Below are 144,179 nucleotides of genomic sequence, written 5' to 3' on the forward strand. Positions count from 1 at the left end.
TTTTGATTGACAAGACGATTGTCAGCCTCTGATTGGCCAAAGTAGAAATTGATTGACAGTTGACCCGCCCCCTCGTAGTCTCCGGGCCTGCAGAGTCTGAACAGTGAAACGCGTCATTGTTCCCGGCTTTCACCGATTGGTTAAGAGCATTGAAAAGACTAGCAGTTACGACCAAAAGTGTATATAAATTGTGTTCGTAATGTGTGTCTCTCTCTACCTTGGAAACTTTTCACAGTTGAACATTGTTTGTCACGCCTGTAAAGATTCCCCATTGCAAATATTTTTTTATCCATCTGAAGCAAACAAGAGACAAGCTCTTTATTCTTTTTGAGTAAACAAACGTTTCCATCACAACCTACTCACTAGCCTTTCACTGTAGGCTACGACAATCCTCAATTCGGTAAGTTGTATGTTATTTTTTATTTTTGAAAGATTAGAGCGAAGCCGTTTGGGGCTTCGGTTTAGGAAGTGAACTTCGAATGAACAAGGGAGGGTTAGACGAGTGTTTTTGAATTTGAGTCCAGGAGAGGGTTACTGTTCTTTTTAATTTGAGTCCAGGGGAGGGTTACTGTTCTTTTTAATTTTAGTCCAGGAGAGGGTTACTATTCTTTTTAATTTGAGTCCAGGGGAGGGTCACATAGCTACACATTTGAATCGAAAACAGAATAGTTTATTCATCTTTTCTGAATTCAGCAAGCTGTTTTGTATGACCATGTTGAGAGGGAAGCGCGTGAAGCGAACATACCGACATGCGGTCTGTTTTCAGTGAATTTCTCTGTTGCTGGTCGTTGCTGCGTGCGTTCACTTCTTTTATTCGCTGGTGATATTAAGTGGAGAGCATGGCCGTATAACGTAATTCATAAGCAAATCTAGAGGCCACCACCTGTGCTGACTCAAAAAAAATTGCTGATGTGACCGGTCTGGTCTTGTACGCATGTGTTTCTGCATTGTGTATGTTGGCTTTTGGCGTTCTTCTTCTTATGTTGCTCTGCGTTGTGTAATTCTTTGAAAGCCTTGATAAGAGTTGCAGCACCATCTAATTATGAACCACGATGTTGATAGCCTTCTTTGTTGTGATAGTATTGATAAAATCACCCCAACACGGGATTGGAAGCGGCGACAGATGATAGATTTATTGTACAAAGATACAATCACATGGAACACTGGGATGTTTCCCTAGTCTCTCTCTCTCCCTGCTTCTCTGGGATGTTTCCCTCGTCTCTCTCTCTCCCTTCTTCTCTGGGATGTTTTCCTAGTCTCTCTCTCTCCCTTCTTCTCTGGGATGTTTCCCTAGTCTCTCTCTCTCCCTGCTTCTCTGGGATGTTTCCCTCGTCTCTCTCTCTCCCTGCTTCTCTGGTATGTTTCCCTAGTCTCTCCCTCTCCCTGCTTCTCTGGGATGTTTCCCTCGTCTCTCTCTCTCCCTTCTTCTCTGGGATGTTTCCCTCGTCTCTCTCTCTCCCTGCTTCTCTGCTGGCTGTGGCGCGAAGTCAAGGTCTTAGACTTCCCTCCCCGCATGGTGTTGTCAGCGGGCCTGCCTGCTGGGAGCAGCGAATCTGTCCGTCCGAGTTGCCTACCGTTTCCAAATCAAAGTCTCAAGGTTTGGTTGAGACGTTAAATAGTGCTCTCTCGGCCCAGCCCCCACGCCTAAGCCTGCTCGTTTAGATGAAGCTAGATTGGTGGAGGAGTGACCATACAGATGTGTCGCCTGTCACCCTAACATGATATCTTAATCACCATTGGTTGTCAGTCTAGGTTGTGTCTGTTTATAGTGTCCCATAGAGATGTGTTATTAATACCCCAGAGGAGAGGCCCCCCCTGTGGCCTAAGTGTGACCTCTTGACACCCACTACCCTGAACGGCCACAGCAGCATCAGCTGTCTCCTTCTATCCCTTCCACTGCACATTCCAGACTGTTTACATGAGCACAAAAACACACAAACAAGCATAACATTGACTTTAAGACTGTGGACTTTTACCTATATTCTTCAATCCCTCCTGTGATTCTATACAATCGTACAGAATCATACCAATCTAGATAAAATGTCACACAGAGATACATAGGGAAATAAACACATGCATCCTTCTTTCTCCAATGTTGCCTGACCACGTAACACGGACCGGCTGGCTTAAGACCCTCTGTACCTGGAACCATCCTCAAAGATAACCACACTCAATATAACAAAACAAAACACCCCACCCCATGCATCATTTATTAAAAAACACACCCCTAAAAGCAAAGCAAAAACAAAGTTGACCGAAATAACATATCGGAACCTAGCATTCAGACAGGCACCTTAACAAATTAAGCATTACTGCAATCAAATCATAATCTGGGTAGAGAGACGTAGTCTCTCGCCCTGGGCCTCTCCTGACCCTGCGGACCTGATAGCGGCGGCGCGCCTCACTGGTGCAAGCCTGAATCCGGATTCCAAGCCCACACCAGCAGCCACACCCAACACTACCATTTCCATGGGTCCGGCCATTTCTAATAATAAGAACAGTAAAGGATTTCCCTGCAACTATTCGAACCCGGCCCCCTGGGTGAGGAACAGCGCTGATATGGAGAGAGTCAGTCCTAACCCTGATCTTATCAATGAAATTTGATCTGAAACTTCAAAACATTATGAATGACAGTTAGCTTTACCCGTCCACTGATTGGTCAGATAAACTGTCCTGTAATGTCCCTGCTTCAGCTCTAATGAATATGTCTCAACTGCAACCTGAGGATTCACCCTTACAGTATAACTCTGCTTAACACACTTGACCACTATTGGCATGACCACTCCCTACAACCTGTGGATGAAAGGATGTGATTAGAGTGAGTGTGAGTGAACTGTGTGAAAGTATCCCGTCTTCCACCCGAGGTAGCGCTGTCCGTCCCCTCGAGGTGCTGCACGTGATCACTCGCGTCCAGAGTAAACCGGAAGGCCTTCTCCAACTCCATCTGTGGTACAGGAAACAAAAAGGAACTATCACAGTATCAGACGTTCTACAAGGTATATTGGTTATAATGCCCTGATGGAAGATGAAAATAAAGGATTAATTATCATGAAACACTGTTAGACTTTGGCTTGTCGGCTCAGGATCTACGCTCTTACTAAGGCCCTAACACTAATTTCTGTCCCTTTCAGCAGAACTACAGTCATTGAACAGTGGCACATATTGGGATATTTCAGAGAATGCCCCAAAATGCGTTCTTCACCCCGAGTTTGCCCTCATGCCTAAGACGCATGATTCTTTAGTTCAAGGGCTCTGTTCGAACAACACTGCCATCGTTGTCCCTGACTTTTGAAGTGTTAGGCCACTGATGTTATTTGATGATAGTCTACGTCCTGAGTTCCCTGAGAGTGTCTCAACCTGAGTGTCATGACCTGTGGTGGTTCTAATCCTCAGAGGGCGGTGGTTAAACCACCTTGCATTGGCTAGCATGAATCCAATTTGGTTTGGCTGCTACCTTGACTGCAGTGTTGGTGATGAGCAATACCTGGTGCGGCCCATCCCACTTTGCGTCTAATATCTCGCTTTGATCTTTTTGATCAAGACGTACTGGCCTGGGATCAGAGTGTGCCCTCCTTCTGGGACATCACTCCATGCCATACGCACTTGGAGATGAGCTCTGGCTAGTGCCACACTCAACCTCTCACAGTAACCGATCAATGAGTCACTTGTGAGATGAATGTCTGCTTTTCTGAGGTTGATGGCTCTGGGGAGTCACATTGGTCTCCCACAGACGACCTTGAACAGACGAGTGCATGGTGGCGGCCTGCTTGTGTAGGTGACCGGGTCCATTTTCAGAAGTCCACAATAATTTGTCTTTTGCCCATATGGGATGCCGGGTTAGGTCCGGTTTAGTCACTCGTCTCAGTTTTGTGAGTCTGATTTTTCCCCCTTGGAATTCAAGAGATTAGTTAATTTAAGTCAGGACGTCAAGTCCTAAGAGAGGATCTCCTACGAGCCCCACCCAGATTGATGTTTGGAACTTGTGTTGTAACCGGAGGGGGCCTTTGACCCTAGGGAAGGATGTTCCCATTGGAGCGGGAGTCAAGAGAGATTCTGGAGGTGGGGGCCGAGTAGCCCCCCCCACCGAAGCAGAGCCGGAGACTGATGGGTGTGTGTGGGCTGCCGACAGAAAGAGCTCAAGGTGACAGACAGCTCAGAGAGAAGCTCAGTTTGTGTTGAGTTTGTTGGTTCTCGGAGTCCTTTAGTATCTGTTGAAAGGGAGAGCAAGGCCCTTTTGATTCTGTCGCACGTCAATGGTAAGACCTGCTCTTGGGCCTGTACTGCCCCTGTAATCTCTCCTCTGTCTCTCGTGATTGTTGAGTAGTCTTCCCCCAGGCCCTTTTGATGTCGGGTAAGGCCATCCCCCCTCCCCCTCTGCTTGAATATCATATTTAGCCACCACCTCATCCTGTAACTTGATTGAGTTAAGCCTTTCCCAGATAGCCTGTGACATATCGTTACTTATTTCCCTTAAAGTGACATTGGGCGTTCTGTGTCACCTTTCTCTTGTCATTTTGGGGGGTGCTGGGCTCCCCCGCAGCATCCGAATCTGGGATCTGCTTGGGCGGACTGGGAGACATTATGGGACAGAATGTTGTGCCAAGTCCTTTAAGGAAATAAAGATGTTGAGACTTTCTGGAGACTGGGAGTGAAGTGTGTGTGTGGTAAAAAGCACCCTCAAGGTCGCCTTGAGGAATGTAAGAGATATGAAGCAAGCGATATCCCTGCCGTTGGGCTAAAGAAGAGAGAGGTAGCCTACCGCTCAGTGAGCGGATGAGAATGAAAGAATAAAAGTTTTGGCCCTTTATTTGTTGGGACCGAAGTGTGTGTCTACGCACCGGGTCTCGGGTCCGGTTTCAACACTTCTGGACAGCTCCTACACCGCTCGGTTTGCCAATGACACTCAAGTCGAGAATAGAAAGCTGTATATGTGCAGTTGAAAAACTGCTGGACGTCTGTTCTACACCGCTCGGATTCTGTCCTAAAACACGCAAGCTGAGACTTAAAAAGACGTCTGATTGGGCACCTGCTCTACCACTCGGATTCTGTCGCGAGCTGAGAATTCGTCAGGTGTCTATTGGGCACCTGCTCTACCACTCGGATTCTGTCGCGAGCTGAGAATTAGTCAGGTGTCTATTGGGCACCTGCTCTACCACTCGGATTCTGTCGCGAGCTGAGAATTAGTCAGGTGTCTATGTGCACATTTAATTGGAGCTCATTAGAATGCATTCAGAAATTATTGCAGGTATACCTTTATTGTTATAAATATGTCCAGACATTTAATCATAGTTTAACGTGTTGGAGGCTATGTGTGTGGTTTATTAGATGGGTTCTTTCTTGAGAGACAGAGCACTCACCGCCCGTTGTATGGCTCTGAATGGCCTTGGTGATGTGTGCTGTAGTGAAGCCTTGTTGATTATCTTACAAGAAATACGCAACATTAGTCCTATTCCCGTATGCCCTTAATCCACACCGTAAACAATGTGCAGGTCTATCATAAGTCATCATGATAGCTCATCATCCTTTTAAAAAATATTGCTGCTGCTGCAAGCTATTTTATTCTGCGCCTGTAGGCCTATTGTTTGTTTTTATTTTGTTTTATAATGTTTTGTCATTCATTTATTTATTATGTATTAACTTATGTCTTGCCACCTACCTGTACAGCACTTTGGCTCGACCACAGTAGTTTTTAAATGTGCTCTATAAATCAAATTTGAGTTCAGTTGAGATAGCAAACAAAAATATTCTCTTGTGGCGATACACATTTCAGAGACATCCACCAGACTGCTGCTGCTTGTATGCCTATAAGACAGCAAATATAATTTAGTGCAAAACATTTAATAGGCCTATCTCTTGATCACTAGGCCGATAAAAAGCCCTTACCTGACTGGAAGTTATAGCCATTAAACGGAGCGCTTCGTTAGGCCTACTCGTGGCCTATTCAGACGGCACTAGGCCTATATGGTATAGGCTACGACTGTATCCACACGCTAATAATCTCTAACCATACCATAAACGTCTGAACTAGGCTATGGTGTGTTTGTAATATCTAAATCTCTTCATTTCGCTAAGAAAGCATTTAAGATCCCGACTGTGCAATAACAGATTTAGGGGCCTAGGCTACATTACAAAAACAGGACAAGATGTAGGCTACAAATGTAATAAATTCAATTTAGCCTATTCGGCCATCAAAGGCTCAGCTTTTTTTTTTTTTTTTTTTTTTTTTAAATTATTTTATGCTTTATAGGCCTACTACAAAGAACGAAAAAATAACGTTATTAACCGGTTTTAAAGATTTCAAATTAACGTTTCTGTTCTGGAACAATTAAAAACCATTTTGTTTTCATTCTTGTTTCTGTTCCTCATAAAATACAGTTCGTTTTCGGTTTTCGTTTCCGTTCCTCGAACCGGTTCGGAGCCTTGCCAGTTGGATTTAATTAGATTATTTGGATTAGATTTTGGTATTCAAATGTCAAAGGTCAAACAAAAGGCACTTTTGAATACTAACACTAGCTAGCTAATGCTAACGCTAACAATAAAGCTAGCGCTAGCTATCTAATGCTAGCTATCTAATGCTAATTAGATACAGCTATTCTAGCTGTAATGCTAGCTAGCATTAGTGTTAGCTAGCATTACAGCTAGAATACCAGCAAGATAGCGTGCACAATCCACATCAACACAGGGGCCCTCTCTCAAGATCAACTGAATGTTAACTGCAACTTGCATTGTTGGGCAGAGGCATTTAGCCGCTACGTGGTTTTTCTTGTTGATACTGATGCTACTGAGAATCAGGGTTCCCATGGTCATCCAGACGTTAAGGAAAAATCATGGAAAAGTTGTAATTTTTATTGGTAAAAATGAGTGGGAACCCTGGAGAATACACCAGCTACAGAGTAGACCTTAACAGTATACTGGCAGGGGAGGCAGGGGGGCTGCATCTATAATCTCTTGGCAAGTCACAATAAAAAACATTTTTGTCGCAATATAAATATACAAGCATTCCAGCTAATCCCAGTGATAGGAAATGCCACTTATGCACAATTACAGGGACTTTCTCCCAGATGATCTAACATCTACCATTACACAGTGAATCTGTGGGATCATTGATGTCGCATAGTGAGATGCCCTGCACAAGATGGCTGCCACGTCGGACGTGAGTCCATTGGAATTCTACAGCACAATGGCCAGTCTAGTTTTTTATAATGTCTATGGTCTGAACAGTGAAACGCGTCATTGTTCCCGGCTTTCACCGATTGGTTAAGAACATTGAAAAGACTAGCAGTCACGACCAAAAGTGTATATAAATTGTGTTCGTAATTTGTGTCTCTCTCTACCTTGGAAACTTTTCACAGTTGAACATTGTTTGTCACGCCTGTAAAGATTCCCCATTGCAAAGATTTTTTCATCCATCTGAAGAAAACAAGAGACAAGCTCTTTATTTTTTTTGAGTAAACAAACGTTTCCATTACAACCTACTCACTAGCCTTTCACTGTAGGCTACGACAATCCTCAATTCGGTAAGTTGTATGTTATTTTTTATTTTTGAAAGATTAGAGCGCAGCCGTTTGGGGCTTCGGTTTAGGAAGTGAACTTCGAATGTCCAAGGGAGGGTTAGACGACTGTTTTTGAATTTGAGTCCAGGAGAGGGTTACTGTTCTTTTTAATTTGAGTCCAGGGGAGGGTCACATAGCAACACATTTGAATCGAAAACAGAATAGTTCATTCATCTTTTCTGAATTCAGCAAGCTGTTTTGTATGACCATGTTGAGAGGGAAGCGCGTGAAGCGAACATAATGACATGCGGTCTGTTTTCAGTGAATTTCGCTGTTGCTGGTCGTTGCTGCGTGCGTTCACTTCTTTTATTCGCTGGTGACATTAAGTGGATAGCATGGCCGTATAACGTAATTCATAAGCAAATCTAGAGGCCACCACCTGTGCTGACTCAAAAAAAAAAAGCTGATGTGACTGGTCTGGTCTTGTACGCATGTGTTTCTGCATTGTGTATGTTGGCTTTTGGCGTTCTTCTTCTTATGTTGCTCTGCGTTGTGTAATTCTTTGTAAGCCTTGATAAGAGTTGCAGCACCATCTAATTATGAACCACGATGTTGATAGCCTTCTTTGTTGTGATAGTATTGATAAAATCACCCCAACACGGGATTGGAAGCGGCGACAGATGATAGATTTATTGTACAAAGATACAATCACATGGAACACTGGGATGTTTCCCTCGTCTCTCTCTCTCCCTGCTTCTCTGTGATGTTTCCCTCGTCTCTCTCTCTCCCTTCTTCTCTGGGATGTTTCCCTAGTCTCTCTCTCTCCCTGCTTCTCTGGGATGTTTCCCTCGTCTCTCTCTCTCCCTGCTTCTCTGGGATGTTTCCCTCGTCTCTCTCTCTCCCTGCTTCTCTGGGATGTTTCCCTAGTCTCTCTCTCTCCCTGCTTCTCTGGGATGTTTCCCTCGTCTCTCTCTCTCCCTGCTTCTCTGCTGGCTGCGGCTGTGGCGCGAAGTCAAGGTCTTAGACTTCCCTTCCCGCATGGTGTTATCAGCGGGCCTGCCTGCTGGGAGCAGCGAATCTGTCCGGCTGAGTTGCCTACCGTTTCCAAATCAAAGTCTCAAGGTTTGGTTGAGACGTTAAATAGTGCTCTCTCGGCCCAGCCCCCACGCCTAAGCCTGCCCGTTTAGGTGAAGCTAGATTGGTGGAGGAGTGACCATACAGATGTGTCGCCTGTCACCCTAACATGATATCTTAATCACCATTGGTTGTCAGTCTAGGTTGTGTCTGTTTATAGTGTCCCATAGAGATGTGTCATTAATACCCCAGAGGAGAGGCCCCCCCTGTGGCCTAAGTGTGACCTCTTGACACCCACTACCCTGAACGGCCACAGCAGCATCAGCTGTCTCCTTCTATCCCTTCCACTGCACATTCCAGACTGTTACATGAGCACAAAAACACACAAACAAGCATTACATTGACTTTAAGACTGTGGACTTTTACCTATATTCTTCAATGTATTAAATAGCTGGACCACTTCTTGCTGCTGAAAGCTGATTTATTCTGGATAGAATAAACACACACACAGTTATACATTTGCACTAAAGCTGGTCAGGCATCAGATGGATCGCCAACAACTGAGGTTTACATGTTGCTATACAATTACTGTAATAAAGTCAAGGATGATACACTCAAAAGTTATTTACTCTTTATTGCATTCTGCACTTCAGACTCCATTACTACGCATTCTGGTGGTTATCTCCTTGCTCAACGTTACTTCCGGTCCCCCTCTACATTAAGCCCCTCTCCTTATATCACCTGACTGCCTGACTGAATATAACATACAACATGAATCAGAACATTACAACATTCCTCCCCCCATAGTCTACAAAAATCCTTCTTTTATGTGCTGAACAAATTCACTTAAACCTAGTCTGATTCTACGAGGGGATTATTCTGCCCCTGCTACCACTTAGTCCTTGAGATATGTGGGTGCCTGTCTAACTCTCACTGGGTAACAATTTCCCAAAACCCCAATGTCTGGAGGCCCCGGTGCCACTGCATCTGGTGCTGGATTCTCTAGTCCTGCTGGCGGCACCAGTATGCCTGGATCCTCTACTTCTTGTGGCGGTGCCCATACTACCTCGTGTGCCTGATTTTCTAGTTCTTGCTCTGCTGTGTCCACAGAAACACTCTCCTCTTAGAGACAGGGGTCAGCCAGGTTGTGATCATAACATGGCCGTATCTGATCCTGATGTCGTCTCACCAGTTTCCCATCCAGTCTTTTCACTCTCCAAGAGACTGGACCGGTCCTCTCTATAAGTTGCCGGAATCCACTTCTGGCCTGAGTATCCCCTCACAGACTGAATCAGACACTTGAAAATGGCGAGGGACGCACCTGATCTAGCCGAGTCCTGATCCTGCGGTTCATGAGCACCTCAGCTGGCGTGGCTCCCGTGGTGGTCTGGGGGGTTGATCTGTACTTGAACAGGAACCTGGATAGCTTTGTCTCCAGACTACCTTCCCCTATCTTATTGAGTCCCTCCTTGACCAACCGCACCGCCCGCTCTGCACAGCCATTTGAGGACGGGTGGTATGGTGCTGTTGTGACATGCTGTATGCCATTCTTTTGTAGGAAGTTCTTGAACTCTGCACTGACCAGACTAGGCCCATTATCACTGACAATCACTGCAGGGGTGGCAAAAATGCTTCTCAATCTCTCGATAGTCATGGATGAAGTAATAGACGACATTGGGTGAGCCTCGATCCATTTTGAATAGGCATCTACGACGATGAGGAGCATCTTCCCCAATACAGGCCCACAGAAGTCCAGAGGCAGCCTCATCCATGGTTGGTCTGGCCACTCCCACGGGTGTAGCGGTGCTGTTGCAGGGGTGGCTTGGTAGGACTGACATGCATGACATTCCCGCTCAGCGGACTCTAAATCCGCGTCCATGTTTGTCCACCATACGTAGTTGCGGGCCAAAGACTTCATTGGTGAGACCCCCGGACCCCCGGATGAACTTCATGAAGCTCCTCAATCATGATTCGTCTTCCTTGAGGTGGGATAATCACTCTTTCCCCACAGTATGCACCCCTCCTCCACGCTCACTTCCTTTTTTCTTCTTATGTATGGCTGCATTTCTGGGTTGTTGCAGTACTCTGAGGGCCAGGAGTCCTGCAGCAGCGCCTGATGTACTCTGGACTAGAGTTAAATTGGTACTACCCGTCCTCGGAACCATTTCTCGTTTCCCGGTAAATGAACAGCGGGAAAACGGGAATTGCAATTTCAATAATAATTAATAATTGAATTAAGAATTTGACCAAAAAAACCATTGGCATGGATTTTAATTCATTTTAACAGCTGAGCAACATTATATTATTGCAATCTCTGCACACAGTCCGTGCGTAGTGAAGTGCATGTCTATTTTCTGCATGACGTACCGTAGGCTAATGCGTGCGTGGGTTACCCTACAACATCCCATAGCGTGGGCTACCCTACAACATCCCATAGCCTGGGCTACCCTACAACATCCCATAGCCTGGGCTACCCTACAACATCCCATAGGCTATGTCCAGCCACTCCAGCTTTGTATGGAAATATTTCCGAGCAACCAAAAACATAAATTAGGCCTATTTAATTTCACAGGCTACTGTTAGGCGTACTTTATAAAAAGACCTATTTCTGTTTTTCTCATATTATGGATGCCATGCAAACCTGTTTTTAATTTTTCGAGACATTTAATTGCACAGGCTGTCACAGTCGCTTTATAAAAAAGATTAGGATATTTGTGGTGAACTGTTCTACGAATGACTGCAAAATAAATATTCTGTAAACATTGAGCATTGAGTGATCATTTCGGAGCAGTGACCTCATGGTGAATTTAACGAAGTAAATTTCATAAGTTTATTGTGTATAACCAGGCTCATACTCATAAGCTGCCAAAATCAGTGCCCATCTTTGCATTCTGGCTGCGGCGAGGTGTGGGATGCCTTTACTCTTCCAGGAGGTCCAGCAGCGGTTTGTGGTCTGTCACAATGGTGCAGTGTTTCCCAAACAGATACTGGTGGAATTTCTTAAAGGAGTAGTAAAGGGAAAAATCATGTTTAGCCCTGTTTTAAGGTTACTTATGATCATATACAATGGTTCAGATCAAAAAGTTGACAAAACTAGCACTTTTGAGAAAGTGTGATAATTGCTCTACCACCGTTTTGGTCATATAATGGATGTGGGTGAGCACTGTGGAAAATCATTCCAAAAATATGTTAAACTCTTGTATATGATCATAAGTAACCTTAAAACAGGGCTAAACATGAATTTTCCGTTTACTACTCCTTTAAAGTTACCCAATGTAGTTTTTGACCATTAGTATGCGCTCTAGAGCAAATTTGAGGTGGTCCCCGAAAATCGGGTACTACGTCATTGCGTCAATACGTGGAGCACATAATAGTGACGTTTCACACATCTTTGTTGTTTTCAAAACATTAGCTAAATATAATTTTCCGAAGAAATTACAATGTAGGAAAGACATTCAAGTGATTCATCATGTTTATTAGACTACAAGGAAGTAGTACAGTAGGACCCCACTTATCCGAACCCATCGGGACCGAAGGTCGTTCGTATCTCTGAAATGTCCGGATGACTGAAACGTATGTTAAAATGCACAAAATTCAATAAGTGGTATACTTGATTCATATAGACTCATAATACACCGATAAATACCCTTAATTACTTGTGAAAATGCATCAAAATTGCAATCAAATAGCCAACTAAACTCATATAGCCTAGCCTATAACAAAATAAACGAATTTCCACTTGAGTGCGTGCTTTGATCAAATACAGTACTTCGTACGACTCGTTTGTGTTTTGTGCTCGACATTTTCCCGCTTTAGAGTAAAAAAGAAATGAAACGTGACAATAGGCTACAGCCTACAGGCAACAAGTAGGTCTACATACAGTTCAGTTTTTATTCACAGTAGGATACAGTACATGTTTACTATGACAGATTTAAGTAAAGTACTGTAATGAAAATCCCACCAGTAACCAGATGGCAGGCTAAAAAAAAAGAGAGTTTTTTAAGCCTGTCCGGTAGACCGGGAGGTTGGGATCTCTGAAATTGGGATTAGTGGGGTCCTACTGTAGTTAAGCATGAAGCCCAAGAAGTACTTCAGCCCAAGAAGTACTTCAACTGTGTCTGGTCAGTTGGCTGTGGAGCGCTTGCAATGGCCTGTACCTTGTGTTGACTTTCGTTGTCTTTTATCATTGTCCTTATTAAGCTCTGCGTTGTGTTTTGATTACAATAAAAGACGGCCCCCAATCTCACACAATACCACACAGTCCAGTGTCTCCTTGTTCTGATGTATTCCAAATTAATCTCTCCTACACAGGATTTGAGCGACATCAAAAGCTGTTTATTCCAGAAGGGTTAACATACAAAAGACGATGGCATAAAGTCTAATGTACACTTGACCTCTCTGTATGCTGTCTGAACTCAAATTAAAGCATTGGTCTCGTTGCAACGTTCTTATGGTTCGGGTGTCCCCCCCCCCTCGTCTCTTCTCCGATAAGACTGTCTTTCTCGTCTCTTCTGTGGCCTTGTTTGGTCAAGATAAGCTACGCCACCTCGGCGCTAACCACAACAATTGCTGTTTAGCACAGAATGTACCAGCCCTAAGAATGTCATCTTTATCTCATAAGTCTATGGAAGAGGGACACCGTTTTCTTACAGAACACACCAGCTACAGCCATACTCAGAGGTTGATCATAATCATTTAGAAATAGCTAACAGGATCAGATTAAATCAATATTTCTTTGAAAATCAGCCAGATTCAACACTTATCTGCTACGGAATTAATTCCTTTTTCCTTGATCCTGTATCCCAGGTACACCACCTCTGGTGCCATGAAGACACATTTCTCTCTCCTATGCCTGGGGCTGATGACACCCCATAGGGTAGCCTGGTGTACTGGTATAAACCGCGGTGGGTGTTAATTGTTGTGAACTTCTTAGATTCTTCATCCCGTGGGAGTTGCTGGTATGCCTGAGACATGTCTAGTTTGGTGAATTTCTGTCCCCCCCCAGTACTGCCAACAAGTCCTCAGTTTTTGGAAATGGGTAGTTATCTATCTTAGACACTGGATTCACGGTAACTTTATAGTCCCCACATATTCTAGTTGTTTTGTCTGGTTTAAGTATAGGAACTATGGGAGCGGCCCACTCGGAAACTCACAGGCTCTATGATGTCTTCCTTCTCTAATCTGAGACTCTGTCTCAACTTTGTCCTTGATTGATTGATTTTATTTATTTTTAAGACGGGGACAAGGTACAGTAGACATTTACCCTATAGAATAGGGAGAGATGCACTGTACAAGGTTATAGCTAGACAGCTAATTTCCACCCGCAGTCCCTGGGCAAATAAATATACAGTCTTAAAGTAGTGGGGCAAATAGTACACAGTGGGAAAGTTACATACATGTCTGTAGAAGGAATACAAAAAAGTTATGAAGCAAAGATTTCACTCATTCCTATACCCACATTCCAACCTCCCCAGACCCTTTCTCAAACCCTAGGTATAGCCCCCATACATATGTGCCACACACACACACACACACACACACACACACACTTGACTACAGGTGCGACTACAGGTGCGCGCAGCTTTGCTGAGCGAGTATCCACTGCTTTGCGAGGCGAGAGAAGCTATGAAAGCTTGTTGTTGTTGTGAGTTCTTTCGGAAGGCTCTTCCACTGTTTTATGTCCGTAAAGATGAAGGATGATTGACCAAAAGCAGTCTTACGTTGTGGGATTTTGCACGCCCTCTGCGTTGTTGACCTAGTGGCTCGAGTCATTAACTCAGAGCTGAGTGTTACAAACTTTCTCAGGGGGGGAGTAGCAGCATTATGGATGATTTTAAACATAAGACAGACATTTGAGTACATAATCAGATTTTCAAAGTTTAGCATATTATATTTGCAAAGGATATTACAGTGGTGGTAGTATCGTGATTTCTTGTCATGTATTTTGAGAGCATTTTTAAATAGTGACTCAAGAGGTCTTTGTGTTGTTTTGCCTGCCTGAGACCAGCTTGACATACAATAAGAGAGGTGAGAGAGTATCATTGCATTCAGGTATGTGCTTGATGCATCCAGTGTCAGAGAGCTCCTTATGTGGCGATAGTTTGCCATGTTGAACTTCAGCGAGTTGGCTAGTTTTTTAATATGCTTCTTAAAGTTCAAGGTCGGATCCAGAGTGACACCCAGGTATTTAAATTCATGTACATTCTTGATGATTTGTCCATTTACACAAATGTCTGGACAATCTCTAAGTTTGTTACAGTTTGTGAAGTACAGATGTGGGAAGTTAGAAATGTCACATGCTGCAGCATTTCACGTCACGGTATTTGGCAGGGAAATCCCGTTGGAAATCTCGTGGGATTTCAGACGGGGGTTATTTCGTTTTAGTGATGCACCACCGCCAGGTGGCGTCTTTGAGTAGATTTAGCAGGCTGGGCTCAGTGTTTTTCTCCTATAGTCTACGAATGAAGCATCATTAAATTTCACATTCTTTAATTTAAATGCTCTGTTGTAAAGCACTTTGAGCTGAATTTATCTGTATGAAAGGGGCTATACAAATAACGTTTAATTGTTATTATTACCTTGTTCTCAAACCCATGTTTTCTCCATCTCGATGTAATTTAATTATTACGAACACCTATAATATATCTAGGCCTACAGTAGCCTATCTATCTCGGTAACTGACGTCGGGTCAAGACGTGGTGTCTGTTAAGTCAAATGCGCAAAATAACAGTATTGTAAATATATTTGTTAGTAAAGATGTGGTGAACGTGAGGATTTTGCGTTTTGTTTCTGGAACACATTCAACTGGTAGGCTACTCGTAAACCCCGGAAGTAAATTTGAAGACAGGGCACCAGCTAATGTAGCCAAGTCTGAGCGCAGTAGGCTGTATGGCTTCAGCACGATACAAAGAAAAAATAAGCTTGATCGGAGGTGTGGATCCATACAAAATTGAAATAGTCGCCATGAGTAAAGATCACTCATTGCCAATCATATCCGGACATTAACTATCTTGTAGCGGCAGGTTTGACAGTGAGACATCAACCGATAATTGTAATAATGCGATTATTGAAATGGTCTTGTGAATGCCTTTATCTGATTTCCAAAATCGGGGTAAGGTTCATAGGACGATTGTGGGTTTTCATTTGCACATAACTATATTTTAATAAAACATTGAAGTCCGCCTGTCAATGACTTTCCCTAAAATTGTGTTCTGTTCTATTGTTAAATTATAAATGAAAAAAACATACACAATATTTTGTTATTTGAATGATCTTGAATATATATATATATTCAAGATCATTCAAATAACAAAATATCGTGTATGTTTTTATTTATTCATACCGGCCGCCAGCTGTTCCATGAACGGCTATAGGGAATGCGCAGTTTCGCGCTGGCTACAGCCTATTATATGCACAGTTTCGCGCTATGTAAGCTATTATAAATTAAAACGGCTTATTGTTTTATTCATATATCAACTAGATAATTCGATAATAATGAGTAGCCTAGTAGGCTATAAAATGAATTCAATAGGGCAAGCCTTAAGTTGTAGCCTAGGCTACAGTACAATCACAAGACGCATAGGCCTAGCCTATCGTAAAAAGCGTTCTCATAGGCCTATATTAACTTAGATAATTATTAATTATGCTCAGGTCATAATGTCCGTTGAAAATAAATCCCTCTAAGCAGAATTTGAATTGTATTAAAATAGGCTAAAATTAAATTTCCACATATTCTGATTCCTTCTAGGTCTATATAAAAAAAAAAAAAAAAATTCTAATGTGTAGCCTATAGGCTATAGGCTTCTGCGATGAACAAAACAGCCACAATGTAGCCTGCTTAGCGAGCGAGAGGGCAGTCTACCATAAAGTGTATAACCATAATGTAATATATCTAGACTACATGCATTGTGGTATTTCTTTATATAGCCAATTGTTTCTCAATAAACAGTTATGTCATCCTCTGAGTCCGAATGTAGGCTAATAGACCGGCAGCTCTAAATGCCTTCCCAATCAATGAGACATGGTTGTAAAAATGATAGTTTTATTGATGAAAAGGGTAAAACTGAGAGAGTCATTGCATTGATCGATGCAGTCCGCTACCAGCAAACACTGAAAATACAGGTCCTCCAGCGAACCTGGACTAGACTATTGTAACCCCCCCCCCCCCCCCCCCAAATTCTTTTATATTCAAATAAACTGGATGAACCGGTTTCCTAGCCCTGGATCGTGGGAGGGGGGTAGCCTGCGTTAGCGGGTGCTTTGCCATGACCGGCCATTGAATTCGCTAGTTTGATTGATAGATGGATGGATTAACGTCCAAAGTAGATTGTGCAAGTATTGTATAGGCCCATGTGTAAGAGATGAATGGCTGTAACCATGAACTCAGCCAGAGGTAGGCCCTACTGTAGATTATCAGCATTATCACCAGTCTCAATTTATGTGTTGCCATTCATTTAAACCACCATCTCATCTAGACTACTTCTGTTGCTGCATTTTTACATTTATGCTTTCATGATTTTAGAGCGCAATAAACATTTTCCAGGATTCCAAAAAGTCCATCCATTCATCCAACTTTGTTCTGAGCGCAGCGCAGGCTGGTAGCCTACTGTCAAGGCTCACGACTGATGCACTCCCTTAACACATCTCTAAATCAAGACCATCAAGAGAATTTCAATATGAAAGACCTTGGGATTCCAGGAGTCAAGGCCGTTTCAGACGGGGAGCGACATTCCGCCTGCGTTCTCGCTCGGATCAGCGGGGGACGCACGCGTCCTGCGCGCAGCGGGGAAAGCTGACTACAATTCAGCTCTTGTCGCGGGCGGGCGCGCAGCCTAGTTCCATATGAGAACACTCCTCGGTCCAATTCCGTATAGTAGATCAGCCTGTGTACTTTCAACGAATGTATTATTAGACATAATATCATAATAACCAACATAATGACCTCCTGAGCTGCCTGCCTGATGGTCTCAGGGCTAAAGAGACCGCGCGTCGTTTTCCTCACCCTATTGGCATGCTATCAATGAAAGAAAATACATTGTAAATAAACATGGTTTTAGGCTATTGTTTTTATGTAGGCCTATAGTTAAGCTATTTGTGTTCATAAGGTAACGTCATTGTTAACGAAAGTAGCCTATAGCCTATAATCCAATTGACTGGAACCAGGGCGTTTGACAAAAGTTATGAGGCAAAATAATTTGTCTTGACTGCATTCAAGATGTATCTTTCACATTAAAACTACATACAAAGCTGGGAATGCTAAGAAAATTGCATATGTTTGCAAACTAAAACAAGTGAACACAATTTTACAATCGAAAATGCTTATGAGACCATTATTTTACTTATATGGGGCAAAAGTGTTTTCTCTTCCTGCTTCTGCCTAAGCCCTCCACAATACCACAACACAACGGTGTCATGTTTTACCGAAGGAGAAGTGAAGAAGACGGTAGCAGTAGCTAAAGCAGTTAGCTAATGTTAAGATCATTCCTCTAGCTGCTTTGCTGCTAATGCGAGTTCGTCTCCGTTCCTGCCTTCCATTTCAAACACATCTCTGGTCATCTCCGTTAGCCATCTTACTCGTCCTGATGCCATGTTCCATATGAGAACACTCAGCCTAATGTATTAAACTTCTACTTGTCCCGACAGTTAACAGATATAGACCCGGCGACAGTTACAGAGATAGAAACTATAAATAGAAAGGTTTTGTTCGTAATAATTAAATTACAACCAGACAGAGAACAAGGAGTTTGAGAAAGGTAGGCTCATCTAATGTGCGAGATGAGCTACAGCAATGGGTCAATGACTGGTATTACTGCGCCCCTATGGGCAGGCGAGCGGTGGTGCGGAATGACGTAAAGCGCCTGTTAGAATACCGCGGGTCAAGTTACATTCTTATGTTCCCACATCTGTACATGCTCCTTGAGGGCATATGGCAGAAGGCTGGCTTTGAAATACCTTGGCTTGGCCTCGGGGTCAACTGAGATCTTTGCTGTAGCTCCCACTAAACTGCCCAGCTCACCTTAAACACCTCTCCGTGTTGTGAGAGTAGCTCACTCAACTCCTGCTGCTGACCTTTATGTAGTCTGAAAATGGCCCTCCAGTCTAGCCTAATGGCCTCTAGCCAATTTATCCCCAAGAGATTTGGCCCCTCCCCTCTTACCACTATCAATGGCAACTGTCTGGTCTGCCCCTTGTAACTGACTTGTGTGTACATCTTGCCTAGCACCCCTACACTATCTCTGGTGTACATATACAGCTTTGTTCTTGTATGGTGGCGTTTCCCCCCTCCCATCTTCCTGTATGTTTTCTCATTCACTATAGTCAGGCTTGCCCCAGTGTCTACTTCAAACTCAATGTTGCATCCATTCACTGCCATCTGCTCTCTGTATGGCTCTACTCTTTTTTCATCATCGATATTGTACATCATGTGGGCATACTCCTCTTCCTCTCTTCCTCTTCTTCCAGTCTGTGGCGCGCTATGGCTTCTACCATACGGACTTGTGGTCACGATTGATCAGATAGCTGGTTGGCTTGGTTCCACGATTGAAAATCTTCAATCAGTATCCCTGCACACCGCACTGATCACTATACATATACACACTGTACATACAAACTTTAAAGTTACCATTTAAATACATTACACTTACTTATTCATTCAATTCAACCATAACATTTCTGTGACCTTTTGGGATGTTTGCTTTGGCATTGTAAATGTATGTTTCCCATGCCAATAAAGCCCTTTGAATTGAAGTAAAATATAGAAGACATACAGATAGTTATCCATTCATACTTGGATGGATGGATGGATAGGGATTTGTGTTAGTGAAAATGTGCTTTACTGAGACGGGAAGGACAGGGTGTAATCTTACCAGTCTCAATATGCTCTCCTGTGAAAAGTATCGCAATCCCAATATTTGTACATGTTTGGCATGGCTTGGACTTGAGCATTCCCCTGGCACTTGTTTTCACTGCTCCCACGGAGGACTTTGTGCAAGTCATGCCAGATGCCTACAAATAGATGGACTCCACTTTGCGTACAGTGTAAACTAGAATAATTAGGCATTACAATCAGGTGAAGAAATATGAACACATGCTCATTTCTCAGATTTCCAGAATCTATTTGGCTGCGCTCACGCTATATTGTTATAAGTAGGCCTAGGCTATATTGATAGAAGTAGGCCTAGGCTATATTGATAGAAGTAGGCCTAATCTATATTGATAGAAGTAGGCCTAGACTATATTGATAGAAGTAGGCCTAATCTATATTGTTAGAAGTAGGCCTAATCTATATTGTTAGAAGTAGGCCTAGGCTATATTGATAGAAGTAGGCCTAATCTATATTGTTAGAAGTAGGCCTAATCTATAGTGATAGAAGTAGGCCTAGACTATAGTGATAGAAGTAGGCCTAGGCTATATTGATAGAAGTAGGCCTAATCTATATTGTTAGAAGTAGGCCTAATCTATATTGTTAGAAGTAGGCCTAGGCTATAGTGATAGAAGTAGGCCTAGACTATAGTGATAGAAGTAGGCCTAGACTATAGTGATAGAAGTAGGCCTAGGCTATATTGATAGAAGTAGGCCTAATCTATATTGTTAGAAGTAGGCCTAATCTATATTGTTAGAAGTAGGCCTAATCTATATTGTTAGAAGTAGGCCTAGGCTATATTGATAGAAGTAGGCTGGGACTGGCACCCTGATCAAAAAGTCAAACTGCGCATATGAACATCATGTCACTAGAGAGACAGAAACAGCAGGATCAAGAGATGGTTAGGGACTGTGGTAGAACTAACAGAAGGAGGTTCATAGAGAAGCAAATAGAAATGAATCCAGAGGCCTATAAACAATGAGATGCAAATAAAAAGGCTATGTTAAGGGAAAGACTTCATGAACAATTAAACAGGACAACAATAGGCAGGCTTTTCAGAGATCGTGTCAGGGATGGACCCATCTTTGCATGTGTAAACTGTAGATTAATTAGGCATTACAATCAGGTTAAGAAATATGAACACATGCTCATTTCTCATATTTCCAGAATCTATTCGGCTGCTCTCACTCAAAATAAACCATCTCTCCAGTCTTGAAAGTTTCCCTCCCTCCCTTCCTCCCTCCATACAGTCAGTCCCTACATCTCACCCACTTTTTCCCCCTCCCTCTCTTCCTTCATCCTTCCTTCCTCCTGTCTCTCCCTCCCTCACCTGTTTGTCCTTATGAAACCACCCCCTCTCTCCCCCAGGTATGTGAACTGTGCCCGTACTGAGGAAAAGCAGAACCTGGTAGCGTTTCAGTACCGTGGAGGGATCCTGTTTCGCTGCTGTCGGCTGCTGGCTGTCGGGAAGGAGCTGCTGGTCTGGTACGGACAGGAGTACAGATACAAGAGCATCTCCTTCAACTACGTCTGGGAAGAAAAGAGCACCGCTAGAGGTATCTGTCCTCAACTCTTCTTCCCTCTGTCTTCTCCATCTCTCTCTCATCCACCTCTTTCCTTATAGCTGAAAGAACCAGAGGTCTGCTGGTCATAATAATAACCGCTGTCCAAGTAGCTCTTCTCTACCATCCTTCCTCTCCTCTGTCTTTTTCCCATGGTTCAAATGGAATGCTGTTTGTTGCCATGGAACATGGTAGCTTGACTTATCTTTAGGAGTGCTAGCTTACTCTAGCTATCTAAGGTAGCTATTGCCGTTGGCTTCAATGTATTCATGCTTGTTTTCTCTCCTTTCTCCTCTTTTCTTTTTCTCACTCCTCTCTCTCCTCTGTCGCTCTCCTTCACTCGAGCTCAGCCAGAGGAACCTCTTACATATCTTTCTCTCTCCTGTCCTCAATCTGAAGTTGTGGTGTTGTCGTGTTTCGCCCCCCACTAGTTACATACGTATAAACACTCTATACAGTATTTGCACTTGTAATACAGGTGTGAGAATCCTTTTTAAAGTTTGTCTCTTTCTCTTTCACTCTCCCAGGAGTGATGTCAGACTTGTCCCAGACTCGGGTGTTCTCCTGCTCTGTGTGCCCATTCACCTACACCTCCCAGATCTACCTCAACAAGCACCTCAAGAGGAGCCATGACAACCTCTACGTCTCTCTCTCTCGTCTCTCGAGCCGACAGATCAGACCAGAGATTCTCTCCTTCTCCTCCTCGCAATCACTCCCTATCACCACCTCCAACACCCCCCTCACCCCAGCTCCCGCCCAGAGACAGAGAGACACAGACAAGCCAAGACCGTACCACTGTGAACAGTGTGGGAAGAACTTCACTACGTCAGGACAGTTAAAGATACACCAGCGTGTTCATACAGGAGAAAAGCCATACTACTGTGACCAGTGTGAAAACAACTTCACTACGTCAGGAAATTTAAAGACACACCAGCGTGTTCATACAGGAGAGAAGCCATACCACTGTGACCAGTGTGGAAAGAACTTTACTGCGTTAGGAAATTTAATGACACACCAGCGTGTTCATACAGGAGAGAAGCCATACCACTGTGACCAGTGTGGAAAGAACTTCACTCAGTCAACAAGCTTAAAGACACACCAGCGTGTTCATACAGGAGAGAAGCCATACCACTGTGACCAGTGTGGAAAGAACTTCACTGCGTCAGGAGATTTAAAGACACATCAGCGTGTTCATACAGGAGAGAAGCCATACCACTGTGTCCAATGTGGAAGGAACTTCACTATGTCAGGAGAGTTAAAGATACACCAGCGTGTTCATACAGGAGAGAAGCCATACCACTGTGACCAGTGTGGAAAGAACTTCACTAGGTCAGAACATTTAAAGACACACCAGCGTGTTCATACAGGAGAGAAGCCATACCACTGTGACCAGTGTGGAAAGAACTTCACTACGTCAGGAGATTTAAAGACACATCAGCGTGTTCATACAGGAGAGAAGCCATACCACTGTGACCAGTGTGGAAAGAACTTCACTACGTCAGGAGATTTAAAGACACACCAGCGTGTTCATACAGGAGAGAAGCCATACCACTGTGACCAGTGTGGAAAGAACTTCACTAGGTCAGGAGATTTAAAGAAACACCAGCGTGTTCATACAGGAGAGAAGCCATAGCCTTAGGCCTGGATTACACTACTGCGTTTTTCTGAGTTTTCGCCTGCCTTTGCGCCTAGCAATTACAATACCCAGGCCAAAATGAGGCTCGAACCCGGAGGCAGATCGATACGTCCTAGGGCTACGTTTTGGTGCTTGAAATCCGGCGATGCGTTCTAGTGTAATAGGCGGATCTGGAGGTCTTTGGAAGACTATAGGAATAGGGCCACACTGTAACACTGTATTCACTTCTTATAACAATCAAACGGATGATTCATGAGTTTGAGCTACATAGTATCTTACTGTATACTATAGTTTATCAGACAAGCAGATAATATCGTAGGAGGAATTTAACTGTATTCCATGTTTGCAGGTTCCACCCAAAAAGAAGACATTTCAAATCAACCTACACAAGAGTAGACACCTCAATTATCTTGTTAAAAGAAAAGTAACTAGCAAGAAGTTTTCTTGTTAAACCTTTTTATTGAGCTATCGCTATATAAGATATATATTGAGATATGCCGCTACACGTGTGGGTAGGATCCCTAGCTCAGTCTTTTGTGTTCCCGACAAACAGCAACTTGATCACACCTGTCTGAACTTCCCAGCACTCCTGCCCTTTTCTTTTTCAATAATATCTCTATTCAATACTCAAATTCAGCCCAAATGTTCCAATGTATTGTTCACAATCATTGTGTACAATGTTTGTTTTAAGTCCTTCATCCATTCCCTCACGATATAGCTCCCATATTATGACGTAATATGTTTTTACGAATATGCCAACTATCTGTCCCACATGGTGTCGTTCTAAAACATCACCATCAAGAGATGAATAAGCCTACTATTTTAAACCGCACCAGACATATGAGCAAACATGATTTAGGGTACCTAATCGGCCAGTAAAAGCAGATGTCTGCTTTTGCAAAAGAACCCCTCATATGTTGTACAGTTTAATCTGGAATAATATTCTGAAGTCAGATCTGTAATCATTCTACAAGCAATTGGTTTATTCGGGTGAACCAATGAGTGCGTTTACATGCACTCAATAAACCTTGCTTAACGGAATATTGACAATGGCCATGTAAACATCAATAAACTGTTTGAATAAAGGGAATATGGGCATATTCCGAATATAAAAAAACCGAATAAGTCCCCTGGTTTATTCCTTTTCCATACCGAATATTGGGTCATGTATATGCTTATCGGTTTATTCCCACCAAAAGGAACATGAATTTGTGCTCTGCGCATGTTTTATTCGCAAGGAATCTTGGTTCTAAATTGCTGAACTAACGTTAGCCATTCTCAAAATGCAATACAACACAAATCTATAGTATATTTCATAGGTAGGCCTACAGTTTATTTTATTCTGCAAAATCAATTATGTTATGTCTAAACAAACTAGTTTTGTACTGACTATTCTATTTGTTGCTGCTGTTTTGATTGTATTTCTGCTTGTTATGTTCTCTCCGGTTCTGTGATTTTATTTATGTATCTCAGTATCCAACCCTGGACTGACCCTGCCTCAGTATCCAACCCTGGACTGACCCCACCTCAGTGTCTCTGCATGCCTCTTCCATTGCTCCCAGGGAGAGTCATGCAGGTGTCTGGTTGGTGTTCATAGACCTTTGTTGACTTTCGTTGTCTTTTATTATTGTCCTTATTAAGCTCTGCGTTGTGTTTTGATTACAATAAAAGACGGCCCCAGATCTCACACAATACCACACAGTCCAGTGTCCCTTCTTTAGGTGTATTCCAAATGAATCTCTCCAACACAGGATTTGAGCGACATCAAAAGCTGTTTATTACAGAAGGTTTAACATACAAAAGATGATGGCATATAGTCTAATGTACAGCTGACCTGTCTGTATGCTGTCTGGACTCAAATCAAATCATCTGAGCTCGAGCACGGTTCTTATGTGGTTTGAGTGCCCCCACCCCCCCCTCGTCTCTTCTCCGATAAGACTGTCTTTCTGGTCTCTTCTGTGGCCTTGTTTTGTCAAGTCAACCTACGCCGCCTTGGCGCTAAGCACAACGATTGCTGTTTGGCACAGAGTGTACCAGCCATGGAATGTCTTCTTTATCTCATAAGTCTATGGAAGAGGGACACCATTCCTTACAGAAAGCTCCAGCTACAGCCATACTCAGAGGTCAATCATTATAATTAGGAACAGCTAACAGGATTAGATTAAACCAATATTTCTCTGAAAATCAACCAATATTCAACACCTTCCAACACCAAAGTGAAAATAATTCCTCAATGGGACTGAGGAATGGGGAGTAAGGGGGTAACGGTGTATCCACCTGTGAAGTTATGTATGGTGGTTGTTGAACCAGTCCCAGACCAGAGCAGCCCGGTGGAAACTAACATGATCCCACATGACAACAAACCTGGGCTGCTCTGCTCCATCCTGTACAACTGCATTATATAGAGCACCAGATATGTAATTGTGAGTGGAGTGCACTTCTAAAGCATAGAGCGCTTTACAATATCTTCTCTCATTCACTCACCAATGGTGGCCAGCTGGTGTTAGCCAGCTCTTTGGGATAAATTAGTGTCTTACTCAAGAACACGTCAACGAAGCAGAGGAGATAGCTGGAATTGAACTGGAGGCTCCCAGACGGCTACTCTACCTCCTGAGCTTCTGCCACCCCCTCAGAACGTGATCATGTGTGCAGTTCTGGATGGACCTAGGATGGCATGGTGATGGAGAACTCCTTGCAGATTCAGGAACCTCTTGAAAATGTTTTCAGCCCTCAAAGGCCATATCTAGGTTTTTGCAGGTTGATAATCAATCTAGTAATTATATTCCGTAAACTAAGGCATGTTTAAATGATTTTATCGTGAGCTCACAAGGTACGTCTGAGCAGGGATATCAGAGTACAAATGTGTGGTCAGAAAACAATGAGTCTCAAACTTCAGCCAAAATGACCTCATCTTAAGACCTCCTCCTCCTTATCTCTCTGGGCTAGTGGAAAGGGCTCCCCCCCTCCCCCAACTTAACATTCTTGAAGCTCACAGACCTGCTTCCACACACCACAAAACACTGATTCTTCTTCCAGGAACACAAGGTGATATTTCCCCCACGCTGCCCAGGGACATTCACAACAGCTCTTTGTCCTGTAACATCTGGGCCCCGACGCCTGGTTTTAGATAGATTGAATCCAGCTTCATCAATGAAAATGAGGTAATGACGCTGTGCAGCTGCGCCAGTGTAAATCACACAAGTCAACTGCTGGCACGTTGCATGTCTGTGACTGATAAATCGTCAATGACGTGTAAATGGTTGAAATTCATGTTGAAATGAAGCCCCCTCTTTTCTCTTTATTTCTGGGGATAAATTGTATGTCTGTATATAGATAAACAAATAGACAGGTACGTAGGTGTGTATAAATATACACAGTATGCATGATTATGTTCGGTTAAAAATATATAATCTGTTGACAGGAAACCAAGAGGTACAAGAGAGTGGAAGAGAGGGGACAGGAGGAGAGGACATAGAGATGAGAGGTGAGATACCTGATGTTAGCCAAAGAGACACTACATTAAGTTAGATCCTGGCAAGATTAAAAAATAATGTGGATGGATGGATGGATGGATGGATAGGTGGATGGATGGATAGATGGATGGATGGATGGATGGATGGATGGATGGATGGATGGGTGGATGGATGGATGGGTGGATGGATGGATGGATGGATGGATGGATGGGTGGGTGGATGGGTGGGTGGGTGGGTGTTTATAGCTTATGTTTATGTTTTGTTAATTTGTGGACAGGAGATGAAAATGGACACCACAGTGGAGGAGAGGTGACAGGAGGAGACCAACATGGACAAAAGACAGGAGGAGAGGTGACAGGAGGAGACCAGCATGGACATCAGAGTGGAGGAGGCCAGGCTGGGAGAGAGGTGACAGGAGGAGCTAGTCTCATGTTTCTAATAGATGGTGTGTTCTCATCAACATTCACTTAAGTTGTGTCCTCTCTGGATGACCTCCACTGCTCTCAGTTAAAGATGATATTAATCCAATATGATGCGTGTTGTTCTTTATAGATCTAGCCTCTTCATTTTGCTCTCAAAGTGCAACAGATTGAAGCACCACAACTAAATGACCTCGTATTACAAAAATCCTGCGTACAGCCCTGGTCCTGAATGTTTCAGAGGGCAGATGATAACCTCCTTCTAATCAAGGAGCAGGTGTTCATAATTCTGTCTGCATCACTACACTGAGGTGACATTTTGGTTGTACCGTCTGATCACAACACTAAGAGTTCTAATCTAATTTTTTAACCTATCTGTCTACATGTCTGTCTGTCCATCTCTATCTTTCATTGTCTGCCCCTGTTTTATTATTGTATCAGAGGCTTCACGTTTGGTGATGGGACCTCAGTGGGTGAGAACAGACATGCTGAATAGACATAAAGATCTAGGCATGGGCAGCATCTATCCATCCATTTAAAAATAAATATGTATTTTATGCCAACCTACATTCAGTCTAGCCCTAACCCTAACCTCTTAGAGTGCAGGAAGTGTCGGCCAGCTGTGTCGTGTGTGTCTCCATTCTCAGCGTCAGTACATCCAGTTTGATGGTTCACCTGGGCCAGTAGACTAAGCAGAGCCTCGACCCAAACAAGGTGTCCTGAATGGTCTCCCAGGTCCGCCCTGTACAACTGAACTGTCAGCCCAGTGTTTCAGTGTGGTCTACAAGCTATTCAATAAAACCTGGAGAAAATTATCTGTATCTTGTCTTTACACTTACAGCACACATGCTGCACAAATGATAACCTTAATTGTATGGCACTTGTTTTGTCAAATGCACAAGGGTATCTCTAACTTGGCTAGACTGTGGATGTGGTGACTAGTCCAGGCCAGTCAGCATGGTATAAGCTGCATACAGGTGAGCGGAAGCTGAAACGCTTGTTCCTTGGCTAGGACCAAGGCAGCTTGCCAGCAGGGTCAGGCCTGTGCCGGGAGGTCAGTACATTAGAACCCCCTTAGGCGGGCTGTATGTATCCTAGGTTCTCAAACTTATATTTGTGGTATAGAAAGGTAGAACTTGCTTGGTTGATTATGTAAGTGTGTGTGTGGGGTGCTGTTGATTTTCCTCCACACATCTCTCAGCCATATGTTTCCCCTATGTTGATCTGAAAATGGTGATAGGGATTAAATTAGGTTGCTAAAATAACTGCTAGTCACCAGAAGCATTCAAGAACATAACCTGTGCTGGAATACTAGTGTATGAACAAATCAATACAAGTAGAGCACATCTACTGACAGGCTGGCTGAATGACTGGAAGACTGACTTGGGACCTCCGTTGAGGACATCCCAGTCCTGGCTATGGATCAGTAGTGATGCTCCCCTGCCCCTGTAGTCCAGGCATTTTATGACATAACCTTGAACAAATTGCAACAGAAATTATTTCAACTGTTTTAGTGTCATACATATGTTCTTTATAACATATCAGTTAGTCCCCCAAAATCCCAGTGGTGGAAAGTAATGAAAAATGCAGATGGAAGGTATGTGACAAATATACCAATTTCCAATTTTCGCCTATGTAAAAGAAAAAGGTTTATGCATGTTTTCTTGTCTGATGTCCACACAACACTGTCCCCAATCAACCAGAAACTATATAGGATTTTGCATTGTTGGGCAGAGGCATTTAGCCGCTACGTCGTTTTTCTAGTTGATACTGATGCTACTGGGTATCAGGGTTCCCATGGTCATCAAGACGAAGATTAAGAAAAATCATGGAAAAGTTGTAATTTTTATTGGTAAAAATGAGTGGGAACCCTGGAGAATACACCAGATACAGAGTAGACCTTAACAGTATACTGGCGGGGCAGGCAGGGGGGCTGCATCTATAATCTCTTGGCAAGTCACAATAAAAAACATTTTTGTCTTTTGTCGCAATATAAATATACAAGCATTCCAGCTAATCCCAGTGATAGGAAATGCCACTTTACAGGGACTTTCTCCCAGATGATCTAACATCTACCATTACACAGTGAATCTGTGGGAGCATTGACGTCACATACGTCACACGTGAGATGCCCTGCACAAGATGGCTGCCACGTCGGACGTGAGTCAATTGGAATTCTACAGCACAATGGCCAGTCTAGTTCTTTATCATGTCTATGGTCTGAACAGTGAAACGCGTCATTGTTCCCGGCTTTCACCGATTGGTTAAGAGCATTGAAAAGACTAGCCGTCACGACCAAAAGTGTATATAAATTGTGTTCGTAATTTGTGTCTCTCTCTACCTTGGAAACTTTTCGCAGTGGAAACTTTCGACAGTTGAACATTGTTTGTCACGCCTGTAAAGATTCCCCATTGCAAAGATTTTTTTATCCATCAGAAGAAAACAAGAGACAAGCTCTTTATTCTTTTTGAGTAAACAAACGTTTCCATCACAACCTACTCACTAGCCTTTCACTGTAGGCTACGACAATCCTCTATTCGGTAAGTTGTATGTTATTTTTTATTTTTGAAAGATTAGAGCGCAGCCGTTTGGGGCTTCGGTTTAGGAAGTGAACTTCTAATGTCCAAGGGAGGGTTAGACGACTGTTTTTGAATTTGAGTCCAGGAGAGGGTTACTGTTCTTTTGAATTTGAGTCCAGGGGAGGGTCATATAGCTACACATTTGAATCGAAAACAGAATAGTTTATTCATCTTTTCGGAATTCAGCAAGCTGTTTTGTATGACCATGTTGAGAGGGAAGCGCGTGAAGCGAACATACCGACATGCGGTCTGTTTTCAGTGAATTTCTCTGTTGCTGGTCGTTGCTGCGTGCGTTCACTTCTTTTATTCTCTGGTGATATTAAGTGGAGATCATGGTCGTATATAGACCAGGGCCGTGTCTCCCAGAGGCATCGTTTAGGCATCGTAGCGCTACGTGCTTCTTAAGAACGTCGTTAGGTCCACCTCTAGGTGGCGATTCGTTTCCCAGAGCCTTCTTAAGCCAAGGTATACCACAGCCAAGGGATACGTTACGAAGGGCGGTCGGACCCCATCGTAAGCTGTCCCTTGGCGATGCGCTCCGTTCATCCCGTTATAGTTTTAGCTCGATTAGAGCAAAATTACACTTTTAAAAAGGAGAGTTGCAATACAGCACACATCTATCTATCCTACCTGCGCGATTCACATCATTAGTGTACACAAAATACAATTAACTTGAATGATGAAAATAATGCCATGGAGCCTACACAACACATCATGGGAATGTTGTTTATAAAACTTTTATTGAGCCAAGCAACATATACGGACTATCCATAGCCTAATATTATCCACTTTGTGAACAACAACAACATTTTCTTATGTAAAGGGATAATTTGATGACATGACTTTTCTGGCTGTCTTTATATATTGTCAGACAGATATCCTGGCGAATTGATTAATCCAATGAGGCCATCTAGATGAATAGTCAAATATCCTCACACACGCTCCAGAATATTGTAGAAAGCCTTCCCAGAACAGTGGAGGCTGTTATAGCTGGGGACCAACTCCATATGATGCCTATTCATTTAGAATGGGATGTCATGAAGGTTCCTGTAGGTGTAATGTGTAGGTGGCCCAATACTGTTATCCGTATAGTGTACTTTGCTAACAGATTCACAGTATTTAGTGATCTTACAAATGCTGTTTGTTATATTGTGTGCCTTCTTCAAAACCTCTACTGTTGTAATGTGGCAAGAAACAACAAATATACAGGATAAAGGGAACTTGTTTAATATTGGTTGGGAAAAAACATGGGCAGGTTTGTTCTTCAGACTTTTGTCCTGTAACAGGCTGTCTTTTTCCGGGGTGGGGTTGTTAGACCCATGCCCAACCCCCAACCTGGAGGGCCAGTTGTTGCTTTTCGTCTGGCCTCTACCCTGAACCTGCCCGGCATGGTTGAACCTGCTGGGGGGTGACCCCCCACCAATATAGCCTTCATGGTCATGGAGGCACACAAGCCTTCCCACCACGACAAGGTAGCAACACGTAGGAAGGATGAGTGGTGTTGTGAGTGTATGTAGTGTGTGCGCGCAGTGTACAGTAGTGTGTGGTAAGTGTGTGTGGTGAGTGTATGTAGTGTGTGTGGTGAGTGTGTGCAGTGTGTGGTCAGTGTATGTAGTGTGTGTGGTGAGTGTGTGCAGTGTGTGGTAAGTGTATGTAGTGTGTGTGGTGAGTGTGTGCAGTGTGTCTCTGGCATCTGCATCATCTGCAAGGGAGGAAAATTAAATTAGCGACACTGAATGGAATGCATGCAGTGTGGGAATAGACAGAGTATACAAAATACACACTTAGCCTACCTGGAGTTGGCAGAATGATGGGCACTGATATGGAGGGCCACACAAACTTTGCCTCCGCTAGGGCCTGCTGCCTGTTCTGCAGGTCCAGCCTCTCACGCTGCACAGCCAGCCTCTGCCTCCCCACCTCCAGGAGCTCCTCACTGCAGTCGCACCTCGCATCCGTGGTGTTCAGCTGCCTCTCACGGGGGGGGGGACGTTATGGGGGGTGGGGGGAGAGCGTGTCGACGGGGTGGAGCGGTCTGACCGTGCTGGGGTCTCCTCTTCAGAGGACTGGGAGGCTTGGGGTGACTCAGCTGAGGGCTGTGAGGCTTGGGGTGATTCAGCTGAGGGCTGGGAGGCTTGGGGTGACTCAGCTGAGGGCTGGGAGGCTTGGGGTGATTCAGCTGAGGGCTGGATGTTGGAGGGGCCCTCTCCAGACTCCAAATCAAGGCCACCAGTGATGCCTTGGGAGGCTGTGAGGCCGATGATCGATAGGGCCTTCTCCTCCTCCGGGGTGAGGGAAGGCACGGTGCTCTGCCTCTCGGCGCACCTCAAGGTATACCTTGAGAAGCGTCGTAGCGCGGAGAAGTTCGGCGAATCTGGGAAACGCGGCCTCAGGTGGTGGATTGAATCACTGCTGATTGGGTTAAAGTGGGAACCGTAACAAAACGGTGCACACCGGTTTATAGATTGGCCCAGGTGCAGGCGTTGTCTATATGGTAGGCTATACCAGACTGCCCTCTAGTGGTGCCTACTGTACAGAATAAAATAACGTTATAACTATTATAATATTTGCTATGTGTAAAATAAGTATGAGTAGCCTACAGGTACATTGGAATTCTTGGAATCGCTTGTCCTTACAGTGTCAGTACAAACCAGTTCCTCAGTCCAGTCCTAGGTACTCCACTAGACGTAAAGGTTCCCAAACGGACAATTTACATTACTATCTGCTACTAATCTAGCAGTCTATCAGTATCATCCTCATCTACTTACCCCATCCCTTCCCTACTTATCCCAACCGATGACTGTTTGTGTCCATTACATAGTCAGTGCAATTAAATAACATGGGTGTGTTATGTACATAGCTAGAATAAATAATCCTGGGGTTGAACTATGACCAAAAAACTAAACTGCTAAATCAATACTCCTTCCATAGTAGCATAACTGTAGTCATGTTCATTTTGAATAAAAAATGGCATGAGTGCATGTATTTATATAATGAATTTATTGTTTAATAATAATAATAATACTACTACTACTACTACTGCTGGTGTGTGTGTGTGTGTGTGTGTGTGTGTGTGTGTGTGTGTGTGTGTGTGTGTGTGTGTGTGTGTGTGTGTGTGTGTGTGTGTGTGTGTGGGAGAGAGTGAGTGAGTGAGTGAGTGAGTGGGAGCTGAAGAAAGTAGTCAGCTTGTCACAGAGGTGCCAGGTGGTATAGTCTGGTGAGGACTGCATTACATTTACATTACAATCATTTAGCAGACACTTTTATCCAAAGCGACTAACAATAATTGCATTTAACGTAGGAAAAGCCAATGTACTACTACTTGCCAGAACTCACAAGTGCATCTTCTCTCTAAAACAAGTGACTAAGAGCATAATCTAGTGCTGAAGGCAAAGTTCAAGAATAGCAATCTAAAGTACAGTGCAATACAATAAAATACAATAAGTGCTTAGGAGGGAGGATTGTTGTAGTACTTCTTGAAGAGATGAGTTTTGAGCCTGCGACGAAAGATGGGCAGCGACTCTGCTGTCCTGACATCAGTGGGCAGTTCATTCCACCACTGCGGGGCCAGGACAGAGAAGAGCCATGACCGTGTCGATCGACCGCAGGGGCCTCGGAGTGACGGGGAAACCAGTCGCCCCGAGGTAGCAGAGCGTAGCGGTCGGGAGGAGGTGTAGGGTTTGACCATGGCCTGGAGGTAGGAGGGGGCTGTTCCTTTCATTGCCCTGTAGGTTAGTGCCAGAGTTTTAAACTGGATGCGAGCCGCTACAGGGAGCCAGTGTAGGGAACGGAGGAGGGAAGTTGTGTGGGAGAACTTGGGGTGGTTGAACACCAGGCGAGCAGCAGCTTTCTGGACAAGTTCCAGAGGTTTAATGGCTGACGCTGGGGCCCCAGCGAGGAGGCAGTTGCAGTAGTCCAGGCGGGAGATGACCAGGGCCTGGATGAGTACCTGCACCGTTTCATCAGTGAGGAAAGGGCGAATCCTCCTGATGTTGTAGAGCATGAATCTGCAGGAGCGTGTGATGGATGTGACATGTGCGGAAGACGACAGTTGGTTATCTAGGGTCACAACCAGATTCCTCGCAGTCCGAGTCGGGGTCACCACTGTGTCTTCAATGGTGATGGCCAGGTACCGGTGCGGGCAGCCCTTCCCCGGAAGGAACAGCAGCTCAGTCTTGTCCAGATTGAGCTTGAGGTGATGTGTCGTCATCCAGTCCGAGCTATGCGTGTCTCCACTGCCTGGTGGTATAGGCTGGTGAGGAGAGCCAGATAGTATTAATGGGTTTCAAATGTAGTCCTAGACCTGCCATGTTGGGGACCCAACACAGGTGTTTCAAATGAATGAATTAGTTCTACTGCATAGGATTCTATGCAGTCGAGCCAATCGGATAAATTGAAACACCTGCGTTGGTCCCCAACAGTGTTGGGCTCGTTACTCAAAAAATGAAATATATTACTTATTACTCATTACCCTTTTTAAAAGTAATATCGTTACTTTACTTATTACTCCCAGCCAAAAGTAACTAGTTACTTATGTAATATATTACTTTCCATATTGACTACCTTTTGCAGCGTGCTCATCACGGTCCGGTTCTCTTTCCACCAACTTCATGTTGCTGTAGCAAATGTTTCAGGAGATTTGAGGTGGTGTTTCTGGCACAACAAAGAGTCTTAGTAGAACTTACACACAGTTTACACTTGACAACATTCTTGTTGTCTTTCAGTTCCAGGAAATCGAAATAGTGTGCGTATTTCCAGCCATGGAATGTTAACGTCGTCATGTTCAAATAGCTACGCTCGCTCGCTGCTTGCCTGGTTATAATGTGACGGGACGTGATATGAGCGGAACGTTCTTCAATCTGAAATCAAAACTTTATTTCACCCTTTGTAAAACGAAAATAAATAAACAGAGCAGGCCTATGACAAAAGTAATGCAGTAGCGAGCTTTCTGGGGGCAAGTAACTGTAATATTATTACTGAAATGTGATTAGTAACTCGCTACACCCCTCGTTACTGGAAAAAGTAATATTATTACTGTAGCGCGTTACTAGTAACGTGTTACTGCCCAACACTGGTCCCCAATATGGCAGGTCTAGGACTACATTTGAAACCCATGAATAGGTTGGTGAGGAGGACTGCCAGGTGGTATAGGCTGGTGAGGAGGACTGCCAGGTGGTATAGACTGAAGGAGGACTGCCAGGTGGTATAGGCTGGTGAGGAGGACTGCCAGGTGGTATAGGCTGGTGAGAGGGACTGCCAGGTGGTGTAGGCTGGAGAGGAGGGCTTGGTTTGCCTACACCCATCCTGCCAGGCCAAACTGCCCTCTGGGGAGCTGAAGTATGCAGCCAGCTTGTCACAGAGAATGTAGGCATCCCTGGGTCCTCTGTTATACCCAAGTATCTGTTTTGCTCAAGGAAAAGGGACAAAACAATATCAATAGTAAATATTTAGCTTGTGTGGGAGAAAGGTTGTATGCGTCTTAATAAAATCAAGAATAATATTACATGCATATAGGCTACACTGCTAAAATGTTGTAGGTATATGGCATTATGTGGCATGCTCATTGATACTTGCATATCTTATACATAGCCTAATTTGCCTACTAACATTTGTTAACTATGTTCTTACTGTTGCCAACTTCAAAAGAAACACACCTACAGCGGTTGGTGCATATTACTAATCTGTTCACCAGATGTTCTTGTTAGCTACAATGTTTTTCCTACTTGAAAACAGAAACTCAAACACTGCGGTTGATGCATAGCCAAACGTTAGGCTACATATTAGCCTACTAACATCTGTTAACTATGTAGCACTAGCTACGTTATGAGTGCCAGATACAATGTTTTGCCATAAAATGTTGCCTGCTTGAAAACACACTCAAACACTGCGGTTGGTGCATAACACAACGTTACATAGCCTATACTAACGTCTGTTAACTACGTTATGTTACATAACATACATACATAAGGTTTGTTAACTATGTTATCTAGACTAACGTTAGCACAATGTTGCGAGTGCCAGATAGGCTAGCTACAATGTTTTTGCCACAATGTTGCCTACTGAAACAGACACAAAAACGGTTATGTGACTGATACAGCATCAAAGTAATTGTTTCTGAAAGATACGAAATCACTTGTAAGGCTATAGCTTAGCTACTATCACCATTATTTTATTGAAGAAATTATAAGATTAACTTACCCATTGCGAGGTTGTTGGCCATTTGTCATTTACTGATCAATTGGGATTTGCTTTTTTAAAGTGCACTAGAAAATGTGTCGAATGTCGCAGCCTGTCTGCGGGGCTAGCCGGACACAGCGCCGTCGTACGACATTGTGGCGGATGCGGTCTGCGGGGGGCTTCAGACGACTGTTTTTGAATTTGAGTCCAGGAGAGGGTTACTGTTCTTTTTAATTTGAGTCCAGGGGAGGGTCATATAGCTACACATTTGAATCGAAAACAGAATAGTTTATTCATCTTTTCGGAATTCAGCAAGCTGTTTTGTATGACCATGTTGAGAGGGAAGCGCGTGAAGCGAACATACCGACATGCGGTCTGTTTTCAGTGAATTTCGCTGTTGCTGGTCGTTGCTGCGTGCGTTCACTTCTTTTATTCGCTGGTGACATTAAGTGGAGAGCATGGCCGTATAAAGTAATTCATAAGCAAATCTAGAGGCCACCACCTGTGCTGACTCAAAAAAAATTGCTGATGTGACCGGTCTGGTCTTGTACGCATGTGTTTCTGCATTGTGTATTAAATAGCTGGACCACTTCTTGCTGCTGAAGGCTGATTTATTCGGGATAAAAGTTATTTACTCTTTATTGCATTCTGCACTTCAGACTCCATTACTACGCATTCTGGTAGTAATCTCCTTGCTGAACGATACTTCCGGTCCCCCTCTACATTAAGCCCCTCTCCTTATATCGCCTGACTGCCTGACTGAATATAACATACAACATGAATCAGAACATTACAACATTCCTCCCCCCATAGTCTACAAAGATCCTTCTTTTATGTGCTGAACAAATTCACTTAAACCTAGTCTGATTCTACGAGGGGATTATTCTGCCCCTGCTACCACTTAGTCCTTGAGATACGTGGGCGCCTGTCTAACTCTCACTGGGTAACAATTTCCCCAAATCCCAATGTCTGGAGGCCCCGGTGCCACTGCATCTGGTGCTGGATTCTCTAGTTCTGCTGGCGGCACCAGTATGCCTGGATCATCTGCTTCTTGTGGCGGTGCCCATACTACCTCGTGTGCCTGATTTTCTAGTTCTTGCTCTGCTGTGTCCACAGGAACACTCTCCTCTTAGAGACAGGGGTCAGCCAGGTTGTGATCATAACTTGGCCGTATCTGATCCTGATGTCGTCTCACCAGTTTCCCATCCAGTGTTTTCACTCTCCAAGAGACTGGACCGGTCCTCTCTATAAGTTGCCGGAATCCACTTCTGGCCTGAGTATCCCCTCACATAAACTGAATCAGACACTTGTAAATAGCGAGGGACACACCTGATCTAGCCGGTCCTGATCCTGCGGTTTATGAGCAGCTCAGCTGGCGTGGCTCCCGTGGTGGTCTGGGGGGTTGATCTGTACTTGGAACAGGAACCTGGATAGCTTTGTCTCCAGACTACCTTCCCCCATCTTCTTGAGTCCCTCCTTTACCACCCGCACCGCCCGCTCTGCACAGCCATTTCAGGACGGGTGGTATGGTGCTGTTGTGACATGCTGTATGCCATTCTTTTGTAGGAAGTTTTGAACTCTGCACTGACCAGACTAGGCCCATTATCACTGAATCACTGCAGGGGTGGCAAAAATGCTTCTGTGGGCTACAGGCCCACAGAAGTCCAGAGGCAGCCTCATCCATGGTTGGTCTGGCCAGTCCCACGGGTGTAGCGGTGCTTTTGCAGGGGTGGCTTGGTAGGACTGACATGCATGACATTCCCGCACAGCGGACTCTAAATCCGCGTCCATGTTTGTCCACCATACGTAGCTGCGGGCCAAAGACTTCATGGGTGAGACCCGCGGACCCCCGGATGAGCTTCATGAAGCTCCTCAATCATGATTCGTCTTCCTTGAGGTGGGATTATCACTCTACTTCCCCACAGTATGCACCCCTCCTCCACGTTCACTTCCTTTTTTCTTCTTATGTATGGCTGCATTTCTGGGTTGTTGCAGTACTCTGAGGGCCAGGAGTCCTGCAGCAGAGCCTTAGCTGATCGGCAGAGGGAGCCTGCTCAGTGCTCATAAGCTGCCAAAATCAGTGCCCATCTTTGCCTTCTGGCTGCGGCGAGATGTGGGATGCCTTTTCTCTCCCAGGAGGTCCAGCAGCGGTTTGTGGTCTGTCACAATGGTGCAGTGTTTCCCAAACAGATACTGGTGGAATTTCTTAAAGGAGTAGTAAAGGGAAAAATCATGTTTAGCCCTGTTTTAAGGTTACTTATGATAATATACAATGGTTCAGATCAAAAAGTTGACAACTCGCACTTTTGAGAAAGTGTGATAATTGCCCTACCACCGTTTTGGTCATACAATGGATGTGGGTGAGCACTGTGGAAAATCATTCAAAAAATATGTTAAACTCTTGTATATGATCATAAGTAACCTTAAAACAGGGCTTAACATGATTTTTCCCTTTACTACTCCTTTAAAGTTACCAAATGTAGTTTTTGACCATTAGTATGCGCTCTAGAGCAAATTTGAGGTGGTCCCCGAAAATCGCGTACTACGTCATTGTGTCAATACGTGGAGCACATAATAGTGACGTTACACACATCTTTGTTTTTAAAACATTAGCTGAATATCATTTTCCGAAGAAATTACAATGTAGGAAAGACATTCAAGTGATTCATCATGTTTATTAGACTACAAGGAAGTAGTACAGTAGGACCCCACTTATCCGAACCCAACGGGACCGAAGGTCGTTCGTATCTCTTGAAATGTCCGGATGACTGAAACGTATGTTAAAATCCACCAAATTCAATAAGTGGTATACTTGTTTCATATAGACTCATAATACACCGATAAATACCCTTAATTACTTGTGAAAATGCATCAAAATTGCAATCAAATGGCCAACTAAACTCATATAGCCTAGCCTATTATAAAATAAACAAATTTCCACTTGAGTGCGTGCTTTGATCAAATACAGTACTTCGTACGACTTGTTTGCGTTTTGTACTCGACATTTTCCCGCTTTAGAGTAACAAAGAAATGAAACGTGACAATAGGCTACAGCCTACAGGCAACATGTAGGTCTACATACAGTTCAGTTTTTATTCACAGTAGGATACAGTACATGTTTACTATGACAGATTTAAGTACAGTACTGTAATGAAAATCCCACCAGTAACCAGATAGCAGGCTAAAAATAAAAGTTTTTTAAGCCTATCCGGTAGACCGGGAGGTTGGGATCTCTGAAGTTGGGATTAGTGGGGTCCTACTGTAGTTAAGCATGAAGCCCAAGAAGTACTTCAACTGTGTCTGGTCAGTTGGCTGTGGAGCGCTTGCAATGGCCTGTACCTTGTGTTGACTTTCGTTGTCTTTTATCATTGTCCTTATTAAGCTCTGCGTTGTGTTTTGATTACAATAAAAGACGGCCCCCAATCTCACACAATACCACACAGTCCAGTGTCTCCTTGTTCTGATGTATTCCAAATTAATCTCTCCAACACAGGATTTGAGCGACATCAAAAACTGTTTATTCCAGAAGGATTAACATACAAAAGACGATGGCATAAAGTCTAATGTACATTTGACCTCTCTGTATGCTGTCTGAACTCAAATTAAAGCATTGGTCTCGTTGCAACGTTCTTATGGTTCGGGTGTCCCCCCCCTCTCGTCTCTTCTCCGATAAGACTGTCTTTCTCGTCTCTTCTGTGGCCTTGTTTGGTCAAGATAAGATACGCCGCCTCGGTGCTAACCACAACAATTGCTGTTTAGCACAGAATATACCAGCCCTAAGAATGTCATCTTTATCTCATAAGTCTATGGAAGAGGGACACCGTTTTCTTACAGAACACACCAGCTACAGCCATACTCAGAGGTCGATCATAATAATTTAGAAATAGCTAACAGGATCAGATTAAATCAATTTTTCTTTGAAAATCAGCCAGATTCAACACTTATCTGCTACAGAATTAATTCCTTTTTCGTTGATCCTGTATCCCAGGTACACCACCTCTGGTGCCATGAAGACACATTTCTCTCTTCTATGCCTGGGGCTGATTACACCCCATAGGGTAGCCTGGTGTACTGGTATAAACCGCGGTGGGTGATAATTGTTGTGAACTTCTTACATTCTTCATCCCGTGGGAGTTGCTAGTATGCCTGAGACATGTCTAGTTTGGTGAATTTCTGTCCCCCCCCAGTACTGCCAACAAGTCCTCAGTTTTTGGAATTGGGTAGTTATCTATCTTAGACACTGGATTCATGGTAACTTTATAGTCCCCACATATTCTAGTTGTTTTGTCTTGTTTAAGTATAGGAACTATGGGAGCGGCCCACTCGGAAACTCACAGGCTCTATGATGCCTTCCTTCTCTAATCTAACCAACTCTGTCTCAACTTTGTCCTTGAGGGCATATGGCAGAGGCCTGGCTTTGAAATACCTTGGCTTGGTCTCGGGGTCAACAGAGATCTTTGCTGTAGCTCCCACTAAACTGCCCAGCTCACCTTAAACACCTCTCCGTGTTGTGAGAGTAGCTCACTCAACTCCTGCTGCTGACCTGTGTGTACATCTTGTCTAGCACCCCTACACTATCTCTGGTGTACATATATACAGCTTTGTTCTTGTATGGTGGAGTTTCCCCCCTCCCATCTTCCTGTATGTTTTCTCATTCACTATAGTCAGGCTTGCCCCAGTGTCTACTTCAAACTCAATGTTGCATCCATTCACTGCCATCTGCTCTCTGTATGACTCTACTCTTTTTTAATCATCGATATTGTACATCATGTGGGCATACTCCTCTTCTTCCAGTCTGTGGCGCGCTATGGCTTCTACCATACGGACTTGTGGTCACGATTGATCAGATAGCTGGTTGGCTTGGTTCCACGATTGAAAATCTACAATCAGTGTCCCTGCACACCGCACTGATCACTATACATATACACACTGTACATACAAACTTTAAAGTTACCATTTAAATACATTTGTAAATATTACACTTACATATACATTCAATTCAACCATAACATTTCTGTGACCTTTTGGGATGTTTGCTTTGGCATTGTAAATGTATGTTTCCCATGCCAATAAAGCCCTTTGAATTGAAGTAAAATATAGAAGACATAGGCTACAGATAGTTATCCATTCATACTTGGATGGATAGATGGATAGGGATTTGTGTTAGTGAAAATGTGCTTTACTGAGACGGGAAGCACAGGGTGTAATCTTACCAGTGTCAATATGCTCTCCTGTGAAATGTATCGCAATCCCAATATTTGTACATGTTTGGCATGGCTTGGACTTGAGCATTCCCCTGGCACTTGTTTTCACTGCTCCCACGGAGGACCGTGTGCAAGTCATGCCAGATGCCTACAAATAGATGGACTTTGCGTGTGTAAACTGTAGAATAATTAGGCATTCAAAATCAGGTGAAGAAATATGAACACATGCTCATTTCTCAGATTTCCAGAATCTATTTGGCTGCGCTCACTCTATATTGTGAGAAGTAGTCCTAGGCTATATTGTTAGAAGTAGGCCTAATCTATATTGTTAGAAGTAGTCCTAGGCTATATTGTTAGAAGTAGTCCTAGGCTATATTGTTAGAAGTAGTCCTAGGCTATATTGATAGAAGTAGGTTTAATCTATATTGATAGAAGTAGGCCTAATCTATATTGTTAGAAGTAGGCCTAATCTATATTGTTAAAAGTAGTCCTAGGCTATATTGATAGAAGTAGACCTAATCTATATTGATAGAAGTAGGCCTAGGCTATATTGTTAGAAGTAGGTCTAGGCTATATTGATAGAAGTAGGTCTAGGCTATATTGATAGACGTAGGCCTAATCTATATTGTTAGAAGTAGGCCTAATCTATATTGATAGAAGTAGGCCTAGGCTATATTGTTAGAAGTAGGCCTAATCTATATTGATAGAAGTAGGCCTAATCTTTCTCAGATTTCCAGAATCTATTTGGCTGCGTTCACTCTATATTGTTAGAAGTAGTCCTAGGCTATATTGTTAGAAGTAGGCCTAAGCTATATTGATAGAAGTAGGCCTAATCTATATAGTTAGAAGTAGGCCTAGGCTATATTGATAGAAGTAGGCCTAATCTATATTGATAGACGTAGGCCTAGGCTTTATTGTTAGACGTAGGCCTAATCTATATTGATAGAAGTAGGCCTAATCTATATTGATAGAAGTAGGCCTAATCTTTCTCAGATTTCCAGAATCTATTTGGCTGCGTTCACTCTATATTGTTAGAAGTAGTCCTAGGCTATATTGTTAGAAGTAGGCCTAAGCTATATTGATAGAAGTAGGCCTAATCTATATAGTTAGAAGTAGGCCTAGGCTATATTGATAGAAGTAGGCCTAATCTATATTGATAGACGTAGGCCTAGGCTTTATTGTTAGACGTAGGCCTAATCTATATTGATAGAAGTAGGCCTAATCTATATTGATAGAAGTAGGCCTAATCTTTCTCAGATTTCCAGAATCTATTTGGCTGCGCTCACTCTATATTGTGAGAAGTAGTCCTAGGCTATATTGTTAGAAGTAGGCCTAATCTATATTGTTAGAAGTAGTCCTAGGCTATATTGTTAGAAGTAGTCCTAGGCTATATTGTTAGAAGTAGTCCTAGGCTATATTGATAGAAGTAGGTTTAATCTATATTGATAGAAGTAGGCCTAATCTATATTGTTAGAAGTAGGCCTAATCTATATTGTTAAAAGTAGTCCTAGGCTATATTGATAGAAGTAGACCTAATCTATATTGATAGAAGTAGGCCTAGGCTATATTGTTAGAAGTAGGTCTAGGCTATATTGATAGAAGTAGGTCTAGGCTATATTGATAGACGTAGGCCTAATCTATATTGTTAGAAGTAGGCCTAATCTATATTGATAGAAGTAGGCCTAGGCTATATTGTTAGAAGTAGGCCTAGGCTATATTGATAGAGGTAGGCCTAGGCTATATTGATAGACGTAGGCCTAATCTATATTGTTAGAAGTAGGCCTAAGCTATATTGATAGAAGTAGGCCTAAGCTATATTGATAGAAGTAGGCCTAATCTATATAGTTAGAAGTAGGCCTAGGCTATATTGATAGAAGTAGGCCTAATCTATATTGATAGACGTAGGCCTAGGCTTTATTGTTAGACGTAGGCCTAATCTATATTGATAGAAGTAGGCCTAATCTATATTGATAGAAGTAGGCCTAATCTTTCTCAGATTTCCAGAATCTATTTGGCTGCGTTCACTCTATATTGTTAGAAGTAGTCCTAGGCTATATTGTTAGAAGTAGTCCTAGGCTATATTGTTAGAAGTAGTCCTAGGCTATATTGATAGAAGTAGGCCTAATCTATATTGTTAGAAGTAGTCCTAGGCTATATTGATAGAAGTAGGCCTAATCTATATTGATAGAAGTAGGCCTAATCTATATTGATAGAAGTAGGCCTAATCTATATTGTTAGAAGTAGGCCTAATTTATATTGTTAGAAGTAGGCCTAGGCTATATTGTTAGAAGTAGTCCTAGGCTATATTGATAGAAGTAGGCCTAATCTATATTGATAGAAGTAGGCCTAATCTATATTGATAGAAGTCGGCCTAGGCTATATTGTTAGAAGTAGGTCTAGGCTATATTGATAGAAGTAGGTCTAGACTATATTGATAGAAGTAGGCCTAATCTATATTGTTAGAAGTAGGCCTAATCTATATTGATAGAAGTAGGCCTAGGCTATATTGTTAGAAGTAGGCCTAGGCTATATTGATAGAGGTAGGCCTAGGTTTTATTGATAGACGTAGGCCTAATCTATATTGTTAGAAGTAGGCCTAAGCTATATTGATAAAAGTAGGCCTAATCTATATTGTTAGAAGTAGGCCTAGGCTATATTGATAGAAGTAGGCCTAATCTATATTGATAGACGTAGGCCTAGGCTTTATTGTTAGACGTAGGCCTAATCTATATTGATAGAAGTAGGCCTAATCTATATTCATAGAAGTAGGCCTAATCTATATTGTTAGAAGTAGGCCTAATCTATATTGATAGAAGTAGGTCTAGGCTATATTGTTAGAAGTAGGCCTAGGCTATATTGATAGAAGTAGGCCTAATCTATATTGTTAGAAGTAGGCCTAATCTATATTGTTGGAAGTAGGCCTAATCTATATTGTTAGAAGTAGGCCTAGGCTATATTGATAGAAGTAGGCCTAATCTATATTGTTAGAAGTAGGCCTAATCTATATTGATAGAAGTAGGCCTAATCTATATTGTTAGAAGTAGGCCTAGGCTATATTGTTAGAAGTAGGCCTAGGCTATATTGTTAGAAGTAGGCCTAATCTATATTGATAGAAGTAGGCCTAGGCTATATTGATAGAAGTAGGCCTAATCTATATTGTTAGAAGTAGGCTGGAACTGACTGCCCCCCTGATCAAAAAGTCAAACTGCGCATATGAACATCATGTCACTAGAGAGACAGAAACAGCAGGATCCAGAGATGGTAAGGGACTGTGATAGAACTAACAGAAGGAAGTTCATAGAGAAGCAACTAGAAATGAATGCAGAGGCCTATAAACAATGAGATGCAAATAAAAAGGCTATGTTAAGGGAAAGACTTCATGAACAATTAAACAGGACAACAATAGGCAGGCTTTTCAGAGATCGTGTCAGGGATGGACCCATCTTTGCATGTGTAAACTGTAGAATAATTAGGCATTACAATCAGGTGAAGAAATATGAACACATGCTCATTTCTCATATTTCCAGAATCTATTCTGCTGCTCTCACTCAAAATAAACCAACTCTCCAGTCTTGAAAGTTTCCCTCCCTCCCTTCCTCCCTCCATACAGTCAGTCCCTACATCTCACCCACTTGGTTTTCTCCCTCCCTCTCTTCCTTAATCCTTCCTTCCTCCCGTCTCTCCCTCCCTCACCTGTTTGTTCTTATGAAACCACCCCCTCTCTCCCCCAGGTATGTGAACTGTGCCCGTACTGAGGAAGAGCAGAACCTGGTAGCGTTTCAGTACCGTGGAGGGATCCTGTTTCGCTGCTGTCGGGGAGGAGCTGCTGGTCTGGTACGGACAGTAGTACAGATACAAGAGCATCTCCTTCAACTACGTCTGGGAAGAAAAGAGCACCGCTAGAGGTATCTGTCCTCAACTCTTCTTCCCTCTGTGTTCTCCATCTCTCTCTCATCCACCTCTTTCCTTAAAGCTGAAAGAACAAGAGGTCTGCTGGTCATAATAATAACCGCTGTCCAAGTAGCTCTCCTCTACCGTCCTTCCTCTCCTCTGTCTTTTTCCCATGGTGCCAGCCAGCAGGCAAGACATGGGCATACAGCGTGAAATTCAGGACACTCATGGATGCAACGATACAGAGGGCACTATGTCATGAACTGCAATGTTGCCTGTGCAAATCGCTGTTGTGAGGCACGCAAATTGCCAATATTAGGCAGGCACACTTGCTCAGAACAAAATGGAATGCTGTTAGTTGCCATGGAACATGGTAGCTTGACTTATCTTTAGGAGTGCTAGCTTACTCTAGCTTTCTAAGGTAGCTATTGCCGTGGGATTCAATGTATTCATGCTTGTTTTCTCTCCTTTCTCCTCTTTTCTTTTTCTCACTCCTCTCTCTCCTCTGTCGCTCTCCTTCACTCGAGCTCAGCCAGAGGAACCTCTTACATATCTTTCTCTCTCCTGTCCTCAATCTGAAGTTGTGGTTGTGTTGTGTTTCGCCCCCCACTAGTTACATACGTATAAACCCTCTATACAGTATTTGCACTTGTAATACAGGTGTGAGAATCCTTTTTAATGTTTGTCTCTTTCACTCTCCCAGGAGTGATGTCAGACTTGTCCCAGACTCGGGTGTTCTCCTGCTCTGTGTGCCCATTCACCTACACCTCCCAGATCTACCTCAACAAGCACCTCAAGAGGAGCCATGACAACCTCTACGTCTCTCTCTTTCGTCTCTCGAGCAGACAGATCAGACCAGAGATTCTCTCCTCCTCCTCCTCTCAATCACTCCCTATCACCACCTCCAACACCCCCCTCACCCCAGCTCCCGCCCAGAGACAGAGAGACACAGACAAGCCAAGACCGTACCACTGTGAACAGTGTGGGAAGAACTTCACTACGTCAGAACATTTAAAGAAACACCTGCGTGTTCATACAGGAGAAAAGCCATACCACTGTGACCAGTGTGGAAAGAACTTCACTAGGTCAGAACATTTAAAGATACACCAGCGTTTTCATACAGGGGAGAAGCCATACCACTGTGTCCAGTGTGGAAAGAACTTCACTACGTCAGGAGATTTAAAGACACACCAGCGTTTTCATACAGGGGAGAAGCCATACCACTGTGTCCAGTGTGGAAAGAACTTCACTACGTCAGGAGATTTAAAGACACACCAGCGTTTTCATACAGGGGAGAAGCCATACCACTGTGTCCAGTGTGGAAAGAACTTCACTACGTCAGGAGATTTAAAGACACACCAGCGTTTTCATACAGGGGAGAAGCCATACCACTGTGTCCAGTGTGGAAAGAACTTCACTACGTCAGGAGAGTTAAAGATACACCAGCGTGTTCATACAGGAGAGAAGCCATACCACTGTGACCAGTGTGGAAAGAACTTCACTACATCAGAACATTTAAAGATACACCAGCGTGTTCATACAGGAGAGAAGCCATACCACTGTGACCAGTGTGGAAAGAACTTCACTATGTCAGGAGAGTTAAAGATACACCAGCGTGTTCATACAGGAGAGAAGCCATACCACTGTGACCAGTGTGGAAAGAACTTCACTAGGTCAGGAGAGTTAAAGATACACCAGCGTGTTCATACAGGAGAGAAGCCATACCACTGTGACCAGTGTGGAAAGAACTTAACTACATCAGAACATTTAAAGATACACCAGCGTGTTCATACAGGAGAGAAGCCATACCACTGTGACCAGTGTGGAAAGAACTTCACTATGTCAGGAAATTTAAAGAAACACCAGCGTGTTCATACAGGAGAGAAGCCATACCACTGTGACCAGTGTGGAAAGAACTTCACTAGGTCAGGAGAGTTAAAGATACACCAGCGTGTTCATACAGGAGAGAAGCCATACCACTGTGACCAGTGTGGAAAGAACTTCACTATGTCAGGAAATTTAAAGAAACACCAGCGTGTTCATACAGGAGAGAAGCCATAACACTGTGACCAGTGTGGAAAGAACTTCACTAGGTCAGGAGAGTTAAAGATACACCAGCGTGTTCATACAGGAGAGAAGCCATACCACTGTGACCAGTGTGGAAAGAACTTCACTACGTCAGGAGAGTTAAAGACACACCAGCGTTTTCATACAGGGGAGAAGCCATACCACTGTGTCCAGTGTGGAAAGAACTTCACTACGTCAGGAGAGTTAAAAACACACCAGTGTGTTCATACAAGAGAGAAGTCATAGCCATAGGACTGGATTACACTACTGAGTTTTTCTGGAGGCAGATCGTTACGTCCGGGGCCACGTTTTGGTGCTTGAAATCCGGAGATGCGTTCTAGTGTAATAGGCAGATCCGGAGGCCTTTGAGAAAAAAAAACTATAGGAATAGGGTTACATTGTAACTCTGTGTTCACTTAACCTTATAACAATCAAACAGATGATTTACGAGTTTGAACTACATAGTGTCTTACTGTATACTATAGTTAATCAGACAAGTGGATAATATCATAGGATGAATTTCACTGTATTCCCTGTTTACATGTTCCCCCCAAAAAGTAGACACTTCAAATCATAACCTACATAAGAATAGACACCTCAAATAATAATATTATCTTGTTCAAATAAAAGTAACTAGCAAAACGTTACAATATTTTTATTGAGCTATAGCTATATAAGATATATAGGTATGCTGCTACACGTGTGGGTAGACTCCCCAGCTCAGCCTTTCCTGTTCCTGACCAAATATCACCTTGATCACACCTGTCTGAACTTCCCAGCACTCCTGCCCTTTTCTTTTTCAATAATATCTCTATTCAATACTCAAATACAGTCCAAATGTTCCGATATATAGTCCTTACAATCATTTAGTTTTAAGTCCTTCATCCATTCCCTCACGATATCTCCCGTATTATGATGAGACTTGGATAATAATAATTGATATCTATCAGGGTATGTGAATGTTTTTACGAATATGCCAACTGTCTGTCCCGCATGGTGTCGTTCTAAAACATCACCATCAAGAGATGAATAAGCCTACTATTTTAAACTGCACCACAGATATGAGCAAACATGATTTAGGTTACCTATTAGCCCAGTAAAAGGAGATGTTTGCTTTTGCAAAAGAACCCCTCAAATATGTTGTACAGTTTAATCTGGAATAATATTCTGAAATCAGATCTGTAATCATTCTACAAGCAATTGGTTTATTCAGGTGTGAGCCAATGATCAAAATAGGAATTGGATATGGAGTTTGGATTACTGGAGAAAATGAAAAGAGGAACTTGAGGAAGATCCTTGGTGAACTGAATAATACGGCAGGCCTTATCCTATAGGCCTATGGAATGCTGCGCTCAAGGATGACGTTGGGTGAATGGATGGACTTAATTTCGTCCTCTTGGTCAAAGACGATTGCTTTAAAAACATGAAAGAATAAAACAAAAAATACTGCAACACATGAGTTCATGGCTTACAACTGTATCTCTTTGGAAGATTGGGTCTAGATTGGAATAAGTAGCCTAACTTTTTGGATTTGAGATTATTTTAAAAGCAGTGGATGCGCACCAGACATGGAACACAAACTAGGATGGAAATGTATTTGTTGTGACTGTTGGCGTTGGTTGGATGGCTGGACAGCTGCATTTTAAACTCTAACCCTAACTTTTCAGAATGTTTTTTTTTCATTAGCCTTTTTAATAAACATTGTGTAACCTGAGAGAGGTACTGTAGAGAGTGTTCATTTGTGTGCCTGCCTCAGTATCCAACCCTGGACGGACCCCCCCTCAGTATCCAACCCTGGACTGACCCCCCCTCAGTATCCAACCCTGGACTGACCCCCCCTCAGTATACAACCCTGGACTGACCCCGCCTCAGTATCCAACCCTGGACTGACCCCACCTCAGTATCTAACCCTGGACTAACCCCCCCCCCCCCCCCCCCCCCCCCCCTCAGGTCCAACCCTGGACTGATCCCCCCCCCCCCCCATATCCAACCCTGGACTGACCCCACCTCAGTATCCAACCCTGGACTGACCCCACCTCAGTATCCAACCCTGGACTGACCCCCCCCTCAGTATCCAACCCTGGACTGACCCCTCCTCAGTGTCTCTGCATGCCTCTTCCATTGCTCCCAGGGAGAATCATGCAGGTATATGGTTGGTGTTCATAAACCTTCCAACGCCAAAGTGAAAATAATTCCTCAATGGGACTGAGGAATGGGGAGTAAGGGGGTAACGGTGTATCCACCTGTGAAGTTATGTATGGTGGTTGGTGAACCAGTCCCAGACCAGACCAGAGCAGCCCGGTGGAAACTAACATGATCCCACATGACAACAAACCTGGGCTGCTCTGCTCCATCCTGTACAACTGCATTATATAGAGCACCAGATATGTCATTGTGAGTGGAGTGCACTTCTAAAGCATAGAGCGCTTTACAATATCTTCTCTCATTCACTCACCAATGGTGGCCAGCTGGTGTTAGCCTTCTCATTGGGATAAATTAGTGTCTTACTCAAGAACACGTCAACGAAGCAGAGGAGATAGCTGGAATTGAACTGGAGGCTCCCAGACGGCTACTCTACCTCCTGAGCTGCTGCGGCCCCCTCAGAACATGATCATGTGTGCAGTACTGGATGGACCTTGGGTGGCATGGTGATGGAGAACTCCTTGAAAATGTTTTTAGCCCTCAAAGGCCAAATGTAGATTTTTGCAGGGTGATTATCAACAATCTAGTAATTATATTCTGTTAACCAAGGCATGTTTAAATGATTTTATTGTGAGCTCACAAGGTATGTCTGATCTCCAGAGCAGGGATATCAGAGTACAAATGTGTGGTCAGAAAACAATGAGTCTCATACTTCAGCAAAAATGACCATCTTAAGACCTCCTCCTCCTTATCTCTCTGGGCTAGTGGAAAGGGCTCTCCCCCTCCCCCAACTTAATATTCTTGAAGCTCACAGACCTGCTTCCACACACCACAAAACACTGTTTCTTCTTCCAGGAACACAAGGTGATATTTCCCCCACGCTGCCCAGGGACATTCACAACAGCTCTTTGTCTTGTAACATCTGGGCCCCGACGCCTGGTTTTAGATAGATTGAATCCAGCTTCATCAATGAAAATGAGGTCATGACGCTGTGCAGCTGCGCCAAATACCACCAATAGGCCGTTCACACCTCTCATATTGAAATGAATGGAATGCACAAGAACAAGAGCCCTGGATCAGGTCCAAATCCAGCCAGCTTGCTAATAACACCAGCTAACATTAACTAGCCAACTTCAGATAGAAATCTAACCAGGTAGATATGAATAGGCTATTGCAGGATCTTGACTAGTCGTAACGTTAGAAGACCATAAATGCAAATGAAAACGCAAGTGCTCATTTTACCATACTTTGGAAAACAAGTACCCTAACACACCCTATAGAACATGTTATCTATGGGCTGCAAGGATTGAGTCTGAGAGAAATAATAATAGGCACAAATCCTTAGTAAATCCATTTTAATTCATTGCTTTTATCTCTAGCAAGATTGATTATGTTCTCCTAAAGCTATAATCAAAGTTTTGATGACTGAGGCCCAATTTAGGGACCCATATAAGATTGAGTCCACCCAAGAAAAAACAAAACGAATAATTCCCTTTATTTGACAAACCAATCATAGTCTACATACCAGTGATTATACCAATATGAGGTCATTTTAAGATCAATCAAACATTCAGTTCCGGGTCCGGGTCCAGAACCAGGGCTACAGCCAACAGCAGGAGGAGGCGGACTGGACTGGGAAGGTGTTTGCATAGTCCTTGAACTGCTCCCTTCTTTTCTCCTCCATATCCAGGTACCTAAGAAGACAGTTTCAGTTGCTGGCGATTTAGACCGTTAGCACTTATAGTTAGAATGAGGAGGAATTCAGCTTTTCAATAGCGCTGAAGTTGGAGAGCAGACACATTCACACTTGGGAACCATCTAGTCTACGTATTGTCTGGCTGAAGTGGTCGTCAGTAGTCTTGTGTTCACACCTCTCATATTCAAATGAATGGAAAGAAGTAGCCCTGATCCAGGTCCAGGACTAAAGAACAAGAAGAGACTGCACCTTTTTATCTGTGGAAGGAGGAACATGGTCAGCACTGGACATTCAGAAAGGCCTTAAATAAATGAAGGGGTCACTAAAAATTCATTTCAGAATAATAATGTCATAGTAATGTCAGAACTGGTCACTACCGTTACATGTCCAGAAGAGGGCGGCAGGTAGCCTAATGTTGAGGAGGCGGGCTCTAGACAGGATCTCAGTGATACGCGTCATTGTTCTCGGCTTTCACCGATTGGTTAAGAGTGTATATAAATTGTGTTTGTAATCTGTCTCTCTACCTTGGGGACTCTTCAATGTCGAACACTGATTCTTATTTTAAATCCATCTGAAGAAAAGAGACAAGCTCTTTATTCTTTTTGAGTAACAAACGTTTCCATCACAACCTACTCACTAGCCTTTCACTGGAAAGGCTGCGACAATCTTCAATTCGGTAAGTTGTAAGTTATTCTTTATTTTGAAAAATTAGTGCGCAACAGTTTGGGGCTTCGGTTCAGGAAGTGATTTTTGCCTACATTTACTTGTTCTTTAAAATCCTTGGATTTTAATCCTGGAGCCAATCCAACCAGGGGGTCACTGGAGGAAAACAGGGGAGGGTCGTGCGTTTAGTCCAAGGGAGGGTTTTTAATTTGAGTCCAGGGGAGGGTTACTGTTTTGTTTTTTTTGAGTCCAGGGGAGGGTAAGTCTAGAGGCCTATGTCTACACATTTGAATCGATCAAAACAGAATAGTTTATTCATCTTTTCGGAATTCAGCAAGCTGTTTTGTATGACCATGCTGAGAGGGAAGCGCGTGAAGCGAACATACCGACATGCGGTCTGTTTTCAGTGCATTTCGCTGTTGCTGGTCGGAGCTGCGCGCTTTCACTTCTTTTATTCGCTGGTGACATTAAATGGGGAGCATTGTTATGGGACTGTTGTGTTAGAACCCCCCACTAGAGTTACGTTGTAATGGTTCGTCCCACACACAGTAGACTGCTCTTGTCTCCAGCCTCGTTATTGTCACACAAACTGCGGCGCGTAGCTTGTACCATACGGACTTGTGGTCACGATAGATCAGATAGTTGGTTGGCCTGTGTTACACAATTAAAACTCTTCAATCAGTATCCCTGCACACCGTGTCATAGAAATTGTAGTCTCACCACCTCCCTCAACCTTTCACATACCCTACGAACACAATCAGGTTGCAGCAATGTTGCAGCAACGTGCAATTTAGACTTTTGTATGGTCCTCAATAAACTGTTTATTTCGCACGTTTTGTCGCCGTTGCGGCAACGTGGACAGGAAGTAACGTTGTAGTCGTACCTCTGGTAGTCTATATTACTTTGTTACGTTGCATTTATTATTTGCATTACAAAACAAATCAGCTCCTTGCACAAGCTCCAGTTCTTCCTGAAACTCTACGGGCATATTTCTTTACCGTCCTATACTATTGGATAGCAATTGCGATGAATCCGGTGTGCAGCACACCTGATCAATCACTTCCATCCACTAGTATAGGACAGGAAAGAAATACGCCTGTAGAGTGTCAGGAAGTAGTGGAGCTTGTGCAAAGAGCCTATTAATGTCATAGTCAATGCAGCAAGCAAAATTATGGTACAAAAGTTATGACACAACACCATTAACAGTTAAGAACAATTTATTATATTAAAAAAGTACACACAATGTCTGGCCTGCAACATAATAAACAAGTTCTAAAAAGAAAAATAATTTTTAAAAACATAAAAACAAAAAGTTATTTACAAAAAAAATGACAGGCTGTTCTCAGATAGGCTGGGGGGGGCTGTGCTCAGATGGGCTGCGGGTGGGCGTCAGATGGGCTGGGGGGCAGCTAGGAAGGGAAGTCTTCCTCATCAGAATGCTGGGCTGTGCTCAGATGGACTGTGCTTGGATGGGCTGTGCTCAGACGGACTTCTGCAGATACCTAAAGACATAATGAAATGGCTGTAAATACACAACGCACATACGCACATACATGCACAAAAAAGTGGTACACAATCATTGGAACCATGCCGTGTCACTGGGTAGGAGAAACCCCCCAAAAAAAGACATCACTTACCCTTCTGCATTTAGCAGGGGCATGTTTTAATGTCTCCTGCAGCTGGGCGGCCACCTCCGCCATCGTAGCCTTCGGCATGGAGACGATAACTGCACCTTTAAGTTATCAAGAAAGGTAATGGTTTCAATTCACATCGGTCATGGAACAAAGACGATGTATTAAAAAATATGAACCATTTCTTACGTGTTAGAACATTGAAGAGTGTCATACTCTTCAGTGGCTTCTTCCCCTTCTTCCCGTGCACACTGTAGGCGCTCCACACCGCATGTGTGGCAACAGCTGACAGCACCCGCCGGACTGTGTCAGCCAAGTCTCTGCCACCAATGGCACCTAGGTATTGTGTCTGCAAAACAAAGACAGTAATTTACTGTACCCTTCCCTGCAAAAATAAGACAAAGTTCTGCCTGCCTCCATCTTTGTTTCGAGCTAACGTTATTGTCTATGGTACCCCGCTTACCTCGTGGGTGGCATCGTTCTCAGTCTCCCACTTTCCAGACAAATGGAAAATAATATTAAGCATAATCTTGGCTTCGCCTTCACTGTTGCCTACGTAATATTAGCCTAAGATTCGTGATGGCCTTAGAAAGCCTGACACGAGCGAGCTCCCAATGTGAGTCTCAAATTCAGCAGGGTCAAACAAACCAACAATTCACATTTCCCTCAGTCCAGAGTAACGTTAACTAACACAAACTACCAGCAAAAGTAGTAGAATGCCTTATACGGCAAATACTTGGAGACAAACTTTATGATTCTGCTGATCATAGTTGATTTTCAATCACAATCTGAATTATATTAAATAATTAGTTGTGACTATGAAAATGTAAAACTAAAGTCCAGTTGCTCATGAGGGTGTCATTTAAAGGTGCTCTCCCTCCAGCTCTGTTTTCAGCAAGGGGGCATAAACCGTTAGTAGATTAGAAAAGAAACATCAAATTGTGTGCAGGTTGATTAGGCAGTTTGACAGGTCATTCCAATCATTTCACTTGGTCAGAAGTGTGATTGGTTGTTCTGTTTTTATCTGTATTGAGCATTCATGTGTCAAATCTCTTATTTCATTGATTACATTCCGGAGGTGATGGCATCTTTAAACACATGATTTCCACCATGGGTCGCAGTGATGGAGAATCCTGCCAACTTTTTTTTTTAATTAATGAAAAAGCATTCAATTTATAACAAACAGGGAAATATACAATCAATAACATTTCTAAGATGAGTTATTAACCTCAACATACAGTACAATATGAAGGATATAAGCGAAAATTAAAAAGCAGTTTGGCAAAGAATCCTGCCTACTTCAACTGTGAACCAAGCAAGCAGTGACATCACGGGATAGTCCGATTGCTAGCCTTATAGGACTGTAATACAGCGTCACCGTCACGTTATTTAATGACGTTGCAGGGACCCATGTTGCCAATGTTTCTGCAACGTTGCAGTAAAGTCTAATTAGACTTAGGAGGGTAAAGTTATTTTCGACCGTAGATGGACGTTGTCACAACATCGCCTGATGGTAACGTTGCAACTTACCTAAGTACAACTTATGTGCAACGTTGCTGCAACCCACTGTGTTAGTAGGGTAGCTATGCTGATCTAATTTATGACAGGATGACCTCTCCAGGAGGTTGATACACCTAGACGTTGTCTGCTCCAGAATAACCATCCTTTGTCCCATTGTCCCTGCCAGATTTACGGTTAGGTTGTAGGGGTTCGGAGGTTTGGGACTGTGCGTGGGGGGGTAAGGCAGGCTAGCACGGCCGTGTTGGTCTCCTTTGCGGAGGCGGCTTTACCGGAGCGGGTTAGCCTGGGGTTTGTGTCCTATTTGGTCAAGCCCTACCAGCGATCATCGTGTCAGGGATGGACCCATCTTTGCATGTGTAAACTGTAGACTAATTAGGCATTACAATCAGGTGAAGAAATATGAACACATGCTCATTTCTCAGATTTCCAGAATCTATTCTGCTGCTCTCACTCAAAATAAACCATCTCTCCAGTCTTGAAAGTTTCCCTCCCTCCCTTCCTCCCATACAGTCAGTCCCTACATCTCACCCACTTTTTCTCCCTCCCTCTCTTCCTTCATCTTTCCTTCCTCCCGTCCCTCCCTCCCTCCCTCACCTGTTTGTTTTTTATGAAACCACCCCCACTCTCCCCCAGGTATGTGAACTGTGCCCATACTGAGGAAGAGCAGAACCTGGTAGCGTTTCAGTACCGTGGAGGGATCCTGTTAAGCTGCTGTCGGCTGCTGGCTGTCGGGGAGGAGCTGCTGGTCTGGTAAGGACAGGAGTACAGATACAAGAGCATCTCCTTCAACTACATCTGGGAAGAAAAGAGCACCGCTAGAGGTATCTGTCCTCAACTCTTCTTCCCTCTGTCTTCTCCATCTCTCTCTCATCCACCTCTTTCCTTAAAGCTGAAAGAACAAGAGGTCTGCTGGTCATAATAATAACCGCTGTCCAAGTAGCTCTCCTCTACCGTCCTTCCTCTCCTCTGTCTTTTTCCCATGGTGCCAGCCAGCAGGCAAGACATGGGCATACAGCGTGAAATTCAGGACACTCATGGATGCAACGATACAGAGGGCACTATGTCATGAACTGCAATGGTGCCTGTGCAAATCACTGTTGTGAGGCACGCAAATTGCCAATATTAGTCAGGCACACTTGCTCAGAACAAAATGGAATGCTGTTAGTTGCCATGGAACATGGTAGCTTGACTTATCTTTAGGAGTGCTAGCTTACTCTAGCTTTCTAAGGTAGCTATTGCCGTGGGCTTCAATGTATTCATGTTTGTCTTCTCTCCTTTCTCCTCTTTTCTTTTTCTCACTCCTCTCTCCTCTGTCGCTCTCCTTCACTTGAGCTCAGCCAGAGGAACCTCTTACATATCTTTCTCTCTCCTGTCCTCAATCTGAAGTTGTGGTGTCGTCGTGTTTCGCCCCCCACTAGTTACATACGTATAAACACCTTATACAGTATTTGCACTTGTAATACAGGTGTGAGAATCCTTTTTAATGTTTGTCTCTTTCTCTTTCACTCTCCCAGGAGTGATGTCAGACTTGTCCCAGACTCAGATGTTCTCCTGCTCTGTGTGCCCATTCACCTACACCTCCCAGATCTACCTCAACAAGCACCTCAAGAGGAGCCATGACAACCTCTACGTCTCTCTCTCTCGTCTCTCGAGCAGACAGATCAGACCAGAGATTCTCTCCTCCTCCTCTCAATCACTCCCTATCACCACCTCCAACACCCCCCTCACCCCAGCTCCCGCCCAGAGACAGAGAGACACAGACAAGCCAAGACCGTACCACTGTGAACAGTGTGGGAAGAACTTCACTACGTCAGAACATTTAAAGAAACACCAGCGTGTTCATACAGGAGAGAAGCCATACCACTGTGACCAGTGTGGAAAGAACTTCACTACGTCAGGATATTTAAAGACACACCAGCGTGTTCATACAGGAGAGAAGCCATACCACTGTGACCAGTGTGGAAAGAACTTTACTGCGTCAGGAAATTTAAAGACACATCAGCGTGTTCATACAGGAGAGAAGCCATATCACTGTGTCCAGTGTGAAAAGAACTTCATTACGTCAGAACATTTAAAGATACACCAGCATGTTCATACAGGAGAGAAGCCATACCACTGTGACCAGTGTGGAAAGAACTTTACTGCGTCAGGAAATTTAAAGACACACCAACGTGTTCATACAGGAGAGAAGCCATACCACTGTGACCAGTGTGGAAAGAACTTTACTGCGTCAGGAAATTTAAAGACACACCAGCGTGTTCATACAGGAGAGAAGCCATACCACTGTGACCAGTGTGGAAAGAACTTCACCGCGTCAGGAGATTTAAAGACACATCAGCGTGTTCATACAGGAGAGAAGCCATACCACTGTGAACAGTGTGGGAAGAACTTCACTAAGTCAGAACATTTAAAGAAACACCAGCGTGTTCATACAGGAGAGAAGCCATACCACTGTGACCAGTGTGGAAAGAATTTCACTACATCAGAAAAGTTAAAGACACACCAGCGTGTTCATACAGGAGAGAAGCCATACCACTGTGACCAGTGTGGAAAGAATTTCACTACATCAGAAAAGTTAAAGACACACCAGCGTGTTCATACAGGAGAGAAGCCATACCACTGTGACCAGTGTGGAAAGAACTTCACTACATCAGAACATTTAAAGACACACCAGCGTGTTCATACAGGAGAGAAGCCATACCACTGTGACCAGTGTGGGAAGAACTTCACTACGTCAGGAAATTTAAGGACACACCAGCGTGTTCATACAGGAGAGAAGCCATACCACTGTGACCAGTGTGAAAAGAACTTCACTACGTCAGGAAAGTTAAAGATACACCAGCGTGTTCATACTGGAGAGAAGCCATACCACTGTGACCAGTGTGGAAGGAACTTCACTACGTCAGGAGACTTAAAGATACACCAGCGTGTTCATACAGGAGAGAAGCCATACCACTGTGACCTGTGTGGAAAGAACTTCACTCAGTCAACAAGCTTAAAGACACACCAGCGTTTTCATAGAGGAGAGAAGCCATACCACTGTGTCCAATGTGGAAAGAACTTCACTACGTCAGGAGTGTTAAAGATACACCAGCGTGTTCATACAGGAGAGAAGCTATACCACTGTGACCAGTGTGGAAAGAATTTCACTACATCAGAAAATTTAAAGACACACCAGCGTGTTCATACAGGAGAGAAGCCATACCACTGTGACCAGTGTGGAAAGAACTTCACTACGTCAGGAGACTTAAAGATACACCAGCGTGTTCATACAGGAGAGAAGCCATACCACTGTGACCTGTGTGGAAAGAACTTCACTCAGTCAACAAGCTTAAAGACACACCAGCGTGTTCATACAGGAGAGAAGCCATACCACTGTGACCAGTGTGGGAAGAACTTCACTATGTCAGGAGAGTTAAAGAAACACCAGCGTGTTCATACAGGAGAGAAGCCATAGCCTTAGGCCTGGATTACACTACTGCGTTTTTCTGAGTTTTCGCCTGCCTTTGCGCCTAGCAATTACAATACCGAGGCCAAAATGAGGCTCGAACCCAGAGGCAGATCGATACATCCGGGGCCACGTTTTGGTGCTTGGGAGATGCGTTCTAGTGTAATGGGCAGATCTGGAGGCCTTTGGAAAAAAACTATAGGAATAGGGCTACACTGTAACGCTGTATTCACTTCACCTTATAACAATCAAACAGATGATTTACGAGTTTGAGCTACATAGTATCTTACTGTATACTATAATCAGACAAGCAGATCATATCGTAGGAGGAATTTCATTGTGTTCCCCCCAAAAAGAAGACACTTCAAATCATAACCTACATAAGAATAGGCATCTGAAATAATAATATTCTCCCGTTCAAAGAAAAGTAACTAGCAAAAAGTTTAAACATTTTTATTGAGCTATAGCTATATAAGATATATATTGCGATATGCTGCTATATGTGTGGGTAGACTCCCCAGCTCAGCCTTTTGTGTTTCTTTTTCAATAATATCTCTATTCAATACTCAAATACAGTCCAAATGTTCTGATATATTGTTCTTACAATCAGTTTGTTTTAAGTCCTTCATCCATTCCTTCACGATATCTCCCGTATTATGATGAGACTTGAATATTACAAGATGTATTGAATTTGTTCTTCAGCAGTCCTGATGCAGAAGTTTGTTATACAGTTTTATCTGGAATAATATTCTGAAATCAGATCTGTAATCATTCTACAAGCAATTGGTTTATTCAGGTGTGAGCCAATGATCAAAATAGGAATTGGATATGGAGTTTGGATTACTGGAGAAAATGAAAAGAGGAACTTGAGGAAGATCCTTGGTGAACTGAATAATACGGCAGGCCTTATCCTATAGGCCTATGGAATGCTGCGCTCAAGGATGACGTTGGGTGAATGGATGGACTTAATTTCGTCCTCTTGGTCAAAGTCGATTGCTTTAAAAACATGAAAGAATAAAACAAAAAATACTGCAACACAAAGTAGATAAAATGGTGATTGCAAAGGGACTGTTTAAATGAATTCCAATATACCTGGTTGAGTTCATGGCTTACAACTGTATCTCTTTGGAAGATTGGATCTAGATTGGAATAAGTAGCCTAACTTTTTGGATTTGAGATTATTTTAAAAGCAGTGGATGCGCACCAGACAAACTGGGATGGAAATGTATTTGTTGTGACTGTTGGCGTTGGTTGGATGGCTGGACAGCTGCATTTTAAATTCTAACCCTAACTCTTCAGAATGTTTTTTTTTCATTAACCTTTTTAATAAACATTGTGTAACCTGAGATAGGTACTGTAGAGAGTGTGTTCATTTGTGTTCCTGCCTCAGTATCCAACCCTGGACTGACCCCCCCTCAGTATCCAACCCTGGACTGACCCCACCTCAGCATCCAACCCCGGACTGACCCCCCCCCCCCCCCAATATACAACCCAGGACTGACCCCACCTCAGTATCCAACCCTGGACTAACCCCCCCCCCCCCCTCAGGATCCAACCCTGGACTGACCCCCACTCAGTATCCAACCCTGGACTGACCCCCCCTCAGTGTCTCTGCATGCCTCTTCCATTGCTCCCAGGGAGAGTCATGCAGGTATATGGTTGGTGTTCATAAACCTTCCAACGCCAAAATGAAAATAATTCCTCAATGGGACTGAGGAATGGGGAGTAAGGGGGTAACGGTGTATCCACCTGTGAAGTTATGTATGGTGGTTGGTGAACCAGTCACAGACCAGAGCAGCCCGGTGGAAACTAACATTATCCCACATGACAACAAACCTGGGCTGCTCTGCTCCATCCTGTACAACTGCATTATATAGAGCACCAGATATGTCATTGTGAGTGGAGTGCACTTCTAAAGCATAGAGCGCTTTACAATATCTTCTCTCATTCACTCACCAATGGTGGCCAGCTGGTGTTAGCCTGCTCTTTGGGATAAATTAGTGTCTTACTCAAGAACACATCAACGAAGCAGAGGAGATAGCTGGAATTGAACTGGAGGCTCCCAGACGGCTACTCTACCTCCTGAGCTGCTGCCGCCCCCTCAGAACGTGATCATGTGTGCAGTACTGGATGGACCTAGGGTGGCATGGTGATGGAGAACTCCTTGCAGATGTAGGAACTTCTTGAAAATGATTTCAGCCCTCAAAGGCCATATCTAGGTTTTTGCAGGTTGATAATCAATCTAGTAATTATATTCCGTAAACTAAGGCATGTTTAAATGATTTTATTGCACAAGGTATGTCTGATCTCCAGAGCAGGGATATCAGAGTACATGTGTGGTCAGAAAACAATGAGTCTCATATTTCAGCGAAAATGACCTCATCTTAAGACCTCCTCCTTATCTCTCTGGGCTAGTGGAAAGGGCTCCCCCTCCCCCAACTTAACATTCTTGAAGCTCACAGACCAGCTCCCACACACCACAAAACACTGATTCTTCTTCCAGGAACACAAGGTGCACATGCACAAACAGCAGTGCTACAAAGAAATCTATCCTATTTATTTTCTCATACACTGGGCGTTTGGTGTTGCCAAGCAATAGGCTCTTTTCTTTGCACAAGTTCCACTACTTATCTAAACAGTCTGTGTTTGTACATCACATGAGAGAATGTCACCCTTGGCCTAGGGAACATGTAAATCTGTCAGGTGGAGACACGTCCCCTGCCTAGATCCCCCCTTGAGTATCAACGTGACCCCCTGGCGTGACCTCCTTCTCCAGAAACCCTCGGGCGGTCACACAGGAGTCACACACAACAAATTAGAAACAGCTTACAGTGTTAAGATTGACATTTCTTGATAACAGCCAGCTCCATACATTTTCATCAGTATGTAGGGCTACTAAAATGTTCATCCAGGATTGCTACAGTTTAAATAAGCTACGACATTTATCATTTTTTACTTAGAGCTATCTGAAGCCAGCCATGCTCTCCTCATATTCACTGCACATTCTTGCTCAATAAATCTCTAATGTGCATGATTTAAAAAATTACATTTTCATAGGTATAGGTATAGGTACTTCATTTATAACGCGCTCCCCATCCAGTTGTTACACTGGCCCGGAGCGCCATGACATGGTAGATGTAGTGTGAAATGTATTGTGTGCCAGAAACAACCACAAACAACCTCAGATCACATCACCAGATTTAACTTTTCTCCATTTCCATGGTGGCCTGCTATACACTGTCGAACAGTGTCACAATATGGATTAGAGCAGGGGTTCCCAACCTTTCTTCCCCAGAGCCCCCCACTTACACCTGATGGAATTTGCCCCCCCCCCCCCCCCCCCCGAAATCGGTGTGAACGTCCAGTCTGTGTATTTTTGTGTGTGCAAATTACATCATGTGTAAGTTAGGGTAATTAAGTGCTTCGCCAATGTAGCAGGAATATTAATGTTGACACGATTCATAGTCTCTGATTAATTTGTTGAATTTATATGATATTGTAGTGCCGTACATACAAGGCTTTTTGGCCCTTCATCAGATATAATCATGTATTTTGCTGTGTGACATGTCAATAACATGATTCTTTGACAAATATTTGTCTAGCTAATATTAGGGCCTCAAATTATCTGAGGTCTGGCGCACCAAACAGAACAATAACAAGACAAGACTGGCTCACTAGTCACCAGACACCAGTCATCTAACAGGGTTCTTATCACAAACATGCATCAGCAGGTATGTGTGTTCTGATTGGCTGTGTGACAAGCCGCTGTGTGTGTGTGCCTTATTTTCTCTTCCACAGTTCAAGTTCTGCAGCCTGTTCAGCTATGAGGACTGGGGGAATCATCCCAAACTCCTGCTTCTGCCCGGAAAGGCCAAGCAGCAGGGACGCTGTCAGGGGATGAGCTTCACAGTGAGCCATCTATCAATACACACACACACACACACACACACACACACACACACACACACACACACACACAAACACTCACATAGACACCAACAGACACACACACACACACACGCCAAAACACGCACACACACACACACACAGACAGACACACACACACACACACACACACACACAGACTGACACACTCACACACACATGGACACAAACAAACACACACATACTGTAGGAGCAGCAACCTTAGCTGGCAACATCATCTCTGTCTCTCTCTCTGTCTGTCTCTTTCTCTCTCTCAATAAACAGTATAAAGGAGAGTTCCCTATGGTGACAAAGAAAGGGGCACCATCTTTTATCTTCCGTTGATTAAACCCACCCCCCTCATTTCTCTTCTATCTCAGTACATGCTCAGTTATGGGGTTGGCAAGGATGTCTACAAACAGGTGAACACTAGACTTCTGTACAGACTTATTAAGGAAATGATCAATCAATCAATGATGTGCATGTGTGTGTATGTGTGTTTGTTTGTGTTTGTGTGTGTTTGTTTGTGTCTGTGTGTGTGATTGAAACGTCTAGTATGTCCCTAGCACATCTGTAACGTCTCTCTCTCTGTCTCTCTCTCTCTCTCTCTCTCTCTCTGTCTCACAGACATGCTCCTCCATCCTCATGGCTTCCTCTCCATGGCCGATGACATCATAGTTGGGATCTTGTTGGGGTTTGCGTCCCTGTCTGAGTAGCCAGTTCTTCACTGGCCTGCCGTCCTAACGGTCACCTGGCTACATAGTTCTGAAGCTGTGCCCACAGACCATAACAAGCACATTTGCTGTATGGAAATATGGTATAAAGCCTGATTTACATTGAGCTGCTGTGTACAGGAAGTCACAGATTCAAAACACAACAAAATATGTACAGTAAGGGTTATGGTTCACCTCACGATAACAGAAACGTATGTGAGAGACTGGGGGAAATTCTACTGATGTAACTGAAATTGTTAGATATGAAGTGAATGGAAAAGAATGTTAAATCCATTGGGTGTTAATCAAAAAATTACATAAATGTGATGCATTTTGATTTAATTAGGTTTGTTGCATAAGCCTCATTATTATGTATTTCAAACAAATATATTATTAATCTTGAATAGATAACCTGATTATTATGCATTTCAAACAAATATACGTTATGTATTTTGAATACATAATATGATTATGCATTTCAAATAAATAGGTTTTATTACACTGACAAATATGCATCATGTTAAGTTTATTAGGTACATTTATGTTAAAACTACCAAAAGCAAATTCATGGAAATTTGTCATGCAATTAAATTACATAAATCTTAAAAGTTAGGCTTAAATATTTCTGTGAGTGCAGTGTACCAGTAGAGACCAGTGTATCTGGAGGAGCCCAGTGTACCAGTAGGAGACCAGGCCTAGGTCTGTGTGAGTTTCAGAAGAACATCTTCACTCTTCATAGTGTTTATAATCTGATAATCTGCATCCTCTGCTTGCAGTTTGAGGTCTCCTAGCTGAGCTCTGTGCAACACCGCCACTATGTGGTTGACTGCTATCATTGCATGTTGATGAAGGTCTTCGGGTGGCCAGTTAAATAGTGTTACAGAAACATGACAATAACTAGAATAGCGCTCAGAGAGCACAGACCTCTGCCTGTGATGCATTTCGTCAGCATGTACAATTGTTGAATGTGTCCTTTTTTAGTTTAGCAGTTCTATATGGCCAACTTGAAAATGCATGTTGCAGATGAAATATTGATCACCTTGATGAAGCTGAATCTGTTGTAGTGTGAGACCAAGCTGATCAGGGTGCTGTTCTGGGTTTAAAATGACCCGCCATAGGAACTGAATGGGAAAAATGACCCGCTATAGGAAATGAATGGGTAAGACAATATTATGTTCATCCAGCAGATGGAAAACATCCCCATACAAACCCACAGCCACAACTCACCTGGGTTACCCGGGTTCTAGGTCTAAAATGAGCCCCCGTTTTATAGTGTTCAAGGCCAAATTTGACTGATCTGTTTTAACTGCTCTTATATGAACACAAAACCCATAAATCCCCAAATGAATGTGAACCACCTGAAGCATTCAGGTCAATACCATTCTCTTAGTGTACACCACATGCTCCCCCACACGTCCATAGTGTGAAACCACTTGGATACTGAAAGTGTACAGCCATTACCAGTCAATACAAAGTTATCTAAGTGATCATCTTTATCCTATTAGTGAAACATATCCAGATGAAAATGATTTATTTCAAAACAGCAATACACCCATCCACAAAACACAAAATCAGTGAATGTTTTGATTTGTATGAACATGATGTCAATATGTTGTAGCCTTCCAATTAATCCACTTAAAACCTAGCTAGTGTTGTGTTCGGCTGCTAACACTTAATAATGGAACCGGACAACAGTGTGCATACGGCTATACTTTTAATCACAGCTCCCATTACAGGCGGCCATCACTCTCGCTGGCTCCCGCATCACTGCCTCGATCAACCTTGACGTCCGTGACGTCATCACGTATGACACATCTCTCCTGTCAAACACTATGTTTACAGTGTCTGGAAACATAAACAATTTCTCTTAAACGCCAAACAGTGTTTCAGCTTTAACCCTCAATTAACAGTTTCAGAGCCTGTAACAATTACAACTGTAGAGAATAAAATAATAACATAACATGACAAACAAAAACAAACTCTTGTTACTGTCCCATCACCTCATATCACCAAGCTCCCATCACCTCATTACTGCCCCATCACATTTCCTCAATGAGTCTCTTTGGCGCTTTGGTCTGTCTACCCAACCTCCTCTCTATGTCTATGTGTTCACCACACTCACGTATGGGCGTGTCACACACCGGTGACCCTGCACTAGCGCCCTCTGCATTTGTGTCTTCAGTACTGTCTTCATTTTTAGGTACCTTGAGTAAGTGTCTGCGATTTCGCCTGTATGTTACCCCCTCGCGCGTGTGATTAGGTAGTCCACTGCTATGGACGGTTCTACGTCTCAGACTGTCCTCTCCAGGGTTCTACTGTTCTCTACAGGGCTGTAGACTGTTCTCTACGGTTCTACTGTTCTCTACAGGGCTGTAGACTGTTCTCCAGGGTTGTAGACTGTCCTCTCCAGGGTTCTAGACTCTTGAGCTATTTGATTAATACACATGTCAGATTTTCTGTTGCAATATGTGAGATTCACCTTTTCTCTTCACCAAATGCCAATTGAATTAAAAATATATTTCTGTATATGCACTGTGATGCATCCTATATAGTTTCTGGTTGATTGGGGACAGTGTTGTGTGGACATCAGACAAGAAAACATGCATAAACCTTTTTCTTTTACATAGGCGAAAATTGGAAATTGGTATATTTGTCACATACCTTCCATCTGCATTTTTCATTACTTTCCACCACTGGGATTTTGGGGGACTAACTGATATGTTATAAAGAACATATGTATGACACTAAAACAGTTGAAATAATTTCTGTTGCAATTTGTTCAAGGTTATGTCATAAAATGCCTGGACTATAGGGGCAGGGGAGCATCACTACTGATCCATAGCCAGGACTGGGATGTCCTCAGTGGAGGTCCCAAGTCAGTCTTCCAGTCATTCAGCCAGCCTGTCAGTAGATGTGCTTGCTCTACTTGTATTGATTTGTTCATACACTAGTATTCCAGCACGAACACTAGTATTCCAGCACAGGTTATGTTCTTCAATGCTTCTGGTGACTAGCAGTTCCCTTAACAACCTAATTTAATCCCTATCACCATTTTCAGATCAACATAGGGGAAACATATGGCTGAGAGATGTGTGGAGGAAAATCAACAGCACCACACACACACTTGCATAACCAACCAAGCAAGTTCTACCTTTCTATACCACAAATATAAGTTTGAGAACCTAGGATACATACAGCCCGCCTAAGGGGGTTCTAATGTACTGACCTCCCGGCACAGGCCTGACCCTGCTGGCAAGCTGCCTTGGTCCTAGCCAAGGAACAAGCGTTTCAGCTTCTGCTCACCTGTATGCAGCTTATACCATGCTGACTGGTCTGGACTAGTCACCACATCCACAGTCTAGCCAAGTTAGAGATACCCTTGTGCATTTTACAAAACAAGTGTCATACAATTAAGGTCATCATTTGTGCAGCATGTGTGCTGTAAGTGTAAAGACAAGATACAGATCATTTTCTCCAGGTGTTATTGAATAGCTTGTAGACCACACTGAAACACTGGGCTGACAGTTCAGTTGTACAAGGCGGACCTGGGAGACCATTCAGGACACCTTGTTTGGGTCGAGGCTCTGCTTAGTCTGCTGGCCCAGGTGAACCATCAAACTGGATGTACTGACGCTGAGAATGGAGACACACACACATGACACAGCTGGCCGACACTTCCTGCACTCTAAGAGGTCAGGGTTAGGGCTAGACTGAATGTAGGTTGGCATAAAATAATACATATTTATTTTTAAATGGATGGAAAGATGCTGCCCATGCCTAGATCTTTATGTCTATTCAGCATGTCTGTTCTCACCCACTGAGGTCCCATCACCAAACGTGAAGCCTCGGATACAATAATAAAACAGGGGCAGACAATTAAAGATAGAGATGGACAGACAGACATGTAGACAGATAGGTTAAAAAATTAGATTAGAACTCTTAGTGTTGTGATCAGACGGTACAACCAAAATGTCACCACAGTGTAGTGATGCAGACAGAGTTATGAACACCTGCTCCTTGATTAGAAGGAGGTCATCATCTGCCCTCTGAAACATTCAGGACCAGGGCTGTACGCAGGATTTTTGTAATACCGAGGTCATTTAGTTGTGGTGCTTCAATCTGGTGCACTTTGAGAGCAAAATGAAGAGGCTAGATCTATAAAGAACAACACGCATCATATTGGATTAATATCATCTTTAACTGAGAGCAGTGGAGGTCATCCAGAGAGGACACAACTTAAGTGAATGTTGATGAGAACACACCATCTATTAGAAACATGAGACTAGCTCCTCCTGTCACCTCTCTCCCAGCCTGGCCTCCTCCACTCTGATGTCCATGCTGGTCTCCTTCTGTCACCTCTGCTCCTGTCTTTTGTCCATGTTGGTCTCCTCCTGTCACCTCTCTTCCACTCTTGTCCATGTTGGTCTCCTCCTGTCACCTCTCTTACACTGTGGTGTCCATGTTGGTCTCCTCCTGTCACCTCTCCTCCACTGTGGTGTCCATTTTCATCTCCTGTCCACAAATTACCAAAACATAAACATAAGCTATAAACACACACACCCCCACCCACCCACCCATCCACATTATTTTTTAAACTTGCCAGGATCTAATTAATGTAGTATCTCTTTGGCTAACATCAGGTATCTCACCTCTCATCTCTATGTCCTCTCCTCCTGTCCCCTCACTTCCACTCTCTTGTACCTCTTGGTTTCCTGTCAACAAATTATATATTTTTAACAGAACATAATCATGCATACTGTGTATATGTATACACACCTACCTGTCTATTTATTTATCTCTATAAGCGGCACACCTGATTAATAACTTCCATCCAATGGTATAGGACAGGAAATAAGGATGCCTGTAGAATTTCAGGAAGTAGTGGAGCTTGTGCAAAGAGCCTAATTGCTTGGCAACACCAAACGCCCAGTGTTTACATGAGAAAATAAATATGATAGATTTCTTTGTAGAAGCACTGCTCTGTTTGTGCATGTGCGCAGGTACACCGCTTTGCTAATGTTAACTTGGGTCAAGAATAGCCTACACCTAGCTAGCCACGTTGTGACGGCTAGGATCATGGATGTATTCACTAACTAGCTATTTATCTAACGTCAGGCATCCCAGCATCTTCGTCTACGTTCTTAAATGTGAGCATGTAGGCGCTGTCAATGTTATAACTAATTGAAAATACGTTAAAATAACTGCTTATTGTTATGTTACTTGTGTCAATCTCCCTTACCTCGAAAGACGTCCAATATGTTCGCTTGATCATCCGCAGCTGACACTTATTAATGACAAATGAGCTTTGCGTCTCACACCCCTTCTCCTAAGAGAAAGGCGATTCGCCAAATAAAAAGTGATTCAACCGTTTCAGGCGAAATGAGTTTTTGATTGACAAGACGATTGTCAGCCTCTGATTGGCCAAAGTAGAAATTGATTGACAGTTGACCTGCCCCCTCGAAGTCTCCAGGCCTGCAGAGTCTGAACAGAGAAACGCGTCATTGTTCCCGGCTTTCACCGATTGGTTAAGAGCATTGAAAAGACTAGCAGTCACGACCAAAAGTGTATATAAATTATGTTCGTAATGTGTGTCTCTCTCTACCTTGGAAACTTTTCACAGTTGAACATTGTTTGTCACGCCTGTAAAGATTCCCCATTGCAAAGATTTTTTCATCCATCTGAAGAAAACAAGAGACAAGCTCTTTATTCTTTTTGAGTAAACAAACGTTTCCATCACAACCTACTCACTAGCCTTTCACTGTAGGCTACGACAATCCTCAATTCGGTAAGTTGTATGTTATTTTTTATTTTTTGAAAGATAAGAGCGAAGCCGTTTGGGGCTTCGGTTTAGGAAGTGAACTTCGAATGAACAAGGGAGGGTTAGACGACTGTTTTTGAATTTGAGTCCAGGAGAGGGTTACTGTTCTTTTTAATTTGAGTCCAGGGGAGGGTCATATAGCTACACATTTGAATCGAAAACAGAATAGTTTATTCATCTTTTCTGAATTCAGCAAGCTGTTTTGTATGACCATGTTGAGAGGGAAGCGCGTGAAGCGAACATACCGACATGCGGTCTGTTTTCAGTGTATTTCTCTGTTGCTGGTCGTTGCTGCGTGCGTTCACTTCTTTTATTCTCTGGTGATATTAAGTGGAGATCATGGTCGTATATAGACCAGGGCCGTGTTTCCCAGAGGCATCGTTAAGGCATCGTAGCGCTACGTGCTTCTTAAGAACGTCGTTAGGTCCACCTCTAGGTGGCGATTCGTTTCCCAGAGCCTTCTTAAGCCAAGGTATACCACAGCCAAGGGATACGTTATGAAGGGCGGTCTGACCCCATCGTTAGTGTCCCTTGGCGATGCGCTCCGTTCATCCCGTTATAGTTTTAGCTCGATTAGAGCAAAATTACACTTTTAAAAAGGAGAGTTGCAATACAGCGCACATCTATCTATCCTACCTGCGCGATTCACATCGTTAGTGTACACAAAATACAATTAACTTGAATGATGAAAATAATGTCATGGAGCCTACACAACACATCATGGGAATGTTGTTTTTAAAACTTTTATTGAGCCAAGCAACATATACGGACTATCCATAGCCTAATATAATCCACTTTGTGAACAACAACAACATTTTCTTATGTAAAGGGATAATTTGATGACATGACTTTTCTGGCTGTCTTTATATATTGTCAGACAGATATCCTGGCGAATTGATTAATCCAATGAGGCCATCTAGATGAATAGTCAAATATCCTCACACACGCTCCAGAATATTGTAGAAAGCCTTCCCAGAACAGTGGAGGCTGTTATAGCTGCACAGGGGGGACCAACTCCATATGATGCCTATTCATATAGAATGGGATGTCATGAAAGTTGTAATGTGTAGGTGGCCCAATACTGTTGTCCTTATAGTGTACTTTGCTAACAGATTCACAGTATTTAGTGATCTTACAAATGCTGTTTGTTATATTGTGTGCCTTCTTCAAAACCTCTACTGTTGTAATGTGGCAAGAAACGACAAATATACAGGATTAAGGGAACTTGTTTAATATTGGTTGGGAAAAAACATGGGCAGGTTTGTTCTTCAGACTTTTGTCCTGTAACAGGCGGTCTTTTTCCGGGGTGGGGTTGTTAGACCCATGCCCAACCCCCAACCTGGAGGGCCAGTTGTTGCTTTTCGTCTGGCCTCTACCCTGAACCTGCCCGGCATGGTTGAACCTGCTGGGGGGGTGACCCCCCTCCAATATAGCCTTCATGGTCATGGAGGCACACAAGCCTTCCCACCACGACAAGGTAGCATTAGTAGGAAGGATGAGTGGTGTGGTGAGTGTATGTAGTGTGTGTGCGCAGTGTACTGTGGTGGGTGGGCAGTGTGTGGTAAGTGTATGTAGTGTGTGTGGTGAGTGTGCAGTGTGTCTCAGGCATCTGCATCATCTGCAAGGGAGGAAAATTCAATTAGTGACATTGAATGGAATGCATGCAGTGTGGGAATAGACAGAGTATACAAAATACACACTTAGCCTACCTGGAGTTGGCAGAATGATGGGCACTGATATGGAGGGCCACACAAACTGTGCCTCCGTTAGGGCCTGCTGCCTGTTCTGCAGGTCCAGCCTCTCACGCTGCACACCCAGCCTCTGCCTCCCCACCTCCAGGAGCTCCTCGCTGCAGTCGCACCTCGCATCCGTGGTGTTCAGCTGCCTCTCACGGGGGGCGGGGGGGGGGACGTCATGGGGTGCGTGGGGGGAGAGCGTGTCGACGGGGTGGAGCAGTCTGACTGCGCTGGGGTCTCCTCTCCAGAGGACTGGGAGGCTTGGGGTGATTCAGCTGAGGGCTGAGAGGCTTGGGGTGACTCAGCTGAGGGCTGGATGTTGGAGGGGCCCTCTCCAGACTCCAAATCAAGGCCACCAGTGATGCCTTGGGAGGCTGTGAGGCCGATGATCGATAGGGCCTTCTCCTCCTCCGGGGTGAGGGAAGGCACGGCGCACTGCCGCCCCCCGGCTTTTGGCCTGACTGGCGAAGTCCTGCCATTTCTTGCTGACGACTGTCCACTCCCTGGGTGGCCCAGGAATGGAAGGAGCCATCCTCGCTGCAATGCTCGCCCATGCAGTCTTCTTCAATGGGCTATATGCACAACTCCAGTAGGCTACTTCCTGAAATTAGACATGCTTCTTTATTTCCTGTCTTACACTATTGGATGGAATGATTATTCAGGAACTCCATCTAATTCATCTAATTTCAGGAAGTAGTCTACTGGAGTTGTGCATAGGCCCTACTGGTAGCCGCCAAACAGGACGGCCTTCGGCTGCTCCACCTCGTCCAGCATGATCACTAGTTATTCTTTGGTGAACGCTATCACACGCTTCCTCTTCATATCTGCCATGTCGCTCAATATGTGCAGTTACCCTTGTTTTTTTTATAGGCCACATGTGCAAACACCGGTGCTTGATAGATTCAATTAGTCAACGTATCCGCGCGAATTCTAACGTGGGAATGCTACTGCCACAGCTGCAATTTATATGGGCATTTTACCTTTGTTTGTATGATAACTAAATCAGTGGTCATTTTGCTATCATCATTGCCTATCATCATTAAAGTATTTTTTCATGGCCTTTCAAGACATCCTCGACGGAGCTTATATGTCCCGATCCGATCCATGCTCTTTCTTCTTTCTTCTTACATCAAATATTTTATTTGATGTAATGTAATTTGATGTATGAATTGGGACTATCACGAGGTCTCGCTTTGACTCTTAAATATATTAGCAGATGAGCTTTCGGAGGCATAGCTTCCTTTTTGGTAATATTTAGACTGAAATAAAATAATTAAGACGGCACGTATTATATTGGCACGTCATTTCTGTGACTTTACGAATGGCCATCGATGTGTGCGGCATCGATTCATTCTTTTTTCAGCACCGCGCCCAGGGACAGCTCCTCTAACGATGTATCTTGGGACGGACCTAACGATGTATCTTCACGCGCACGCTAAGGGATAGTCTGGGAAACACTCGTAGGAAAAACTGTCCCTTCGCCAAGGTATACCTTGAGAAGCGTCGTAGCGCGGAGAAGTTCGGCGAATCTGGGAAACGCGGCCTCAGGTGGTGGATTGAATCACTGCTGATTAGGTTAAAGTGGGAACCGTAACAAAACGGTGCACACCCGTTTATAGATTGGCCCAGGTGCAGGCTGTGTCTATATGGTAGGCTATACCAGACTGCCCTCTAGTGGTGCCTACTGTACAGAATATAATAACGTTATAACTATTATAATATTTGCTATGTGTAAAATAAGTATGAGTAGCCTACAGGTACATTGGAATTCTTGTAATCGCTTGTCCTTACAGTGTCAGTACAAACCAGTTCCTCAGTCCAGTCCTAGGTACTCCACTAGACGTAAAGGTTCCCAAACGGACAATTTACATTACTATCTGCTACTAATCTAGCAGTCTATCAGTATCATCCTCATCTACTTACCCCATCGCTTCCCTACTTATGCCATCCGATGACTGTTTGTGTCCATGACATAGTCAGTTCAATTAAATAACATGGGTGTGTTATGTACATAGCTAGAATAAATAATCCTGGGGTTGAACTATGACCAAAAAACTAAACTGCTAAATCAATACTCCTTCCATAGTAGCATAACTGTAGTCATGTTCATTTTGAATAAAAAATGGCATGAGTGCATGTATTTATATAATGAATTTATTGTTTACTACTACTACTACTACTACTGGTGGTGTGTGTTGTGTGTGTGTGTGTGTGTGTGTGTGTGTGTGTGTGTGTGTGTGTGTGTGTGTGTGTGTGTGTGTGTGTGTGTGTGTGTGTGTGTGTGTGTGTGTGTGTGTGAGAGAGAGAGAGAGAGAGAGTCTGTAGTGGTGAGGGAGGGGTGAGGGGGGATTGGTTTGGCTACACCCTTCCATCCCCCAGTACAGACTGCCCTCTGGGGAGCTGAAGAAAGCAGTCAGCTTGTCACAGAGGTGCCAGGTGGTATAGTCTGGTGAGGACTGCATTACATTTACATTACATTACAATCATTTAGCAGACACTTTTATCCAAAGCGACTTACAATAATTGCATTTAACGTAGGAAAAGCCAATGTACTACTACTTGCCAGAACTCACAAGTGCATCTTCTCTCTAAAACAAGTGACTAAGAGCATAATCTAGTGCTGAAGGCAAAGTTCAAGAATAGCAATCCAAAGTACAGTGCAATACAATAAAATACAATAAGTGCTTAGGAGGGAGGATTGTTGTAGTACTTCTTGAAGAGATGAGTTTTGAGCCTGCGACGAAAGATGGGCAGCGACTCTGCTGTCCTGACATCAGTGGGCAGTTCATTCCACCACTGCGGGGCCAGGACAGAGAAGAGCCATGACCGTGTCGATCGACCGCAGGGGCCTCGGAGTGACGGGGAAACCAGTCGCCCCGAGGTAGCAGAGCGTAGTGGTCGGGAGGAGGTGTAGGGTTTGACCATGGCCTGGAGGTAGGAGGGGGCTGTTCCTTTCATTGCCCTGTAGGTTAGCGCCCGAGTTTTAAACTGGATGCGAGCCGCTACAGGGAGCCAGTGTAGGGAACGGAGGAGGGAAGTTTTGTGGGAGAACTTGGGGTGGTTGAACACCAGGCGAGCAGCAGCTTTCTGGACAAGTTCCAGAGGTTTAATGGCTGACGCTGGGGCCCCAGCGAGGAGGCAGTTGCAGTAGTCCAGGCGGGAGATGACCAGGGCCTGGATGAGTACCTGCACCGTTTCATCAGTGAGGAAAGGGCGAATCCTCCTGATGTTGTAGAGCATGAATCTGCAGGAGCGTGTGATGGATGTGACATGTGCGGAAGACGACAGTTGGTTATCTAGGGTCACAACCAGATTCCTCGCAGTCCGAGTCGGGGTCACCACTGTGTCTTCAATGGTGATGGCCAGGTACCGGTGCGGGCAGCCCTTCCCCGGAAGGAACAGCAGCTCAGTCTTGTCCAGATTGAGCTTGAGGTGATGTGTCGTCATCCACTCCGAGCTATGCGTGTCTCCACTGCCTGGTGGTATAGGCTGGTGAGGAGAGCCAGATAGTATTAATGGGTTTCAAATGTAGTCCTAGACCTGCCATGTTGGGGACCCAACACCTGTGTTTCAAATGAATGAATTAGTTCTACTGCATAGGATTCTATGCAGTCGAGCCAATCGGATAAATTGAAACACCTGCGTTGGTCCCCAATATGGCAGGTCTAGGACTACATTTGAAACCCATGAATAGGCTGGTGAGGAGGACTGCCAGGTGGTATAGGCTGGTGAGGAGGACTGCCAGGTGGTATAGACTGAAGGAGGACTGCCAGGCGGTATAGGCTGGTGAGGAGGACTGCCAGGTGGTATAGGCTGGTGAGGAGGACTGCCAGGTGGTATAGGCTGGTGAGGAGGACTGCCAGGTGGTATAGGCTGGTGAGAGGGACTGCCAGGTGGTGTAGGCTGGAGAGGAGGGCTTGGTTTGCCTACACCCATCCTGCCAGGCCAAACTGCCCTCTGGGGAGCTGAAGTATGCAGCCAGCTTGTCACAGAGAATGTAGGCATCCCTGGGTCCTCTGTTACATCCAAGTATCTGTTTTGCTCAAGGAAAAGGGACAAAACAATATCAATAGTAAATATTTAGCTTGTGTGGGAGAAAGGTTGTATGTGTCTTAATAAAATCAAGAATAATATTACCTGCATATAGGCTACACTGCTTAAATGTTGTAGGTATATGGCATTATGTGGCATGCTCATTGATACTTGCATATCTTATACATAGCCTAATTTGCCTACTAACATTTGTTAACTATGTTCTTACTGTTGCCAACTTGAAAACAAACACACCAACTGCGGTTGGTGCATATTACTAATCTGTTCACCAGATGTTCTTGTTAGCTACAATGTATTTCCTACTTGAAAACAGACACTCAAACACTGCGGTTGATGCATAGCCAAACGTTAGTCTACATATTAGCCTACTAACGTCTGTTAACTATGTAGCACTAGCTACGTTATGAGTGCCAGATACAATGTTTTGCCATAAAATGTTGCCTGCTTGAAAACCCACTCAAACACTGCGGTTGGTGCATAACACAACGTTACATAGCCTATACTAACGTCTGTTAACTACGTTATGTTACATAACATGCATACATAAGGTTTGTTAACTATGTTATCTAGACTAACGTTAGCACAATGTTGCGAGTGCCAGATAGGCTAGCTACAATGTTTTGCCACAATGTTGCCTACTGAAACAGAAACAAAAACAGTTATGTGATGGATACAGCATCAAAGTAATTGTTTCTGAAAGATACGAAATCACTTGTAAGGCTATAGCTTAGCTACTATCACCATTATTTTATTGAAGAAATTATAAGATTAACTTACCCATTGCGAGGTTGTTGGCCATTTGTCATTTACTGATCAATTGGGATTTGTTTTTTTAAAGTGCACTAGAAAATGCGTCGAATGTCGCGGCCTGTGTGCGGGGCTAGCCGGACACAGCACCGTGCCGTCGTACGACATCGTGGCGGATGCGGTCTGCGGGGGGCTTCAGACGACTGTTTTTGAATTTGAGTCCAGGAGAGGGTTACTGTTCTTTTTAATTTGAGTCCAGGGGAGGGTCATATAGCTCCACATTTGAATCGAAAACAGAATAGTTTATTCATCTTTTCGGAATTCAGCAAGCTGGTTTGTATGACCATGTTGAGAGGGAAGCGCGTGAAGCGAACATACCGACATGCGGTCTGTTTTCAGTGAATTTCGCTGTTGCTGGTCGTTGCTGCGTGCGTTCACTTCTTTTATTCGCTGGTGACATTAAGTGGAGAGCATGGCCGTACAACGTAATTCATAAGCAAATCTAGAGGCCACAACCTGTGCTTACTCAAAAAAAATTGCTGATGTGACCGGTTTGGTCTTGTACGCTTGTGTTTCTGCATTGTGTATTAAATAGCTGGACCACTTCTTGCTGCTGAAGGCTGATTTATTCTGGATAGAATAAACACACACATAGTTATACATTTGCACTGAGGCTGGTCAGGCATCAGATGGACCGCCAGCAACTGAGGTTTACATGTTGCTATACAATTACTGTAATAAAGTCAAGGATGATACACTCTCAAATGTATTTACTCTTTATTGCATTCTGCACTTCAGACTCCATTACTACGCATTCTGGTGGTTATCTCCTTGCTGAACGTTACTTCCGGTCCCCCTCTACATTAAGCCCCTCTCCTTATATCACCTGACTGCCTGACTGAATATAACATACAACATTACAACATTCCTCCCCCCATAGTCTACAAAAATCCTTCTTTTATGTGCTGAACAAATTCACTTAAACCTAGTCTGATTCTACGAGGGGATTATTCTGCCCCTGCTACCACTTAGTCCTTGAGATACGTGGGTGCCTGTCTAACTCTCACTGGGTAACAATTTCCCAAAACCCCAATGTCTGGGGGCCCCGGTTCCACTGCATCTGGTGCTGGATTCTCTAGTTCTGCTGGTGGCACCAGTATGCCTGGATCCTCTGCTTCTTGTGGCGGTGCCCATACTACCTCGTGTGCCTGATTTTCTAGTTCTTGCTCTGCTGTGTCCACAGGAACACTCTCCTCTTAGAGACAGGGGTCAGCCAGGTTGTGATCATAACATGGCCGTATCTGATCCTGATGTCGTCTCACCAGTTTCCCATCCAGTGTTTTCACTCTCCAAGAGACTGGACCGGTCCTCTCTATAAGTTGCCGGAATCCACTTCTGGCCTGAGTATCCCCTCACATAGACTGAATCAGACACTTGTAAATAGCGAGGGACACGCCTGATCTAGCCGAGTCCTGATCCTGCGGTTCATGAGCAGCTCAGCTGGCGTGGCTCCCGTGGTGGTCTGGGGGGTTGATCTGTACTTGAACAGGAACCTGGATAGCTTTGTCTCCAGACTACCTTCCCCCATCTTCTTGAGTCCCTCCTTGACCACCCGCACCACCCGCTCTTCACAGCCATTTGAGGACGGGTGGTATGGTGCTGTTGTGACATGCTGTATGCCATTCTTTTGTAGGAAGTTCTTGAACTCTGCACTGACCAGACTAGGCCCATTATCACTGACAATCAATGCAGGGGTGGCAAAAATGCTTCTTAGTCTCTCGATAGTCATGGATGAAGTAATAAACGACATTGGGTGAGCCTCGATCCATTTTGAATAGGCATCTACGACGATGAGGAGCATCTTCCCCAATACAGGCCCACAGAAGTCCAGAGGCAGCCTCATCCATGGTTGGTCTGGCCACTCCCACGGGTGTAGCGGTGCTGTTGCAGGGGTGGCTTGGTAGGACTGACATGCATGACATTCCCGCAAAGCGGACTCTAAATCCGCGTCCATGTTTGTCCACCATACGTAGCTGCGGGCCAAAGACTTTATTGGTGAGACCCCCGGACCCCCGGATGAGCTTCATGAAGCTCCTCAATCATGATTCGTCTTCCTTCAGGTGGGATTATCACTCTACTTCCCCACAGTATGCACCCTTCCTCCACGCTCACTTCATTTTTTCTTCTTTTCTGCTGCATTTCTGGGTTGTTGCAGTACTCTGAGGGCCAGGAGTCCTGCAGCAGAGCCTGATGTACTCTGGACAGAATGGGGTCTCGCCGGGTCCCCTCCCATATATGCGTTACCTGTAGTGGTGTGCCATTCATGTGCTCCATGAGCATTACCACCTCTTCTTCTCGTGGTGTGGCAGCGGACGTGATCGGCAGGGGGAGCCTGCTCAGTGCATCCGCGTTCCCGTGTTTTGAGCCCTCCTTATACTCCAAGGTGTACTCATAAGCTGCCAAAATCAGTGCCCATCTTTGCATTCTGGCTGCGGCGAGGTGTGGGATGCCTTTACTCTCCCAGGAGGTCCAGCAGCGGTTTGTGGTCTGTCACAATGGTGCAGTGTTTCCCAAACAGATACTGGTGGAATTTCTTAAAGGAGTAGTAAAGGGATAAATCATGTTTAGCCCCGTTTTAAGGTTACTTATGATCATATACAATGGTTCAGATCAAAAAGTTGACAAAACTAGCACTTTTGAGAAAGTGTGATAATTGCTCTACCACCGTTTTGGTCAGACAATGGATGTGGGTGAGCACTGTGGAAAATCATTCAAAAAATGTTAAACTCTTGTATATGATCATAAGTAACCTTAATACAGGGCTGAACATGATTTTTCCCTTTACTACTCCTTTAAAGTTACCCAATGTAGTTTTTGATCATTAGTATGCGCTCTAGAGCAAATTTGAGGTGGTCCCCGAAAATCGCGTACTACTTCATTGCGTCAATACGTGGAGCACATAATAGTGACGTTTCACACATCTTTGTTGTTTTCAAAACATTAGCTAAATATCATTTTCCGAAGAAATTACAAGGTAGGAAAGACATTCAAGTAGGCATGTTGTTTTCAAAACATTAGCTAAATATCATTTTCCGAAGAAATTACAAGGTAGGAAAGACATTCAAGTAGGCATGTAACGGTAACCGCGTATTACGGTAACCGCAGTATTTTTTGGTCACGCGGTAACCTTGGGACTGGCTCGGTAAAACCGTAGGCTAAACTCACTGTTCTGGACTGGTCAGATGCCTTAGTTATATCAAGCTAACTATTGGCATCGGTGTGCTTATCGGTGTCATATTTATTCCGTTTGTAATTTACAATCGAGCTAGCTAATCACCTTTAGCTCAATCGGCTCAGTTGCTGGTTAGCGATGAGAGGCGGAGTCCAAGCCCAGCTGATAACCCTCCGTTGCAGGTTGGGGGATGCAACGGTCGGCTAGGATCATGCCTCTCATAGCTAACCAGCAACTGGTCACGTAGTGCGCATGTTCAATCCACACTAGTCACGTAGCTTTCCGTTGCCCTGGAGGTCCACCCGTCTGTGAGCGCAACAGAGGATGCCTGGGATAATTCAGCCAACTTTTGCCTTTTCATGCTCATAAAGATTTGACACTATCTTCTCAGCAAAGTGGGTGCGCGACGGGAACTCGTAGCGTGGCTCAAGCACATCCAGCATATGTTTAAACCCCTCGTTTTGCACAACGGAATATGGCCTCATGTCTGCAGCTATAAACACCCCAATAATACCTTTTGTAATAGCTTTAGCATGGTCGGATTCTTTAGCTAAGTGCTGCTTAAATGCCGTGGTGATGAGCGGTTGTTGAGCTCGTCTGCTAGCCATGTCTACCGCTGGCAGCGCCTGACTAGTGTGAATTGAACATGCGCCCTACGTGACCACGTCGCCTACATCCTTTTTTGTTTCATTCTTTTTTTATAAACCTATCCGCGGACCACGTGCGAACCGTAGAGGGATTTTCTGTAACTAGATGTCAGAACCATCTAGCCTAGATCTGCACCCCCCCCCCCCCTCTTGTCCTCCCATCGTTTCCATTCTCTCCTTCCTCATCTCTTCCTCTTCTGTCGTTTTTTTTCATTTATTATTATTATTATTATTATTATTATTATTTTTTTTTTAGACCTATAACTTCTTTCATCCAGTCTCCTGCCATAGAAGCGCAGCATCAGAGATCAGACCTGGGCTTTCTGCTCAGCCTCTTTCCCTCTTCTTCTAACTGCTCAACACACCATCTATAGCCTACCCACAGACCTCTATCACTGCTCAACACACCATCTATACCCACAGACCTCTATCACTGCTCAACACGCCATCTATACCCACAGACCTCCTCTATAACTGCTCAACACACCATCTATACCCACAGACCTCCTCTATCACTGCTCAACACACCATCTATACCCACAGACCTCCTCTATCACTGCTCAACACTACATCTATACCCACAGACCTCCTCTATCACTACTGAATAGTGGTGCAACGGATCATCGTTGATCCGTGATTGTAAGGAAAGCAGAAGCACTTTAAATTAAAAGAAAAAAACTGTACACATCAGAAATGTGTTTAATAAATGCTATGGTGTTTTTTTCCAAAGTACAAATCTGCTTCCTCTTTAAATTTTGTGTTTAAACCGTTTAATACCGTGATATACCGTACCGTGGACCTTGATACTGTGATATTACCGTACCGTGAGTTTTTGATACCGTTACATGCTTACATTCAATTGATTCATCATGTTTATTAGACTACAAGGAAGTAGTACAGTAGGACCCCACTTATCCGAACCCAACGGGACCGAAGGTCGTTCGTATCTCTGAAATGTCCGGATGACTGAAACGTATGTTAAAATGCACCAAATTCAATAAGTGGTATACTTGTTTCATATAGACTCATAATACACCGATAAATACCCTTAATTACTTGTGAAAATGCATCCAAATTGCAATCAAATAGCCAACTAAACTCATATAGCCTAGCCTATAATAAAATAAACAAATTTCCACTTGAGTGCGTGTTTTGATCAAATACAGTACTTCCTACGACTCGTTTGCGTTTTGTGCTCGACATTTTCCTGCTTTAAAGTAACAAAGAAATTAAACAATAGGCTACAGCCTACAGGCAACATGTAGGTTTACATACAGTTCAGTTTTTATTCACAGTAGGATACAGCACATGTTTACTATGACAGATTTAAGTACAGTACTGTAATGAAAATCCCACCAGTAACCAGATAGCAGGCTAAAAGAAAAAACGTTTTTTGGTCCTACTGTAGTTAAGCATGAAGCCCAAGAAGTACTTCAACTGTGTCTGGTCAGTTGGCTGTAGAGCGCTTGCAATGGCCTGTACCTTGTGTTGACTTTTGTTGTCTTTTATCATTGTCCTTATTAAGCTCTGCGTTGTGTTTTGATAACAATAAAAGACGGCCCCCAATCTCACACAATACCACACAGTCCAGTGTCTCCTTGTTCTGATGTATTCCAAATTAATCTCTCCAACACAGGATTTGAGCGACATCAAAAGCTGTTTATTCCAGAAGGGTTAACATACAAAAGACGATGGCATAAAGTCTAATGTACACTTGACCTCTCTGCATGCTGTCTGAACTCAAATGAAAGCATTGGTCTCGTTGCAACGTTCTTATGGTTCGGGTGTCACCCCCCCCCTCGTCTCTTCTCCGATAAGACTGTCTTTCTCGTCTCTTCTGTGGCCTTGTTTGGTCAAGATAAGCTACGCCGCCTCGGCGCTAACCACAACAATTGCTGTTTAGCACAGAATGTACCAGCCCTAAGAATGTCATCTTTATCTCATAAGTCTATGGAAGAGGGACACTTGTTTTCTTACAGAACACACCAGCTACAGCCATACTCAGAGGTCGATCATAATAATTTAGAAATAGCTAACAGGATCAGATTAAATCAATATTTCTTTGAAAATCTGCCAGATTCAACACATCTGCTACGGAATGAATTCCTTTTTCGTTGATCCTGTATCCCAGGTACACCACCTCTGGTGCCATGAAGACACATTTCTCTCTCCTATGCCTGGGGCTGATGACACCCCATAGGGTAGCCTGGTGTACTGGTATAAACCGCGGTGGGTGTTAATTGTTGTGAACTTCTTAGATTCTTCATCCCGTGGGAGTTGCTGGTAAGCCTGAGACATGTCTAGTTTGGTGAATTTCTGTCCCCCCCCAGTACTGCCAACCAGTCCTCAGTCTTTGGAATTGGGTAGTTATCTATCTTAGACACTGGATTCACGGTAACTTTATAGTCCCCACATATTCTAGTTGTTTTGTCTGGTTTAAGTATAGGAACTATGGGAGCGGCCCACTCGGAAACTCACAGGCTCTATGATGCCTTCCTTCTCTAATCTAACCAACTCTGTCTCAACTTTGTCCTTGAGGGCATATGGCAGAGGCCTGGCTTTGAAATACCTTGGCTTGGCCTCGGGGTCAACAGAGATCTTTGCTGTAGCTCCCACTAAACTGCCCAGCTCACCTTAAACACCTCTCCGTGTTGTGAGAGTAGCTCACTCAACTCCTGCTGCTGACCTGTATGTAGTCTGAAAATGGCCCTCCAGTCTAGCCTAATGGCCTCTAGCCAATTTATCCCCAAGAGATTTGGTCCCTCCCCTCTTACCACTATCAATGGCAACTGTCTGGTCTGCCCCTTGTAACTGACTTGTGTGTACATCTTGCCTAGCACCCCTACACTATCTCTGGTGTACATATACAGCTTTGTTCTTGTATGGTGGAGTTTCCCCCCTCCCATCTTCCTGTATGTTTTCTCATTCACTATAGTCAGGCTTGCCCCAGTGTCTACTTCAAACTCAATGTTGCATCCATTCACTGCCATCTGCTCTCTGTATGGCTCTACTCTTTTTTCATCATCGATATTGTACATCATGTGGGCATACTCCTCTTCCTCTTCTTCCAGTCTGGGGCGCGCTATGGCTTCTTCCATACGGACTTGTGGTCACGATTGAATAGATGGCTTGTTGGCTTGGTTCCACTATTGAAAATCTTCAATCAGTATCCCTGCACACCGCACTGATCACTATACATATACACACTGTACATACAAACTTTAAAGTTACTATTTAAATACATTTGTAAATATTACACTTACTTATTCATTCAATTGAACCATAGCATTTCTGTGACCTTTTGGGATGTTTGCTTTGGCATTGTAAATGTATGTTTCCCATGCCAATAAAGCCCTTTGAATTGAAGTAAAATATAGAAGACATACAGATAGTATATAATAATAATATAATATCCATTCATACTTGGATGGATGGATGGATAGATGGATAGGGATTTGTGTTAGTGAAAATGTGCTTCACTGAGACGGGAAGCACAGGGTGTAATCTTACCAGTCTCAATATGCTCTCCTGTGAAAAGTATCGCAATCCCAATATTTGTACATGTTTGGCATGGCTTGGACTTGAGCATTCCCCTGGCACTTGTTTTCACTGCTCCCACGGAGGACTATGTGCAAGTCATGCCAGATGCCTACAAATAGATGGACTCCACTTTGCGTGTGTAAACTGTAGAATAATTAGGCATTACAATCAGGTGAAGAAATATGCTTATTTCTCAGATTTCCATTCTATTTGGCTGCGCTCACGCTATATTGTTATAAGTAGGCCTAGGCTATGTTGATAGAAGTAGGCCTAGGCTATATTGATAGAAGTAGGCCTAGGCTATATTGATAGAAGTAGGCCTAATCTATATTATTAGAAGTAGGCTGGGACTGACTGCCCTCCTGATCAAAAAGTCAAACTGCGCATATGAACATCATGTCACTAGAGAGACAGAAACAGCAGGATCCAGAGATGGTAAGGGACTGTGGTAGAACTACCAGAAGGAAGTTCATAGAGAAGCAACTAGAAATGAATCCAGAGGCCTATAAACAATGAGATGCAAATAAAAAGGCTATGTTAAGGGAAAGACTTCATGAACAATTAAACAGGACAACAATAGGCAGGCTTTTCAGAGATCGTGTCAGGGATGGATCCATCTTTGCATGTGTAAACTGTAGAATAATTAGGCATTACAATCAGGTTAAGAAATATAAACACATGCTCATTTCTCATATTTCCAGAATCTATTCTGCTGCTCTCACTATAAATAAACCATCTCTCCAGTCTCGAAAGTTTCCCTTCCTCCCTCCATACAGTCAGTCCCTACATCTCACCCACTTTTTCTCCCTCCCTCTCTTCCTTCATCCTTCCTTCCTCCCGTCTGTCCCTCCCTCACCTGTTTGTTCTTATGAAACCACCCCCTCTCTCCCCCAGGTATGTGAACTGTGCCCGTACTGAGGAAGAGCAGAACCTGGTAGCGTTTCAGTACCGTGGAGGGATCCTGTTTCGCTGCTGTCGGCTGCTGGCTGTCGGGGAGGAGCTGCTGGTCTGGTACGGACAGGAGTACAGATACAAGAGCATCTCCTTCAACTACGTCTGGGAAGAAAAGAGCACCGCTAGAGGTATCTGTCCTCAACTCTTCTTCCCTCTGTCTTCTCCATCTCTCTCTCATCCACCTCTTTCCTTAAAGCTGAAAGAACAAGAGGTCTGCTGGTCATAATAATAACCGCTGTCCAAGTAGCTCTCCTCTACCGTCCTTCCTCTCCTCTGTCTTTTTCCCATGGTGCCAGCCAGCAGGCAAGACATGGGCATACAGCGTGAAATTCAGGACACTCATGGATGCAACGATACAGAAGGCACTATGTCATGAACTGCAATGGTGCCTGTGCAAATCGCTGTTGTGAGGCACGCAAATTGCCAATATTAGGCAGGCACACTTGCTCAGAACAAAATGGAATGCTGTTGGTTGCCATGGAACATGGTAGCTTGACTTATCTTTAGGAGTGCTAGCTTACTCTAGCTATCTAAGGTAGCTATTGCCGTGGGCTTCAATGTATTCATGCTTGTTTTTTCTCCTTTCTCCTCTTTTATTTTTCTCACTCCTCTCTCTCCTCTCTCGCTCTCCTTCACTTGAGCTCAGCCAGAGGAACCTCTTGCATATCTTTCTCTCTCCTGTCCTCAATCTGAAGTTGTGGTGTCTTCGTGTTTCGCCCCACACTAGTTACATATGTATAAACACTCTATACAGTATTTGCACTTGAAATACAGGTGTGAGAATCCTTTTTAATGTTTGGCTCTTTCTCTTTCACTCTCCCAGGAGTGATGTCAGACTTGTCCCAGACTCGGGTGTTCTCCTGCTCTGTGTGCCCATTCACCTACACCTCCCAGATCTACCTCAACAAGCACCTCAAGAGGAGCCATGACAACCTCTACGTCTCTCTCTTTCGTCTCTCGAGCAGACAGATCAGACCAGAGATTCTCTCCTCCTCCTCCTCTCAATCACTCCCTATCACCACCTCCAACGCCCCCCTCACCCAAGCTCCCGCCCAGAGACAGAGAGACACAGACAAGCCAAGACCGTACCACAGTGAACAGTGTGGGAAGAACTTCACTACCTCAGAACATTTAAAGAAACACCAGCGTGTTCATACAGGAGAGAAGCCATACCACTGTGACCAGTGTGGAAAGAACTTCACTACGTCAGAACATTTAAAGACACACCAGCGTGTTCATACAGGAGAGAAGCCATACCACTGTGACCAGTGTGGAAAGAACTTCACTACGTCAGGAAATTTAAAGAAACACCAGCGTGTTCATACAGGAGAGAAACCATACCACTGTGAGCAGTGTGGAAAGAACTTCACTACGTCAGGAGAGTTAAAGTCACACCAGCGTGTTCATACAGGAGAGAAGCCATACCACTGTGACCAGTGTGGAAAGAACTTCACTACGTCAGAACATTTAAAGACACACCAGCGTGTTCATACAGGGGAGAAGCCATACCACTGTGACCAGTGTGGAAAGAACTTCACTACGTCAGGACAGTTAAAGACACACCAGCGTGTTCATACAGGAGAGAAGCCATACCACTGTGACCAGTGTGGAAAGAACTTCACTAGGTCAGAACATTTAAAGACACACCAGCGTGTTCACACCGGAGAGAAGCCATACCACTGTGACCAGTGTGGAAAGAACTTCACTACGTCAGAACATTTAAAGACACACCAGCGTGTTCATACAGGAGAGAAGCCATACCACTGTGACCAGTGTGGGAAGAACTTCACTACGTCAGAACATTTAAAGAAACACCAGCGTGCTCATACAGGAGAGAAGCCATACCACTGTGACCAGTGTGGAAAGAACTTAACTACGTCAGAACATTTAAAGACACACCAGCGTGTTCATACAGGAGAGAAGCCATACCACTGTGACCAGTGTGGAAAGAACTTCACTACGTCAGGTGGCTTAAAGATACACCAGCGTGTTCATACAGGAGAGAAGCCATACCACTGTGACCAGTGTGGAAAGAACTTCACTACGTCAGGTGAATTAAAGATACACCAGCGTGTTCTTACAGGAGAGAAGCCATACCACTGTGACCAGTGTGGAAAGAACTTCACTATGTCAGAACATTTAAAGAAACACCAGCGGTTTCATACAGGAGAGAAGCCATACCACTGTGACCAGTGTGGAAAGAACTTCACTGCGTCAGGAGATTTAAAGACACATCAGTGTGTTCATACAGGAGAGAAGCCATACCACTGTGACCAGTGTGGAAAGAACTTCACTACGTCAGGATATTTAAAGACACACCAGCGTTTTCATACAGGGGAGAAGCCATACCACTGTGTCCAGTGTGGAAAGAACTTCACTACGTCAGGAGAGTTAAAGACACACCAGTGTGTTCATACAGGAGAGAAGTCATAGCCATAGCCTTAGGACTGGATTAAACTACTGAGTTTTTCTGGAGGCAGATCGATACGTCCGGTGCCACGTTTGGTCCTTGAAATCCGGAGATGCGTTCTAGTGTAATAGGCAGATCTGGAGGCCTTTGAGAAAAAAAAACTATAGGAATAGGGTTACATTGTAACTATGTGTTCACTTCACCTTATAACAATCAAACAGATGATTTACTAGTTTGAGCTACATAGTGTCTTACTGTATACTATAGTTAATCAGACAAGCAGATAATATCGTAGGAGGAATTTCACTGTATTCCATGTTTACATGTTCCCCCCAAAAAGAAGACACTTCAAATCATAACCTACATTAGAATAGACACCTCAATAATAATAGTCTCTTGTTCAAAGAAAAGTAACGAGCAAAAAGTTACAATATTTTTATTGAGCTATAGCTATATAAGATATATATTGAGGTATGCTGCTACACGTGTGGGTAGACTCCCCAGCTCAGCCTTTTGTGTTCCTGACCAAATATCACCTTGATCACACCTGTCTGAACTTCCCAGCACTCCTGCCCTTTTCTTTTTCAATAATATCTCTATTCAATACTCAAATACAGTCCAAATGTTCTGATATATAGTCCTTACAATCCTCACGATATCTCCCGTATTATGATGAGACTTGATAATAATAATTAATATCTATCAGGGTATGTGAATGTTTTTACGAATATGCCAACTGTCTGTCCCGCATGGTGTCGTTCTAAAACATCACCATCAAGAGATGAATAAGCCTACTATTTTAAACCGCACCACAGATATGGGCAAACATGATTTAGGTTACCTATTAGGCCAGTAAAAGGAGATGTTTGCTTTTGCAAAAGAACCCCTCAAATATGTTATACAGTTTAATCTGGAATAATATTCTGAAATCAGATCTGTAATCATTCTACAAGCAATTGGTTTATTCAGGTGTGAGCCAATGATCAAAATAGGAATTGGATATGGAGTTTGGATTACTGGAGAAAATGAAAAGAGGAACTTGAGGAAGATCCTTGGTGAACTGAATAATACGGCAGGCCTTATCCTATAGGCCTATGGAATGCTGTTCAGGAAGTTGGGTGAATGAATGGATTTAATTTCGTCCTCTTGGTCAAAGTCGATTGCTTTAAAAACATGAAAGAATAAAACAAAAAATATTGCAACACAAAGTAGATGAAATGGTGATTGCAAAGGGACTGTTTAAATGAATTCCAATATACCTGGTTGAGTTCATGGCTTACAACTGTATCTCTTTGGAAGATTGGATCTAGATTGGAGTAAGTAGCCTAACTTTTTGGATTTGAGATTATTTTAAAAGCGGTGGATGCGCACCAGACATGGAACACAAACTGGGATGGAAATGTATTTGTTGTGACTGTTGGCATTGGTTGGATGGCTGGACAGCTGCATTTTAAACTCTAACCCTAACTTTTCAGAATGTTGTTTTTTCATTAGCCTTTTTAATAAACATTGTGTATCCAGAGAGAGGTACTGTAGAGAGTGTGTTCATTTGTGTGCCTGCCTCAGTATCCAACCCTGGACTGACCCCCCCTCAGTATCCAACCCTGGACTGACCCCCCCTCAGTATCCAACCCTGGACTGACCCCCCCTCAGTATCCAACCCTGGACTGACCCCACCTCAGCATCCAACCCTGGACTGACCCCCCCCCCCCCCCCCCCAATATCCAACCCTGGACTGACCCCACCTCAGTATCCAACCCTGGACTGACCCCACCTTAGTATCCAACCCTGGACTAACCACCCCCCCCTCAGGATCCAACCCTGGACTGACCCCCCCTCAGTATCCAACCCTGGACTGACCCCACCTCAGTGTCTCTGCATGCCTCTTCCATTGTTCCCAGGGAGAGTCATGCGGGTATATGGTTGGTGTTCATAAACCTTCCAACGCCAAAGTGAAAAGAATTCCTCAATGGGACTGAGGAATGGGGAGTAAGGGGGTAACGGTGTATCCACCTGTGAAGTTATGTATGGTGGTTGTTGAACCAGTCCCAGACCAGAGCAGCCCGGTGGAAACTAACATGATCCCACATGACAACAAACCTGGGCTGCTCTGCTCCATCCTGTACAACTGCATTATATAGAGCACCAGATATGTCATTGTGAGTGGAGTGCACTTCTAAAGCATAGAGCGCTTTACAATATCTTCTCTCATTCACTCACCAATGGTGGTCAGCTGGTGTTAGCCTGCTCTTTGGGATAAATTAGTGTCTTACTCAAGAACACGTCAACGAAGCAGAGGAGATAGCTGGAATTGAACTGGAGGCTCCCAGACGGCTACTCTACCTCCTGAGCTGCTGCCGCCCTCTCAGAACGTGATCATGTGTGCAGTACTGGATGGACCTAGGGTGGCATGGTGATGGAGAACTCCTTGCAGATGTAGGAACCTCTTGAAAATGTTTTCAGCCCTCAAAGGCCATATCTATGTTTTTGCAGGTTGATAATCAATCTAGTAATTATATTCCGTAAACTAAGGCATGTTTAAATGATTTTATTGTGAGCTCACAAGGTATGTCTGATCTCCAGAGCAGGGATATCAGAGTACAAATGTGTGGTCAGAAAACAATGAGTCTCATACTTCAGCCAAAATGACCTCATCTTAAGACCTCCTCCTCCTTATCTCTCTGGGCTAGTGGAAAGGGCTCCCCCCCTCCCCCAACTTAACATTCTTGAAGCTCACAGACCTGCTCCCACACACCACAAAACACTGTTTCTTCTTCCAGGAACACAAGGTGATATTTCCACCACGCTGCCCAGGGACATTCACAACAGCTCTTTGTCCTGTAACATCTGGGCCCCGACGCCTTTTAGATAGATTGAATCCAGCTTCATCAATGAAAATGAACTCATGACGCAGTGTAGCTGCGCCAAATACCACCAATAGGCCGTTCACACCTCTCATATTGAAATGAATGGATCCCACAAGAACAAGAGCCCTGGATCAGGTCCAAATCCAGCCAGCTTGCTAATAACACCAGCTAACATTAACTAGCCAACCTCTGATAGAAATCTAACCAGGTAGATATGAATGGGCTATTGCAGGATCTTGACTAGTCGTAACGTTAGAAGACCATAAACGCAAATGAAAACGCAAGTGCTCATTTTACCATACTTTGGAAAATAAGTACCCTTGCTAACACTATAGAAGATGTAATCTATGGGCTGCAGCTATTGAGTCTGAGAGAAATAATAATAGGCACAAATCCTTATTAAATCCATTTTAATTCATTGCTTTTATCTCTAGCAAGATTGATTATGCTCTCCTAAAGCTATAATCAAAGTTTTGATGACTTAGGCCCAATTTAGGGACCCAAATAAGATTGAGTCCACCCAAGAAAAAGCAAAACGAATAATTCCCTTTATTTGACAAACCAATCGTAGTCTACATACCAGTGACTATACCAATATGAGGTCATTTTAAGATCAATCAACCGTTCAGTTCCGAGTCCAGGTCCAGAACCAGGGCTACAGCCAACAGCAGGAGGAGGCGGACTGGACTGGGAAGGTGTTTGCATAGTCCTTGAACTCTGCTCCCTTCTTTTCTCCTCCAGATCCAGGTACCTATAGCCGTCACAATGTGGCTAGCTAATTGTAGGCTATTCTTGACCCACTTTAACATTAGCAAAGCGGTGTATCTGCGCACATGCACAAACAGAGCAGTGCTACAAAGAAATCTATCATATTTATTTTCTCATACACTGGGCGTTTGGTGTTGCCAAGCAATAGGCTCTTTGCTTTGCACAAGTTCCACTACTTCCTGAAATTCTACAGGCATCCTTATTTCCTGTCCTATACCATTGTGCCGCACACCTGATTAATCACTTCCATCCAATAGTACAGGACAGGAAATAAATATGCCTGTAGAATTTCAGGAAGTAGTAGAGCTTGTGCAAAGAGCCTATTGTCAGACAGTACTTCAGGAACAGTGTAAATCACACAAGTCAACTGCTGGCACGTTGCATGTCTGTGACTGATAAATCATCAATGACGTGTAAATGGTTGAAATTCATGTTGAAATGAAGCCCCCTCTTTTCCATTGCAACTATAGCAGAGGCCGTTATTCACATAACAGTTGACCATGTGTTTGCTTTCTTTACTGACAGAGAGAGAGAGAGGGGGAAAGAGAGGGAGAAGATGAAAAGATTTCATCAAACAAAGCTCAGCTTTGGAAAGCGAACTGTTGAGGACAAGATCAAAAAGAAAGAGGTGATGATGGTGGTACACTGCCTACTCTTTACTTAACATGATGGGAAAAGTACATTGACGGGATAAATTGTATGTCTGTATATAGATAAACAAATAGACAGGTATGTAGGTGTGTATAAATATACACAGTATGCATGATTATGTTCAGTTAAAAATATATAATTTGTTGACAGGAAACCAAGAGGTACAAGAGAGTGGAAGAGAGGGGACAGGAGGAGAGGACATAGAGATGAGAGGTGAGATACCTGATGTTAGCCAAAGAGACACTACATTAAGTTAGATCCTGGCAAGTTTAAAAAATAATGTGGATGGATGGGTGGGTGGGGGTGTGTGTGTTTATAGCTTATGTTTATGTTTTGTTCATTTGTGGACAGGAGATGAAAATGGACACCACAGTGGAGGAGAGGTGACAGGAGGAGACCAACATGGACAGCACAGTGGAAGAGAGGTGACAGGAGGAGACCAGCATGGACATCAGAGTGGAGGAGTCCAGGCTTGGAGAGAGGTGACAGGAGGAGCTAGTCTCATGTTTCTAATAGATGGTGTGTTCTCATCAACATTCACTTAAGTTGTGTCCTCTCTGGATGACCTCCACTGCTCTCAGTTAAAGATGATATTAATCCAATATGATGCGTGTTGTTCTTTATAGATCTAGCCTCTTCATTTTGCTCTCAAAGTGCACCAGATTGAAGCACCACAACTAAATGACCTCGGTATTACAAAAATCCTGCGTACAGCCCTGGTCCTGAATGTTTCAGAGGGCATATGATAACCTCCTTCTAATCAAGGAGCAGGTGTTCATAACTCTGTCTGCATCACTACACTGTGGTGACATTTTGGTTGTACCATCTGATCACAACACTAAGAGTTCTAATCTAATTTTTTAACCTATCTGTCTACATGTCTGTCTATCTCTATCTTTCATTGTCTGCCCCTGTTTTATTATTGTATCTGAGGCTTCACGTTTGGTGATGGGACCTCAGTGGGTGAGAACAGACATGCTGTATAGACATAAAGATCTAGGCATGGGCAGCATCTTTCCATCCATTTAAAAATAAATATGTATTATTTTATGCCAACCTACATTCAGTCTAGCCCTAACCCTAACTTCTTAGAGTGCAGGAAGTGTCGGCCAGCTGTGTCGTGTGTCTCCATTCTCAGCGTCAGTACATCGTTTGATAGTTCACCTGGGCCAGCAGACTAAGCAGAGCCTCGACCCAAACAAGGTGTCCTGAATGGTCTCCCAGGTCCGCCTTGTACAACTGAACTGTCAGCCCAGTGTTTCAGTGTGGTCTACAAGCTATTCAATAAAACCTGGAGAAAATGATCTGTATCTTGTCTTTACACTTACAGCACACATGCTGCACAAATGATGGCCTTAATTGTATGACACTTGTTTTGTCAAATGCACAAGGGTATCTCTAACTTGGCTAGACTGTGGATGTGGTGACTAGTCCAGGCCAGTCAGCATGGTATAAGCTGCATACAGGTGAGCAGAAGCTGAAACGCTTGTTCCTTGGCTAGGCCCAAGGCAGCTTGCCAGCAGGGTCAGGCCTGTGCCGGGAGGTCAGTACATTAGAACCCCCTTAGGCGGGCTGTATGTATCCTAGGTTCTTAAACTTATATTTGTGGTATAGAAAGGTAGAACTTGCTTGGTTGGTTATGCAAGTGTGTGTGTGTGTGTGTGTGTGTGTGTGTGTGGTACTGTTGATTTTCCTCCACACTCCTCTCTCAGCCATATGTTTCCCCTATGTGGATCTGAAAACAGTGATAGGGATTAAATTAGGTTGCTAAGAGAACTGCTAGTCACCAGAAGCATTCAAGAACAACCTGTGCTGGAATACTAGTGTATGAACAAATCAATACAAGTAGAGCACATCTACTGACAGGCTGGCTGAATGACTGGAAGACTGACTTGGGACCTCCACTGAGGGCATCCCAGTCCTGGCTATGGATCAGTAGGCTAGTGATGCTCCCCTGCCCCTGGGCTAGTGTAGACCATTGCTAGCCTCTACCCACAAGCCATTACATTGATCATAGGCCTACTAATAGAATACCAAGGGGAGTCTTGGTAAGGCTTTTATCAGGGAGGTTGATGGATTACGTCTTTCAAGCTACATGATTTGCATAAAAAATATAATCTCTCACACACAGTCATGTAATCCAGTCAATCTAACTCCATAACAAATTGCATTAGGCCTACGTAACTAGCAAGCTAGCAAACTTCCTCTGATTGGCCAAAGTAGAAATTGATTGACAGTTGACCCGCCCCCTGGAAGTCTCTGGGCCTGCAGAGATACACACTTGGAAAATTGAGGGGTCTTCTACAGGGCAATAAAGTGGGATCTCTGTATAAAAACGCCTAATGAGAAGCAGGGGGCTTGATACCACAAGGGAACATGCATAATGGGTGGGGGACAACATGTTTACATGTGTACAGTACTTGTTGTTGTTGGCAACCCCGCCCCAATAGCGGACCTAGGACTACAACTGGCTTAATTGGCTCTGATTGAGAGACCTGTGCCACTGATTGTTTGATTGGTTTCCATCTGCCTCGTTAGTATGTGTACAGTATTTCTAGCCTACATGTACAGTAGCTCCCATCTTGTTCTTTGTCTGTTCCATTTGCTGTAGCTGTGCATAGTCCCTGGTGTTTCCGGTGCCATCTTGTAAGTCTGTAAGTTTATAAGCTCTGTCTTTTCTTCTTCACTTGTCGAGTGTATACCGTGCTTTTATTGTTTGGTCTTTGGTTTTGTGAAAACTGCTGAAACCTCAATGCACCTGTGACAGTTACATGCAGCCCTTGTGATTGCTTAAGTCAGTATGAAACCATCTATGGCTTCTCACATGGCAGGTAACTCAACAAGAGTTCAAGCCCAGGGGGGATGCAGAATAACAATGCTAATACATGTACAGTACATACTCAGGCATTGTGCTGTGACATGATTTTTTAAAAACTTATTTATGTATTTATTTGTAGCTGTTACTGTTTCTTCATTTTGTTTACATCTCTTCATCTGACCAGCCTGTTGTCTGCTTACATCTCAATCAGTCCCACCTGTGTTCAATTCATTCAATCAGTGAATCCATGCTCAGTCCAGAGTCCCACAACTCATTCCCATCACAGTATGTAGGCCTACTAATATTTTCATCCAGGATTGCTACAGTGTAAATAAGCTGCAACATCATTTTTTACTTAGAGCTATCTGAAGCCAGCCATGCTCTCCTCATATTCACTGCACATTCTTGCTCAATAAATCTCTAATGTTCATGATTTAAAAAATGACATTTTCATGACATGGTAGATGTAGTGTGAAATGTATTGTGTGCCAGAAACAACCACAAACAACCTCAGATCACAACACCAGATTTAACTTTTCTCCATTTCCATGGTGGCCTGCTATACACTGTCGAACAGTGTCACAATATGGATTAGAGCAGGGGTTCCCAACCTTTCTTCCCCAGAGCCCCCCACTTACACCTGATGGAATTTGCCCCCCCCCCAAATCTGTGTGAACGTCCAGTCTGTGTATGTTTGTGTGTGCAAATTACATCAGGCGTAAGTCAGGCGTGTGTGTGTGTTTGTTTGTGTCTGTGAGTGTGATTGAAACGTCTAGTATGTCCCTACCACGTCTGTAACGTCTCTCTCTCTGTCTCACCTGGCTACATAGTTCTGAAGCTGTGCACACAGACCATAACAAGCACATTTGCTGTATGGAAATATGGTATAAAGCCTGATTTACATTGAGCTGCTGTGTACAGGAAGTCACAGATTCAAAACACAACAAAATATGTACAGTAAGGGTTATGGTTCACCTCACGATAACAGAAACGTATGTGAGAGACTGGGGGAAATTCTACTGATGTAACTGAAATTGTTAGATATGAAGTGAATGGAAAAGAATGTTAAATCCATTGGGTGTTAATCAAAAAATTACATAAATGTGATGCATTTTGATTTAATTAGGTTTATTGCATAAGCCCCATTATTATGTATTTCAAACAAATATATTATAATTCTTGAATAGATAACCTGATTATTATGCATTTCAAACAAATATACGTTATGTATTTTGAATACATAATCTGATTATTATGCATTTAAAGCAAATAGACTTTATTTATACTGAATACATAAACCTGGTGATTATGCATTTCAAATAAATAGGTTTTATTAAACTGACAAATATGCATCATGTAAAGTTTATTAGGTACATTTTTGTTAAAACTACCTAAAGCAAATTCATGGAAATTTGTCATGCAATTAAATTACATAAATCTTAAAAGTTAGGCTTAAATATTTCTGTGAGTGCAGTGTACCAGTAGAGACCAGTGTATCTGGAGGAGCCCAGTGTACCAGTAGGAGACCAGGCCTAGGTCTGTGTGAGTTTCACAAGAACATCTTCACTCTTCATAGTGTTTATAATCTGATAATCTGCATCCTCTGCTTGCAGTTTGAGGTCTCCTAGCTGAGCTCTGTGCAACACCGCCACTATGTGGTTGACTGCTATCATTGCATGTTGATGAAGGTCTTCGGGTGGCCAGTTAAGTAGTGTTACAGAAACATGACAATAACTAGAATAGCGCTCAGAGAGCACAGACCTCTGCCTGTGATGCATTTCGTCAACATGTACAGTTCTTTTTAAGTTTAGCAGTTCTATATGGCCAACTTGAAAATGCATGTTGCAGAGGAAATATTGATCACCTTGATGAAGCTGAATCTGTTGTAGTGTGAGATCAAGCTGATCAGGGTGCTGTTCTGGGTTTAAAATGACCCGCCATGGAAAACATCCCCATACACACCCACAGCCACAACTCACCTGGGTTCACGATCTAAAATGAGCCCCCGTTTTATAGTGTTCAAGGCCAAATTTGACTGATCTGTTTTAACTGCTCTTATTTGAACACAAAAACCATAAATCCCCAAATGAATGTGAACCACCTGAAGCATTCAGGTCAATACCATTCTCTTAGTGTACACCAGATGCTCCCCCACACGTCCATAGTGTGAAACCACTTGGAAACTGAAAGTGTAGAGCCATTACCAGTCAATACAAAGTTATTCTAAGTGATCATCTTTATCCTATTAATGAAACATATCCAGATGAAATAATTTATTTCAAAACAGCAATCCAGATCCAGATGAAAATTATTAATTTCAAAACAGCAATCCAGATCCAGATGAAAATGATTTATTTCAAAACAGCAATACACCCATCCACAAAACACAAAATCAGCAAATGTTTTGATTTGAATGAACATGATGTCAATATGTTGTGGCCTTCCAATTAATCCACTTAAAACCTATCTAGCTAGCTACATTACAATATATTACAGTCATTTAGCTGACACTTTTATCCAAAGTAATAATTACAATAATTGCATTTAAAGTAGTTGCCAGAACTCACAAGTGCATCACCTTTCTAAAACAAGTGACTAAGAGCATAATCTAGTGCTGAAGGCAAAGTGAAGAATAGCAAACTAAAAATAGAATAGGTGCTTGGTACAGTAATACTCCTGGTAGTACTGTACCTCTTGAAGAGGTCTGTTTTGAGCCTGCAGCGAAAGATGGGCTGCGACTCTACTGTCCTGACGTCAGTGGGTAGTTCATTCCACCACTGTGGGGCCAGGACAGAGAAGAGCCGTGACCGCGTCATTTAACTACAGGGGCCTCGCAGTGACGGAGCAACCAGTCCTCCCGAGGTAGCAGAGTGTAGTGGTCAGGCGGGAGTGTAGGGTTTGATCATGGCCTGGAGGTAGGAGGGAGCTGTTCCTTTCATTGCCCAGCAGGCTAGTACCAGAGTTTTAAACTGGATGTAAGCTGCTACAGGGAGTCAGTGTAGAGAACAGAGAAGGGAGGTTGTGTGAAAAAACTTGGGGTGGTTGAAGTCCAGGCACAGAGCAGCTTTCTGGACAAGTTCCAGGGGTTTAATGGTTTAAGGTGAATCTTCGCCCCAGTCTGAAATCCAGAGCGCTCTGGAGCAGGTTTTCATCAAGGACCTCTCTGTGCATTGCTGCATTCATCTTTCCCTCGATCTTGACTAGTCTTCCAGTTCCTGCCGCTGAAAAACATCCCCACAGCATGATGCTGCCACCGCCATGCTTCACTGTACGGATAGTATTAGCCAGGTGATGAGTGGTGCCTCGTTTCCTCTAGACATGAAACTTGGCATTCAGGCCAAAGCGTTCAATCTTGGTTCCATCAGACCAGAGTTTATTTGTTTCTCATGGTCTGAGAGTCCTTTAGGTGTCTTTTGGTAAACTCAAAGTGGGCTGTCATGTGCCTTTTACTGAGGAGTGGCTTAAGTCTGGCCACTCTACCATAAAGGCCTGATTGGTGGAGTGCTACAGAGATGGTCGTCCTTCTGGAAGGTTCTCCCATCTCCATAGAGGAACGCTGGAGCTCTGTCAGAGTGACCATCGGGTTCTTGGTCACCTCCCTAACCAAGGCCCTTCTCCCCTGATTGCTCAGTTTGGCCAGGCGGCCAGCTCTAGGAAGAGTCCTGGTGGTTCCAACTTCTTCCATTTACAAATGATGGAGATGACTGTGCTTGTTGGGACCTTCATCAATGCTGCAGAGATTTTTTTTTTACCCTTCCCCAGATCTGTGCCTCGATACAATCCTGTCTCTGAGTTCTACAGACAATTCCTTTGACTTCATGGCTTGGTTTGTGCTCTGACATGCACTGTCATCTGTGGGACCTCATATATATACAGGTGGCTGCCTTTCCAAATCATGTCCAATCAGTTGAATGTACCACAGATGGACTCCAATTAAGTTGTAGAACATCTCAAGGATGACCAGTGGATCATCACTTAAAGCTGCTGCTCGCCTGGTGTTCAACCACCCAAGTTCTCCCACAAACTTCCCTTCTCTGTTCTCTACACTGGCCCCTTGTAGCAGCTTGCATCCAGACTCTGGGACTATCCTATAGGGCAATGAATTAAACAGCTCTCTCCTACCTCCAGGCCATAGTCAAACCCTACACTCCCTCCCAACCACTATGCTGTGTTACCTTGGGGTGAGTGGTTGCCTTCTCACTCCGAGGCTCCAGCGGTCGATCGACACGGTCACGGCTCTTAACTGTCCTGGCCCTGCAGTGATGTAATGAACTGCCCACTGACATCAGGACAGCAGAGTCGCTGCCCATCTTTTGCCGCAGGCTCAAAACTCACTTCTTCAAGAGATACAGTAGTACCACAATCCTCCCTCTTAGGCGCCTATTTTATTTTTAGTTTGCTATTCTGCACTTTGCCTTCAGCACGAGACTATGCACTAGTCACTTGTTTTAGAAAGGAGATGCACTTGTGAGTTCTGGCAAGTAGTACATTGGCTTTTCCTACGTTAAATGATTTTTTTTTATAAAAGTGTCAGCTAAGTGAGTGTAATGTAATATAATGTTTACTTCCCAAATTAAATTCATTTGAAGATTAGATATCTGTGGTTATCCCCTACTAGTCTTTCTCTTGTTCACTTTCCTGTGAGTTCTTGGTGGCCAATGAGCTGTTTTTGAGCATTGATCTCTTCCTTCAACCTTAATAAACAGACAGAAACTCTCATTACCATCACATCATTTGGCAATAATTGAGAAAGTGCATCCAGATGCATTTGCTCCTACCCAAGTATCTCCCTCTCTGTGGAGGTGAGTTAGCGCTCCAAGGTGCTGTTTTTGAGCTCTGTCTGTATCAGCCTTTTCTTTAGACCGTCTCTCTCCCTCAGTCTGAATGTGTCCAGGCGTTCTGCCGCTCTCCCCTGTTTTTGATGGCCATTTATCTCTTCCTTCAACCTTAATAAACAGACAGAAACTCTCATTACCAACAAATCATTTGACAAGAATTGAGAAGATGCATCCACATTTGCTCCTACCCAAGTATCTCTCTCTCTGTGGAGACAAGTGAGCTCTGCAGGATGCTGTTCTGGATCTCTGTGTGTATCAGACTTTCTTTCAGGCCGTCTCTCTCCTCCCTCAGTCTGAATGTCTCCAGGTGCTCTGCCTCTCTCCCCTGTTTTTGATGGACATTGATCCCTTTCCTTCAACCTTAATAAACAGACAAACTCTCATTATCATCAAGTCATTTGACAAGAATTGAGAAGGTGCATCGGGGTGCAGGGCCGTCTGGGATATATGAGAGGCCCTGTGCGAAATAGGCATTGCGAGCCCCCCCCCCGACACGCCTCTGTCTCCCCTCCGAAACGCCAGCCCCCCCCCCCCCCCCCGACACGGCTCTGAGTCGTGGCAGCGCTAGAAAAATTAACAAAACGAATAATTCCCTTTATTTGACAAACCAATCATAGTCTACATACATGGCACATGGCCTCAGATCAGATGATACGATAACGAAATCGATCATCGACCTTCGGCCTAAGGTGTTCTGATGCCAGGTGTACTTGTGGGCATCCTTGTGTTCGAACATGGTGTTTGTTATGGACAAACCGTGACTAGCACAGAAGTCCAACAACAAAGATAATAAATCTAGTAATTATATTCCGTAAACTGAGGCATGTTTAAATTATTTTATTGTGAGCTCACAAGGTATGTCTGATCTCCAGAGCAGGGATATCAGAGTACAAATGTGTGGTCAGAAAAGAATGAGTCTCATACTTCAGCCAAAATGACCTCATCTTAAGACCTCCTCCTTATCTCTCTGGGCTAGTGGAAAGGGCTCTCCCCTCCCCCAACTTAACATTCTTGAAGCTCACAGACCTGCTTCCACACACCACAAAACACTGATTCTTCTTCCAGAAACACAAGGTGATGTTTCCCCCACGCTGCCCAGGGACATTCACAACAGCTCTTTGTCCTGTAACATCTGGGCCCTGACGCCTGGTTTTAGATAGATTGAATCCAGCTTCATCAATGAAAATGAACTCATGACGCAGTGCAGCTGCGCCAAATACCACCAATAGGCCGTTCACACCTCTCATATTGAAAAGAATGGAAAGCACAAGAACAAGAGCCCTGGATCAGGTCCAAATCCAGCCAGCTTGCTAATAACACCACCAGTTAACACTAACCAGCCAACACCAGATATAAATCTAACCAGGCAGATATGAATAGACTACAGCAGGATCTTGACTAGTCTAATGCCAGAAGGCCATAAACGCAAATGAAAATGGATCATGGATCCCTTTACCTGCCCCAAGTCCTCATTTTACCATACTTTGGAAAGTACCCTAACACACCCTATAGAACATCTCATCTATGGGCTGCAAGGATTGAGTCTGAGAGAAATAATGATAGGCACAAAAACTTATTAAATAAATTTTAATCCATTGCTTTTATCTATACCAAGATTGATTATGCTCTCCTAAAGCTATAATCAAAGTTTTGATGACTGAGGCCCAGTTTAGGGACTCAAATAGGATTGAGTCAACCCAAGAAAAAAAAATTACAAAACGAATAATTTCCTTTATTTGACAAACCAATCATAGCCTACATACAAGTTATTATACCAATATGAGGTCATTTTAAGATCAATCAAACATTCAGTTCCGAGTCCGGGTCCAGAACCAGGGCTACAGCCAACAGCAGGGGGAGGCGGACTGGACTGGGAAGGTGTTTGCATATATTCCTTGAACTCTGCTCCCTTCTTTTCTCCTCCAGATCCAGGTACCTAAGAAGACAGTTTCAGTTGCTGGCGATTTAGACCGTTGGCACTTATAGTTAGAATGAGGAGGAATTCAGGTTTTCAAAAGCGCTGAAGATGGAGAGCAGACACATTCACACTTGGGAACCATCTAGTCTACGTATTGTCTGGCTGAAGTGGTCGTCAGTAGTCTTGTGTTCACACCTCTCATATTCAAATGAATGGAAAGAAGTAGCCCTGATCCAGGTCCAGGACTAAAGAACAAGAAGAGACTGCACCTTTTTATCTTTGGAAAACAAGGAGGAACATGGTCAGCACTGGACATTCAGTATAAGACCTCACATAAATGAAGAGGTCACGCATAATGCATGTCAGAATAATAATGTCATAGTAATGTCAGAACTGGTCACTACCATTACTGTACTATATGCTATGGTTGGGTTATGTGTTCTTAACAATGTCCAGTAGGTGGGAACAGAGGTTCACCTAAGCACTACTACTTGTTAATCACCTAGGTAGATATAGCAGTGCAGTGTCAGTTAGTCAGTGATGGCCATGCCCTGTAATGCACTTCTCCAAAGTATATCAGTAAACGTCAGTAAATGGTTACGCCGCTGTCCGAATTTGATTATGTAATATAGTACAAGATATTACAATTACATATCCAGAAAACCGAAAGTTTCCGGTCTCAGGAGGCGGGCTCTAGACCGGGTCTGAACAGTGAAACGCGTCATTGTTCCCGGCTTTCACCGATTGGTTAAGAGCATTGAAAAGACTAGCAGTCACGACCAAAAGTGTATATACATTGTGTTCGTAATTTGTGTCTCTCTCTACATTGGAAACTTTTCACAGTCGAACACTGTTTGTCACGCCTGTAAAGAGTCCCTATTGCAAAGATTTGTTTTATCCATCTGAAGAAAACAAGAGACAAGCTCTTTATTATTTTTGAGTAAACAAACGTTTCCATCACAACCTACTCACTAGCCTTTCACTGTAGGCTACGACAATCCTCAATTCGGTAAGTTGTATGTTATTTTTTATTTTTGAAAGATTAGAGCGCAGCCGTTTGGGGCTTCGGTTTAGGAAGTGAACTTCGAATGTCCAAGGGAGGGTTAGACGACTGTTTTTGAATTTGAGTCCAGGAGAGGGTTACTGTTCTTTTGAATTTGAGTCCAGGAGAGGGTTACTGTTTTTTTGTTTGTTTGTTTTGTAGTCCAGGGGATCATATACACATTTGAATCGAAAACAGAATAGTTTATTCATCTCTTCGGAATTCAGCAAGCTGTTTTGTATGACCATGTTGAGAGGGAAGCGCGTGAAGCGAACATACCGACATGCGGTCTGTTTTCAGTGAATTTCGCTGTTGCTGGTCGTTGCTGCGTGCGTCCACTTCTTTTATTCGCTGGTGATATAAAGTGGAGAGCATGGCCGTATATAGACCTGGTCCAGGGCGATATCCAACAGATATCCAACGCCCTGTTACTCTCAAAGCAATTGACCTATGAATGCGCTTCCTCGGCCCGCTCGTCCGAGTCTACAGACAAAACCGTTTCGTTACTCACCAAAGTAAAAACATCGTTGGAAAGATGACAGCCTTTTCTCCTAGGTGGCTACAGTTTGTAGGCCCCCACCTTTCAAATAAAAGGCAAATTTGTACACTTAAATGGCTAATATCCACAGCGCATCGACTGTCTTCTTCTACCGGCGATTCGGCACTCTCCCCTTTGTTTAGCCTACTCACTGTTGCCGCCCATGTTGGGGATGACGCATTACATTACATTACATTATTTACATGTTTTAAAGTTTAAAATTTCCCATAGTTAATAATTCAGCGTAAATGTTCTCTCGCCAATCAGATACATCAACGCGAGTCTCTCAACACCATTTAAGATGTAATGCATCATCCTGCTTTCACTCTCCCTCTCTCTCAGCCAGAGGAACCTCTTGCATATCTTTCTCTCTCCTGTCCTCAATCTGAAGTTCTGGTGTCGTTTTGTTTCCCCCCAACTAGCTACGTATAAACACTCTATACAGTATTTGCACTTGTAATACAGGTGTGAGAATCCTTTTTAACGTTTGTCTCTTTTTCATTCACTCTCCCAGGAGTGATGTCAGACTTGTCACAGACTCGGGTGTTCTCCTGCTCTGAGTGCCCATTCACCTACACTGCCCAGATCTACCTCCACACGCACCTCAAGAGGAGCCATGACAACCTCTACGTCTCTCTCTCTCGTCTCTCGAACAGACAGATCAGACCAGAGATTAATTCCTCCTCCTCCTCCTCTCAATCACTCCCTATCATCACCTCCAACACCCCCCTCACCCCAGCTACTGCCCAGAGACAGAGAGACACAGACAAGCCAAGACCGTACCACTGTGAACAGTGTGGGAAGAACTTCACTACGTCAGGACAGTTAAAGACACACCAGCGTGTTCATACAGGAGAGAAGCCATACCACTGTGACCAGTGTGGGAAGACCTTCACTACGTCAACAAGCTTAAAGACACACCAGCGTATTCATACAGGAGAGAAGCCATACCACTGTGACCAGTGTGGAAAGAACTTCACTACGTCAGGAGATTTAAAGACACACCAGCGTGTTCATACAGGAGAGAAGCCATACCACTGTGACCAGTGTGGGAAGACCTTCACTACGTCAACAAGCTTAAAGACACACCAGCGTATTCATACAGGAGAGAAGCCATACCATTGTGAGCAGTGTGGAAAGAACTTAACTACTTCAGGAGATTTAAAGAAACACCAGCGTGTTCATACAGGAGAGAAGCCATACCACTGTGACCAGTGTGGAAAGAACTTCACTACGTCAGGAAATTTCGAGAAACACCAGCGTGTTCATACAGGAGAGAAGCCATACCACTGTGACCAGTGTGGAAAGAACTTCACTACGTCAGCATATTTAAAGACACACCAGCGTGTTCATACAGGAGAGAAGCCATACCACTGTGACCAGTGTGGAAAGAACTTCACTACGTCAGGAGATTTAAAGACACATCAGCGTGTTCATACAGGAGAGAAGCCATACCACTGTGACCAGTGTGGAAAGAACTTCACTACGTCAGGAGATTTAAAGACACACCAGCGTGTTCATACAGGAGAGAAGCCATACCACTGTGACCAGTGTGGAAAGAACTTCACTACGTCAGGATATTTAAAGACACACCAGCGTCTTCATACAGGAGAGAAGCCATACCACTGTGACCAGTGTGGAAAGAACTTTACTGCGTCAGGAAATTTAAAGACACACCAGCGTGCTCATACAGGAGAGAAGCCATACCACTGTGACCAGTGTGGAAAGAACTTTACTGCGTCAGGAGATTTAAAGACCCATCAGCGTGTTCATACGGGAGAGAAGCCATACCACTGTAACCAGTGTGGAAAGAACTTCACTACGTCAGGATATTTAAAGACACACCAGCGTGTTCATACAGGAGAGAAGCCATACCACTGTGACCAGTGTGAAAAGAACTTCACTTCCTCAGGAGATTTAAAGACACACCAGCGTGTTCATACGGGAGAGAAGCCATACCACTGTGACCAGTGTGGAAAGAACTTCACTACGTCAGGATATTTAAAGACACACCAGCGTGTTCATACAGGAGAGAAGCCATACCACTGTGACCAGTGTGGAAAGAACTTTACTGCGTCAGGAAATTTAAAGACACACCAGCGTGCTCATACAGGAGAGAAGCCATACCACTGTGACCAGTGTGGAAAGAACTTTGCTGCGTCAGGAGATTTAAAGACACATCAGCATGTTCATACGGGAGAGAAGCCATACCACTGTGACCAGTGTGGAAAGAACTTTACTGCGTCAGGAAATTTAAAGACACACCAGCGTGTTCATACAGGAGAGAAGCCATACCACTGTGACCAGTGTGGAAAGAACTTCACTACGTCAGGATATTTAAAGACACACCAGCGTTTTCATACAGGGAGAAGCCATACCACTGTGTCCAGTGTGGAAAGAACTTTACTAGGTCAGGAGAGTTAAAGACACACCAGCGTGTTCATACGGGAGAGAAGTCATAGCCATAGCCTTAGGACTGGATTACACTACTGAGTTTTTCTGGAGGCAGATCGATACGTCCGGGGCCACGTTTTGGTGCTTGAAATCCGGAGATGCGTTCTAGTGTAATAGGCAGATCCGGAGGCCTTTGAGAAAAAAAAAAACTATAGGAATAGGGTTACATTGTAACTCTGTGTTCACTTCACCTTATAACAATAAAACAGATGATTTACGAGTTTGAGCTACATAGTGTCTTACTGTATACTATATCATAACCTACATAAGAATAGACACCTCAAATAATAATATTCTCTTGTTCAAAGAAAAGTAACTAGCAAAAAGTTACAATATTTTTATTGAGCTATAGCTATATAAGATATATATTAAGGTATGCTGCTACACGTGTGGGTAGACTCCCCAGCTCAGCCTTTCCTGTTCCTGACCAAATATCACCTTGATCACACCTGTCTGAACTTCCCAGCACTCCTGCCCTTTTCTTTTTCAATAATATCTCTATTCAATACTCAAATACAGTCCAAATGTTCCGATATATAGTCCTTACAATCATTTAGTTTTAAGTCCTTCATCCATTCCCTCACGATATCTCCCGTATTATGATGAGACTTGATAATAATAATTAATATCTATCAGGGTATGTGAATGTTTTTACGAATATGCCAACTGTCTGTTCCGCATGGTGTCGTTCTAAAACATCACCATCAAGAGATGAATAAGCCTACTATTTTAAACCGCACCACAGATATGAGCATACATGATTTAGGTTACCTATTAGGCCAGTAAAAGGAGATGTTTGCTTTTGCAAAAGAACCCCACAAATATGTTATACAGTTTAATCTGGAATAATATTCTGAAATCAGATCTGTAATCATTCTACAAGCAATTGGTTTATTCAGGTGTGAGCCAATGATCAAACTAGGAATTGGATATGGAGTTTGGATTACTGGAGAAAATGAAAAGAGGAACTTCTCTCAAAGGTTCACAAAGGTGAACTGAATAATACGACAGGCCTTATCCTATAGGCCTATGGAATGCCATGTCAAGGATGACGTTGGGTGAATGGATGGACTTAATTTCGTCCTCTTGGTCAAAGTCGATTGCTTTAAAAACATGAAAGAATAAAACAAAAAATACTGCAACACAAATAGATGAAATGGTTATTGCAAAGGGACTGTTTAAATGAATTCCAATATACCTGGTTGAGTTCATGGCTTACAACTGTATCTCTTTGGAAGATTGGAACTAGATTGGAATAAGTAGCCTAACTTTTGGGATTTGAGATTATTTTAAAAGCAGTGGATGCGCACCAGACATGGAACACAAACTAGGATGGAAATGTATTTGTTGTGACTGTTGGCGTTGGTTGGATGGCTGGACAGCTGCATTTTAAACTCTAACCCTAACTTTTCAGAATGTTTTTTTTTCATTAGCCTTGTTAATAAACATTGTGTAACCTGAGAGAGGTACTGTAGAGAGTGTGTTCATTTGTGTGCCTGCCTCAGTATCCTACCCTGGACTGACCCTCCCTCAGTATCCAACCCTGGACTGACCCCCCCTCAGTATCCAACCCTGGACTGACCCCCCCCCCCCCCAATATCCAACCCTGGACTGACCCCACCTCAGTATTCTACCGTGGACTGACCCCACCTTAGTATCCAACCCTGGACTGACCCCCCCCTCAGGATCCAGCCCTGGACTGACCCCCCCTCAGTGTCTCTGCATGCCTCTTCCATTGCTCCCAGGGAGAGTCATGCAGGTATATGGTTGGAGTTCATAAACCTTCCAACGCCAAAGTGAAAATAATTCCTCAATGGGACTGAGGAATGGGGAGTAAGGGGGTAACGGTGTATCCACCTGTGAAGTTATGTATGGTGGTTGGTGAATCAGTCCCAGACCAGAGCAGCCCGGTGGAAACTAACATTATCCCACATGACAACAAACCTGGGCTGCTCTGCTCCATCCTGTACAACTGCATTATATAGAGCACCAGATATGTCATTGTGAGTGGAGTGCACTTCTAAAGCATAGAGCGCTTTACAATATCTTCTCTCATTCACTCACCAATGGTGGCCAGCTGGTGTTAGCCTGCTCTTTGGGATAAATTAGTGTCTTACTCAAGAACACGTCAACGAAGCAGAGGAGATAGCTGGAATTGAACTGGAGGCTCCCAGACGGCTATTCTTCCTCCTGAGCTGCTGCCGCCCCCTCAGAACGTGATCATGTGTGCAGTACTGGATGGACCTAGGGTGGCATGGTGATGGAGAACTCCTTGCAGATGTAGGAACCTCTTGAAAATGTTTTCAGCCCTCAAAGGCCAAATGTAGATTTTTGCAGGGTGATTATCAACAATCTAGTAATTATATTCTGTAAACCAAGGCATGTTTAAATGATTTTATTGTGAGCTCACAAGGTATGTCTGAGCAGAGATATCAGAGTACAAAGGTGTGGTCAGAAAACAATGTGTCTCATACTTCAGCCAAAATGACCTCATCTTAAGACCTCCTCCTCCTTATCTCTCTGGGCTAGTGGAAAGGGCTCTCCCCCTCCCCCAACTTAACATTCTTGAAGCTCACAGACCATGCTTCCACACACGATAAAACACTGATTCTTCTTCCAGGAACACAAGGTGATATTTACCCCACGCTGCCCAGGGACATTTACAACAGCTCTTTGTCCTGTAACATCTGGGCCCCGACACCTGGTTTTAGATAGATTGAATCCAGCTTCATCAATGAAAATGAGGTCATGACACAGTGCAGCTGCGCCAAATACCACCAATAGGCCGTTCACACCTCTCATATTGAAATGAATGGAATGCACAAGAACAAGAGCCCTGGATCAGGTCCAAATCCAGCCAGCTTGCTAATAACACCACCAGTTAACATTAGCTAGCCAACATCAGATAGAAATCTAACCAGGTAGATATGAATAGGCTACAGCAGGATCTAGACTAGTCGTAACGTTAGAAGACCATGAACGCAAATGAAAACGCAAGTGCTCATTTTACCATACTTTGGAAAATAAGTACCCTAACACACCTTATAGAACATGTAATCTATGGGCTGCAGCTATTAAGTCTGAGAGAAATAATAATAGGCACAAATCCTTATTAAATCCATTTTAATGAATTGCTTTTATCTCTAGCAAGATTGATTATGCTCTCCTAAAGCTATAATCAAAGTTTTGATGATTGAGGCCCAATTTAGGGACCCAAATAGGATTGAGTCCACCCAAGAAAAAAAAGTTCCAAAACGAATAATTCTCTTTATTTGACAAACCAATCATAGCCTACATACCAGTGATTATACCAATATGAGGTCATTTTAAGATCAATCAACCATTCAGTTCCGAGTCCGGGTCCAGAACCAGGGCTACAGCCAACAGCAGGAGGAGGCGGACTGGACTGGGAAGGTGTTTGCATAGTCCTTGAACTCTGCTCCCTTCTTTTCTCCTCCAGATCCAGGTACCTATAGCCGTCACAACGTGGCTAGCTAATTGTAGGCTATTCTTGACCCATGTTAACATTAGCAAAGCGGTGTACCTGAGCACATGCACAAACAGAGCAGTGCTACAAAGAAATCTATCATATTTATTTTCTCATACACTGGTCGTTTGGTGTTGCCAAGCAATAGGCTCTTTGCTTTGCACAAGTTCCACTACTTCCTGAAATTCTACAGGCATCCTTATTTCCTGTCCTATACCATTGTGCCGCACACCTGATTAATCACTTCCATCCAATAGTACAGAACAGGAAATAAAAATGCCTGTAGAATTTCAGGAAGTAGTAGAGCTTGTGCAAAGAGCCTATTGTCAGACAGTACTTCAGGAACAGTGTAAATCACACAAGTCAACTGCTGGCACGTTGCATGTCTGTGACTGATAAATCGTCAATGACATGTAAATGGTTGAAATTCATGTTGAAATGAAGCCCCCTGTTTTCCATTGCAACTATAGCAGAGGCCGTTATTCACATAACAGTTGACCGTGTTTGCTTTCTTCACTGACAGAGAGAGAGAGTGGGAAAGAGAGGGAGAAGATGAAAAGATTTCATCAAACAAAGCTCAGCTTTGGAAAGCGAACTGTTGAGGACAAGATCAAAAAGAAAGAGGTGATGATGGTGGTACACTGCCTACTCTTTACTTAACATGATGGGAAAAGCACATTGACGGGATAAATTGTATGTCTGTATATAGATAAACAAATAGACAGGTATGTAGGTGTGTATAAATATACACAGTATGCATGATTATGTTCGGTTAAAAATATATAATTTGTTGACAGGAAACCAAGAGGTACAAGAGAGTGGAAGAGGGGACAGGAGGAGAGGACATAGAGATGAGAGGTGTGATACCTGATGTTAGCCAAAGAGACACTACATTAAGTTAGATCCTGGCAAGTTTAAAAAATAATGTGGATGGATGGATGGATGGATGGATGGATGGATGGATGGATGGATGGATGGATGGATGGATGGATGGATGGATGGATGGATGGATGGATGGATGGATGGATGGATGGATGGATGGATGGATGGATGGATGGATGGATGGATGGATGGATGGATGGATGGATGGATGGATGGATGGATGGATGGATGGATGGATGGATGGATGGATGGATGGATGGATGGATGGATGGATGGATGGATGGATGGATGGATGGATGGATGGATGGATGGATGGATGGATGGATGGATGGATGGATGGATGGATGGATGGATGGATGGATCGATGGATGGATGGGTGGATGGATGGGTGGGTGGGTGTGTGTGTGTTTATAGCTTATGTTTATGTTTTGTTAATTTGTGGACAGGAGATGAAAATGGATACCCCAGTGGAGGAGAGGTGACAGGAGGAGACCAACATGGACAAAAGACAGGAGCAGAGGTGACAGGAGGAGACCAACATGGACAAAAGACAGGAGGATAGGTGACAGGAGGAAACCAACATGGACATCAGAGTGGAGGAGGCCAGGCTGGGAGAGAGGTGACAGGAGGAGCTAGTCTCATGTTTCTAATAGATGGTGTGTTCTCATCAACATTCACTTAAGTTGTGTCCTCTCTGGATGACCTCCACTGCTCTCAGTTAAATATGATATTAATCCAATATGATGTGTGTTGTTCTTTATAGATCTAGCCTCTTAATTCTGCTCTCAAAGTGAACCAGATTGAAGCACCACAACTAAATGACCTCGCTATTACAAAAATCCTGCGTACGGCCCTGGTCCTGAATGTTTCAGAGGGCAGATGATAACCTCCTTCTAAGCAAGGAGCAGGTGTTCATAATTCTGTCTGCATCACTATACTGAGGGGACATTTTGGTTGTACCGTCTGATCACAACACTAACTGTTCTAATTTTTAACCTATCTGTCTACATATCTATCTGTCTGTCTGTCTCTCTCTATCTTTCATTGTCTGCCCCTGTTTTATTATTGTATCCGAGGCTTCACGTTTGGTGATGGGACCTCAGTGGGTGAGAACAGACATGCTGAAAAGACATAAAGATCTAGGCATGGGCAGCATCTTTCCATCCATTTAAAAATAAATATGTATTTTACAGTATGCTATTACAGCTGTGTCGTGTGTGTCTCCATTCTCAGCGTCAGTACATCCAGTTTGATAGTTCACCTGGGCCAGTAGACTAAGCAGAGCCTCGACCCAAACAAGGTGTCCTGAATGGTCTCCCAGGTCCGCCTTGTACAACTGAACTGTCAGGCCAGTGTTTCAGTGTGGTCTACAAGCTATTCAATAAAACCTGGAGAAAATGATCTGTATCTTGTCTTTACACTTACAGCACACATGCTGCACAAATGATAACCTTAATTGTATGACACTTGTTTTGTCAAATGCACAAGGGTATCTCTAACTTGGCTAGACTGTGGATGTGGTGACTAGTCCAGACCAGTCAGCATGGTATAAGCTGCATACAGGTGAGCGGAAGCTGAAACGCTTGTTCCTTGGCTAGGACCAAGGCAGCTTGCGAGCAGGGTCAGGCCTGTGCCGGGAGGTCAGTACATTAGAACCCCCTTAGGCGGGCTGTATGTATCCTAGGTTCTCAAACTTATATTTGTGGTGTAGAAAGGTAGAACTTGCTTGGTTGATTATGTAAGTGTGTGTGTGTGTGGGGTGCTGTTGATTTTCCTCCACACACATCTCTCAGCCATATGTTTCCCCTATGTGGATCTGAAAATGGTGATAGGGATTAAATTAGGTTGCTAAGAGAACTGCTAGTCACCAGAAGCATTCAAAAACATAACCCATGCTGGAATACTAGTGTATGAACAAATCAATACAAGTAGAGCACATCTACTGACAGGCTGGCTGAATGACTAGAAGACTGACTTGGGACCTCCACTGAGGACATCCCAGTCCTGGCTATGGATCAGTAGTGATGCTCCCCTGCCCCTGTAGTCCAGGCACAGCGGAGCTGTGGATATCGTAGTATTTAGTACACACACAAACACACATACACACAGACACACATCAGTCCACATCCGGCTTAGGCCTGGACCTGATGCTCTTAGCCTTTCTTGCTCTGAAAATTTCAATTAATATTATTTATTGTTCTTTAAATGTTCTTAGCCATTAGACAAATATATTCCAGGAGCTTGCCCCAGGTTGCCTGCTTCAATATCTGTGTGGTCTGTATGGCTCTATGTGCTACTAACCCTGCTCTGCGTTCCCTCGGCCTTCCCTCTCCCTAGTGCCTCTCTCTCTCCCTCCTATCTTCTAACCAGGTCCAGTGGATGCCCCACTGTCACCAGCAGACCTCCCAAAGTCCGATAGATACCCCTGTGTCTACTGTGGATGATGTAGCATGTCCGTAGAATATTCTCTCTCCTATGATGCTTTTAGCCTCTCTCACTCTGAAATGTAATTTAATGTAATGTATTGCTATATAAATGTTCTTAGCCGGTAGACAAACATACTCCTGGAGCTTGCTCGATCGCCTTGTTGAGAGGGGTCAGGGAAGAATTTTTACAGCTCACTTATCTGGCTCCCGGGTGATTACTGTTTTTATGCCTTGAAAGATTAGAGCGCAGCCGTTTGGGGCTTCGGTTTAGGAAGTGAACTTCGAATGTCCAAGGGAGGGTTAGACGACTGTTTTTGAATTTGAGTCCAGGAGAGGGTTACTGTTCTTTTGTTTGTTAGTTTTTTAGTCCAGGGGATCATATACACATTTGAATCGAAAACAGAATAGTTTATTCATCTTTTCGGTATTCAGCAAGCTGTTTTGTATGACCATGTTGAGAGGGAAGCGCGTGAAGCGAACATACCGACATGCGGTCTGTTTTCAGTGAATTTCGCTGTTGCTGGTCGTTGCTGCGTGCGTTCACTTCTTTTATTCGCTGGTGATATTAAGTGGAGAGCATGGCCGTATAACGTAATTCATAAGCAAATATAGAGGCCACCACATGTGCTGACTCAAAAAAATTGCTGATGTGACTGGTCTGGTCTTGTACGCATGTGTTTCTGCATTGTGTATTAAATAGCTGGACCACTTCTTGCTGCTGAAGGCTGATTTATTCTGGATAGAATAAACACACACATAGTTATACATTTGCACTGAGGCTGGTCAGGCATCAGATGGACCGCCAGCAACTGAGGTTTACATGTTGCTATACAATTACTGTAATAAAGTCAAGGATGATACACTCTCAAAGTTATTTACTCTTTATTGCATTCTGCACTTCAGACTCCATTACTACGCATTCTGGTGGTTATCTCCTTGCTGAACGTTACTTCCGGTCCCCCTCTACATTAAGCCCCTCTCCTTATATCACCTGACTGCCTGACTGAATATAACATACAACATGAATCAGAACATTACAACATTCCTCCCCCCATAGTCTACAAAAATCCTTCTTTTATGTGCTGAACAAATTCACTTAAACCTAGTCTGATTCTACGAGGGGATTATTCTGCCCCTGCTACCACTTAGTCCTTGAGATACGTGGGTGCCTGTCTAACTCTCACTGGGTAACAATTTCGCAAAACCCCAATGTCTGGAGGCCCCGGTGCCACTGCATCTGGTGCTGGATTCTCTAGTTCTGCTGGCGGCACCAGTTTGCCTGGATCCTCTGCTTCTTGTGGCTCACTGGGTAACAATTTCCCAAAACCCCAATGTCTGGAGGCCCCGGTGCCACTGCATCTGGTGCTGGATTCTCTAGTTCTGCTGGCGGCACCAGTATGCCTGGATCCTCTGCTTCTTGTGGCGGTGCCCATACTACCTCGTGTGCCAGATTTTCTAGTTCTTGCTCTGCCCACAGGAACACTCTCCTCTTAGAGACAGGGGTCAGCCAGGTTGTGATCATAACATGGCCGTATCTGATCCTGATGTCGTCTCACCAGTTTCCCATCCAGTGTTCACTCTCCAAGACTGGACCGGTCCTCTCTATAAGTTGCCGGAATCCACTTCTGGCCTGAGTATCACCTCACATAGACTGAATCAGACACTTGTAAATAGCGAGGGACGCACCTGATCTAGCCGAGTCCTGATCCTGCGGTTCATGAGCAGCTCAGCTGGCGTGGCTCCCGTGGTGGTCTGGGGGGTTGATCTGTACTTGAACAGGAACCTGGATAGCTTTGTCTCCAGACTACCTTCCCCCATCTTCTTGAGTCCCTCCTTGACCACCCGCACCGCCCGCTCTGCACAGCCATTTGAGGATGGGTGGTATGGTGCTGTTGTGACATGCTGTATTCAAATATGAACACATGCTCATTTCTCAGATTTCCAGAATCTATTTGGCTGCGCTCACGCTATATTGTTAGAAGTAGGCCTAGGCTATATTGATAGAAGTAGGCCTAGGCTATATTGATAGAAGTAGGCCTAATCTATATTGTTAGAAGTAGGCCTAATCTATATTGTTAGAAGTAGGCCTAGGCTATATTGATAGAAGTAGGCCTAATCTATATTGTTAGAAGTAGGCCTAATCTATATTGTTAGAAGTAGGCTGGGACTGACTGCCCCCCTGATCAAAAAGTCAAACTGCGCATATGAACATCATGTCAAGAGACAAAGCAGGATCCAGAGATGGTAAGGGACTGTGGTAGAACTAACAGAAGGAAGTTCATAGAGAATTGAATCCAGAGGCCTATAAACAATGAGATGCAAATAAAAAGGCTTTGTTAAGGGAAAGACTTCATGAACAATTAAACAGGACAACAATAGGCAGGCTTTTCAGAGATCGTGTCAGGGATGGACCCATCTTTGCATGTGTAAACTGTAGAATAATTAGGCATTACAATCAGGTTAAGAAATATGAACACATGCTCATTTCTCATATTTCCAGAATCTATTCTGCTGCTCTCACTCAAAATAAACCATCTCTCCAGTCTTGAAAGTTTACCTCCCTCCCTTCCTCCCTCCATACAGTCAGTCCCTACATCTCACCCACTTTTTCTCCCTCCCTCTCTTCCTTCATCCTTCCTTCCTCCTGTCTCTCCCTCCCTCACCTGTTTGTTCTTATGAAACCACCCCCTCTCTCCCCCAAGTATGTGAACTGTGCCCGTACTGAGGAAGAGCAGAACCTGGTAGCGTTTCAGTACCGTGGAGGGATCCTGTTTCGCTGCTGTCGGCTGCTGGCTGTCGGGAAGGAGTTGCTGGTCTGGTACGGACAGGAGTACAGATACAAGAGCATCTCCTTCAACTACGTCTGGGAAGAAAAGAGCACTGCTAGAGGTATCTGTCCTCAACTCTTCTTCCCTCTGTCTTTTCCATCTCTCTCTCATCCACCTCTTTCCTTAAAATTGAAAGAACAAGAGGTCTGCTGGTCATAATAATAACCGCTGTCCAAGTAGCTCTCCTCTACCGTCCTTCCTCTCCTCTGTCTTTTTCCCATGGTGCCAGCCAGCAGGCAAGACATGGGCATACAGCGTGAAATTCAGGACACTCATGAATGCAACGATACAGAGGGCACTATGTCATGAACTGCAATGGTGCCTGTGCAAATCGCTGTTGTGAGGCACGCAAATTGCCAATATTAGGCAGGCACACTTGCTCAGAACAAAATGGAATGCTGTTAGTTGCCATGGAACATGGTACAGATGTGGGAAGTTAGAAATGTAACTTGCTGCAGCATTTCACGTCGCGGTATTTGGCAGGGAAATCCCGTTGGAAATCTCGTGGGATTTCAGACGGGTGTTATTTCGTTTTAGTGATGCACCACCGCCAGGTGGCGTCTTTGAGTAGATTTAGCAGGCTGGGCTCAGTGTTTTTCTCCTATAGTCTACGAATGAAGCATCATTAAATTTCACATTCTTTAATTTAAATGCTCTGTTGTAAAGCACTTTGAGCTGAATTTATCTGTATGAAAGGGGCTATACAAATAACGTTTAATTGTTATTATTACCTTGTTCTCAAACACATGTTTTCTCCATCTCGATGTAATTTAATTATTACGAACACCTATAATATATCTAGGCCTACAGTAGCCTATCTATCTCGGCAACTGACGTCGGGTCAAGACGTGGTGTTTGTTAAGTCAAATGCGCAAAATAACAGTATTGTAAATATATTTGTTAGTAAAGATGTGGTGAACGTGAGGGTTTTGCGTTTTGTTTCTGGAACGCATTCAACTGGTAGGCTACTCGTAAACCCCGGAAGTAAATTTGAAGACAGGGCACCAGCTAATGTAGCCCAGTCTGAGCGCAGTAGGCTATATGGCTTCAGCACGATACAAAGAAAAAGTATTAAAATAGGCTAAACTTAAATTTCCACATATTCTGATTCCTTCTAGGTCTATATAAACAAAAACATTTTTCTAATGTGTAGCCTATAGGCTATAGGCTTCTGCGATGAACAAAACAGCCACAATGTAGCCTGCTTAGCGAGCGAGAGGGCAGTCTACCATAAAGTGTATAACCATAATGTAATATATCTAGACTACATGCATTGTGGTATTTCTTTATATAGCCAATTGTTTCTCAATAAACAGTTATGTCATCCTCTGAGTCCGAATGTAGGCTAATAGACCGGCAGCTCAAAATGCCTTCCCAATCAATGAGACATGGTTGTAAAAATGATGTTTTATTGATGAAAAGGGTAAAACTGAGAGAGTCATTGCATTGATCGATGCAGTCCGCTACCAGCAAACACTGAAAATACAGGTCCTCCAGCGAACCTGGACTAGACTATAGTAACCCCCCCCCCCCCCCCAAATTATTTTATATTCAAATAAACTGGATGAACCGGTTTCCTAGCCCTGGATCGTGGGGAGGGGGGTAGCCTGCGTTAGCGGGTGCTTTGCCATGACCGGCCATTGAATTCGCTAGTTTGATTGATAGATGGATGGATTAACGTCCAAAGTAGATTGTGCAAGTATTGTATAGGCCCATGTGTAAGAGATGAATGGCTGTAACCATGAACTCAGCCAGAGGTAGGCCCTACTGTAGATTATCAGCATTATCACCAGTCTCAATTTATGTCTCAATTTATGTGTTGCCATTCATTAAAACCACCATCTCATCTAGACTACTTCTGTTGCTGCATTTTTACATTTATGCTTTCATGATTTTAGAGCGCAATAAACATTTTCCAGGATTCCAAAAAGTCCATCCAGTCATCCAACTTTGTTCTGAGCGCAGCGCAGGCTGGTAGCCTACTGTCAAGGCTCACGGCTGATGCACTCCCTTAACACGTCTCGCATCCCCAGACCATCAAGAGAATTTGAATATGAAAGACCTTGGGATTCCAGGAGTCAAGGCCGTTTCAGACGGGGAGCGACATTCCTCCTGCGTTCTCGCTCGGAGCGGGGGACGCAAGAACACGTCAACGAAGCAGAGGAGATAGCTGGAATTGAACTGGAGGCTCCCAGACGGCTACTCTACCTCCTTAGCTGCTGCCGCCCCCTCAGAACATGATCATGTGTGCAGTACTGGATGGACCTAGGGTGACATGGTGATGGAGAACTCCTTGCAGATGTAGGAACCTCTTGAAAATGTTTTCAGCCCTCAAAGGCCATATCTAGGTTTTTGCAGGTTGATAATCAATCTAGTAATTATATTCCGTAAACTGAGGCATGTTTAAATGATTTTATTGTGAGCTCACAAGGTATGTCTGATCTCCAGAGCAGGGATATCAGAGTACAAATGTGTGGTCAGAAAACAATGAGTCTCATACTTCAGCCAAAATGACCTCATCTTAAGACCTCCTCCTTATCTCTCTGGGCTAGTGGAAAGGGCTCTCCCCCTCCCCCAACTTAACATTCTTGAAGCTCGCAGACCTGCTTCCACACACCACAAAACACTGATTCTTCTTCCAGGAACACAAGGTGATATTTCCCCCACGCTGCCCAGGGACATTCACAACAGTCCTTTGTCCTGTAACATCTGGGCCCCGACACCTGGTTTTAGATAGATTGAATCCAGCTTCATCAATGAAAATGAGGTCATGACGCTGTGCAGCTGTGCCAAATACCACCAATAGGCCGTTCACACCTCTCATTGAAATGAATGGAATGCACAAGAACAAGAGCCCTGGATCAGGTCCAAATCCAGCCAGCTTGCTAATAACACCGGCTAACATTAACTAGCCAACTTCAGATAGAAATCTAACCAGGTAGATATGAATAGGCTATTGCAGGATCTTGACTAGTCGTAACATTAGAAGACCATAAACACTAATGAAAACGCAAGTGTTCATTTTACCATACTTTGGAAAACAAGTACCCTAACACACCCTATAGAACATGTAATCTATGGGCTGCAGCTATTGAGTCTGAGAGAAATAATTATAGGCACAAATCCTCTTAAATCTATTTTAATTCATTGCTTTTATCTCTAGCAAGATTGATTATGCTCTCCTAAAGCTATACTCAAAGTTTTGATGACTGAGGCCCAATTTAGGTACCCAAATAAGATTGAGTCCACCCGAGAAAAAGCAAAACGAATAATTCCCTTTATTTGACAAACCAATCATAGTCTACATACCAGTGATTATACCAATATGAGGTCATTTTAAGATCAATCAAACATTCAGTTCCGAGTCCGGGTCCAGAACCAGGGCTACAGCCAACAGCAGGGGGAGGCGGACTGGACTGGGAAGGTGTTTGCATAGTCCTTGAACTCTGCTCCCTTCTTCTCTCCTCCAGATCCAGGTACCTAGGGCCTCACAACGTGGCTAGCTAATTGTAGGCTATTCTTGACCCACGTTAACATTAGCAAAGCGGTGTACCTGCGCACATGCACAAACAGAGCAGTGCTGCAAATAAATCTATCATATTTATTTTCTCATACACTGGGTGTTTGGTGTTGCAAAGCAATAGGCTCTTTGCTTTGCACAAGTTCCACTACTTCCTGAAATTCTACAGGCATCCTTATTTCCTGTCCTATACCATTGGATGGAAGTGATTAATCAGGTGTGCCGCACACCTGATTAATCACTTCCATCCAATAGTACAGGACAGGAAATAAAAATGCCTGTAGAATTTCAGGAAGTAGTAGAGCTTGTGCAAAGAGCCTATTGTCCGACAATACTTCAGGAACAGTGTAAATCACACTGTCGCACAAGCTGGCACGTTGCATGTCTGTGACTGATAAATCTGTGACTGATAAATCGTCAATGACGTGTAAATGGTTGAAATTCATTCAATGAAGCCCCCTCTTTTCCATTGCAACTATAGCAGAGGCCGTTATTCACATAACAGTTGACCGTGTTTGCTTTCTTCACTGACAGAGAGAGAGAGGGGGAAAGAGAGGGGGAAGATGAAAAGATTTCATCAAACAAAGCTCAGCTTTGGAAAGCGAACTGTTGAGGACAAGATCAAAAAGAAGAGGTGATGATGGTGGTACACTGCCTACTCTTTACTTAACATGATGGGAAAAGCACATTGACGGGATAAAGACCAGGTAACACTACTCGCTCAGGACATCGAGGACAGCTTCCAGGACAACGAGAAAGCTGGGGTAGTGTACCTGGATCTGACTGCCGCATACGACACTGTGTGGTACCGTGGTCTCCACCTGAAGCTGTTGAGGATAATTCCAGACCGGCACATGGTGAAGTTCATCATGGAGACACTTTCCAACCGCAGCTTCGTCCTCCAGACCAGCAGTGGCCAGCGCAGTAGACTCAGAAGACTGAGGAACGGGGTTCCGCAGGGGTCAGTTCTCTCACCGATGCTGTTCAACATCTACATACATGACCTACCTGACACAACATCCAGAAAGTACGGCTATGCAGACGATCTTGCCATCATGCTGAGACGTCCAACGTGGAAGGCGATGGAAGATGGCCTTAACAAAGATATGGGCACTCTGGTAGCATACCTTCGAAGGTGGCGTCTACAGCTCAGCATCGGAAAGACAGTCGCAGCAGCATACCATCTAAGCACCAGAGAAGCAAAGAGGGAACTGGAGGTGCGTGTCGACAACAAACGCCTGGAGGTCCAGCAAGCTCCGAAGTACCTCGGTGTGCGTCTGGACCGGACCCTGACCTTCAGACAACATCTAGAAGAAGTCAAGGCCAAAGTTACATGTAGGGTTGCGCTGATCCGCCGCCTTGCGGGAATAACCTGGGGAGCGTCCGCTAAGACTCGAATATCGACCCAAGCTCTGGTCTTCTCTGCAGCGGAATACTGCGCCCCAGTCTGGTGCAGAAGCCCTCATACAAGCAAAGTTGACGTGGCTATAAACAGTGCCCTCCGAATATTAACTGGATGCCTGAAGCCTACCCCAGTGTCCCTCTTCCCAGTCCTCGCGGGAATAGCCCCGGCCGGCCTCCGACGGGAGGCTGCCACCCTCGCCCTGGCCAGGAAAGCAAAAAGATATGAGTGGCACATTCTGCACAACACCACAACAACAGTGGCTCCTCCAAGCAGACTCAAATCCTGCCACCCCTACAACGAGGCAGCGCAAGAGATGCTCAATTCCACCTCTGAAGACATCTCCAGAGATGCTTGGCTGGCAGCAGCTTGGAAGCTGGAGTGGCAGTCAGCAGGGCCCTCCCGCGTCCATCACTACATCTGGGACCCAGGAGGTGGCGCCATAGGAGGAGACGACCTACCACGCCGGCAATGGACCAAACTGAACTGCCTGCGAACTGGGGTTGGTCGTTTTAAAACATCGATGAAGAAGTGGGGCCTGGCACACAGTGCGGCATGCGAGTGCGGTGACCCTGAACAGACAGCCGAACACATAATCACCACTTGCCCCTTGTACAGACCACCCTCGGAAGCCAGCCTCTTTGACCTAGGACCCAAGATGCTGGCATGGCTACACGACACCGAGTTGGACCTCTGACGTTACACGAAAGGAGAAGAAGACGGGATCAATTGTATGTCTGTATATAGATAAACAAATAGACAGGTATGTAGGTGTGTATAAATATAAAAATATATAATTTGTTGACAGGAAACCAAGAGGTACAAGAGAGTGGAAGAGAATGGACAGGAGGAGAGGGCATAGAGATGAGAGGTGAGATACCTGATGTTAGCCAAAGAGACACTACATTAAGTTAGATCCTGGCAAGATTAAAAAATAATGTGGATGGATGGATGGATGGATGGATGGATGGATGGATGGATGGATGGATGGATGGATGGATGGATGGGTGGGTGGGTGGATGGATGGATGGATGGATGGATGGATGGATGGATGGATGGATGGATGGATGGATGGATGGATGGATGGATGGATGGATGGGGGTGTGTTTATAGCTTATGTTTATGTTTTGTTAATTTGTGGACAGGAGATGAAAATGGACACCAGAGTGGAGGAGAGGTGACAGGAGGAGACCAACATGGACAAAAGACAGGAGGAGAGGTGACAGGAGGAGACCAGCATGGACAAAAGACAGGAGGAGAGGTGACAGGAGGAGACCAGCATGGACATCAGAGTGGAGGAGGCCAGGCTGGGAGAGAGGTAACAGGAGGAGCTAGTCTCATGTTTCTAATAGATGGTGTGTTCTCATCAACATTCACTTAAGTTGTGTCCTCTCTGGATGACCTCCACTGCTCTCAGTTAAAGATGATATTAATCCAATATGATGTGTGCTGTTCTTTATAGATCTAGCCTCTTCATTTTGCTCTCAAAGTGCACCAGATTGAAGCACCACAACTAAATGACCTCGGTATTACAAAAATCCTGCATACGGCCCTGGTCCTGAATGTTTCAGAGGGCAGATGATAACCTCCTTCTAAGCAAGGAGCAGGTGTTCATAATTCTGTCTGCATCACTACACTGAGGGGACATTTTGGTTGTACCTTCTGATCACAACACTAACTGTTCTAATTTTTAACCTATCTGTCTACATATCTATCTGTCTGTCTGTCTGTCTGTCTCTATCTTTCATTGTCTGCCCCTGTTTTATTATTGTATCCGAGGCTTCACGTTTGGTGATGGGACCTCAGTGGGTGAGAACAGACATGCTGAATAGACATAAAGATCTAGGCATGGGCAGCATCTTTCCATCCATTTAAAAATAAATATGTATTATTTTATGCCAACCTACATTCAGTCTAGCCCTAACCCTAACCTCTTAGAGTGCAGTGTCGGCCAGCTGTGTCATGTGTGTGTGTCTCCATTCTCAGCGTCAGTACATCCAGTTTGATAGTTCACCTGGGCCAGCAGACTAAGCAGAGCCTCGACCCAAACAAGGTGTCCTGAATGGTCTCCCAGGTCCGCCTTGTACAACTGAACTGTCAGCCCAGTGTTTCAGTGTGGTCTACAAGCTATTCAATAAAACCTGGAGAAAATGATGTGTATCTTTTCTTTACACTTACAGCACACATGCTGCACAAATGATGACCTTAATTGTATGACACTTGTTTTGTAAAATGCACAAGGGTATCTCTTGGCTAGACTGTGGATGTGGTGACTAGTCCAGGCCAGTCAGCATGGTATAATCTGCATACAGGTGAGCAGAAGCTGAAACGCTTGTTCCTTGGCTAGGACCAAGGCAGCTTGCCAGCAGGGTCAGGCCTGTGCCGGGAGGTCAGTACATTAGAACCCCCTTAGGCGGGCTGTATGTATCCTAGGTTCTCAAACTTATATTTGTGGTATAGAAAGGTAGAACCTGCTTGCTTGGTTATGCAAGTGTGTGTGTGTGTGTCTGTGTGTGGTACTGTTGATTTTCCTCCACACTCCTCTCTCAGCCATATGTTTCCCCTATGTGGATCTGAAAACAGTGATAGGGATTAAATTAGGTTGCTAAGAGAACTGCTAGTCACCGGAAGCATTCAAGAACATAACCCGTGCTGGAATACTAGTGTATGAACAAATCAATACAAGTAGAGCACATCTACTGACAGGCTGGCTGAATGACTGGAAGACTGACTTGGGACCTCCACTGAGGGCATCCCAGTCCTGGCTATGGATCAGTAGGCTAGTGATGCTCCCCTGCCCCTGGGCTAGTGTAGACCATTGCTAGCCTCTACCCACAAGCCATTACATTGATCATAGGCCTACTAAGAGAATACCAAGGGGAGTCTTGGTAAGGCTTTTATCAGGGAGGTTGATGGATTACGTCTTTCAAGCTACATGATTTGCATTAAAAATATAATCTCTCTCTCACACACAGTCATGTAATCCAGTCAATCTAACTCCATAACAAATTGCATTAGGCCTACGTAACTAGCAAGCTAGCAAACAAAGTCAATGTAGACAGCTAGCTAACTAGCTAGCGTCATTTCCACCATGCCCCTTCTCCTAAGAGAAAGGCGATTCGCCAAATTAAAAAGTGATTGACAACCGTTTCAGGCGAAATGAGTTTTTGATTGACAAGACGATTGTCAGTCTCTGATTGGCCAAAGTAGAAATTGATTGACAGTTGACCCGCCCCCTGGAAGTCTCCGGGCCTGCAGAGATACACACTTGGAAAATTGAGGGGTCTTCTACAGGGCAATAAAGTGGGATCTCTGTATAAAAACGGCTAATGAGAAGCAGGGGGCTTGATACCACAAGGGAATATGCATAATGGGTGGGGGACAACATGTTTACATGTGTACAGTACTTGTTGTTGTTGGCAACACCGCCCCAATAGCGGACCTAGGACTACAACTGGCTAAATTGGCTCTGATTGAGAGACCTGTGCCACTGATTGTTTGATTGGTTTCCATCTGCCTCGTTAGTATGTGTACAGTATTTCTAGCCTACATGTACAGTAGCTCCCATCTTGTACTTTGTCTGTTCCATTTGCTGTAGCTGTGCATAGTCCCTGGTGTTTCCGGTGCCATCTTGTAAGTCTGTAAGTTTATAAGCTCTGTCTTTTCTTCTTCACTTGTCGAGTGTATACCTTGGTTTTATTGTTTAGTCTTTGGTTTTGTGAAAACTGCTGAAACCTCAATGCACCTGTGACAGTTACATGCAGCCCTTGTGATTGCTTAAGTCAGTATGAAACCATCTATGGCTTCTCACATGGCAGGTAACTGAACAAGAGTTCAAGCCCAGGGGGGATGCAGAATAAATATGCTAATACATGTACAGTACATACTCAGGCATTGTGCTGTGACTTGATTTTTTAAAACTTATTTATGTATTTATTTGTAGCTGTTACTGTTTATTCATTTTGTTTACATCTCTTCATCTGACAAGCCTGTTGTCTGCTTACATCTCAATCAGTCCCACCTGTGTTCAATTCAGTCAATCAGTGAATCCATGCTCAGTCCAGAGTCCCACAACTCATTCACATCACAGTATGTAGGCCTACTAATATGTTCATCCAGGATTGCTACAGTGTAAATAAGCTGCAACATTTATCATTTTTTACTTAGAGCTATCTGAAGCCAGCCATGCTCTCCTCATATTCACTGCACATTCTTGCTCAATAAATCTCTAATGTTCATGATTTAAAAAATGACATTTTCTTGACATGGTAGATGTAGTGTGAAATGTATTGTGTGCCAGAAACAACCACAAACAACCTCAGATCACAACACCAGATTTAACTTTTCTCCATTTCCATGGTGGCCTGCTATACACTGTCGAACAGTGTTACAATATGGATTAGAGCAGGGGTTCCCAACCTTCCTTCCCCAGAGCCCCCCACTTACACCTTATGGAATTTGAAGTCCAGGCACAGAGCAGCTTTCTGGACAAATTCCACGGGTTTAATGGCTAACGCCATGGCCCCAGCAAGGAGGGAGTTGCAGTAATCCAGGCGGGAGATGAGAAGGGCCTGGATCAAGGTTATTATAATTAACGAAAACTAACGAAAAAATGAAAACTAGGTGTGAGAATATATAAACTTTTAGTTTTAAAACGATACATTTTTTTACTTTTTGACTGAAATAAAAATAAAAACTAGGCTTTACAAAAAACTTAAGTGGAGACACTACAAAATAGCATTTTTTCTTCCACTCATCAATTTTTTGTTTTTTCCTCATTCTTCTACTATAAGATGTATACTATCACTATATTAAAGGAGTAGTAAAGGGAAAATGCATGTACCGAGGTGCTCATCTAGGCCCTTGTCATCTCGCGTTTGGACTAGTGCAACTCCCTCCTTGCTGGGGCAGCCCTGCCTCGGCCATTAAACCCCTGGAACTTGTCCAGAAAGCTGCTGCTCGCCTGGTGCTCAACCACCCAAGTTCTCCCACAAACTTCCCTTCTCTGTTCTCTACACTGGCTCCTTGTAGCAGCTTGCATCCAGACTCTGGGACTATCCTATAGGGCAATGAATTAAACAGCTCTCTCCTACCTCCAGGCTATAGTCAAACCCTACACTCCCTCCCAACCACTATGCTGTGTTATCTTGGGGTGAGTGGTTGTCTTCTCACTCCGAGGCTCCAGCGGTCGATGGACACGGTCACGGCTCTTAACTGTCCTGGCCCTGCAGTGATGTAATGAACTGCCCACTGACATCAGGACAGCAGAGTCGCTGCCCATCTTTTGCCGCAGGCTCAAAACTCACTTCTTCAAGAGATACAGTAGTACCACGATCCTCCCTCTTAGGCGCCTATTATATTTTTAGTTTGCTATTCTTGCACTTTGCCTTCAGCACGAGACTATGCACTAGTCACTTGTGTTAGAAAGGAGATGCACTTGTGAGTTCTGGCAAGTAGTACATTGGCTTTTCCTACGTTAAATGACATTATTGTAAGTCGTTTTTTTTTAAAGTGTCAGCTAAGTGAGTGTAATGTAATGTTATGTAATATAATGTTTACTTCCCAAATTAAATGCATTTGAACATTAGATCTCTGTGGTTATCCCCTACTAGTTTTTCTCTTGTTCACTTTCCTGGGAGTTCTTAGTGGCCAATGAGCTGTTTTTGAGCATTGATCTCTTCCTTCAACCTTAATAAACAGACAGAAAATCTCATTACCATCACATCATTTGGCAAGAATTGAGAAGGTGCATCCAGATGCATTTTCTCCTACCCAAGTATCTCCCTCTCTGTGGAGGTGAGTAAGCGCTCCAAGGTGCTGTTTTTGAGCTCTGTCTGTATCAGCCTCTTCTTTAGACCGTCTCTCTCCCTCAGTCTGAATGTTTCCAGGCGTTCTGCCTCTCTCCCCTGTTTTTGATGGGCATTAATCGCTTCCTTCAACCTTAATAAACAGACAGAAACTCTCATTACCATCAAATCATTTGACAAGAATTGAGAAGGTGCATCCAGGTGCAGGGCCGTCTGGGATATATGAGAGGCCCTGTGCGAAATAGGCATTGCGAGCCCCCCCCCGACACGCCTCTGTCTCCCCCCCGAAACACCCCCCCGACACTGAGTCGCGGCAGCGCTAGAATGAAAATAAAGTTCCTGCCTGCCGCGAGGCCCTCTAAAGCACGAGGCCGGGGCGACCGCCACCTTTCACCCCCCCTGTCCAGATGCATTTGCTCCTACCCAAGAATCTCCCTCTCTGTGGAGACAAGTGAGCTCTGTAGGTTGCTGTTCTGGATCTTTGTCTGTATCAGACTTTTCTTTAGACCGTCTCTCTCCTCCCTCAGTCTGAGTATTCCCAGGCGATCCGCCTCTCTCCCCTGTTTTTGAGCATTGATCTCTTCCTTCAACCTTAATAAACAGACAGAAACTCTCATTATCATCACATAATTTGGCAAGAATTGAGAAGGTGCATCCACATGCATTTGCTCCTACCCAAGTATCTCTCTCTCTGTGGAGGTGAGTGAGCGCTCCAAGGTGCTGTTTTTGAGCTCTGTGTGGATCAGACTTTTCTTTAGACCGTCTCTCTCCTCCCTCAGTCTGAGTGTCTCCCGGTGGGCCACCTCTCTCCCCAGGCGATCAGCAACCCGGGACGTCTCCAGGCCTCACAGTCTCTCCACCTCTCTCTCCAGACCTCCCAGTCTCTCCACCTCTCTCTCCAGACCTCCCAGTCTCTCCACCCCTCTCTCCAGGCCTCGCAGCCTCTCACTGAGCGCTCTGTTCTCCTTATACTGTGGGAAGACACACAAGCTTTCCATGTGACACAGCAAAACTCCCTGGCTTTGTTCCAAATCGCATACTTCTTCTTTTTACTGCTAGTACGTATTACAGCTGCCCTTATGAAGTATGTACTTTGAATGCAGTATGCATACGAATGGGACATACTAGCCTACTTCAAGCTAAGTATCATAGGGGATGTAAAGGCAGGCTAAAAGACTTGTGTGTGACGCGCTGTGTGACAGGACCTATGGTGCGTTCAAGACAATGCAATTCCAAGTTGGGAATCCCGACCCCCGACGTCATTGCATTGACGATTTTGACGACATGACGATTTTAACGCGGGAGAAAAAAGTAAGTTACGAAACTAGCTAGCTCTGAGCTAGCAAACGTTAGCTACGTTATGTTAGCCAGCAAAACAGCTGGCTAACTAATTTCGCCAGTAAAATAGCTGTTAAAGTCCACATATTGTTACGGCTCGCATGCCCTCGCCTCCACAACCGCCTCCCTCTCTCCCCTCTGGGCCCGCTGCGCGCTCGGGGCGTCCTACGCGCTCTACCGCACGTCGCATCAGCCCGGGCATACAACGCTCTGACTCTCCGGAGTTTCCCCCCACTGCCGGGCGTTCCCCGTCTCCGGCCAGCTCCGCGGACTCGGCAGTCTCCTCCCTCTCCGGTGACGAAGAGTCGGATCCCGACATGCCCAGCACATCGGCCCGTGCGCAAAGACAAGAACGGCGCGCTCGTCTCCGACGATGACGCGGGCGCGGCTCTACTCACCGGTTTCCAATTATCATCACCACACCTGTCCCTCGTTCTGCAATCACCTTCAACCTCTACAAGAACCTGGTCTACACTCCACTCATCGCCAGATCTTACCATAAACTCTTGTGGTAAAGTATAGCCTAGCCTACAATCTCCTTACCCGTATTTTGTAGTGTTTTTTCCCGTTCCCCGTTTGTGATTACTCTCACTCACCCTGCCTCCCCTCCTCATCTCTCCAGTTCCTGCCTGACCCACGCCTGTACGATTACCCCGCTCCTGCCTGACCATCGCCTGTACGACAACGCTCCTGCCTGACCATCGCCTGTACGACAACCCCGCTCCAGCCTGAACATCGCCTGTACGACAACCCCGCTCCTGCCTGACCATCGCCTGTACGACAACCCCGCTCCTGCCTGACCATCGCCTGTACGACAACCCCGCTCCTGCCTGACCATCGCCTGTACGACTACCACGCTCCTGCCTGACCATCGGCTGTACGACTACCACATCCCCCTTTGTGATCTTATTAAATCGCCCCTCCGGGCTTTACCGTTCCTTGCCTCCTCCTTTCCTGTTGCGCCTGGGTCCCAAAACCGAACTCTAACAGTAAGATCTGGCCAGTTTTGACCCAGCCAACATGGAGGAGAGACCTGCACCTCCCGGACCACTCCAAGCCCTCCAACAGACCCAAGCTGAGCAACTGCCGCAGGTATCCGGCCAACAGCAAGCCCAGGACGAGCGACTGAGGGGACTCGCTACTCTGGTCAGCACCCTGTCCGACCAGGTCACCGCGCTCAGTGCCCGCCTGGCTCCGTTCCTGAACCCCACCGCTCCACCAAACCGGGAGCCCCATCTCGCCTCCCCGGCCCCCTACGACGGGACATTCACCCTCTGCCGGGAGTTCCTCATGCAGTGTGAGTACGTGTTTGATCTCCAGCCAAGCATGTACTCCACTGCGTCAGCTCGCATAGCCTACATCGCTAACCTAACCACGGGACGGGCTCGCCGCTGGGTCATGGCGGGTCGCGAAGGCGCAGCTGCCTACATGCAGGACTACACAGCCTTCGTGGCAGAATTCAGGACTGTGTTCGACCACGACGTCCACGGACAGGACGCGGACGCTGCTCTCTCCGCCCTCACCCAGGGTTCCAGCTCAGTAGCGGACTACGCCACGGAGTTCCGCATCCTCGCTGCCCGTTGCTCCTGGAACGAGTCTGCCCTGTACAGCGCCTTCCGACGGGGCCTGGGGGACGCCATGAAGGACAGCCTGGCTGGAGGAGACAGACCAGCGACCCTGAACCAACTCGTCTCCCTCTCCATAGCCATAGACGAGCGCCACCGGGAACGCAGGCGCGAGCGGGCGCACCAACATCACAGCGCACCCAGACCGTCTCCGCCTCCCTCTGCCGGACTCTCTCGGCCTGCCCCGGCCTCCCTCGCCCCCCCAAACACCGCTGGAGAGGAACCCATGCAACTGGGTTGGACCCGACTGACCCCTGCAGAGCGTGAGCACCGGGAACAGAACGGACTGTGCATATACTGCGCTAGCCCAGCGCACGCCGTCGACTCCTGTTCCTCTGCACCTCCCAGGGCGGCAAAAAGAGTAGGCTCACTCGCCAGGGGGTACCGAGTAAGCCGGCTCATCCATCCCCAATCCCGGACCAGTGCCGCCAGGTTCACTGTCACCCTCGCCTGGCAGGGGCACACGCTCTCCGTCCCTGCTCTCATCGACTCCGGTGCTGACGAGAGCTTCGTGGACGTCCAGTTCGCCCACAAAGCGGCGCTCCCCATCTCCCCTCTGGAGAGGCCCCTCTCGGCCTTCGCTCTGGATGGCCATCCCATGGGTCCCATTACTCACCGGACCCTGCCCCTCACCCTCACAGCCTCGGGAAACCACGTGGAGAACATCCGCCCCTTGGTCATCCACTCTCCCGACGCTCCGTTCATCCTAGGAAGGCCCTGGCTGGAACTCCATACCCCTCATGTCTGCTGGAGCTCGGGGCACATCCTCAGCTGGAGCACCGCCTGCCACGCCCGCTGCCTCCGAGCTGCTCAGACCTCCACTCGGGTTGACCGGCCCCGTCCCGCTCCTCCGGACCTCTCCACGGTCCCTTCGATGTACCACGACCTCGGAGAGGCCTTCAGTAAGGAGCGCGCCCGCACACTCCCCCCTCATCGACCCTACGACTGCGCCATCGAGCTCCACCCTGGCGCCCCTCTCCCAGCCAGTCGTCTCTACAACCTCTCCCTCCCGGAGAAAGCAGCCATGGACACCTACATCTCCGAGTGCTTGGCCGAGGGTCTCATCCGACCATCTCGATCCCAGGTGGCAGCGGGGTTCTTCTTCGTCAAGAAGAAGGGAGGAGATCTGAGTCCGTGCATCGACTACAGGCTGCTCAATAACATCACGGTTAAGAATAAATATCCACTCCCCCTCATGAGCTCCAACTTCGAACCCCTCATCGGTGCCACCATCTTCACCAAGTTGGATCTCAGGAACGCTTATCACCTGGTGCGTATCCGTGAGGGGGACGAATGGAAGACCGCCTTCAAGACCTCCCGTGGCCACTACGAGTACCTCGTCATGCCCTTCGGCCTCACCAACGCCCCCGCCGTCTTCCAGGCGCTGATGAACGACGTGCTCAGGGACATGCTGGACGTCTTTGTGGTCCTTTACCTGGACGACATCCTGGTATTCTCCAGGAGCGCTGAGGAGCACGTCCAGCATGTCCGCATGGTCATCCAGCGTCTCCGGGAGAACCGCCTATATATCAAGGCGGAGAAGTGCACTTTTCACTCCTCGTCAGTGGAGTTCCTGGGGCTCATTGTGGAGGGAGGCCTGACGCGACCCGACCCCCGCAAGATCAAAACCGTGGTCGAATGGCCTCAACCCACGACCCGGAGGCAACTTCAGAGCTTCCTTGGCTTCGCCAACTTTTACCGCCGTTTCATACGGGACTACAGCCGGGTAGCAGCTCCCCTCACCCACCTCACCTCATCCCTGCGTCCGTTCGTCTGGACACCGGCTGCCAGCGCTGCCTTCTCCGCGCTCAAGAAGTGCTTCACCACCGCCCCGGTCCTTCTCCATCCTGACCCCTCCAGGCAGTTCGTGGTCGAGGTGGACGCATCGGACACAGGCATCGGTGCTGTTCTGTCCCAGCGGTCAGGGGAGGACCAGAAGCTGCACCCCTGTGCCTTCCTCTCCCGCCGGTTCTCCCCAGCTGAGGTGAATTACGACATCGGGAACAGGGAGTTGTTGGCGGTGGTGGGGGCCTTGGAGGAGTGGCGCCACTGGCTTGAGGGCGCCGAACACACCACCCTCGTCTGGTCAGACCACAAGAACCTGACCTTCATCCGGGCGGCCAAGCGCCTCAACTCCCGCCAGGCGCGGTGGTCCCAGTTCCTCGGGAGGTTTGATTTTACCCTCACCTTCCGGCCCGGCTCCCGCAACGCCAAGGCCGACGCGCTGTCCCGCCTCCACGCGCCCGAGGCGCCCCCCGCGGAGCCTGAGGCCATCCTGCCGGTCTCGCGTGTCATCGGGGTGGTCACCATGAACATCGAGGCAGTGGTGAGGCAGGCCCAACGCGCCCAACCCAGTCCGGCCAACGTTCCTCCTCGCCGGCTCTTCGTGCCTGACTCAGTCCGGTCCCGGGTGCTCCAGTGGGGCCATGCCAGCCGGTTTGCGTGCCATCCCGGGGTTCACCGCACCTTCTCCTTCCTGAGCCGACGGTTCTGGTGGCCCTCCATGAGGTCCGACGTCCGGGAGTTTGTGGTCGCCTGTCCCGTCTGCTCCCGCAGCAAGGCGTCCCACCAGCCCCCGGCTGGCCTCCTGCGTCCTCTCCCGGTCCCCAGCCGTCCCTGGTCCCACATCGCCCTGGACTTCATCACCGGTCTTCCCCCCTCCAGGGGCAACACGGTCATCCTCACCGTGGTGGACCGGTTCTCCAAGGCGGTCCATCTGGTGGCGCTCCCCAAGCTCCCGTCCTCTGCAGAGACAGCTGAGCTCCTCGTCCAGCATGTCTACCGGCTCCACGGTCTCCCCGGAGACATTGTCTCGGACCGTGGGCCTCAATTCACCTCCCAGGTCTGGAGGGCCTTCTGCAAGGAGATCGGCGCCACCATCAGCCTCTCCTCTGGCTACCACCCGCAGACCAACGGCCAGGCCGAACGGGCCAACCAGAGCCTGGAGTCCGCTCTCCGCTGTGTCGGCTCTCCACCCCACCTCCTGGAGCAAGGACCTACCCTGGGTCGAATACTCCCTCAATGCCCTGACCAGCGCTGCCACTGGCAGGTCTCCGTTCGAGTCATCCCTCGGGTACCAGCCCCCGCTGTTCTCTCTCCAGGAGTCGGAGGCCTCCGTCCCCTCCGTCCAGGCCCACCTCAGCCGCTGTCGCCGTGTCTGGAGGGAGGTCCGCAGGGCCCTGCTCCGCTCCAACCAGCGCTCCTGCCGCGGGGCCAACCGCCGCCGCACTCCTGCTCCGGCGTATCGGCCCGGTCAACGTGTCTACCTCTCCACCGCTGATCTTCCGCTCCAGGTCCCCTCCAGGAAGCTGGCTCCGCGCTTCGTTGGTCCCTTCGAGATCGACCGGGTCCTGAACCCAGCTGCGGTACGCCTTAAGCTCCCTGCTTCCATGCGGGTACACCCTGTGTTCCACGTGTCCAAGGTCAAGCCTGTCTCCTCGAGTCCCCTCATGCCTTCTGCCCCGGCTCCTCCGCCTCCCCAGATGGTCAACGGGCATCCCCAGTGGACGGTTCGGCGGCTGCTGAAGGTGCGCCGCCGGGGTCGGGGTTTCCAATACCTGGCGGATTGGGAGGGGTACGGCCCCGAGGAGTGCAGCTGGATCTCCAGGCAGCTCATTATGGACCCGTCTCTCCTCCGGGACTTCTACCAGGCCCATCCTGACGCCCCCGGTCGGTCGCCAGGTGGCTCCCCTCGGGGGGGGGGTCCTGTTACGGCTCGCATGCCCTCGCCTCCACAACCGCCTCCCTCTCTCCCCTCTGGGCCCGCTGCGCGCTCGGGGCGTCCTACGCGCTCTACCGCACGTCGCATCAGCCCGGGCATACAACGCTCTGACTCTCCGGAGTTTCCCCCCACTGCCGGGCGTTCCCCGTCTCCGGCCAGCTCCGCGGACTCGGCAGTCTCCTCCCTCTCCGGTGACGAAGAGTCGGATCCCGACATGCCCAGCACATCGGCCCGTGCGCAAAGACAAGAACGGCGCGCTCGTCTCCGACGATGACGCGGGCGCGGCTCTACTCACCAGTTTCCAATTATCATCACCACACCTGTCCCTCGTTCTGCAATCACCTTCAACCTCTACAAGAACCTGGTCTACACTCCACTCATCGCCAGATCTTACCATAAACTCTTGTGGTAAAGTATAGCCTAGCCTAAAATCTCCTTACCCGTATTTTGTAGTGTTTTTTCCCGTTCCCCGTTTGTGATTACTCTCACTCACCCTGCCTCCCCTCCTCATCTCTCCAGTTCCTGCCTGACCCACGCCTGTACGATTACCCCGCTCCTGCCTGACCATCGCCTGTACGACAACGCTCCTGCCTGACCATCGCCTGTACGACAACCCCGCTCCTGCCTGACCATCGCCTGTACGACAACCCCGCTCCTGCCTGACCATCGCCTGTACGACAACCCCGCTCCTGCCTGACCATCGCCTGTACGACAACCCCGCTCCTGCCTGACCATCGCCTGTACGACTACCACGCTCCTGCCTGACCATCGGCTGTACGACTACCACATCCCCCTTTGTGATCTTATTAAATCGCCCCTCCGGGCTTTACCGTTCCTTGCCTCCTCCTTTCCTGTTGCGCCTGGGTCCCAAAACCGAACTCTAACACATATTGCTATAATCAGAGAGACATATATAGAATACAAACATATATTGCACAATCAGACATCAAATTACATGTAAAAACAACAACAAACACTTTATAATAATTAAATTCTTATAGTCAACGTTATATATACTAGCTACTCAGCTAACACTGGCACATTTACTATGAGTGCTCATTTACTAAAATGTTCCTAAAATTATTGATTGGTGTGCATTGTCCCTGTAAAAAAATAAACTGAAACTATGCCGCCATGTTGTGACGTCAACTCGGGGCTCAAAATAATACCAAGTTCCCGATTTGTGATCCTGAGTTGGACGAGCGTTCAATTCGTTTTTCACAAGTTGGAGTTCCTGAGTCCCGAGTTGTCTTGAATGCACCAATAGTAGGCTAGTTCATTTAGGTAGGCCCCTAGTAGGCTATTTTAAGTAGGCTAGTGATTGTGGTGCTTTCTTTACTTGGTGGTAGGATTGTACTGTTGTAGTGTTGTAGTATTTTAAAAATGTTACTAATAAAGCCAAGGTTTGTAATATTTCCTGTCATCGTGCTCTGTTGTGTAAATGGGGGATCAGTTGAACTTTGACAATTTCTTGGCGGTTAATATCATTTCATTATGTTTTTTTTTGTTTGTTTGTTTTTTTACCTCTCTACCTCTCAAATCAAGATTCAGCTTGGGTACAAATATGTTAACTTAGCTCCTAATAAACATCCATATTCACAGCCACAGCGCTCACCTGCTCATTGATCCTGCGCTGCAGCTGCATGATCCTGTTGCTCTTGGCAACATCCAGCTTCCTGAGGCGCTTCTCCCGCCTCCTCCTGCCCATGAGGCGACGGACGCAGCTCTGTCGCAGGACCACGGACGCCACAATTCATTGTTTTAAGGTTCAAAATATTGAAATGAAAAGACAAGAATCTCCCAAAGTGAGGTTAAGATACAGGTGGCTCACCTGAACGTTTAGGGCCCTCTCTTGTTTTTGGAGGAGCTTCTTCAGGGTGTCCTGCTGGTGTTTCTCTGTGTTGAGGGGCAGGTCGTGGCGGTGCTTCTCTGTGTTGAGGGGCAGGTCGTGGCGCTCCAGATGGCTGTTGATCAACTTGCTAAATGCAAGGCTCACCTTTTGTCCTGCTCTCAGGGTGCATCTCCACGACAACTTAAGGACGATACTAGTGATGACCTCTAAGACTATGTCCTTGAAAGCGGTCCATTCCGGCACGACAAAAGGGAGCAAGTCCAAATACCCTTCACAAAAACGTATGTAGAGCAGACCGGCCACGTACAGCTGGGAGAAGGGAACCCGATGCCTTCCATGCACCACCTCTCTGATTCTCAGGAGGATGCTGCTCCATGGAAGCTTGAAAACCTTGGTAGTCATGACCTTGATGACTATGATCCGAAGAATGATCCAAGGCAACGCTCTTAACCTGGACCCTGGCCTCCATTTCACTGCCATGACAGAGCTGTGCATGTCCTGTGTTGTGCACGCCTGTGCCTCTAGAGATCCTATAGACACAGAATGAGTGAATTAGTGAACAAGTGCACATAAATGAAGGCTAGCATATCTCAACACTTTCAAAATGTTTGGACATAACACATACCGTTACATACTCCAGCAGGAACTGCTAGATTAGTCCCTCTAACAAGGTCCTTCTGGAGACTCAGTAGTGGAAATGTAGCATTGCCCACCTGTGACTCCAGAGATCCTATACACACAGAATGAGTTCATTAGCGACAATGTGCACATACATTAAGGTTTGCACATCTCAAGACCTTCAAAATATTTGGACAGAACACATACGCCAACTACCCCAGCAGGAAGCTCTAGAGCAGAATCGAGGGTATCATGATGGCTCCCATCCTGTATTAATCAAAGAGGCATTTTAGTGGCACTTTTCCTGAAGTTGACATTAATTGGTCCATTAATAACCAACTAGGCATAATAATCAACTTCACCTACCTTTCTGTCGAACATCACGCCATCAATTCAACATTAAATTTAGAGGTCCAAAACTCTATCACTCTATCACTATCACTGAGATCGTCTTCTCAGACAGCTTTTAGAAAGCAACTGAGGGACTATTTAATACTGACATAATAATATAATTTATCATTTTGATCCTTGCAACTATATTCAGTTCTATGTTGGTTGTTTTTTTGTCACTCCCATTCATTTTTATTCCTTTTTTTCCCCATTACTTTTGGTCTCTTTTTGTCCCTCTGTTTTGTGCTAGCCTACAGGGCAATGGAAGGAACAGCTCCATCCTACATGCATCAGGCACGACATGCCTCATACCTCATAACTGAGGGTTGCCAGGTTGGAGGGGGGCTCCTCCTCTACAGCTGGCACCGTGGAAAATCCATCCTGCACAGTGTCTGGCCTGAACTGCTCCGAAAGGACATCATCTGTGGCCTCCACTGGCTGTATAGGAAAAAAAACTGTTATCACAGACTACATTTCCCATCTCCCATTGGGGTTATCAGAACTGTTGTGATGAGACTGATTCATGATGATAATGACAATGATGCCAGATTAACCGAACTTCTTCTACAATATCAATATTTCGGTAATGATATTGGGGGACTAATGCTGTTGTGTAATTGACCAATGTTGCATACTGTACGTCATTGCTGAATACGTACAGCCTAGAGCTACAGGACCTAATGGAAATGTAAACCCCAGCAAGCGAGACAACAGACACATGGGGGTATTCCAGGACGTTCAAAAAACTCTGAGTCCAACCCTGAAGTCTGACTGCATTCTAACTCCTAGCGACTGGCGAGGGACGATAACACTGCGGCATGAACCGGATCTAGTTTTGGAGTAGAGTGAAAACCAACCACTGAAAAGACATGACTGTAATGTAATGGAGGCCACTGCGGTCGATCGACGCGGTCACGGCTCTTCTCTGTCCTGGCCGCGCAGTAGTGGAACGAACTGCCCACTGATGTCAGGACAGCAGAGTCGCTGCCCATCTTTCGTCGCAGCCTCAAAACTCATCTTTTCAAGAAGTACTACAACAATCCTCCCTCCTAACAATCCTCCCTCCTAAGCACGTATTGTATTTTATTCTATTATATTGTATTGTACTGTATTTTAGATGGCTATTCTTGCACTTTGCCTCCAGCACTAGATTATGCTCTTAGTCACTTGTTTTAGAAAGAAGATGCACTTGTGAGTTCTGGCTAGTAGAAGTACATTGGCTTTTCCTACGTTAAATGCAATTATTGTTAGTCGCTTTGTATAAAAGTGTCTGCTAAATGACTGTAATGTACTGTAATGTAATGTACAGTAACAGTGAAACCAGCGAACAGAGAAACCAGGTTCTCCCTCCCAGACAGCCTGGTGATGCAAGGTTAGGTGGAACAAACTGACCACTGACGTCAGGACAGCAGAGTCGCTGCCCATCTTTCGCCACTGGCTCAAAACTGTACCAGCAGAACCACACCAGTGGTACCAGTCTGTACTGTACCAGCAGACCCAGACCACTGGTACCAGGCTGTACCAGCAGCTGGACCGAAGAGATGCCTGAGCAGAGCCTCCTGGTAGAGCAGAGCCTCCTGGTTCCAGAGACGTGTGCTCTCTGCTAATCCCCATCCTCTGAGGAGCCTCTACACACACCACGTCTCTCCTCTGACTGTCTACACACACACCACGTCTCTCCTCTGTCTCTACAAACACACCATGTCACTCCTCTGTCTTTCTCTTTCTACACACACACATCACGTCTCTCCTCTGTCTCTACACACACCACGTCTCTCCTCTGACTGTCTACACACACACCATGTCTCTCCTCTGTATGTCTCTACAGACACACCATGTCTCTCCTCTGTATGTCTCTACACACACACAATGTCTCTCCTCTGTCTGTCTCTACACAAATACCACGTCTCTCCTCTGTATGTCTCTACACAAACACCATGTCTCTGCTCTCTCTCTACACAAACCATATCTCTGCTCTGTCTCCCTACAAACACACCATGTCTCTCCTCTGTCTCTCTCTCTACACACACACACACCACGTCTCTCCTCTGTATGTCTCTACACAGACCACGTCTCTGTCTATACACTTATTTCCCGTGGCTGCCATATTGGTCGAGTCTGACGTAGCCTAATCAGGTGGGAGAATGCAGAAGTGCCCGTTGACTCCAATGTTAAAAGTTCATTATAAAAACACCACTTCAAGAACCAAAATAGTCAAAATAACAGGCTGAATACACTAATGGAATTACAAACTCATCATTACTAAACTCCGATTGTTTTTCCCTGCCATAGTTTTCGCGTTTGTAAATACATGGAAGTGAATGAGCCATAGTGAGCGGTCAGCTGCATTCACTTCCATGTTTCCCAGAGCCTTCGTAGCCAAGGTATACCTTGACCTAAGAAGGCTCTGGGAAACGCATCGCCACCTAGAGGGGGACCTCTCTAGAGGGGGACCGTTCTTACGATGAACATCGCGCTACGATGCCTCTGGGAAACGCACCCCTGGTGAGTAACAGTAGGCCTACACTGACTACGCTAAATGCTTTGGATAAAAGGGTCTGCTAAATGACTGTAATGTAATGTACTGTAATGTAGACTAAATGTAATTGCATTGTAGTTACTACTATAACAGCCGCGAGTGTAGCCTACAGACGTAACGGAGAATAGCCAGTTTGCGCGCTGTGCGCATGCGTGCTGGAGCAAGTGGTGAAGCTATTTCGTTTCTAAAGACGTTTCTAAAGATCATATTACAGCGGCATGTGAAAAACCACAACAAGCCACAAATAGCGATTCAGAAAGACAGATTGATGAAAACAACCGTTTCGCGGCAGAAAATAGATTTTTTAGAAGCTGCATTCTCAGTGCCCCGTCCGCCGCCATTACATGGATATACTTGGCTCGCGCTGGATTTTAAATTTCTTCTACAGACCTCCGAAATACACCAAAGTTATCTCGGTGAGTCAAACGTCTTATAATATGACGTAAATAAGGTCCAGGTTGTCAAAAACGAGCATTCTCCTTTAAATACTATGTTCACTCTGCTGTCACGGTTGCAGGGTAGTTAATTTCAACTTTAGTAAAAGTGAGCTACCAACGTTTCAGATACAAATTCAGAATTATCCATACACCCACATTAGTTATCATAGGCCTACTTACATCCCCATCCCATACGTCTGTCTCAGAAGTTTGAGAGTTAAACGCCGTGTCAAAGATCTTCACAGCCTCTCCCTCAACATCACTGACCGTCTCGTAGATTGAATTAAAATGAATATGTTGTGAAAATAGAAATATTGTGAAAACAACTACACGAGCTAATCTAGACATGCTGCTGGCATTATCCGAATGTGCTTGGGCAGGTAGAAGTTGACACTCATAAGCTAATAGATTTCTTTTGTTACATCAGCAAATGTAGCCTAGATGTCTTTTGTTACATCACAATGGGTGGATTTTCACAGTCTAGGCTGATTAATATAATGGAATGCTCAACATAGTTAATGGAATACTCAGCATAGTTCATAGTAGTAGTAGTAGTAATAAGAAGAAGAAGAAGAAGAAGAAGAAGAAAATAAGAATAATAATTTTCTACATTTGCTGTAAAAATGAAAATCTTGGTGTCAAAATGTACAATAACACTCCAACACAAAACTTTGTTGAAATCGTCTTTAAGCATAGGCCTATTTCTCATCTTCAATAGTGTATTTGAACTTTTAGAACAAAACTATTGTGCGAGTTGTTTTGGGTGCGGACAGCGCCAGTGTAGTGAGTGGTGGTGGAGCGACAGCGCCGCCTAGGGACTTCCACAGGAACTATAGCCATAATGTTTCCTACACACGAGCCTTCAACTAAATGAAGCACAGAGACAGGGATTCACAGATAACAATTTTATTACGACTGAACCTATCAAATAAAGTGTGAGGGCAGAGATGCTCCATTCAAATCCAAGAAACGAATACAAAAAGGACACTATCAAGACCCTGAAGCTTGATTTCTAGATATGTTGTATTTTGCACAATTTACAGTAGGCTCAACATATGTTTGCATTACCTACCTACCTATCTACACCTACCTACCTACAGTACCTAAATACCTACCTACCTTCCTACACCTACCTACCTAAATACCTACCTACCTACCTACCTAACTACACCTACCTACCTACCTACCTACCTACTTACCTACCTACCTACCTACCTACCTAAATACCTACTACAGTAACTACCTGCTGTCAGCTAACCCCCCCCCCCCCCATTTCCCAGGATATACTGCTCTCTCTCTCTCTCTCTCTCTTTCTCTCTCTCTCTCTCTCTCTCTCTCTCTCTCTTTCTCTCTCTTTCTCTCTCTCTCTTTCTCTCTCTCTCTCTCTCTCTCTCTCTCTCTCTCTCTCGGTTCCTACCAGGGCTTTGAAGTCAGCAGGGAGACGGCCCCCAAGGTTCTGTCACTCACTCCTAAATGTCGGAGGCTGGAGTATTGAACAATCTAATCTAGGAAAGCACAGTGCAAGTATGTCAGTAGGCTGCATTTAATCTGAATAGTGTTATGTCAGTAGGCTAATCTGCATAGTGCTGTATGTAACCTCTCATGTTAGTGGATTGAAACCTGGGTAATGAGTAATGAGGTGATCTGGGTTTCTCCTGACATAAGATATCTGTACCTCAAGCCCTCAGCTGATGTCCTGCCTGCATAACAGGGGTTCTTTGTGTAACATGTGGGTGAGGTGGGGATTGAACCGCTGACCTTCCTCATCCCAAACATCTACCGCTAGACCAAAGAGGAATTCCCTGAGATCCATGGGCCAACGTGAAGACCGTCCTTCTCTACGGCTCCGATATGTTGAAAACAACCGAGGGCCTCTCAAGAAAGATCCAGGTTCTTGTTACCAAATGCCTGCGTTACATCCTCAAGCTATGGTGGCCCATCAAGACCACAAATGATTAGCTGTGAGGGATCACAAACCAGGACGACATAGCTACCACCGTCAAAAGGAGAAAGTGGAATTAAGATAGGTCACACCCTTAGGAAGGACTCAAATAACATCACGAGACAGACCCTGGACTGCAATCCACAGGGAAAGAGGAAACAGGATAGGCCAAGAAACCTGGAGACGCTCCACACTCCAAGACCTGAAGAACATTGGAGTGATCTGTCAGGAAGCACATGCCCAGGCCCAGAAGAGAGGGAGATGGAGAGCTCTGGTGGGCGTCCTATGCCCCTGAACGGGGTCAAGAGGACTAAGTCACTAAAACAATGTACTTTCTACATCTGCAGAGAGTAGAGCTTGAGGTGTTTAGTAGAGCTAGATATGTCTGTATTTCAATATTCATTACAGTATATGACTTTAGACCATACAGGAGCATGGACTTGTTTGCCCACTAGATGGAGACGTTATTGTACTCTTATTCACTCTACCATGGTGTGTAGGGAGCTTACTTTGGTCAATCATTGATACAAATGATGTGACATTAGTAGCACCAGATATGTCTGTATTTAAACATTCATTATAGGACTTTTGACCATACAGGTGCATGGATTTGTTTAACAACTAGTGAATGTTGCGTCCGAGGGTCATGCCTCTCGATTCCAGATTGCCGGCATGCTATATAAAATCACACATTATGCTGTCTTTCTTTGGTTCATTATAAACAAACAAAGCCAGAAAATTGAGGGGTCTTCTACAGGGCAATAAAGTGGGATCTCTGTATAAAAACACCTAATGAGAAGCAGGGGGATTGATACCACAAGGGAACATGCATAATGGGTGGGGGACAACATGTTTACATGTGTACAGTACTTGTTGTTGTTGGCAACCCCGCCCCAATAGCGGACCTAGGACTACAACTGGCTAAATTGGCTCTGATTGAGAGACCTGTGCCACTGATTGTTTGATTGGTTTCCATCTGCCTCGTTAGTATGTGTACAGTATTTCTAGCCTACATGTACAGTAGCTCCCATCTTGTTCTTTGTCTGTTCCATTTGCTGTAGCTGTGGAGGTGTGAGGTGGAGAAACTGGAGTATGAAAAGAAGGTACATCAGTAAGAACGTCATTTATTTCCCGGCATGGATGACAATTCAACTAACATGTCTCTCTCTTTGTTTCTAGCAACGAGAGGACATCTGAGTTACATTTCAATAAAAAGTTGTTACTTCACAAAATGCCTCTTGTTCAATGTTAATGCAAAAAAATTGCTGGGTGATGGCCTCTCACAGCCCTGCCAGTAGGGTAATCCAAAGTGATGGGGTCCACGACATCAGGGGGTTGCATGGTGACCGGTGGGGCTCTCCTTCCTAATGCCAGCTATGTTGTGGAGTACAACACATGCCGACACAATTTGTCAGGCTCTCTCTGGGGCCACCCTGAGCCCGCGCAGGCAGCTGAAGCGGGCTTTCAGAACCCCAAAAGCCATCTCTATCCTGACCCTCGTCTTGGTAAGGGCCACATTGAATGTGTTTTGTGGCTCTGGGTTAGGATAGGGTGTCATCAAGAAGGGCATGCACGCATACCCCCTGTCCCCAAGCAGCACTCCATTGAAAAGCCCTGAAGGTGAAGAGGAATATTGCCATGGTCAGTATCGCACATGCATTGTGGGAAATAACATGAGAAACACTATGTAGGCTACAGTTGCCATACCTTGCTCAAACTTGTGGCACAGTGTAGACTCCCTAAAGATCCGGGAGTCATGCACTGACCCAGGCCACTTCGCATCAAGGCTGGTGATCATGCCGTTGTGGTCACGTCATCTGCAAAAGTATTTGTGGTTCACAACATAAGACCATAAAATTAAAAGTGAATGCGGAGATTGGGATATGTGTGCAGTCTATAGCACCGATCACTCTGGGGAAACCAATGCAAAGAGTGGGCAGCATTGGCTACAACAGTAAACGTCATATTGGTTTACAGTAGGCTATATCAAGTAGGTTCTTACCTGCCTTTTCATAAAAGCCCTCTTTTATGGACTGCATGGGCAAGTGGCCTGGGAAGGTCACAAACGCGTCAAGCAGCTATAAGGGCAACGACCACCTTGCGTATTGCGCGACAGACCGTGTTCTTACTCAGGTTTTCTGCATCGCCGACAGCATCCATGTAGCTACCTGTAGCAAGAAACCGCAAAGCAATACATACAGTCTGTGGGACTGTAAGCGCATGACTTGACTGTAGCTACATGTGGCTCAAGCAGCTGACAGATATAAATGATCCCTTCTGCCGAAAATCGGTAATCTTCATATAAATAGTGATCCGAAAACTCTAATGGGTTTTGTCGGTTCTTAAATACTCTCGCCTTCCTTAGAGACCCTCTAACTATTCGCGCATCGAGCTCCACGGGATCCTCTAAGAAAGGACAAGCCATTCTCCGCATTGACTGGTTGACTACCGGTGTTTTTATAGCGTCGAGCCGTAATCTGGAACTTAACCTGCCACCGAGCAGGTTAGCTCGCCAGCATAATGGAGATATAACGCGGTGAAAAGAGATCCACCTTCGTGATACGGATGAACCAGTCTTGAACCTGAAGTTATCGCGCTAACCCCGTAATCCATCTTCGTAGTAAGGGGCTCAGCTAATGACCAGCTAAGGTTTGTAGCTGGTTCTAGCTGGATTTTCCAGAAGGGTTTGAGCGCCATCTACCTGTATTGAGGTCATTGTGTCACACATTTACATTGGGCACAATTTGATATAAACGGCCACACGGAGCTGTGTGCACATTTTGAATGGGCACTGTGGCACCTAGTATCAAGTACCCCCAAATAGCAAACATGTAATTTAATGTAATTTATTGCTTTATAAATGTTCTTAGCTGTTAGACAAACATACTCCAGGAGCTTGCTCGATCGCCTTGTTGAGAGGGGTCAGGGAAGAATTTTTACAGCTCACTTATCTGGCCCCCGGGTGATTACTGTTTTTTTGCTTCCCTCTGGAATATGTAGGGGTGGGTCGTATACCCACCTCCGTTGTTCTCTGTAAAGCGCATTGTGTTGCCTCTGGGTATGAAATGCGCTATATAAATAAAGCTTTGATTGATTGATTGATTGAAACAAACGGCTCAATCTAAGCGGAACCGACACGATGGCTGCAGATTTGGTCCGCGCCATCTTGGACTGCGAGACATCTTGGGGTGAATGCAAGGATTCGAGCTCATGCACCAACCACAACTCTACTTCTGAGAAGCTGGAGCTGTTACCACGAACCTAGCCTGGCCCACCAGCACTGCACTGCACTGTAGGTTGACACTGAGTGCCCATGTATTCAAGGGCTGCCAGCTGGCAGAATGGGAGTCGCTGCACACTCTAGCTCCGATGCAAAATATTTATTTAGGCTTCCGACTTTGTTTGTACTGCAAAACCAAGCCTGGTTAAACAGACAGCTTTTCCCTGCTAGATTAACAGTCTTATTTTATCTGTCCCCAACCTCACCCCTCTCTAGCGTACTGTAGACTAAGACTAAGTTCCACTGATTGTCACACACCTGAGTGTGTGAAATTTGTTCTCCGCATTTGACCCATCCCCTGGGGGAGCGGTGAGCAGCACCGCGCTCGGAAATCGTTTGGTGATGTAGCCCCCCAATTCCAACTCTTGAAGTGCCAAGCAGGGAGGCAATGGGTCCCATTTTTATAGTCTTTGGTATGACTCGGCCAGGGATCGAACCCACAACCTCACAGTCTCTGGGCGGACACTCTACCACTAGGCGACAGAGCTGGTATATAACAACCTCACCCCTCTCTAGCGTACTGTAGCTACTATTCCACCACAGTCTCTGGCATGTGTGTACATAAGGCTGCATCTCCTTTCTCTTCCTCTTCTGAGTGAACACTTGTTGACGTCCCCTCATGGATCTGAAAGGGATGAACAGGTATAAGAAAGTGTCAGATCACTCTAAATAGCCATTGCATGTGTGGGCACAAGTGGACAGTTGAGGGTGAAGTGTTATGAACTGTTGGGAAAAGCTGCCCTGACTGACCATCCGCCAACAAGGCATCGCAACGTTTATTAGGGGGCCAAGCACCAAAGGTTTGTTCGTTCTTATGACAAGACTGCCGCTACAGTGGTAAACCACATGGGGTCCCTCAAGGGAAATGTTAGGCCCTCTGTTAGAAACCTGGGTGTCTTCTTTGATCAAGCTATGCACTTGGACAAACATGTCAAATCCCTAACGCGTTCCTGTTTTTTCCACCTCAGAAATATTGCCAAACTCCGATCCATTGTATCACATACTGAATTAGAAATCTCTGTCCATGCATTTATTTCATCACAACTTGACTACTGTAATTCACTGTTTACCTGCCTCAACAAATCCTCTGTGGGACAACTTCAGCTAGTCCAAAATGCTGCTGCAAGACTACTCACTAGGTCAAAGAAGACATGCCACATCACCCCCATCCTGGCCTCCTTGCACTGGCTCCCAGTTCACCTCCGGATCGAGTTCAAAGTCCATGGTGTTCACCCACCGAACTCTTGACGGACGGACCCCGGCCTACATCTCAGAACTTTTACACCCTCACTCTCTGAGTCGGTCTCTGAGGTCATCCGACCAGGGTCTCCTGGCGGTGCCCCGGACCAGACTAAAAACCCAGGGTGACAGAGCATTTGAGGCGGTGGCGCCAAGACTCTGGAACGCTCTTCCCCAGGCCCTGAGAGAGCCATCCACTGAACTCATGTTCAAAAAACTTCTTAAGACACACATGTTCAGACAGGCCTTCGGCCATCTATAACGCCTTGCTGCTCGCAATGTTTTTTTTTTTTTTTCTGTTCTGTGTCGTTTTAATTTTGTCTCGAGTTGTATTGCCATTTTAATTTATTACTGTAAAGCACTCTGTGCATCCGTGCTGTGAAGAACGCTATATAAATAAAGCTTACTTACTTACTTACTTACTTACTACAATATAAAAGTAAATTCATTGCAGATGCATCCATACATACACTTGGTTCCCTCTGGTATTCAGGGCCTCAAAGATGAGCGTCAGGATAAACTTGTAATACTTCCTGGGGTGGCACAAAGCAGGCACCCTAGCAAACAGATACCAACACAAGGAGGCAACCGACACCAACCCAGAGAAGACAAACTCTGGATCCTCCCCAGCTCCCACTGAAACTGTCTTTCTCTCTCTTCCTCTACAAGCTCCCTGTCTTTCTCCTCAAGCTCAAATTGCTGCTCTCTCCCTCTCTTTCCTCTGCTCTACCCACAGAGCCACTAGAGAAAATTTCTCTTTCAGCAATGCTATCAAATCACTCCTTGTCATAGGGGAGGCCTCCATTGCGCCACGCGCCTTAACCAACTCAGCTAGCCATGATGACCCAGTGAGGCTTATGAACTGCCATTTAGTAAGCTGATGCAGAAACGCGCCCGCAGAAGCCAAGGAGGCCCTTCCTACTGTAGGTCCGCTAACACCAGCCATAGCTGCTCCCCCTAGCATCCAAACTAGCACAGTACTCTGCTGGTCTGATTCTAAAAAAATGACAGGGGTGGTCTTTATTTTGCCATACAGTGACACACGCATTACATAGTGAACGGCGACACGGCACACACACACACATGCAACTTTCGGGGGCCGCCGGTGGAAACTGTTCCCTGTTTTTATCAAATCCCAAGCCTACCTCTCCCAGGGGCAGCCAGGAGCAGTGGGCAGCCATCGTTCATGGCGCCCGGAGACCAAGTCCAAGTACTCAGTCCACGTCCTGGTCAGGCACCGGATGGTGATCAGTGGACAGCTCTGCCCCTCTCTTTACCCGAGTGTCCAAAACACATGGCCTCAGATCAGATGATACGATAACGAAATCGATCATCGACCTTCGGCCTAAGGTGTTCTGATGCCAGGTGTACTTGTGGGCATCCTTGTGTTCGAACATGGTGTTTGTTATGGACAAACCGTGACTAGCACAGAAGTCCAACAACAAAGATAATAAATCTAGTAATTATATTCCGTAAACTGAGGCATGTTTAAATTATTTTATTGTGAGCTCACAAGGTATGTCTGATCTCCAGAGCAGGGATATCAGAGTACAAATGTGTGGTCAGAAAACAATGAGTCTCATACTTCAGCCAAAATGACCTCATCTTAAGACCTCCTCCTCCTTATCTCTCTGGGCTAGTGGA

General features: G+C 44.8%; 1 protein-coding gene across 1 annotated transcript; it reads left to right on the plus strand.

Annotated features, from left to right (window-relative positions):
* Positions 1-6,857: 6,857 nt before the first annotated feature.
* On the plus strand, positions 6,858-118,444 carry LOC311307493 (putative RNA-directed DNA polymerase from transposon BS; the record flags this gene model as incomplete). The annotated part of the gene is made up of 2 exons (XM_084436303.1): positions 6,858-6,893; positions 117,071-118,444. 2 exons carry the CDS (start codon positions 6,858-6,860, stop codon positions 118,442-118,444), a joined length of 1,410 nt encoding a protein of 469 aa, XP_084292429.1.
* Positions 118,445-144,179: the final 25,735 nt, after the last annotated feature.

The sequence above is a fragment of the Borostomias antarcticus genome (assembly GCF_949987555.1).
Source record: "Borostomias antarcticus genome assembly, chromosome: 1".
Taxonomy (NCBI): domain Eukaryota; kingdom Metazoa; phylum Chordata; class Actinopteri; order Stomiiformes; family Stomiidae; genus Borostomias; species Borostomias antarcticus.